The sequence below is a fragment of the Mesocricetus auratus genome, unplaced genomic scaffold (assembly GCF_017639785.1).
Source record: "Mesocricetus auratus isolate SY011 unplaced genomic scaffold, BCM_Maur_2.0 Super-Scaffold_100081, whole genome shotgun sequence".
Classification (NCBI taxonomy): domain Eukaryota; kingdom Metazoa; phylum Chordata; class Mammalia; order Rodentia; family Cricetidae; genus Mesocricetus; species Mesocricetus auratus.
Window position 1 is genome coordinate 118,545 of NW_024429237.1, and position 125,637 is coordinate 244,181.

At 43.3% G+C, this 125,637-nt stretch overlaps 1 protein-coding gene and 2 pseudogenes across 1 annotated transcript; 1 reads left to right on the forward strand and 2 right to left on the reverse strand.

Moving 5' to 3' along the window:
• Positions 1-20,875: 20,875 nt before the first annotated feature.
• Positions 20,876-24,441, forward strand: LOC101829054 (annotated as a pseudogene).
• Positions 24,442-24,488: 47 nt separating this feature from the next.
• LOC121136391 lies at positions 24,489-26,874 on the reverse strand (annotated as a pseudogene).
• A 24,530-nt stretch (positions 26,875-51,404) lies between these two features.
• Positions 51,405-120,914, reverse strand: LOC121136402 (plasma membrane calcium-transporting ATPase 4-like; the record flags this gene model as incomplete). Its single annotated transcript, XM_040736793.1, is given in 24 exon segments — positions 51,405-51,715; positions 51,717-51,823; positions 55,178-55,354; positions 56,560-56,667; positions 57,824-58,035; positions 58,850-59,063; positions 59,577-59,768; positions 66,277-66,383; positions 68,049-68,136; positions 68,801-68,980; positions 69,813-70,044; positions 70,939-71,180; positions 72,282-72,524; positions 72,832-73,046; positions 82,180-82,344; positions 85,402-85,524; positions 85,941-86,066; positions 86,536-86,646; positions 86,649-86,792; positions 87,446-87,643; positions 105,122-105,257; positions 112,345-112,478; positions 113,498-113,605; positions 120,842-120,914. Coding segments are annotated over 21 exon segments (3,342 nt in total). The 3' UTR covers positions 51,405-51,651.
• Between the last annotated feature and the right edge of the window lie 4,723 nt (positions 120,915-125,637).

The following is a 125,637-nucleotide window of genomic DNA, read 5'->3' on the forward strand; positions in this document are numbered from 1 at the left end:
GCTCACACTTTAATAACTGCTGTCATAGAAAAAAAGAAACTTTGAATCTGATATTGAATTTCAGAAACATCCTATTATGAATAATATAGACTGTGACAATCTTTTGTCAGTGGGATTCTGGGATCTCCCTTTTCTTCTGTACTATGCACAACATGTTCTCTAACGGAGTAAATGTCCCTTGCTTGGGCCTTTGTTTTATGATTAAAGTAGTCTGACATTTAACTTATAGATGTACATCTATGAGAGTATTCCCCTCTGAATATTGTCTAGTATAGATATCCCAGAGTTTAGTATTTGCAAACAGAGTCTAGAATCCATGTCATCTATCTTTAAGTCTGTCATCAGAAATTGAGTAAATCTGTGATGGTTGCCTACATGTAATTGCCAACACAAAATAGATGAAGCAATCTTGCCAGTCAGAATCACTCATGCTGTTACAAACAGCATTTGAATGCTAGCTTGTCTTCCCCAGATTAAATACAAAATATGGACATAGTAAAATATGAAGAAATGCTTCAAGAAGTTGCTGATCCATGATGGGATATTCCTCTACTGCTAATCCCTTTTAATACAGAAAGTATGATTCAAAACCCATTTACCAAGGATATTTATTCTGCCATTCACTTTTGTTTCAGAACGTCTCATAGTTTATCCTTCACAGAAGATGTCAGGTACTCCCATTCCTCCACTATTACTCCACAACTTTTCACTGTTAGATAAGATATGAAACCCAGTTCTTAGACAAAAGCCAGCCTTTGATGTTTTCCTTTAGTCCCAAGGATATTGAAACTTTTATTTTGTCTTCCATGGTATTCCTTTTTATCCAACTGTGTATAAATCGTTTTACTACTCAGTAATAGGGACTACTATAAAGGAAGCCATATGCTCATTCATACATAGAAAAAATGTTGCATACTTCCAAACTACACCAGAGATTAGGTAGCTTATAATGTATCTCTTGCAAATCAGTGTGATCCATTATATTATATATTGTCTAAGTTGGTGTGTCATAAATGAATACTCCAAAATATTCTATATGGCCAAGTGAGTAACTCAGTGCTACCCCTCTGATCTTTTTAGCTGATTTTGATGTATATGGTGACTTAATATTGCACATGCATGTCTCCCCAGCTGTGTTAGTGAGCCACTTTAACACCTGTAACACATGGGACAACACTACTTATTTTATACATAGCAGGGAATATGATACAGACATGTATCCATTGCAAAGAACCTAGTAATTGGACTACAGTAGTTGAGCTAACAAAAGTCTTGTGGAAGAACCACTGATCAGAAGACCAAACATCCTTCAGGAAAAATTCTGTATTCTTTTAGATTCTCAAATTTTTGACTCAAGGTATACCTAGAGGCATAATGAGAACCTAATGAGGCAGAGCACAAATATACTCCCCCTAACCAAGGTAATCTAGGATTTTCACCACTGTAAATTGTGAATTGCATCTTTACATACTGAAAAAAATGTGGAGACATCAGCCCTTCCAGGCCCCAAACTCCGGCGATCCCAGCTTCAGGTGAGCATGGGTCTCCGGGGAACACTCCCCATCCCCTGCCCAACACCCATCCCCTTGAGCTTCCAGGGGCCACTCCTAGCATCCAGAAGACCAACCCACACAGGAAAGACATCATCCTTTCCAGGCCCCAACCTCCTGAGACCCCAGCTTCAGCTTAAGCTTCAGTGTCAGCGTCCCCAGCTTCAGCTTTAGGAAGGAAGTAGACCAGTGGAGATGGAAAGACCCCACCAGCCCCCACTGGAAGAAGAGATGGGAAGAAGACAGAATAAGAGCTCACTCAGCAATAGAAAGACCAACATGACTCCACCAGAATCTAGGGAACCAACACCAGCAAGACCTGAACACCACTACATAGATGATGCAGAGGAGACAGACCTTAAAAATTATTTTATGAAGATGATAGAGACCCTCAAAGAAGAAATGAGGAAATCCCTTAAAGAAGAAAAAGCAAACAAAAAATCCATGAAATGGGGGAAATTTTCAAGAAATAAACAAATCTCTCAAAGAATATAAAGATTACCAAGAAAAAACAACCAAACAAATGAAGGAAACAACTCAAACAGTTGAAGGATTGAAAGCTGAAATAAAAACAATAAAGAAAACATAGAACTAGGGGATGCTGGAAATAGAAAAGCTGGGTAAACGATCAGGAACTACAGGTGCAAGTATCACCAATAGAGATAAAAGAGAGAATCTCAGGTCTTGAAGACTCATTAGAGGATATACAGTTGTCAACCAAAGAAAATCTCAAAACCAACAAATCCCTAATACAAAATATCCATGAAATATGGGACACCGTGAAGAAGCCAGACCTGAGAATAATAGGTATAGAAGAAGACGAAGAAATACAGCTCAAAGGTACAGAAAACATATTCAACTAAATCATAGAAGAAAACTTCCCTAACCTAAAGAAGGATATGCCTATGAAAATACAAGAATCTTACAGAACACTAAATAGGCTGGACCAGAAAAAGAAGTCACCCCACCATATCAAAACATCAAACCTACAGAATAAAGAGAAAATATTAAGAGCAGCTAAAGAAAAACGCCAAGTAACATATAAAGGCAGACCTATCCGAATTACACCTGACTTCTCAATGGAAACGATGAAAGCCAGAAGATCCTGGACAGATGTCCTATAAAACAGTAAGACTACTATATCCAGCAAAGCTTTCAATTACCATAGATGGAGAAAACAAAATCTTCCATGACAAAGACAGATTTAAACAATATGTATCCATGAATCCAGCTCTACAGAAAGTGCTAGAAGGAAAACCTAGATCTAAGAAAGATAACTACACTCACAAAGACATGGGCAATATATAATCCCACTTTACAAAACACCAAAAGAAAAAGGGAGAATAAACTACACAAAATAACTTTACTACCAATAAATCAAGCACAAACAAGAATCATCAATCAATGGTCATTAATATCACTCAATGTCAACGGCCTCAACTTGTCTATAAAAAGACACAGACTAGCAGAATGGATACGAAGACAGAACCCATCCTTGTGCTGCATACAAGAAACACATCTCAACATCAAAGACAGATGTTATCTCAGAGTAAAGGGTTGGGAAAAGATTTTCCAATCAAACGGACCCAAGACACAAGAGGGTATAGCAATCCTAATATCTAACAAACTAGACTTCAAATTAAAATCAATCAAAAGAGATGAAGAAAGACATTTCATATTCATCAAAGGAAAAGTCCATCAAGATGAAGTCTCAATTTTAAACATCTACACCCCAAATACAAAGGCAGCTACATTTGTGAAAGAAACATTACTAAAGCTCAAATTGCACATAAAATCTCACACACTAATAGTAGGAGACTTCAACATTCCTCTCTCACCGCTAGACAGGACTCCAGACAGAAACTTAACAAAGAAACAAAAGAACTAATATAAGTTATGACCCAACTGGGTTTAACAGACATCTATAGAACATTCGACCCAAACACAAAAGGATATACCTTCTTCTAAGACCCTTCTCTAAAATTGACCACACAATAGGAAACATAGCAAATCTCTACAGATACAAAAAAAATTTTGAATAACCCCTGGATCTTATCAGACCACCATGCATTAAAATTAGAATTCAACAATAACACAAATCGCAGAAACCCTACAAACTCATGGAAATTGAGAAATGCACAATTGCACCATCCCTGGGTAAAGGAAGAAATACAAAAAGAAATTAAAGACTTCCAAGAATTCAATGAGAATGAAGACACAACATATGCAAACTTATGGGACACTTTGAAAGCAGAGCTGAGAGGAAAGTTCATAGCACTAAGTGCCCACATGAAGAAACGGGAGAACAGTCATACTAGAGAATTAATAGCACAGCTGAATGTTCTAGAACAAAAAGAAGCAAACTCCACCAGGAGGAGCAGACGCCAGGAAATAATCAAATTGAGGGCTGAAATCAGTCAAGTAGAAACCAGTAGAACATTAAGAAGAATCAATGAAACAAAGAGTTGGTTCTTTGAGAAAATCAACAAAATAGATAAACCTCTGTCCAAACTAACCAAAAGACAGAGGGAGAGCATGCTAATTAACAAAATCAGAAATGAAAAAGGGGACATAAAAACGGACTCTGAGGAAATCAAGAGAATCATCAGGGCATACTTTGAAAATCTGTACTCCACAAAATTTGAAAATTTAAAGGAAATGGACAATTTCCTGGATAGATATCACTTGCCAAAACTAAATCTAGAGCAGATAAACTATCTAAACAGACCTATAACCATTAATGAAATAGAAGCAGTCATCAAAAGTCTCCCAAACAAAAAAAGCCCAGGCCCAGATGGCTTCAGTGCAGAATTCTACCAGAAATTCAAAGAAGAGCTAATTCCAATACTCCTCAAAGTATTCCACACAATAGAAGCAGGAGGCTCATTGCCAAACTCTTTTTACGAGGCTACAATTACCTTGATACCCAAGCCATACAAAGACACAACTAAGAAAGAGAACTATAGACCAATTTCCCTCATGAACATCGATGCAAAAATACTAGCAAACCGGATTCAAGAACACATCAGAAAAATCATCCACCATGATCAAGTAGGCTTCATCCCAGGAATGCAGGGATGGTTCAACATTAGAAAATCTATCAATGTAATCCACCATAAAAACAAACTGTGAAAGAAAAACCACATGATCATCTCACTAGATGCTGAAAAAGCCTTTGACAAAATCCAGCACCCCTTCATGATAAAGGTCCTAGAGAGATCAGGGATAACAGGAACATACCTGAATATAAGAAAAGCAATATACAGTAAACCAACAGCTAATATCAAACTAAAAGGAGAGAAACTCAATGCAATTCCTCTAAAATCAGGAACAAGACAAGGCTGTCCATTCTCTCCATATCTCTTCAATATGGTACTTGAAGTCCTAGCTACAGCAATAAGACAACAAAAGGAGATCAAGGGGATACAAATAGGAAAAGAAGAAGTCAAGCTTTCACTATTTGCAGATGATATGATAGTTTATATAAGTGACCCAAAAACTCCGCAAGGGAGTCCCTAGAGCTGATAAACACCTGACCAAAGTGGCAGGATACAAGGTAAACTCAAAAATCAATGGTGCTATTATATACAGACGATGAAGTGACTGAGAAAGAAATCAGAGAAACCACACCCTTTACAATAGCCATAAACAGCATCAAATATCTGGGGATAATGTTAACCAAGGAAGTGAAAGACCTGTATATCAAGAACTTTAAGTCTTTAAAGAAAGAAATCAAAGAGGATACCAGAAAATGGAAAGATCTCCCATGCTCTTGGATTGGTAGGATCAACATAATAAAAATGGCAATCTTGCCAAAAGCAGTCTACAGATTCAATGCACTTCCTATCAAAATTCCGGCACAATTCTTCACAGACCTGGAAAGAACATTAATCAACTTTATATGGAAAAACAAAAGGCCCAGGATAGCCAAAACAACCCTATACAATAAAGGAACTTCAGGAGGCATCACCATACCTGACTTCAAGCTCTATCATAGTGCTATAGTTCTGAAAACAGCTTGGTATTGGCACAAAAATAGGCAGGTAGACCAATGGAACCAAATTGAAAACACTGATTTTAACCCACACACCTATGAACACTTGATTTTTGACAAAGAAGCTAAACTATAAAATGGAAAAAAGAAAGCATCTTCAACAAATGGTGCTGGCATAACTGGGTACTGGTATGCAGAAGACTGCAGATAGATCCATGTTTATCGCCTTGTACAAAACTTAAGTCCAAATGGATCAAAGATCTCAACATAAATCCAACCACACTAAAACTTTTAGGAGAGAAAGTGGGAGATACTCTTCAACGAGTTGGTACAGGAGACCACTTCCTGAACATAACACCAGTGGCACAGACACTGAGATCAACAATTAACAAATGGGACCTCCTGAAACTAAAAAGCTTCTGTAAGGCAAAGGACACAGTCAACAAGACAAAAAGGCAGCCCACAGAATGGAAAAAGATATTTACTAACCCAACATCTGACAGAGGGCTAATCTCCAAAATTTACAAAGAACTCAAGAAACAAGTCTCCAAAACACCAAAGGATCCAATTAAAAGGTGGGCTGCAGAACTAAATAGAGAATTCTCAATAGAGGAGGTTAAAATGGCCAAGAGACACTTAAGAAAGTGCTCAACATCCTTAGCCATCAGGGAAATGCAAATCAAAACAACTTTGAGATACCATCTTACTCCTGTCAGAATGGCTAAAATCAAAAACACCGAAGACAATTTATGCTGGAGAGGATGTGGAGAGGGGGTGCACTCCTCCACTGCTGGTGGGAGTGCCAACTCATACAGCCACTTTGGAAATCAGTATGGAGATTCCTCAGGAAAATGGGAATCAATCTACCACAAGACTCAGCAATTCCACTAGGCCATATATCCAAAAGAGGCAAATTCATACAACAAGGGCATCTGCTCCACTATCTTCATAGCAGCATTATTTGTAATAGCCAGAACCTGGAAGCAACCTAGATGCCTCTCAACTGAAGAGTGGATAGAGAAAATGTGGTACATTTACACAATGGAGTATTACTCAGCAGAAAAAAAACAATGGAATCTTGAAATTCGCAGGTAAATGGATAGCACTGGAAGAAACCATCCTGAGTGAGGTAACCCAGTCGCAAAAAGACTATCATGGTATGTACTCACTCATATATGGATGTTAGACATGGATCAGGATAGTGCCAGTCTGTACTTCCACTGACAGTGAGTTTGGGAAATAGGAAAGAACCTAAAAGATATGCATGGTACCCAAGAGAAGAGGAATGAGGCAAGATCCTCTGAACAGATGGGGAACACGGTGAGGGGTGGGGGGGTGGGAAGAAAAGAGGGGGAGAAGAGGAAGAGAGAGTAGGTCTTGGGGGAACAGGAAGGTTGAGTGGGAGGGTAGAATAGGAGGAAGAGGGAATCATAGGTTAGAAGACAGATCAGGCACCAGTGTGACCTCTAGTGATCTAAACGATGACACCAATTGGCAAGCTAAGAAATAGTGTAGAGACCACCTCGAATGCCCATTCCTGATAATGAACTTGATGTCTATAACCATCCTGGAGCCTTCATCCAGTGACTGATGGAAGCAGAGGCAAACACCCACAGTTAAACACTGAACTGAACCCAAGGAACCCAGTGACAGAGATAGAGGAGCAATGAGCAAATTGGCAAAGAATGGTCTGGCAAAACCAGCAGAGACAGCTGATCTGAACAGGGGAGAGCTCTTGGACCCCAGACCGACAGCTGGGAGGCCAGCATGGGACTGATTCAGAACCCCGAATGTGAGAGTCAGTGAGGAGACCTGGGCAGTGGATCAGTGTTTATCCCTGGAATACAAACAGACATCATGTGTCCATAACACAAAGAGGGATGCTCTCTCAGCCTGGACTCTTAGGGGAGTGCCTGGACCCTACCCTGAGTGAAATGACAGACTCTAGATATCCCCTATGTGGAAGGATATGGCAATAGGGTGGGAGGCTGGGGGGGAAAGGTGGGGGGTGCAGGAGGAGGGGAGGGAGAGGGAACTGGGATTGACATGTAAAACAAGCTATTCAAAATTAAAATAATAAAAAAATCTAAAAAAAATGTGGCTAGGGACTTTCATAAATATTCTGTTAACCAGATTATTCTCATCAGTTTTGCTCTGCCAAAGGAGATGCAGAACACACTTTATAAAAGTATCATCATAAATACCTGTTTGAAATAAGCAATCTGCTGTCTATATGTTAGTCAGAGAGAACCTCGGGCCTTTTCTTCCTTTACATTAGAAACTGACTAAAAATTAAATTGCTATCTTTTTCAAACTGCAAATGGGACGTTTTCTTTATGTCAAAGATGATATTAGACATGTTTCTCTTACTAATATGATTTTGTTTACTTTACCATTGGACATTATATATCCTTTGAATCTCCATGCATAAATTCTAAATATAGAGTCTCAAATCTCCTCTCTGTCTACTAAGGTGTGTTTGAAAAACACAGTTATTAATAACTGAAACTCATTATCAACTTTGTGTGACATCAAAGATCCTGGTATTCATATAGGATCCTTTAAAGTAAATAATCAAAAATAGTGAGAGTCAACACTTTGTTCCAATCCATGTCGCTAAAGTTAAGTTTGAAAAGTCCACAGAGAAAGCAAATTTTTTACCTTCCTCTTAGGTAAAGGTTTAAAAGCATAACAGAGCTACTATGGGATCTGTAAGGACAAGAATATTACTAATTCAAATCAAAATTAGGTAGCACAGAAGAGGAGGTAACGTGGTGAGGCAAATAATCCCCTTTCCTTATCACATTAAAATTTGACTTGGGACACTTTGTAATTCTTAACAATGTCCTAGTAGTTTACTTTTTTTGGTTTTTACGAGACAGGGTTTCTCTGTATTGTTTTGGAGGCTATCAGTCCAGCCCGGCCTTGAACTCACAGAGATCTGCCTGCCTCTGCCTCCCGAGTGCTGGGATTAAAGGTGTGCGCCACTACCGCCCGACTAGTTTACTTTTTTTCTATGCTCCCTGACATATTTCTTTCATGAGGATTTTTTCAAGAGTCTTTCATGTCTGCCATAATGCAGTTTACACCTATCTTCTCAAACCCATTTGGGAATGCTCAATCATTCTTCCTGTGTTTAATGTACATTGTGGTATTCAGTTCTCACCACTGGATTCCACTCTAGTTAGTGTTCACCAACTTCAATCTCAGTGAACATATGGAGGACAGGAGGCTACTGCCAACAATCCAGTCCCAAGAAATACTGCAATTTCCATTCCTACACATATTTGGTTGGTTGAACATAGAACTACGGAGGAAATCTGGTTGTCACAGGAGCACCAGCTTTGAAAACACTAAAATTACTACTTGTTATCTTCAAAATTTCACAAAATTCATGGATATCCAAATCTGTGAAGAACTGCTGTATGAAGAAGCAATTCTGTGACTCTTCTCTAATGAATACTTCACAGGAAGAAATTCAATATTGCCTAAACTGATATGAAATTTTCCTCATAAAATACAATTTTAATAGCTAAATTAAACTTGTACTTGATCATTGCATACCTTTATTAAAATTATTCTCACTGCTGCATTGATGAAGGGAGGAATCAGATCTTGTCCCTTCATCCAGGACATCATTCAGTTCTTCTCCATTTCGTCATCCTAATTGCAAATTGTTATGTTGAATAAGGTGGACCTTATGACTTACTCTTTATTATGAAATGGTCCTGAGAACTTTATCTTCCTACTTTAAGGGAACAGTTGCTTATCTATAAGCACAATATGGGCCTTAAAGCACTTTCTCCACAAAGAGTGTCAGAGAAAATCATGCTCTACAAAGCTGGGGGCTTAAAGTATTTCACATCTTAAGAAGTGACATATCTCCCTTCTATCAAGTTGCCTGACACATATTTTTTGAATAGCTTGTACAGCAAGGTAGATTCATAATTTCTTGCTTTTCATGAGGATGACTCATACCTACTCCCTCTGACCAAGTGGCTCTACCCATTTTCTTCTAACACATAGGAACTGAAAGTTCACTTCAAATGCCAAAATCTTCTTATAAGAATTCTGAGACGGATGTCCTACCTGACATGAATATTATAACCTTTATGTTCCTTTGGAATCTTGTGGAATACCTTGATCTTGCACCACATCATAAGGTACCCTGACACATTTCTTTGAAAATGTATCCAGAACCTCTACTAACATTGCCCAGTTTTCATTCAGTTATTCCTGTCTAAACAATATGAACTTACAAGATTAACTGAAGCCCTAAAGTACTCTGAGATCTTGCAACCACACAGGATATCAAGGATAAGAAATGTTCTCTCACTATAGAGGCTGAAAAATCTACAAATCAGACCATGGAGATGTCACATCATCTCCTTATACATATGGGAATCATGGATATATCTACTTTTCTGAAAGAATTACAAATTCCCTGGGAGACTGTAAAATTTGATGTAGGCTTTCACCACAAGGAATAAAAAAATATGTTCCTTTAACCTTGGTACTTCCAACTATCTCCCCCTAGATTAATTTAACAATGTAGTTTCATACTAAAAACGACTGTAGATATTCTTGTCTTGAAAGAAATTTTGAGTCCTCTCAAAAGCACAATGTAGTCTCATAAATTCTGTGGAAAATAGACTTTATATAATATGGTGTCATTTTAACTCAAGGGCCAGTATTTTGCTGTATTTTATTTTAATACTGAATGAACTTCAGATGAACCTTTTCTAACATAATGCCTTTACTTTTCATCTGATTCAGGGTCATCAGCTTGTCCTCACCTAATTTAGAAATGCCATTCATTCGTTCCACCACAATTGATACTCAGATCATGTATCCTAATGCACCAGGGCCCATGGTTATCAAGGATAGCTCATACCTGACTTTCATTGTCTTATGGTAGAAAAACTGGTGTGGGCCCCATCATTCACGCATATGTTTAAACAGCTGAATATAAATTTTATGAAGTGTTCCATCTGACAATGACATCTGTGAGCTTTTCCTATCTTCTATGTAGACATGAACCATTCCTGAGTTTTCTATGTATTCTGATGATCTTTCCCCCCTGACATCTGGATCCCAAGACCTCCCTCTCTGAGGGTGAGAGGTATTGAACCACTACATATAGGGATTCCAAACTGCCTCCTCCTATCATTGCTGTATCTAACAAACATTTTCAATCTAGTGGGACCCCAAATCACATCCTTTACCCAAGAAACTTCAGACCTTTAACATATAATGGTCTACACGCCAATCTCTATCCAAGTTTACCTTTGTTTTCTTCTCATCAATGATATCTCAGATGTTATCAGGCTGCTGTGACCAAAGGAGAATGAAATATTATATTTCTCATCAACTTAGCATTGTTCTGTTCTAATTTGTGGCAGCAGAAACTAATATGATCACCTAATGACTGGCTCCCAAATCTAAAGCTTTCCATCAAGTTTTCAAATAAGGAACAATCCCATCATTTTGCACTCAGAGTAAAGTATCCAAAAAGAACATTAAAGAGACAGTTATGCTGTGGACACCAACAAGAATGGCATTCACATTGTTGCCTAAACTCCCTAAGATGACATGAAAATATGGACACGATCTTGTTGTTGTTTTTAATACTGTTATATTCTACTAGATTCTGCATTTAAGTTTAGAAAACAATTAGTTGAAAAGTTTTGTTATACATTTCCTGCCATTAAATATAAGCAACCATATTGATAGATTTTAATTTTTTAATTTAAATTAAAAACAATTGTTTTTATATTACAATATCAGTTCACTCCTCCACCCATCTTGACAGTCCCCCCACAATCTCCCCAACCCAACCAATCCACTACTTAGAATGGATGAGACCTCCCATAGGGGATCATCAAGTCTGTCATGTTAATTTGGGCAGAATCCAGAACTTCCCTGCTGTGTCTATGCCAAGAAGGTATCCCTCTATATTGAAAGGGGTCCAAAAACCCACTTCATGCAACAGAAATAAATACTGGTTCCACTTCCAATGGCCCCATTAGCTGCACAAGTCCCCAAACTAACACACATGTTCAGGGATGCTCTTTTGGTGTTGTGCAGATTCCCTAACTGTCAGTCTGTAATCTGTGAGCTCACCCTCACTTAGATCTGCTGCTTCTCTGTGTTTCTTCAACATGGTCTTGACTACTTTGCTCAGCATTCTTGCCTCTGCACAAATGGAAAAATGGAGTTAGGCTCAGTGCTTCCCTGTGACTCTCTGCTTCTCTTTCCATCAGCTACTGGATGAATTCAATGGTGGCCTTTAAGGTAGTCATCAACATTATTATAGGGAAAGTGTATTTTAGGTAACCTCTAAACAATTTGTTAGATTTTAGTTTAAGTCATCCTTGTAAATTCCAGGGAATTTCAATAGTGCGTATTTTCTTTTTAATTCCATAATGGCTTTCTCTATTAAGGTATCACTTTCTTTGTTCTCATTCTGTGTCCTCCCACAACTTGATCTAACTGATCCCTCATGTTCTCTTACCCCTTTCCCTGCTAAGATCCTTTTTCTCCAACCTTCCTCCTCCCTCCTGACCTGCTCCCAATTTACTCAAGAGATCTTCTCCCTACCCTGTTCTCAGGAGAGTCATGTATGTGTCTCCTAGGTTCCTACTTGATTTCTAACTTCACTGAGTTCATAGACTGTAGGATAGTTATCCTTTTTTATGTCTAATACCCGCATATGAGGGAGTACATACCATATTTCTCTTTATGTGTCTGGGATGCCTCACTCAGCATCTGTTCTTCTTGTTTCATCCTTTGCCTGCATATTTCAACTTGTTATTTTTTTACTGCAGAAAAGTCCTCCATTGTTTATATGTACCACATTTTCTTCATTCAATCTTTGACTGAAGGGCATCAGGTTTGCCTCCAGATTCTGGCTATTACAGTGTTGTGCTAATAACAAAGTTGAACACATTTCCTTGTGGTAAAGAGATGAATTGCTGGATTTTGAGGTAGACTTAGTCGCTTTTCTTTTGTGTGAAAATTCCATATTAATGTCCAAGTGACAGTACAAGATTCCATTCCCACCAGCAATGATGGGGTGTTTCACTTTCTCGACATCCTTTCCAGTATAAGCAGTCACTGGTGATTTTTATTTTCCCGTCATGACATGCAAAGATGATAACTCAGAGATATATTGATCTATATTGCCTTAATGCTTAAAGATGTTGAGCAATTTTTAAGTGACTTTCGACCATTTGCCATTTCTCTGTTGACAATTCTCTATTTTGATCTGCACCCCATTTTTAATTGGATTATTTGGTTTTTTGTGACTACCTTCTTGAGTTCTTTGTATAATATTTGAGATCAGGTATCTATGAGAAGTGGGGTTTTGAAGGTCTTTTCCCATTCTGTAAGCTACCTACCCTTTTGTCTCATTGACTATGTTGTTTGCCTTAAAGAAAATTCTCAGTTTCAGGACATCCCATTTATTAATTATCCATCTCAATGTCTGTGCTACTGGCGTTTTGTTCTGCAAGTATTCTCCTGAGCCAATGCATTCAACTATACTTCCAACTTTCTCTTCAAAATGCTTCAATGTCACTGGTTTTTTGTTGAGATCTTGATCCATTTGGACTTATCTTGTGTACATGGTAATGGATATGGATCTATCTGCAGTCTTCCACCTGTCAGTATCTAGCACTGTTTCTTGAAGATGTTTTCTTATTTCAGTGTGTAATTTTTCTTCTTTTTCAAAAATCAGGTTTTCATAGGTGTGTGTATTGATAACAGGGTCTTCAATTAAATTACTTTGGTCTACCTGCCAGTTTTTGTGCCAATGCCAAGCTATTTTCATTAGTGGTGTTCTATAGTAGAGCTTGAAGTCAGGGATGGGAATGCCTATAGAAGTTCCTTTACTGCATAACATTGCTGTTCCTATCTGTGTTCTCCACATATAATTTAGCATTGTTCTTTCAAGTTCTGTGAAGAATAGTGCTATTTTTTGATGGAGATTGCACTGAATCTATTTATTGCTTTTGGGAAGATTGCCATTTTTGTTATGCTGACCCTATCTATCCAAGTGCATGGGACATCTTTTAGTTTTGTTGTATCATCTTTAAACTCCTTTAAAGAATAAAGTTCTTGTCATGCAGGTCTTTCACTTAGGGTTAGGATTAGGGTTAGGGTTAGGGTTATGGTTGTGTGGATACAGGTACCCCAAGATATTTTATATTGCTTGTAGTTATTGGGAAATGAGATTTTTCTCTGATTTATTTCTAAGTCAGTTTATTATTTATATATATTAGAACTACTGATGTTTGAATAAACCTTTTATCCTCCCCATATATAAAAATTATAAGAAGCCTTCAAACTATTAAAATATAAATGATGATTTTTAATTTTTAATATAAATTAGTAACGAGCTTCCTTCACATGTCAACTCCAGATACCTCTCCCTCCCCTCTGCCTCCACCACCTACCAACCCCCCACAAACTCCCACTCAATCCTTGAAAATTAAGTCTGGATGAGTATTTCAAATATTTGAAAATTTGTAAGAGCTACTATTTTAACATTATAAAGTATTTTGAACATATTTCTTCCAATTGAATAGCTTTGATGACTATTTTGATAATATAAAATAGGATCTTGAATTTCAATTGCCAAATAATTTAATTAGCTTTATGTTCAAATAATATTCATTAAGGCCCATTGTCAGTTAAATGTTGGATAAACAAATAAAATACTAATTTATGTATGTGATATTTTCTGTTTCAGTTTTTTTAAGTTTAAATTTAGATTAGAAACAAGGTTGCTTCACAAGTCAGTTCCATGTCCCTCTCCCTTTCCCTCCCTTCCTCCCGTACCCTCCTCCCAACCCCCCCCAATATCCCCTCATTTTCCCAGGAAGGGTGAGGCCCTCCATGGAGGTGTCCATAGTCTGTCATTTCATCCAGGGCAGGGACTAGACCCTCCCCCAAGAGTTCAGGGTGAGAGTGCATCTCACATTGTTGGATGGGAGTCCAAAGTCCTTGTGTATACTCGGGATTAATACTAATCTACTGCCCAAGGCTCAATAGATTACCTAGGCCTCCTAACTGACACCCACATTCAGGGGGTCTTGATCAGCCCCATGCTGGATTCCCAGGCATCAGCCTGGGATTCAAGAGTTAACCCTTGTTAGGTCAGCTGTTTCTGGGGGTTAAACCAGCCCAGGCTTAATCCCTTTGGTCATCAGTCCTCCCTGTCTGTTACTGGCTTTCTTGAGTTCAGCTCAGTGCTTAGGCGTGGGAGTCTGCCTCTGCCTCCATCAGCCACTGAATGAAGTTTCTGTTTCCCAGACTCTCTGGCCATGGGATTGTAGGCTGGCACTCCCCAGATCTATGTCTAAAATCCATATATGAGAGAGTACATGCCATGTTTCTCTTTTTGTGACTGTGTTACCTCACTCGGGATGGTGTCATCCATTTGCCTGCAAATCTCAGGATTCCATTTTTTCTGCTTAATAGTACTCCATTGTGTAAATGTACCACATTTTCTCTATCCACTCTTCAGTTGAGGGACATCTAGGTTGCTTCCAAGTTCTGGCTATTACAAATAATGCTGCTATGAACATAGTGGAACAGACACCCTTGTTGTATGAATGGGCATCTTTTGGATATATGCCTAAGAGTGCAGTTGCTGGGTCTTGTGGTAGGTTTATTCCCATTTTTCTGAGGAATCTCCACACTGATTTCCAAAGTGGCTGAACAAGTTGGCACTCCCACCAGCAATGGAGGAGTGTTCCCCTTTTACCACATCCTCTCCAGCATAAATTGTTGTTGGTGTTTTTTATTTTAGCCATTCTGACAGGAGTGAGATGGTATCTCAGAGTTGTTTTGATTTGCATTTCCCTGATGGCTAAGGATGTTGAGCACTTTCTCAAGTGCTTCTCAGCCATTTTAGACTCCTCTACTGAAAATTCTCTATTTAGTTCTGCAGCCCACTTTTTAATTGGATCCTTTGGTGATTTGGAGACTTGCTTCTTGAGTTCTTTGTAAATTTTGGAGATCAACCCTCTGTCAGATGTGGGATTAGTGAATATTTTTTCCCATTCTGTGGGCTGCCTTTTTGTCTTGCTGACTGTGTCCTTTGCCTTACAGAAGCTTCTCAGTTTCAGAAGGTCCCATTTATTAATTGTTGATCTCACTGTCTGTGCTACTGGTTGTTATGTTCAGGAAGCTGTATCCTGTACCAATTCGTCCAAGGGTACCACCCACTTTCTCTTCTAAGAGGTTCAGTGTGGCTGGACTTATGTTGAGGTCTTTGATCCACATTTTCTGTTTCAGTTTTATGAACTGCATGGAAATAAAATATTTCATAATGTTTTTTAAGTCATGAGAAATTTTACTCATTAAAACAATAACAGATTTTCAATGTTTGTGGTTATGTTGTATATTTTTTTAAATTTCACATCATGTTCAATCTGACATATGTCTGTAATTTGTTAGAGAGACTATTTTCTGTCACTAAACTTTGTGTCGGAAGGAAATATAGATAGTGCTTATAATCCTGCTAATCTCTAACGTTTGCCTTTCTCAAATTTTGTTAGCCAAAGCTAAATTTGCATGTTTATTTGTGTTTTAATATTAGTATCTTTGGGTTTTTGTTGTGTGGATTTTGATCACGTTTGCATTCCAGAATACTCCTTTGTGATATGCTTTCTATTTTCTATTGAATTAAGTGTGTCTTTACCACTTGCTCTCTCTCTCTCTCTCTCTCCATAACTACACATACACACACACAAACACACAGTTTTAAACCAGCAAGTCCTTGCACAAATAAGTGTTCACAAATTCAAGTCAGAAATTTTAAAAATAAAATCTTCCCAGGCATCTCTCCTTCCTTCTTTTGTCCTTTCTTCCTACATACTTTTGTTCTATCCCTTTGCCAACCTACCCATTTATCATCCATTTGCACTCATTATTCTCTAATATTCAATATATTTCTGTCTGTATATGCAGGAAACTAAGTAGCCAGCAACAAGTTACCCTGCATTCTGTTGGTAAAGTGAGGGAATAGGATGTGTTCTAGTTACAGTTCAAAATTTTATACACCAGCAAAATCTCAAGAGAGATTAGGTAGTTATTGTAGGCAAAGTCTTCTAAGTTGCTTGTGGAGTAGCAATCTGTTGAGCAACAAAAAGCATTCCCAGAAATAAAGGGGCAATTTCCCAGTTAACCAGGGATAACTATCTGTCCTGCATACATTTTTCAATGAATTTAAATGAGCACAGTAGATATTTTGTTTTGGTTTCTCCCTCAACATTAATTCTGTTTTCTTTCTTTTGTGTTTTTCAAATGTCCTCGTTATGGAGAGAATACAAGTAGGAATACAAGTATCAACTATAATGAGATAATGATTCTGTGACAAAAAATCTTTTTATGAGCAAGAATTCTTTGGAGAACTTTAGCATTGTATGAAGACTATACATTTGCTTTAGCTAGTGCATTAGTATCAGAAGGATGTGTCTTTCTTTAGGGTAAAATGAGCAGAATCAAAGAGGTGATAATCTTTGTGGCTGGCATGCCTAGTAAACATACATACTGTAAAAACATTTAATTTTTACTCTCCTAAAAATTCACAATACCTTGGTCAATATTTCCAAGAGATTCTCCATTGTCAAGTTTGAGAAACACAACCAGACATCCTTTCCAAGTCAAGGCATCCTGCCTAGAAAATTTACTCCTTGATCACAGGAGTAAGTATTTGTAGCACTCGGTCTTACAGAAAACCATATTACAGACAAAGATTCTGAAATTCCATGAAATGCTTAGTGTCTTCAGTGCCTGGAAGAGAGGAAGTCAAAGAATACAGCATCAGAACACATGCCAAGTGAAATTGGCATGGGAGAGCACATCACAAATTACCCCCTATAATGTTAGATGTAGAAGAAAGAGTGTTTTATGGTACAAGGACTTACAGTGTCTATAGAAAAAATCTTCAACAAAAGACCTGATTGACATAACATATAGTGCAAGGATCACACAGGAGAGGTACCCACTTATTTCATGTTTGATTATCTGTTCTTGTTCATTAGAAGCCATGATCTTTGTCTGGAACATTAGAGACAAAATGTGATCACTCATTTGAATTTCATATCCTGCTTCTGGGGAGAACTCAAAGTAGATTCACATTAGGGAACTCGGGTGTTCTCATCGAAGAGTCACTTTTGATACTAGTTGGTAACAGTGGAGAATAGGACATCTCCAAGCCAGAGAAGGAGTGATCTTTTTCAAAGGGATATCATCAAAGTTCTCAAGAGTAAGGAGGTATCTTCTGAAGCATTAGACAGTTAGAAGGAGGAGAATTCTTTTGGGGTTATTGAAAGAACTTCCAAAGTAAAAAGGGAAATTTCCTCAGAAATCTGAGATAACTATATTTCCTTGTAAATGGTGGCAAGGAATCTTTGGGAGCATTATTGTTGTTAGCATAATTGCTGTTCTAAATTTTGTGTGAATGCGTGTTTGCTTGATGAAAAAGCTACACCTCCACAAACTTCATATGTGACTCCACATACTTCATGAAGGACAACAAGAGGAAGTTATGTTGAGTTCATATGAATAGGAAGGCCTGAAGAAGGCAGAGACATAAGAGTGATGCTTGTATCCAGACTGGAGATATGTTAAATGAAGTATCTGGAATAATTCAAAGGACCCATTAATCTCCATAAGTAACATTTTATTGGCTTCCGTTGAACATTTGCTTTATTGCATCCATACTTGTCTGCAATGTGGGAAGAGAAATAAAAAGAGTAATAATTCACTATTGTGTTTCATTTGGAGAAAATAAATCTATAGAGATGGGTCATGAGTAGGTGGAGTGCATAAAGTATAAAAGTCATATCATATTGGGAGAGACTGTGAGATAATAAATGTTGCCTGAACAATACCATCAATACACTTTAGGAGCCATATCATGAGCTCAATGGATAGGGTTCAACTGAGAATCAGTGTTGGGTTTGCATGTATTACTAAACCAACAAAAGTATTCTTTACGAAATTTTATTTCCAGATATTTTGCTTGTGATGCTCTCAATAAAGTCTTTGAACACGTATTGGAAAGTGGCATTAATCAGAAACTATAACCCTAGACAAGGTACTTGATAGCTCAGTCTAAAACCTTTAGGTGGCTGTTTTCTTCTCCTCTAAGAATTTATTTTCTGGAGTAAGGAACTCATGGCCTACCAGGATGTACCACAGAGTAAGTTTTTTTCTGGTGACCTGCCTTTAGCAACGTTTGAAGCTATTTCTTGAGCTAGGCTGGGATTTAAATGACAGGTGTTTTGCTTTCCTGTGGTAATTGACCATCTTATTCTAATTGATTGTTATTTGAATGATGGAACCACGGTGTCAATATTATCTGATAAGAGTGGTTTTATTATGTTTCACCTTCAAACTTGGTATAACTTGACACCATCAGACTTTGTAACACTGTACAAGTCAAGATGTTGCTCCTACAAACAGAAATCTGTCTCTGTATGTCAATATCAAAGGTTTTCTCTCTGAGGCTCCTGGACTTTTTTCCAGACATGAATGTAATTCCATTCACTTTAATGCATATGGTCTCTCACTAAACAGGTGGTATCATTATCACTAAAGGAAAGGAAGAGGTATTTGTAAACGGATATACTGTAAAAATCCTCACTCACAAGGCCTTTCCATGGATATTAGCTCAAAGGGTTTCTTTGGTCACATTTACAAAAGTTAGTCTGTTATTACCTAGGAATTTTGTAGTAGGCAACTAACTGACATGCAGTGCTCAGCAGACTGTCCTCTGAGTGCACCTAGGATAAAAACAGGTTGGCATTCTTGGTGATTTACAAACTAGAAGCAGGGATTTATTGCTAATGCAGTATTTTATTTCATCCTATGTTTCTTCTCATGAGGAAGTTTTGTTGCTTTAATGAAAATTCACACCTCACACTCTCATAAGATGTAACACTATTAAGGCAGGTGGCATTATTGAATGTGGATGTGTGATATTGGGGGAACCTTGTAAATAGGTGTGAGCTATGAAGTCTCAGATGTTCAAAAAGGTATAATGCAATGCTTGCTAATTCCCTGCCAACATCTGAGATACATAACCAGCACAAAGTCTACCTATGTGATGCTATGCTTCCTGCCATGAAGATAACGGATGAAAGTGCAGAAATATAAGTGCCCTTAATGAAATATTTTCGTTTATAAAATATAGTCACTGTGTCTCATCACATGAATAAAATCATATCCAAGACAGACAAATTTAGCTTTCTCCAGAACAATGCCAAGATTTTTATCTCTTAGTAAGACACAGGTATTTAAGGTATACTGACCCTTTTCAACTTAGCATTCCTCATATAATATTATGGTTCACATAATGGTATAAAGGAACCTCTGTGTCCAAAACTATACATATGGGGCTTGGGCAGGGAGACACCTTGCCTGTTCTGTCTTTCTGTTCTTCTGTCATAAAAGAGAGATCCAAAATTCACAGAGACACATTCCATGTCCCCATTTACATTTTAACCTTTCCGTATCTGCTCATTACACAATTTTTTTTTTTTTTTTGGTTTTACAAGACAAGGTTTCTCGGTATTGTTTTGGAGGCTGTCGGTCCAGCCTGGCCTCGAACTCACAAAGATCCGCCTGCTTCTGCCTCCCGAGGGCTGGGATTAAAGGCTTGCGCCACCACCGCCTGGCTCATTACACAATTTCTAAGGATATAAATGTACTGGTTTTTTTCCCCTTTCCTTAGAGTATAGAAAACAGTGATTCCACTGACTTTCTTTCCTTTATATTTAAAATTATATTATGATTATATATTTACACCTGTTTTTTGCTTCTTCTAAAACATTACTTAATATATTCCTAAAATGACAGTCTGAACATTAGCTGAAAATTGGGAAAATTAGATTTGTTTATGTGGATGGCAGAAACACTGAGAGGTCTCAACAATTCACAACAAACTACAGAAAATCCAAAGAGCTCATAGCGGGAAAAATAGTATTCTGAATGGATGAAGAAAAGTGTTAATTCTACATTATTGTACTTTTATTTTGAAATTATTCAGTAATTTTAATAAACTTGCTACGTTTCAGGCATGAAAGTTCATCTATATAGTTTCTTTGAAAATCGTGGCTATATTCAGGTTACTTGTTATTACATATGCCATTATGCATAGAATCATACATTGCAAACGGAGTAAGTAAAAAAATCTCTCTTGGGAGCGCGCGGCGCTGAGGCAGCGGCAGCGGGAAGGGGCCGGGCGGCGGGGCAGGCGGGAGGCTGGCTCCAGGGGGCGGGGGCCGGGGCCCGGGCCAGCTCGTGCGGGGGTATGATGACCCGGCGGCGGGCCCCGGATCGCGTCTCCTCCGCTGCCTCCTCGCGGTGGCCCCGACTCGCGGCTGAGAACTAACTACACACACTGGCGGTGTGGCATCACAGCTGCAGGTGTTTTCCCCCCCCCCTCAGTGTCTTCTGCAGTGCGAAGAAACTGAAAATAGAGCCCTCTGGCTGGGATGTTTCAGGACAGAGCAGCAACGACAAATATTATACCCACAGCAAAACCCTCCCAGCTACACAAGGGCAAGCCAGCTCCTCTCACCAGGTAGCAAATTTCAATATTCCTGCTTACGACCAGAGCCTCATCCTCCCAGCTCCTGCAGTGGAGCATATTGTGGTAACAGCTGCTGATAGCTCAGGCAGTGCCGCTACCGCAACCTTCCAAAGCAGCCAGACCCTGACTCACAGGAGCAACGTTTCTTTGCTTGAGCCATATCAAAAATGTGGATTGAAAAGAAAAGGTGAGGAAGTGGACAGCAACGGTAGTGTGTAGATCATAGAAGAACATCCCCCTCTCATGCTGCAGAACAGAACTGTTGGTGGGTGCTGCTGCCACAACCACCACTGAGACCACGAAGAGTAGCAGTTCTAGCGGAGAAGGGGATTACCAACTGGTCCAACGTGAGATCCTTTGCTCTGAAGTCTTGGAGTTCCTAGGCCGAGGGACTTTTGGACAGGTGGCAAAGTGCTGGAAGCGGAGCACCAAGGAAATCGTGGCTATCAAGATCTTGAAGAACCACCCCTCTTATGCCAGACAAGGACAGATTGAAGTGAGCAGTGAAAATGCTGACGAGTATAATTTTGTCCGTTCTTACGAGTGTTTTCAGCACAAGAATCATACCTGCCTTGTGTTTGAGATGTTGGAGCAGAACTTGTATGATTTCCTAAAGCAGAACAAGTTCAGCCCACTGCCACTCAAGTACATCAGACCAGTCTTGCAGCAGGTGGCCACAGCAGAGCCCTGATGAAGCTGAAGAGTCTGATTCATGCTGACCTGAAACCTGAAAACATAATGCTGGTTGATCCAGTTCGCCAACCCTACCGAGTGAAAGTCATTGACTTCGGTTCTGCTAGTCACGTTTCCAACGCTGTGTGTTCAACCTACCTGCAGTCACGCTACTACAGAGCCCCTGAAATTATTCTTGGATTACCATTCTGTGACGCTATTGACATGTGGTCACTGGGCTGTGTAATCGCTGAGCTGTTCCTGGGATGGCCTCTTTATCCTGGTGCTTCAGAGTATGATCAGATTCGTTATATTTCACAAATACAAGGCCTGCCAGCTGAGTATCTGCTCAGTGCCGGAACAAAAACAACCAGGTTCTTCAACAGAGATCCTAATCTGGGATACCCACTGTGGAGGCTTAAGACACCCGAAGAACATGAATTGGAGACTGGAATAAAGTCAAAAGAAGCTGGAAGTACATTTTTAACTGTTTAGATGACATGGCTCAGGTAAATATGCCTACAGACTTAGAGGGAACAGACATGTTGGCAGAGAAGGCAGACCCGAGAGAATACATTGATCTCTTAAAGAAAATGCTGACGATTGATGCAGATAAGAGAATCACTCCTCTGAAAACTCTTAACCATCAGTTTGTGACAATGACTCACCTTCTGGATCTTCCACACAGTAACCATGTTGTCTTGTTTCCAGAACATGGAGATCTGCAAGCAGAGGGTTCACATGTATGACACAGCCAGTGTTCTAGCATCCAGTTCTACTACAGCAGCTGCTACTCTTCCTCTGGCTAACTCAGATGTCTCACTGCTAAATTACCAATCGGCTTTGTACCCATCATCTGCTGCACCAGTTCCTGCAGTTGCCAGCAAGGTGTTTCTTTACAGCCTGGCACCACCCAGATCTGTACTCAGTCAGATCTGTTCCAACAAACGTTTATAGTATGCCCACCTGCTTTTCAGACTGTACTACAAGCAACAACAAAACATTCTGGATTCCCTGTGAGGATGGATAATGCTGTGCCAATTGTACCCCAGGCGCCTGCTGCTCAGCCACTACAGATACAGCCAGGAGTACTTACTCAGGGAAGCTGTCACCACTAATGGTAGCAACTCTCCACCCTCAAGTAGCCACCATCACACCGCAGTATGCGGTGCCCTTTACCCTGAGCTGCGCAGCAGGCCGGCCGGCGCTGGTTGAACAGACTGCTGCTGTACTGCAAGCCTGACCTGGAGGAACACAACAAATTCTCCTACCTTCAACTTGGCAGCAGTTGCCTGGGTTAGCTCTGCACAACTCTGTCCAGCCTACTGCAGTGATTTCAGAGGCTACGGGGAGTAGTCAGCAGCTGGCAGACTGGAGGAATGCCCACTCTCATGGCAACCAGTGCAGCACTATCATGTAGCAGCCATCTTTGCTGACTAACCATGTGACATTGGCCACTGCTCAGCCTCTGAGTGTTGGTGTTGCCCATGTTGTCAGACAACAGCAATCTAGTTCCCTCCCTTCAAAGAAGAATAAGCAATCTGCTCCAGTCTCGTCCAAATCCTCTCTGGAAGTTCTGCCTTCCCAAGTTTATTCTCTAGTTGGGAGCAGTCCTCTGCATACCACATCTTCTTCTAATTCCCTAGTCCCTGTCCAAGATCAGCATCAGCCAATCATCATTCCAGATACCCCAGCCCTCCTGTGAGTGTCATCACTATCCGCAGTGACACTGATGAAAAAGAGGAAAACAAATAATAAGCCCAATAGCTCTGGCCTGAAGGTGAGGTCTAATGTCATCAGTTATGTTACTGTCAATGACTCTCCAGATTCTGACTCTTCCCTGAGCAGCCCATATTCCACAGACACTCTGAGTGCTCTCCGGGGCAACAGTGGGTCACTTCTGGAAAGACCTGGCAGAACTGCCACAGATGGTACTGGCACCCGTACCATCATTGTGCCTCCGTTGAAAACGCAGCTTGGCGACTGCACTGTAGCAACCCGGGCCTCAGGTAAGACCAAGCCAGTGGCCTCAGTGAGTGGGCAGTCATCTGGATGCGGTATCACCCCCACAGGGTACCGAGCTCAACGAGGGGGGACCAGCGCGGTGCAGCCACTCAACCTTAGCCAGAACCAGCAGTCATCGTCAGCTCCAACCTCGCAGGAAAGAAGCAGCAGCCCTGCTCCCCGCAGACAGCAGGCATTTGTGGCCCCGCTCTCCCAAGCCCTCTATGCCTTCCAGCATGGCAGCCCACTGCACTCGACAGGGCATCCACACTTGGCCGCAGCCCCTGCTCACCTGCCAAGCCAGTCTCACCTGTATACGTATGCTGCTCCCATTTCTGCTGCTGCACTGGGCTCCACAAGTTCCATTGCTCGTCTCTTCTCCCCCCCCCCAGGGATCCTCAGGGCACACTACAGCTTATACCACCCACCCTAGCACGCTGGTGCACCAGGTTCCTGTCAGTGTTGGGCCTAGCCTCCTCACTTCTGCCAGCGTGGCCCCTGCTCAGTACCAGTTTGCCACTCAGTCCTACATTGGGTCCTCGAGAGGCTCAACAATTTACACTGGATACCCACTGAGTCCTACCAAGATCAGTCAGTATTCTTATTTGTAGTTGAGCACCAGGGAGGCTTCATGCTGCCTGCCACTGGTCCTGAGTCCTTAATGGACTCTGGTGAGCACCTCCATTATCTTCTCTTGAAAGTTCCTAGCCAGCAGCTCATTCTGCAGAGGCCCACTGAAGCAGAGGCTTTTCTCTAGGGAACCATTCTCAGTGTTGACTGCATTGTTGTAGTATCCCAAGTCTGCCCTATTTTTTAATTCTTTATTCTTATGACAGCATTTTTGGACTTTGGAAGAGCTCAGAAGCCCATCTTCAGCAGTTACCAAGGAAGAGCTATCATTCTGAATCTACCCTCTGATGTACATTCTATCTCTTTGACTTGATTTCCAGAGATGCTTTTAAAAACAAGTGGCACCTGTATTTACTTAACTTTGTTTTATTAAGATTGCTGGTCAGAGGAAAAATGCTGATAGAAGGATTTGAAATCTTGTAACAGATGAGAAAAAGTAATTACTTTTTGTTTGTCTAAAAACCAAGACTTCTTGCCTTTTATTTTAAAAGTAGCTTACATAAGGCTGTACTTTTCCTGTCAGGCACTTCTCCTCAAAAGTTGATCTTTGCTAATGGCACATTGAAACTTAAGTGATTTAGTTATTTTTCATGTTATGTTTCCTTATTGGATAGTTATTAGTACTTTTGGCAAAAGTGGCTAAGTACTGAGATGTTTGCAGTTGCTTTTGTGTTCATGACAGAGTGGTGTTAAAAAGGCAGCCCACCACTTGCTGGACCTCAGTGTGAGAGGATCTATGCCCACCAAGGATTCTTTTTAAATAAAGCACCATGAATTCTTTCTTAGATTATTTTTTTAAGTTCTCTTTCTCTCTGTGATTCAACTTAAATTCTCCTACTAGAAAAGGCAGTGTGGTGGATTTTTTGTTGTTTTTTGTTTGTTTTGTATACAATAGATACTGGCACTGGTGAGCTTTGCCTAAGATTTCTATGAATTTTCAATAGTATGCCTCTGTTTTCCTCATCTCCCCCTTCTGTTTCATGTGACTTATTTGAGGGGAAAGCTAAAGAAACTAAAACCAGATAAGTTGTGTATAGCCTTTCTACTTTAAAGTAGCTTCCTTTGTATGCCAACAGCAGGTTAAAAGCTCTCTTATTAAGACTTATATAATAAGTGCGTGTAGGAACTGCAAAAAAATTTTAAAAATTTATTACCGAATTTAAAACTATTTTACAAGTTTTGTAATGGTGGTGTTTTAATATTTTGCATAATTAAATATGTACATATTGATTAGAAAAATATAACAATTTTTCCTCTAACCCAAAACGTTATTTGTAATCAACTGTGTAGTGATTACACTTGAATTGTGTATTTAGTGTGTATCTGATCCTCCAGTGTTACCCCAGAGATGAACTGTGTCTCCATTGTATTTAAGCCAAAATGAACTGATACTTGTTGGAATGTATGTGAACTAATTGCAATTATATTAGAGCATATTACTGTAGTGCTGAGTGAGCAGGGGCATTGCCTGCAAGGAGAGGAGACCCTTGGGATTGTTTTGCACAGGTGTGTCTGGTGAGGAGTTGTTCAGTGTGTGTCCTTTCATTCCCCCTCTCCTCTCTTCCCTTATTGTATGCCTTATATGATAATGTAGTGGTTAATAGAGTTTACAGTGAGCTTGCCTTAGGATGGACCAGCAAGCCCCAGTGAACCCCAAACTGTTCACTGGGATTTAACAGAACAGGTTTAGTAGCTGTGTTGTGTAAATGCATTGTTCTCAGTCTCCCTGCCAACAGCGAAAAATCAAAACAGCAGCTTTCCTTCTTTTTTTCTCACTTAAACTGGAAACACCTTTACTGATAGTTAGGACAGTTACACACACATACAAAGAAATACAAGACAATGACATGTAGAATTGTAGCACATGGACTAATAATATTCTCACCCTCATCATCTCCTTCAGTATTATCTGCCCCAACCCCCTCATATTCCTTCTCTAGGGCAGCCATGTCTTCACGGGGCTCAGAGAACTCCCCCTCCCCTCATGCCCTCACCCACACACTGGTGCACAAAGACACTTGTGATCTAGGTGAGCCCAGGCCCTAGCGATGGCTGTGGTGTTGCTCAGCATGCACACAGCCCTCTGGACCTTGGCCAGATTTCCACCAGGTACCGCAATGGGAGGCTGGTAATTAATGCCAACTAAAGCCAGTGGGGCACCAGTCCAAAAACTGGATAGTATGCTTGGTCTTGATGGTGGCAATAGTATTGACATCTTTGGGAACCACATGACCACGGTACAGCAGGCAGTACGCCATGTATTTACCGTGGCGAGGGTCACATTTCACCATCTGGTTGGCTGGCTGAAAGCAAGCACTGGTGATCTCTGCTACTGTCAGCTGCTCATGGAGCCGCTCTCCTTCTCCACTGCCTCTTCTGTCCGCTCCATTTTGGATCCTTAGCTGAGCTCTCATGGAGGCATTCCCCTATGAGGCTTCTCACTGTGCCTCACTGCCTGGCTCCTGTAAGAGGTCAGGAAGCAGGTGAGAGTAATGAAGCCAGTACCTAATATGCATATTTGAAAGTATGTGCAATCACGTAGGATGGGATTTCTTTTCCTCTTTTCCCCTGTGGTAGTCTTTGCTGCACATAAATAGTAAACTATTTGCTTGTTTTTTTAAAGGCATATAACAGATGTGTTTATACCAAAGAGCCTGTTGTATTGCTTAACATGTCCCCATACTATGAGGAGGGTTTTGCAGAACTGTTGGTGACAAGAAACTCACAGAAAGGCTTCTGAGTCAGTGAGTAATATTAAAAAGAAACCAAAGCCTCTTGAATCACCAAGGTTTTTGAGGTTTCTTTGTAACAGCTTGTATATTCTTGGGGCCCTTCAAGCTGTGAAATTGTCCTAGTATTCAACTCCTCCATGAATTTGGGTCAAGTTGAAGGTACTGAGGATGAGGACATTCCTGCCCATGAAGGATTTGTGGGGAGAAGCTACAGATGTGTTCCACCTGAATTGAAAATTATATTTGAGTGATAATTCTAGGATTGGTTCTGTATAGAGATGGTGTCAGGGAGGTGCAGGATGGAGATGGGAGATTTCAAGGAGCCTGGTCAGCAAGCTCTGAACCAGGTGAAACACTGAGGAGCTGTCGACGAATTTGGAGTTCTTCATCATGGGGAGTAAGGGTTTCCAGGGCGGGGCAGGTAGTCAGTACAACCTGCCAGGAGCGTGATCTATTTTCTCTCTCTTCTTTAATCATTATATTAAGCTGTGCATTCAGCAGTCTGTTGGTTGAGATAACCACGAATTTGTGTAGTTTGTCACTAGTGTTAAACAGTTTAAGTCAGTGTGTTTGTGATCTTTGTCTCCTTTTCCCCAAGCATTCTGGTTTTCTTGTTTAAATATAGTTCTAGTTTCTAGTTGGAACATTTTTGTACCTTATCTTTCCTCTACAAGGGACAAAATTTACTATTTTTGTAGGAATGAGATGCGGAGGGGGGGAACAAACCAACCCTACCCTGCCACCACTTATAATAAGCAGTTTCTGAAGATGGGAGTCTTAAGTCCATGGGAAAAGAGTGTCCAAGCATGTATCATCACCTCTAACATCAGGCTAGTAGTGTGACTTACAGACTTTGAGGTTCAGTCTGCAAACTGACATTTTATACTTCCTAAGATAACTGACCTCTCTGCTGAGTGGTTTTACAGTCATTCTGTCCTGGGGCTTTAACATTGACTGCCCTGCTGACATGGAGTAGCTGACCTGGGTCAGCATTGTCCAACCTTGGATCAGCTTTAAAGCCTCTCTTAGAACTTGCATTTCTGTCTTCTCCCTTTCCAGATGAGAGGAAATGGAAAGGGCTGCATAGAGCCTCGCAGGCACACCAGAACATGTAATCACTTCAGAGTTCCCAGTCATTCCTGGGAGTTGACTAGCATTGTCTTGTTCAGCTGAAATGCCAACCCCAGGGATAAGAATCCCATTTCAAACAATTCTGGCCATTCAGAGCCTGCTTTTGTGGTTGCTCATCCACCATCCTCCACTAGAGGGGCTTAGCTTGACTGCCCTTGGCCAGGCAAGCACAGTAAAATCTGTGTTTTATTCTGCATTCTTATGCAGAGATCTACTAGTTGAGATAGTTTGTTTTAGAGTAGGAAATGACATTGCCTCTCAATGACAGGGATGGCCAAGCCTGCTTTGTATTTTGACTTTTTTTTAACTGATGGATGGTGCAGCATGTCTTCATGTCTCCATGGTTGTTTGTTGCTAAACTTTATACAATGTGTGGTTTCTTTCAACTTGAAAAATAATCTCACTATATGTAGCAGTACATTATGTGTACATTATATGTAATGTTAGTATTTCTGCTTTGAATCCTTGATATTGCAATGGAATTCCTACTTTATTAAATGTATTTGATATGCTTGTTACTGTGTGTGATTTAAACTTTTTTTCTTTCTCCCTTTCCTAGTTGTGTGCTTCTTTTACAGCAAGCTTCTAGAAACAGGTAGTTCTGAGAATTAGTGAGCTATGTTTGTAATGCAGGTGTACTTAGGGAGTATGTAAAATAATCATTTTAACAAAAGAAATAGCTATTTAAATTTAATGCTAACTATGGGAAAGGGTCCATTGTGTAAAACATAGTTTATCTTTGGATTCAATGTTTGTCTTTGGTTTTACAAAGTAGCTTGTGTTCTCAGTGTCTTCTACACAACGTGGTTAAAAAGTAGAGCAATTGCAATGCACCAATAAAATGGGTAAATTTTCAAAAACATCTCTTACCTGCCTTTCAATTCTTCCCTTGTCACTGACTCCTTTCTTTGCTAATTTCTTCCTTCTCTATGTACTTCATTATTCTCCAGTCATTTTCGTATCTGCTTCATATTTGATTCTTTTGGATTTCTCTCTTTTTTATGTTCTAATTAGGAAGAGCTTCTGGTGATATTTACGTACGAACTACCAGACAATGATACGGAAGAGGATCACATCCCAGTTACTACTATAATGTGTTGGGACCACTTTATGATAGTCTGAATACTAGGAATTGATTTACCTAGTGGATGTGCTACATCAAGGATGATAGGGCTGTGTATGTCCTCATAGTGCAATGAGGAGAAACAATAACCTACATGGAGGGAGTGAATGCTTATTTATATGAGTGAAATAGGAAGCATTTAATGTGTTAAGATCTTATTGAGTTTGTGACTTACAAAGCAATCAGGCATCCTGAAATAGCTGATTCATTTTTAATCTGGTGGGACTTCACTGCCAGTTTGTGCACCAGAGAGGATGCTAAACCTACATATTTGCTTAAGACATGGTGTAGAGGAGACAGTTGAAGGTTCTGTACTACTATTGTTCAAGTCAGGATGTTGCTGTTTCATACTGAGGAGACTTGGGTTCTGACTCTGGATTCCATGTCAATAGTTTTGTTTCTTGGGATTATAGACTAATTTCCAGGCAAGAAATAGGGTTTCATTAATTTTTCTCGATGTATGTTCTCAGAAAAATTGTGTGGTGACACTTCCATAAGAGGAAAGACTCAGTTTCTTGAAATGATAATACAAAAAATGTTGAAATCAAACACCACGGCACTGACACAATATGGAAGACACATCCCTTGTCAGAATTGATTAACATTCTTAGATAATACCAAATAATCTTGTGGTACACTGCTAGTTGGTAGATGTTGCTCAGCTGACAATCTATTGACTGAAACTATGTTAAAAGCAACCTGATATTCTATTTGAAATATTATCCAGAAGCAGAATTTTCTTGCTAATGTATATAGTACATTTTGTCTTGTTTTGTTTTTGGGGATTCAGATAATTCTGTTTCCTCCCAAAAGTTATTTCAGACTGTATCAGGTATGTAGTAGGTATATTAAAGCAGATCTACTTATTCTCCATACATATTTAATCTTGGAATAAGAATTGATTTAGGAAGCCTCTTTCAAATACATCCCTCATCAAGAGCAAATGTTGACATTAGTTATAGTGTTTGGATCACAGAGAAGTGCAATATCCTCATTTCAGGGTAGTTGAATATTCTTCTGTTTTAGTGTATAACAGTTTTTTCATAACTAAGTAGACAGCAATTGATCACTCATTTGAATTACATATCGTGTCCACACCCTACATCTAGTAAGAATTTAGACTGAGTTGACATTTAGGGAGCGATTTGCCATCAACAACGGTGTCCCCTTGATTCTGATTGGTATAAATATGCTTCAATGGCAGACTCCTCTTCAGGGTCAGTGCTTCCAGAACATGTGGTTTAATGTTGGTATGTAAAAGCATTTGCCAAATGCACAGAGCAATTTTTCAGCAATCCCGAAATAACTATCTGCACCAGTTATCTGTGAAAGTAAATGTATGTGAGGCTGTGTTTTTGCTTTTTGTGTATTTTATTTCCATATTGAGTGTCAGTTTTGTGTGTGTGTGTGTGTATGTGTGTGTGTGCATGTGTGTGTGTGTGTTCCAGTTCCACAAATGATACAGTACAAAAATAATTAGTTCCATTTGTGTGGGAAGGTGATGAGTATGAAAGAGGCCATAGACTGGTGCAGGCCTATAGTATGCACATATGAGAGTTGGTACATTGAATACCTATGTTCTAATAATCTTCTCAAGTGGCATCATAATGCCTTTTGTTGCAATTGTACAGTACTTTAGATATAAAAACTTTATCTGGCTAACCAAACAAGTGAAAGACCTATATCGCAAGAACTTTGAATCTTTAAAGAAAGAAATTAAAGAAGCCCTCAGAAAATGGAAAGATCTCCCATGCTCTTGGATAGGTAGGATCAATGTAGTAAAAATGGCAATCCTGCCAAAAGCAATCTACAGATTCAATGCAATTCCCATTAAAATCCCAGCACAATTCTTCACAGACCTTGAAAGAACAATAATCAATTTTGTATAGAAAAACAAAAGACCCAGGATAGCCAAAACAACCCTGTTCAACAAGGCAATGTCCGGAGGCATCACCATCCCTGACTTCAATCTCTATTATAGAGCTGTAGTCCTGAAAACAGCTTGGTATTGGCACAAAAATAGACAGGTAGACCAATGGAATCGAATTGAAAACCCTGATATTAACCCACACACGTATGAACATCTGATCTTTGACAAAGAAGCTAAAAATATACAATGGAATAAAAAAAGCATCTTCAACAAATGGTGCTGGCATAACTGGAGGCTGGCATGTAGAAGACTGCGGATTGATCCATGTCTATCGCCATGCACAAAACTTAAGTCCAAATGGATCAAAGACTTCAACATAAATCCAGCCACACTGAACCTCTTAGAAGAGAAAGTGGGTGGTACCCTTGAATGAATTGGTATAGGATATAGCTTCCTGAACATAACACCAGTAGCACAGACAGTGAGATCCACAATTAATAGATGGGACCTCCTGAAACTGAGAAGCTTCTATAAGGCAAAGGACACAGTCAGCAAGACAAAAAGGCAACCCACAGAATGGGAAAAAATATTCACTAACCCCACATCTGACAGAGGGTTGATCTCCAAAATTTAAAAGAACTCAAGAAACAAGTCTCCAAATCACCAACGGACCAATTAAAAAGTGGGCTGCAGAACTAAATAGAGAATTTTCAATAGAGGAGTCTAAAATGGCTGAGAGGCACTTGAGAAAGTGCTCAGCATCCTTAGCCATCCAGGAAATGCAAATCAAAACAACTCTGAGATACCATCTCACTCCTGTCAGAATGGCTAAAATAAAAAACACCAACAACAATTTATGCTGGAGAGGATGTGGTGAAAGGGGAACACTCCTCCATTGCTGGTGGGAGTACCAACTTGTTCAGCCACTTTGGAAATCAGTGTGGAGATTCCTCAGAAAAATGGGAATAAACCTACCACAAGACCCAGCAACTCCACTCTTAGGCATATATCCAAAAGATGCCCATTCAGACAACAAGGATGTCTGTTCCACTATGTTCATAGCAGCATTATTTGTAATAGCCAGAACTTGGAAGCAACCTAGATGCCCCTCAACCGAAGAGTAGATAGAGAAAATGTGGTACAATGGAATCCTGAGATTTGCAGGCAAATGGATGACACTAGAAGAAACCATCCTGAGTGAGGTAACCCATTCACAAAAAGAGAAACTTGGCATGTATTCTCTCATATATGGATTTTAGACATAGATATGGGGAGTGCCAGCCTACAATCCCATGGCCAGAGAGTCTGGGAAACAGAACCTTCATTCAGTGGCTGATGGAAGCAGAGGCAGACTCCCACGCCTAAGCACTGAGCTGAACTCAAGAAAGCCAGTAACAGACAGGGAGGACTGATGACCAAAGGGATTAAGACTGGGCTGGTTTAACCCCCAGAAGCAGCTGACCTGACAAGGGTTAACTCTTGAATCCCAGGCTGATGCCTGGGAATCCAGCATGGGGCTGATCAAGACCCCCTGAGTGGGGGTGTCAGTGAGGGGTCTTTGGTAGTTGACCAGTATTTATTCCTGGCATACAAATGGACATTGGGTGCCCATCCCACAACGAGAGATGCACTCTCACCCTGGACTCTTGGGGGAGGTTCTAGGCCCTGTCCTGGATGAAATGACAGACTATGGACACCCCCATGGAAGAACTCACCCTCCCTGGGGAAAGGAGGGAGTATTAGGTGGATGGTGGGAGGGGTGAGAGGAGGGAAGGGAAAGGGAGAGGGACGTGAGATTGACATGTGAAGAAACCTTGTTTCTAATTTGAATTTAAATTTAAAAATAAAAAAGTTTTAATAAAAAACTTTATCCGTTTTTAGAAGTAAAAATATGTTAACAACTCACAGTCAGGCTTAAGTCATTTGGGGATAGCAAACGTATATATTGTATGATATTTTATTGGAGGTGTAAGTCTTGAGTTTGACATGTAGTAGATTCTTGTTTCTTAGAAAGTAAAATGAGATTGTTTTGGTTCCATATAATTAACCACACATGCATGGAGCATCTAATCTTAGAGATGTTTCTATCTCTAATTAGGACCCTGGTACAAACTATAATTTCAGCATATGTAGGTGGGAGGTGCTCCTAATGAAGCCTTGATAAAGGCTTGAGTGGTGGCCTGCTGCTTACACTAAAAAGCAGAAAAAAGTCTTCTGATGGCACAGATTTCAGTCTTTAGACAAGTAGACCAAAGCGTTTTGTTGGTTAATGTCCTCTTCTGTAAGATGATTCCACTGTGACCCCTGGCATGCAGTTTCTTTCTTATAGTCTCTGAGAGCATTACCAACTGTAAGATTGATTGCATGGTGTGTCACCTTTGAACCTTGGGTCAAGATGACACATGTTCTTTCTGTACCAATGTGTGAGTCATAATATTTCATAGAGAGAGTTCTTGGGTATTGTTAATGGCTTTGTTTCTGAAACTTCTGGACCCTCATCCAGCTAAGATTCAGGTTCTATTTCATTATTAAATTAATGGGTATGGTATCTCTAAGTTGGGACATTGTTACTTCCTCTCGTGAAGTGTCTAAGTGTTTTGGAAATTAATATCCTATACAACAGGAAAAAAACTAATATCAATGCAGTGTTTGAAGCTGGAGAACATATTTTTGGCAAGAATTTCCTAAGATGATATGTGACTACCTGGGGTTATTGTGGTAGGCAACTGCTGGGAGTGCTTTACTCCGCAGAGGGCACACTGAGTAGACCTAGATTAAAAGCAACTTGGCATTCTACTCTAGTTGAAATACTACCCTGAACTGTTCAAGACCCTCCTGAATGTGGATGTCAGTTTAGATGTCTGGTTAATCTATGGGAACTCTGGTAATCAATCAGTATTTATCCCTAGTAGACAAAGGGAATTTGGGAGCTCACTTCACATAAAAGGATATCCCCTCTGCCTAGAAACATGGGGAGGGCCTAGGCCCTGCTCCAAATGATATAACAAACTTTGAAGATTCCCCTATAGAAAGTCTCACCCTCCCTGGGGAGCTGAAAGGGGATCTTATAGGGGATGAGGGACAGGGCAGGAGGGAAGGAAGAGAGAACTGGTATGAACATGCAAAACAAGCTTGTTTCTAATTTAAATTTTAAAAAGGAAAAAAAGAAATACTCTCCTGAAAAAGAATTGTCTTGAGGCTTAATTGGCTTTCTTGTCATGAATTGTAATGAAGGGCATCTGCTTCTTCCAGTACAGAGTTGAGTTCCCACTAATGTTGAAATATGAGTGGATTCATAGTCTAGTATTGACAGTGTGGTCTACTGAAATATGTAGTGCTCTAGAATTATAGACCTAGAAGGGAAGAAAACACACACTCATGTTTCATTTGTGGCAATGTAAAACAGTAGTGGCTCAGCAGTCTACATCAGTCTTGATCAACTCCGAATTTGCTTGAGCTCCATTCCTGTGTTGTTAGCAGAAATCAGAGAACCCAATTGTACAAGTCACATTTATCATTTCTAGCTGATATCTCTGTTCTTTAAAACCACTCATAGCTCATTTCCTGAACATATGAAAATTGCTAGTTTTCTAGTATCTCCTATGTAGTTCACAGCATGCAGTCCTTCTTTACAAAAAGTCTTTTTCTTTTATTAAGCTTGTTTTGTTTTCCCATTTTGCTTATGTCACAACATCCCAAATCACTCTGCTTGTTCTATTCATTCTGTTAAAGTTTTTCCACTGTGATGACCTAAATCTTAAGTGGAGAAAATAATAATAGACATGCAAAATATGAATGGTGAAACCACAGCAGACCTAACCACACACTAAGAGACAAAGGAGATTAAGGAATATTTTGAGTTGGAGAAATGCTCTTCCTCTGGGAAGAAATATTTGGCTTTCCAATATTTTTGCTTTGTTGAGAAAATATCCCTCCTTTTTAACTACAGAACAATTTACTTTCCATTCTTTGCACATTCATGGACTTTATTCGGATATGTACTTAATTATATACAAAAGAACACATATCCATAACTCTACTAATTCCTGTTCATCTGTAACTTTTTCATGCCTTTTTGATTTCCCTTTTCATTATTTTCTCCATGCCTTCCTACCCACTTCCTATCATTTACGTTTTCATTAATCCATTTCTTCTTTCCTACCATTTTTGGCCTTATTGTCATTTTTCTTCCTTTGTGCTTTTTTTCCTTTTTCCATTTTAAATGTTCTTTCTTTCAAATTTGTTTTCCATTTTTCAATTCTGTCATTTATTGGAGCTGCAGATTAAAGTCATGGACCAAAACGAACTCAGATAATATTTGTGTAAAGGTATCAGACATCTATTAATAATGCAAGGTGTTGGGGGGGCACTACATGTTGGTATGCAGTGAGACATATTGTTTATATAGTAGATGAGCAAATGTCCAGGCATAGACTGGATCCTTCTTCAAACCAATGAAATAGGAAAAGCTTATTGTGTCTATGTTCCATTTGTGGCTTACCTAGAAAATACCCATTCACCTATAGCTGACTCACAGTTAAACTCGTGGTACTTTTCTGAGACTTGGTCATTGTCCAGAGGAGAATTGCCAAGATTAACTTTGAAAAAGCCTTATGGACATCCATTTTAAGAAAAGTTGTCTGTCCTTGGTAAAGTGCTCCTTAATCAGTAGTTCAAGAATGGGTAACATATGGCACACTTTTAACCCATGATAGGGGTTTGCATTTAGAGAATCCAAAACATGGTGAGGAGAAATGAAATCTGTATTTCTCCCCTACAAAGTAAGCCAAGCCTCAAAATATTGATAAGACATGGCAGAGTATTGCATGTATGTAGTAGATGTGGCACAGCATAAGTACTAATTGTCCCCACCACGTTTAAACAAGGGTCATATATTCATCGTTGGTGTATGTCCCACACAGATATAGCTACCAACCAGAATACAGTTCACCACAGGATAAAATTCAGGGATCACGGAGGTGATGGTTCTCCTCATAATATAGTGGTCTATAATTTTGACTGACCAGATAAGAATGTCTTCATTCACATTTATACTTTGTGAACCATCAGCATGACTATGGCAATTCTTAAAAAGGAAAACATTTAATTGGTGCTGGCTTACAATTTGGAGTTTTAGACGTGTCATCAACTATGTTCAGTGGCAGGAAGTATGGCATTTAGTCTTCCTTCAGAAGTACGCATATTTTATAATACTGTTAACATTGTCAAACCTCAAACCTCAAAAACCCTTCTCAGACTGACGACAATCCCTTAACTGTAACTGTAAAATCTAAATCAAAAACATAGATTACATTATTCCAACATGAAATGGAACAGAATGTACATTGCAGGTGACAAGGGAGAATAATGAGCCTACTGCACACTGGAACAATGCAAGACTAAGGAGAAGCCAGAGGACCTCCAAATTCTGCCTTATCATACAACATGACAAAGTGCTCACACTGTTCAGTACAGTGTGGTGAGGCACACCTTTATCTAATCACTGGTCAGAAGAAGGTCGAAAATCTCAGAGGGTCTTGTCCTAGGTATCCATTTTTAGGACAGGCAAGCTTATGAAGTGAAGACACGAAGCCAGTGAAGATGTAATTAAGAGAGAGACATCTTCCTACCACATTAAGCAGCAGAATTTATCAGCTTCAGCTATGGGGTTCTGGCTTTTTTGGGGAGACAGTGGTTATAGAATTTGACTCGGTCAAATGATAGCCACTGGGACCAGCCATTTGTCATATGTTTACATGAATGGAAGCCTGGGGAAAGGTCATTGTACGAAAAATATGAAATTGAGACCTTCACTGCTATACTGAACAAAAGATGTTAGAGAAGAAGGAGTCTTGAGTGGCCTGTCAAAGAGAATTGTTAACAGTTAGTGGAACAAGCCCAAGGGGAAAGAATATGGTGCAGTCAACAAATCTGAACATAATTAGACATCTGAAGAGTGTTTTGACATCAGACGTGAAGATGTAGATTTTTTATTTTACCTAGCTCTTTTTAAGCCTTGCTTTGATCCAGTATTACCTCACTAAGCCCTGTTCCCTGTATTCTGAAATGGCACTGTATACTCTATGTCCTTATTTGTTGATAGCATGTGATCTGCTTTTTTAGTTCTTACAGGTGATTACAGAAAAGAGATTGTATGAAACTAAGAAGAGATTTGCATTTTGGATTTTTTAAACATGATTGAGAATGTGACAGAATATGGGACTTTTAAAGTTAGTCTTAGTGTATTGTGAATTATGATATTGGTGAAAGGTTGTTGGGACAGGGTATAGATTGTTGTAGTGTGAATGTTTTTGGTCCCCATAATAGTTTTTGTGAACTGTAATTTTTCCATTTTCTCTATTTTTATTCTATTTTACATTCCAAACTTAGTTCTGCCTCCAGCTCCACCTACCAGCCTTATGACTCTTCTTACCCTCCAACTCTCCCATAGTCAACATGCAGTCCACTACTCCTCACTGTTGAGGGCTCCCATGAGGAGTCAACATAATCAGGCTCATTAGTTTCAGGAAGGGTGTGGTTTCACTCCCATTTGTTAAGAATGATCATGACAAACCACCATAGAAAATGATCTGCAACAAGCTAGGTCTTGTAACAGGGTTATATCTTTCTCCTTATTGCTGCTGAGCATGACATCTCCCACTAAGGACTAGCCTCCAACATGATGGCTAATATGTCATGTTTGTATCATCATCCTGCTGTCAATGGCCGCTCTGATAGTTCAAGTTTCATAATTGTCTCCAACAAATGGAGGGCATTAAAAACATACAGGTGGATCAAGTTCCTTGAATCTATGACCCTGATATCGATTCTCAACACTAGTAACACCAGATTTTGACAAAGAAGCAAAAATGTTACAATAGAGAAAGGAAAACCTCTTTAATTGTGCGGCCATGACTGGAGGTGAACACACAAAACATTGCAAATAAATTCATATCTGTCTCAGCATCCAGTTAATACTATTCTTGGGCATTTACCAAAAGACAGTCAATCATCCCACAAGTACATTTGCTTAAAAGTGTTCATTGTGCCATTATTCATAATAGCCAGTACATGGAATCAACCTGATTCCTCTCAACCAAAGAATGGAAAAGAAAATTGTGGCACTTTCCCTCAGTGGAGTACTCCTCTGAGGGATTCAATCGCTCAGATGCAGGCATCCCCTTCCACCATGGGCAGGAGACGGGTGAGCAGCTAGAATCCTCAAAGGATGAGTAGCACCAACACAGCATTTCTTGATGAATTCAGGTCCTACACTTCCTAATGGGAAAGATGGGGTCTTCTGTTGGCCACTGCCTCTCCTCTAGTCAGGTGCTGGATGTTGGGCTCAGGATAGGAACCTGGTGGTGTTGGAAGCAGGGTTGTTTTGGAGCCTGGCCCTCAGTAACTGGGTGCAGCCTTTTTAAGTACCTCTGAAGGTCTTCTGGATGCCACAGCCCTCTTTAGCTTGAATTTCTGAAAGGAGGCAGGAAAACACCACTCTAGAAAATTGTCCCTGAGCTGGCAACAGCGGGACATAATTTAAATTATGAAGTTAATCGTTAGCATCATATATATATAAATTATATATATATATGCATGGAAGAGATGCATTAGTAACAGAGTGAATAATGGCCAAATTGTGGAAATGATTGAAAAATTAGAGTCAAATTTCAAAATCTTCAGATCCATGGGGAAATGTCTAACAAAGTAGATAACTTGGGACATAAACATAACAACTTACAGACAAAATTGATTCCATGTCCAATGCCCTTATGGCCAAAATAGAATCGAGTTAGGAGGGATTTTTTAGGCTGGCAGTAACAATTCATTCCATGCCCTGGATGAAAGAACAGACTCTGGAGATCCACCATGGAGGGCATCAGCCTCCCTGGTGACTGGAGTGGAGATTTGGTGGGGGGTTGGAGGACAGAGTGGGGAGGGCGGGGGAGGAGAAACAAGCTTGTTACTAACTTAAATAAAAAAAGGAAAAACGATAAGTGTTATACAAATTATTTAGTGACAGACTATGTAGACACTCATTCTCTAAATCAGATCTTGGCCAAAGCCCTGAAATTTGGCCTGAAGCTATCAATATTTTCTGATGCAATAGTACCTAATATCAGAAAATTGAGTCTGTGGAGAAACAGTTCAAAAACTTTTGTGATAACTGTGGATTAAGAAAATTAAAGACTCGGTGATATCAATCAAATGCTGTGAGTCCCATTGGTGCTTACCTTCAGCAAGGTTTTAACCCATTTCTTCACCAGACTGAGGAACCATGGACAGGTGTTTATTTCCAATGAGAGACATGCCCAACTTCTATCTGATGGACTCTAAAAGCCTGGATACACAATGTCAGTATCACCTTGCAAAATTGTACTCATTGTAAGATACTGAACTTATTGTACTGATGACAGCTTGATGTCTAGTACCACTGTCTATGACAGGATGTTGTTCTTACATAGTGAGAAATCTGAGAATCTGACTCTTACCTCAGTTCCAATGATTTTTGTATTTTGCATTTAGATCTTCTGGGTTGGACAAAGGGACACGTTAAATGTGGAAAAATACAGATGCTCAGATCTTAGATAAATAAACTAAGGGTAAAATTGTGGAGCCAAGATGGTCACCAAGGAATTGAAAACAATTAATACTTATTATCAGGGGATCTTTAAGTGATGGAAATGAGACAATCTCGAAACTCCATTGTTTCTCTGGACACTTGCTCTAGCTGGCTGTTCAGACTCTCCGTCTGTTGTTTTACCTCCTGTTGGTTGACAAGGGCTGTGGTTGGTGTTAGCTTTCAAGCAGCCACTGTGGGGTGATGAACAAAAGTAAACTTGCATTGTGACCAACCATAGAGGATATACAGATCAATCTGAGCCCTTAAAGATGTTTCAGAATGCTACTTGCCTGTGATTCAGTAACACTCCAGTGGATTTTATCTGAGGCTTGAGATGCCCCTGCAGGGTATCTCAGCTCTCACATGCCTGAAGGTAGTTGCATGTCTTACCCACCTACTTTCCCCTGTCCCCTCAGCACATACTTCACATAAAGAAAGAAAGTACTTCCTCGGGCTTATTCACATCTGCAGAGTCTCCATTCAAATTAAATGTAGAATTCAGAAGTCTGTGGGTTTAGAAGCTAGGAAGCAATTACCATAGTCCACAGACATGCAGGTCTTTCTTGAGAATCCAAAACATCCTGACATGTCATTCCAAGCACATGCTTATACATGGGAGGAGAAGCCATACAGGTGCCTAACATGTTCACCAGACTCACAAAGTCATGCCACTGACAACTCAGGGCACACAGAGAAGGTGCACAGTACTTAAAGTAATTCTTTTGTGTTGAAGTACAGTGATGACCAGTCTAGAGATGGCACACTCCACTAGTCCCTCCCTCCAGTTGGTCTCATTTTGACGCTGGTCCTCCATTAACCAACACTGTACTGTAAGATTTAAAACCAAGAGCTCCTAGGAGAACAGCTTTGCCTTGTCAGTCCCTGGCTTCTGGGAGAGACAAATTACTAGACTGGGATCCTTAACTTCCAGAAGACCTGTCAGGCAGTAAAGTCCAATTTCATCCCAGAATCCCCAATTACAGAGCTCCATTACCCAAAGTCCAAGCTATACACAACCCTCTCCGGGGAGCTCCCCATCTTCAGTCTAATACTTGCTGTGCTTCCTTTTGTACCTTTTCTCCTTTGACAGTTTAAACTGAGGCTGAAGATCAGCCTTCTCCTGCCTCTCTCTTGTCTATCTCCCCTCCAAATGCAGTTGGTTTTGCTACAACACATGTGACATCACAGGATTCCATGATCACCAGGACACAATGGAATTTCAGGGAATGGCCTGCTAATATCACGTGGAATGAACATGGACTCCCCTGCTAACCAGCTTTCCTCATAACTCATCAGAATTAAGGTTTCTCTAGCCAAGAATCTCTGCTGGGACACAAAGCAAAACCTGCAGTACTTCTTTCTTCCCACTAATGGTTGTAAATCCTTTAGGATCTACCAAATGAAGGGTTAGCTACACAGATTAAAGGTCCTCTGAAGTGTGTTTTTGCTTCCTGTGAAAAACATTTTTCTGGGTACAAGAGGAATTAGCTGTTGAGGAGTTGACACAGGCAGGTTTTTGTCCTGTAGGAATAATAAGAGCCCCAAATGCAGTGTTGGGTAGGCTCCTCTAGTGACTCTAATTTCAGTTTGCCAGGTTGCTCACATCCACCTGTTATCTAATCCATGCCATGCCATGCATATCTGATCTAAGATCAAGCCTTGCTACACTGTTACTTTTTATCCATATTAATATATACAGACAATTGGAGAAATCTTGCCATCACAGTGTACTTCTCAGTTCAACACCTAGAGGATTTTTAAAGATAAGGAAAAACAAGCCAGTCCCATGGGGATTTCAGGGAATGATCTCAGGTGGTTAGGAATGTTTCTTAAAGATCCAGCTAAGCAGTTTTGGGAGGAGGCTTTAGACTATTGTACTGTATAAAAATCTTTTCTTATGATAAGTAATTCAAAGGAAAGCCGGCAAAGTGATATGGTATGTGGATGGAGTTTCTTTCCCACATGGTCCCACTGTCCTACAGCACAAAATAAACACACAGAGGATTATATTGACTAGAAACAGTTGGTCCCTGTCCACAAGTCACCATGCCATTCATTTAAAGAAATATCACTCAATACATCCTAATCCATGATTAAATTAGCCATCCCTAGGGTTTCTTCCCTGTTCCACAGAATGGTGATTCTGTGCATTGGTTATATACCACCAAATTGTTTGACACATTGTAACATTTACTTTTTCTTTTTAGAACAAGACAATGTTTCACTATAGTACAGTTGGGCCTGAACATATAATTTTCATATCCTGCTAACTACATACCTCAATATAAGGATCACACCATAAATGTATATATTAGAAATCTATGCTCTCTTTATTTGTTTGTTTGATTGCTTGTTTTGTGACATTTGTTTTGGAGAGTGGTTGTAGGCATTGATCCTGTTACTGTTTTTGTCCTATTTTTTCCATATTCAAGGATTCACTGAATAGCTCTGATATGAATATTGGAATCTCCCATCTCTCTCAATCTCCCTGCATTGTCTAAATGCACTGCCATCATAAAAGAGAAAAATATATTTACATTTCTTTGAAAACTTTAAATTTGTCAAAATTCATTTATTCTCATAAACCCTGAGTCTATGCATAGTTTACATGTTAGATAGCAGGAGAATTAAATAAAATACACAGGGATAACCAAAAAGTATCTCAAAAGAATTTCATCGCTGACTATTGGAACACTATTTTGAGGCACAAATTAAATTTCAGAAAATTAGAAAATATATGCAAGAGAGAGTAAGTGTTAAAGAATGCATATGAGAATTAAAAAGAAAGCTAAAGAGCTCCACCCACAGAAACCACTGTTTTTCACATTCCAAGACAAATTACTATAATTAAAACTCACAAAGAGCTTGAATTTTAGGAGAAAATAAGTGATGTCCTAATGTGAGCCCATGAGTGGGTTGGGGTTCTTTAAGTATGTGGGAGATGTATGAGCATGGGACAGAATGTGAGATCATAACTGTTGCTTGGTAACCATGGTGGATTTCTATATTCCAATATCAAGGGCCCAAAAGTCATAGAGAAGCTAAAATGCAGTGTTGTCATTTGATATTTTACCCTCCCAAGATAAGTGTCCTATACATTCTTTAATTACAGCATATGTTTGTAGAGAAAAGCCTTTTCCTCTACCAGCCGCTTTGGTTTTTCCCCTGCCAGCCGCTTGGGCTCTGCCACAGTTGCAGTCCCCAAATAACAAACAGGAGGCTATATTAATTATGAAGCTGTTGGCCTTGCTTGTTTCTTACTGGCTAGCTCTGACTTAAGTATTTACTCCATAATTGTTAATCTAAGTGTTTCTCTTACCGGAGAAAAGGGTCCAGACTTCTTACCCCTATGGCAGCTACATGATGACTCCCTGTGTTTTTCCTTCCCAGAGTCCTGCTCGATTCCTAGTCCCACCTATCTTACTTCCATATTGGCCAACAGTGCTTTATTCAACAACCAATAAGTGACAGATTCACAGAATGGCATCTCCCATCATATGTTGACACTGATTCTCTTAACCAGGCCATGCCCAAAGCCATAGGGTTGTCCTGCAGTTATCAATATTTTCCAAGTCAAGTGTACCTAGTATCAGAAAAAATATATTCTTTAGAACAACAGTGCAAAGTCCTAAGAAGTAAAACTGTGGATTAAGAAAATTAAAGGACTCACAGATATCGATCAAATGGTGAGTTTCCCATCGTTGCCTACCTTCAGCTCTTAGACAAGAATGTGGAAAAATGGACAGGTGTTTATCTCTAATGACACAGATGCCCATCTTCTTCTATCTAATGGCATCTAAAAGCCTGACTACACAATATCAGGTTGTATTTATTGTAGGACACCACAGTCCAAATGACAGTGCAATGTCCAGTACCACTGTCCATGTCAAGCATACTCTAAAATCTGTGAATCAGACTCTTTGACCAGTGTCAGTGATTTTAGTTCTGAGACATCTAGACTCTGCTGTCTAAGAATGGGTTTGCCATAAGCTTTCTGTATGTATGGTCTCTGAGGATTCAGGTGATGCCATTTGCACGGATTGAGTGTCCCAGTTTATGTAAAAGAGAATCATGTAAAAACTACAATGCCTGGGGAAATGAGGGGATAACGGGGGGGGGGTTGGGGGGAGGACACGGGAGGAGGGGAAGGAATGGGAGAGGGACCTGGAACTGACTTGTGAAGCAACCTCGTTTCTTATCTAAATTTAAACTGGAAAATAAAATTTAAAAAAAAGAAAAAGAAAATAGGGGCTTTGCTTCTGCTCTGCACTAAAGAATGCAGCTGATTACCTACAGAGAAAAAAAAACTACAATGCCAATGTCATTCTACAGAATCAACCTGGGGGTACAATCTCTGGCAATCATTGTCTAAGCTAGTGGGTGGCAACCTTGGAGACATGTATTAGGTGTGTAATCTGGGAGACTTATTGTAGGAAGGTGAATGGGAAATTTGAAGAACAAAAGTCCCTGTAATAAACCTACTGTAAAAACTGTCTTTCTAGTTGAAATACTGTCTTTAAACAGTTTTGTCTTATTGATTCACCCAATACTTTTCTTTGCTTTTCTGGGCAGGACATGAAGTCAGGAACACCTCACTTCACCAGGGAGGGTTAGATTTCAAACTCTCTTGAAATGTTAAAGATAGGTCCATATCCATCACCATGCAGAAAATGTAAGTCCAAATGGATCAAAGACCTCAACATAAATAAAACCTCATTGACCCTCTTAGAAGAGAAAGTGGGAGGTACCCTTGAACTAATTGGTTGGGTAGAATACCTCCTGAACTATTAGCACAGACACTGAAATTGACAATTAATAAATGGGACCTCCTGAAACAGAGAAGCTTCTGTAAAGCAAAGGACACAGTCAACAAGACAAACAGCAGCCCACAGAATGAGAAAATTTATTCACCATCCCCACATCTGACAGACGGCTGATTTCCAAAATATACAAAGAACTCAAGAAACTTGTCAAAAAAAAAACCAAATGACTGAATTAATTCTCTTTTTTAGTTATGTCTTTGTGTGGTTTGTTACCAAGTTGATTGTATCCATGTAAAAAGATTTTGGCACTGCACCTTCACTTTATATCTCATAGAACAATTTGAGGATTATTATCTTCTTTGAATTTCTGATAGAATTCTTCACTAATTCTAGCTGGTCCTGGGCTCTTTTTTGCATTGTAGAATTTTGATGATTGCTTCTATTTCATTATGGATTGTAAGTATATGTAAATTGTTTATCTGTTCTTGATTTAGTCTTGGTATGTGATAACTATCCAGAAAATTGTTCATTTCCTTTAAGTTTTCCAATTTTGTGGAGCACAGGTTTTCAAAGTATGACCTGACTATTCACTAGATTTCCTCAGTGTGCATTGTCATCTTCCCCCTTTGATTTCTGATTTTGTTAATTTGTGTAATCTCTCTCTACCTTTTGGATTGAAATGATAAAGATTGTCTATCCTGTTAATTTTCAAGAACCCACTCTATATTTCATTGATTATGAGTATTTTTTATTTTTTCAATTTTAATGTTTTCAACATCCTATTTGATTATTTTGTCACCTAATGCTCCTGGTTGATTTTCCTTTTATCCTAGAGATTTCAGGTATGCTGCTATGTCACTGTTGTGGGAGTTCTCTGTGTTTATACAGGCACTTAGTGCTATGTGCTTTCTTCTTAGCACTGTTTTCAAAGAACACAATTAGTTTGGGTATGTTGTACATTCACTTTCAATGAATTATAGGAACTCTCAATTTATTTATTTCTTCCTTGATGCAACTGAGAATTGTTCAACTTCCATCAGTTTGATGACTTTCTGTAAATTATGTTGCTAACTCTAAACCATCATGGTCTGATAACATATAGGGGTTATTCCAATTTCTTTGTATGTGATAAAGTTTCATTGGCAAGTATGTGGTTAAAGACAAGGATCCATTTGGTGCTTCTCTGTTTTGATGGAATGTTCTAAAGATATTGCATATATACAATTGAGGCATAACTTCTCATAGCTCATTCATTTCACTGCTGAGTTTCTGTCTGGTAGTCCTGTCCAGTGGTGAGAATGAATTGTGGAAGTTTTCCATTATATTAGTGTGTGGTGTTTTGGGTGTGAATTAAATTTTAATAACATTTCTTTTATAAATGCTAGTGCCTTTGTGATGGAGTATAAGTGTTCAGTAGTCAGAACATCTTCATGGTATTTTCTTCTGATGCATATGAAATAATGTTCATCTATTTTGATTATTTTGACATCTAAATTTCATTGATACTATGATATCCACACCAATTTATTTCTTATAAATATATGACTGGAAATATTTCCCAAACTTTTACTCTGCGATAATGACTGTCTTTGAAGTTGAAGCATGTCTCTTGTATTCAGCAGAAGACTGGATTCTTCTTCATGTCATTCTGTTAGTCTGTGGTTTTCTCTAGGTGCATGTCTGATAATAGATGTGCCAAGAGGAATGAGGCAAGATCTCCTAAACAGATTGGGAACACAGAAGGGGGTAGTGGGAGCTGGCAAGTTGAGATTTTAAAGAACTTTGTTTTTAATTTGTAATAAAAGTTTACAACTTGATATTTTCAAAAAAAGTCAACAAACTGTAAGCACCTGTTAATAAAGGTCTTAAATAATAAACAAACAAACAAAAGAAATAGGGAAAGCAGGGACAGGAATAGGAGAACAGAAGTTCAAACTGATGTCTCCAGGCTTTGCAGAGGGCTGTTGGAATGGGAGGCAACGATTTGCACTTGGTTGCAATCCATAGCACTGTTGTTTCTGTTGTCATATGGAGTGGCCTCACTATATAACAGGAGCAACCTAGTCCCCTGCCTTAGGAGCGGATTCAGGATCTCCCTCTTGATCATCCTGGAATGACTGTGGAAACTCATTATCTGCGTTGTATCCAGGCTGGGTCATGAAGTGGTGAATGGAGACTTGGTTCCTGGGTTTATGAGTGACTTCACGGAAATTATGGAGCACTCTGACCACTCTAATCTATACCAGGGGAACAAGAAAGAGGATGAGAAGACAGGGAAGTGAGAATTAGCAAGCAGAACAAGAAAAATGAGTGGTTTAAGGAAAGTAACAAAACCCCAACTATGAAACACAATGGCTCAACAACCCAAACCACCACACGCCTCAAATCTCAAGCACAAGGTGTGAGTGAGTGAGGCAGACAGTAGGGCATTTCAAAGGGTGCATTCAAAAAAGTAGCACAAAGCAAACAGCATTCCCAAACAATCCACTCTGAAAATGAAATCAAACCAAGAGACTCATTAGATCTTTTGATAGAGGCCAGCGTGTTGGAACTAGGTTACATTAACAGACAATCCACACAGGTGGGTTTCTGTGTTGAAGCCAAACCTTTTGTGAGTGTGGGATGGGAGAATTGCACACTGCAGCTTTGTTATCTGTTAAACCCCATCAAAGAGCCGACATTCACCAATCTGCACACAATAAACACTGGATGACAAGTGACCGTGAGTACTGCACAGCCAGGCACACAAATCAATCTTCATTCCGCAGTATGCAGGAAATTAAGTCCCTAACTGTTCAGTCAGAAGACATGCATATATTTGTACCCCCACGCAGATAAAACACAGGGTGTCAAAAGAAGCCTTGCCCTGCCTACGGAAGAAGGTTCAGGGTCCACCATTCAACTGTACATCCATGTCTGATCCACAGCCATGTTGCCCAAACCCAACATGTAAATTCATGCTGTTGCCCAGCCATGTGCATATTAGGCAGAGAATATGACCTTGTGTGAAGAAGCGGATGACCAAGAGAGAAATTTGATCCAGGAAGCCGGTTACCAATGACTGACTTCTCTGACAGGACAGTTGAAAAGAATGAAGAAAAGAGACACTTTGCAGTGTCCCTGGGTAGATGAGCAAACACACTGCCCTGTCAGTCTTCATTTTACCACATAGAAGAACGGACTCAAGCTGTCAGGAGCCCAGAGAAGACCAATTGCAATAAATCCCTGGAGAAGCTTTTGCTTAATCAAAGCATCAACTTGTTTGGTGTTTTTGCTGTTGTTTTGCTTTGTTAATTTTACATTTCTGAACTTTGTCACTCAAGTGTGGATTAGAATCTGGGCTGGTAGTTTGAGGTTGAGTGTGTAGGGGGAGTTGGATGCCAGAGGGAACAGAGAAGGAAGGCCAGGAAAGTCAGATGGTAATAGGATTTTTGTTGTTGTTGGGGGAAGTGGTCAGTCCTACTCTGGTTCAGATACAGTCTCCCTCATAAAAGAAACGAGAGGGATGCAGAAATTGTTAAGGTTGGGAGAAGGTTAAGTAGTAATGGGTGGTGGTTTAAGAATCTCATTTAGTCTTCTGCTGTTTAAATAAAAAATATATATCCCTGGAGAAGAAGCAAGAGTGTGGAGCACACACAGTTAGCCAAATAAACCAGCTGGGTTTTCTGTCCCAGGACTTCTCACCATTTTAAGATCCTGCAAAGACGTTGCCTATGGCAGCCTCACCATCAGAACTGTGGCTCTCTCTCCTCTATAGCCTACAGAGTCACCCATGACTGGAGTGTTCAGAGCTTAGAAGGCAAGGGACTCTGCCACTCTACAGTCAGTTCAACACAGCAGCATACAGAAGTGTAAAGGCGTCAGGGACCTGGTGGAGCGACAGTGAGGGCCACTTTCTATCCGCTGGCTAATTTCACCAGGCTGGTTGCCCTGCTCAGATCTGTGCGAGATGGGGCAGAATGGAGCCTACCTCTAACTTCTGTGTGGTCCTAAGTTTTCTGTAATCTATACTTGAAATATTTGAGCAAGACAAGTTAGGTTAAGCGAGCTTTAACTCAACACCCTCTCCCTTAGCCCTGGTATAAATAGTCTGACCAAGGGATAGGTCGAAAACCACCTCTCTTTGGTAGGTATTGTAGCAGTATTTTTATCTTCTATTGTCATCTTTACAGAGTCATATAGGAGGGCAGGGACCTTTATGCCTCTAGTTTATTATCCAGTGATTTTTAAATTTGTTGCTTCTAGGGTTTTTTCCTTTCATTTTTAAGCAACTGGACACTTCATTGCAATAATTTTATGTGAAGTCCATTATAAAAGGAGTTGATTTGTGAAAGTTAGGGTCAGAGGGTCTGAGCCTGTTTTATGACTTTTCCTTTCCCCTGTGGGGGCAATTAACAACACTCTTAAGGGTAAACAAATGAAGGAGATACAAGTGAAGAGGGATGAACAGCTGGGAAAAAAGGAAACCTTTGGGGGAAGCAAAGAACAATCATTCAGTTAGAGTTCAGGACTTCTGGAGACCAGGGGAACCAGCTACCTGTAAGGGAGCTCAAGCTTGGAGTCAGGGCCCCGGGCCCAGGGGGTGAGGGAAAGGGTGAGCGATAGAGGCATGGGGCTATGCGGGAATGCTCGACTCCAACACTGACTCAGAGAACATGTGCTGACGGACAGCCACACGGTGTGTCACCACCTGATGCAGGGCTGGCATCTTCTGTGCCACAGGGTCTGAGGTGGGAACAAGGGAGGGCTATCGGAGCTTCACACATCCCTCACTTATGCACCCGAAGCTTTCCTCTTCACACGTCATTTTTCAAAACCGCGGGGAAATGCTTCCTGAGGGGCTGACTGAGGGGTAATTCCTTCGTGAGGCAGAAGCCCAAAGTAGGCTGAAACACAGGTGAATGTGGAGCATACTTTGGAGCTCAGAGCACAATTTCTCCATGGGAATACTGTACTCTTCTACTCCCTATTCATAGGCTAGGGGTAGAGAAGTCTAGGTCATCCTTCTGGGGCCTTAGGGAGATCCGATGCACAGCTGAAGTCATTTTAAGTTCTCTGGAATGGACAAGCTAGAGAAAGCAGGTGTGGTCTGTCTCCTTTGGTCTGAACTTTTGGGGGCTCATGGCATGGGGGTCTACCAGCTCCTCTGGACCCCCTGGTCTCTGTCTTCCGCCATCAAGTCTCTGGGACAGCCAGCACTGGCCCTTTCTACCAGAGAAGTGAATGACTAAGCAGGAATGAATGTAGAGAGAAAAGAGATTAAGTGAGGAATGCGGAAGGACTAGAGGGAGAGGTTTCTTTGCACTTTGCCTGCCTTTGGGCCTTGAAGAAACAGCAGATATCACTGGCACCTACACCCTTATTTCCAACTCAGGCCTGGTCTTCTATGGGGAGCTAAAAGGCAAAAGGAAGCTCAAGCTTGGAAAACCTGCTTCACAGCCATGTGAACCACAGGCAATGCAACCTAGGGCTGGCTGTGGGGAGGGATGGACTTGGCACTCGAGTATCTAAAGTCCATAGGATGTGACAGTGGAGGACCTTCGCTCACCGTAGTGACTGCCTCCCTCTGCTCCCAATTCAGGGAAGGTACAGGACCAGAAAGAGGAAGGCATTAGCAAGCGGTCAACAATCTGGGGTGCTGGGGTGACACACACCACCACATGGGTCAGAGAAGTTACATTTCTCCTACATTGTGAATGAATTGGTTCTTGAACTACATACAGTTCTATTAGGTGAGACAATACAGGTTGAACTAACTTCTGCTCTCCAGTCTTGCTGCCAGCTAACAGTGCAGTGGTAGCCAAAAGGACTGCAATGATTGAACAAGTTCAGTATCATTTCCATCAGGACAGGTCCTGGTTAACCTGTGGGCAGCGGCTGGTTAACCTCGCCCCTGGTAAAGAGACTTCCTAAGTCTTCAGGGGACTGACCTTTATCTAAAGAGGCTACTTTAGACTCAGGAGAGTTGGAGAGGCAAGACACAGCAAAGCAAAACAACTCAAGAAAAGAAGCAGCAAGCAATGGAGAGGGACAGTCAGAAAACAGGGCTTTAAAAGTTATTTTAAAATTGTCTTTAAAATAGTTATTAAGGTTAATTGTGGGGACACCAGACCTTGAACAGAGACCCACTTCCCCTTCGGCCTGGGAGCAGGCAGCTGTGAGATAATGTTTACTGAAAACAATTCAGTGCTAAAGCTCTTGATAGGGCTCAGATAAGGGCTCGCTCACTGAAAAACCATGACTTTGACACCCCCTACGGCTAGATGTCTCTTCCTGTTTCCCTGCTGTGTCTCCCCGATTCTGGGGCCAGAGATTAAACCACCAGCCAGGAGGGTGAGAAGTCTGGAAAGAATTGTATGTAGATGGATGACAGAAGTCCTTAAAAAGGGAAGCTCTTTTTTCTTGGAGAGACTTCTCCTGAGAGCTCTCCTAAGCGGACTGGGGTCTCCTCCTAAGCTGACTTGGGAAGCATAAAGTTTTCTTAAAGCAACCGACCGGTCTCTGTGTCATCTATCCCGACCACCTCGCTACATTCTCGATGCAGGCTGCACAGCAGGTGCGACAGTTAATAACTTTCCAACATTAAAAAAAAATCAAATGAGCCCGGCGTTGGTGGCACATGCCTTTAATCCCAGCACTCGGGAGGCAGAGGCAGGCAGATCTCTGTGAGTTTGAGACTAGCCTGGTCCACAGATCGAGTTCCAAGACAGCCTCCAAAGCTACACAGAGAAACCCTGTCTTGAAAAACACAACAAAACAAAACAAAAATTCAAATGAAATACAGCCTGGTTTTAACCAGGGTTGGGGGAAACTTTTTTGTCTTTTCTTCCTTTAAGTCAAAAGCTCAAAGGGGAAAACAAATGTAAAGGATAAGTAACCACGGCTGGTTAAGGTAGATGCCACGTGCTCTCTTGTGGTCCCCTTAGCAAATCATGCATTGAACAGACTCTCACTCACTGCCCATAGGAGGAGCTGTAACGTAGGAAGGGGGAGATTTGACTGGTGCAACTGCAGTTATAGGAGCTAGGAACCAGGTTTACATCAAGGTGCTGGCTCATGTTCTGTAGCTTTAGGACTCCCTTAAAAGAGGATCCCGTCTGGAATGTGTTAGTTACTTCAATCTGCAAAGAATCAGAGCGTCTGGAATGTGTTAGTTACTTCAATCTGCAAAGAATCAGAGCGTGTGTTAGTTACTTCAATCTGCAAAGAATCAGAGCGTCTGGAATGTGTTAGTTACTTCAATCTGCAAAGAATCAGAGCGTCTGGAATGTGTTACTTCAAACTGCAAAGAATCAGAGCGTGAGACAGCTTTGCTCCACAGCTAGAGAGGAGGGAGGAAGAGGAAGGCAGGATCAGGAGGGCAGGAGGAGGGGATGGAAAGCAAGAGAGATTCCCTCAAACCCAGAGCAGCCAGTGAGGATGGGGTTGTGGAGGGCCTTAATTGCACATCAGACTTCATTTAAGGAACAATTTGCTATGGATTTTCAAACATCCAGCTACGATTCACTTTTGTTTCCTCTGTAGCCTACGATGGACATGTGTCGAAAGGCTTTTAAAATGTAAAGGAATGTCTCCCCACCACTAACAGCTAGGCAGTAAGTAGCTCATTCACCATTTGACCTGTACTCTTGAAGATGAGGCAGACAAACTGGCATACTGGAAGAAAAGTCTATATTAGTGAAATTTAAGGCTCAGGAGCCTCAAAACCAACTAAGTCAACCAGTTATTTTTACACAATTTCCAGGAAAACAACACCCGGGCGGCCATGGTGGAAGACTGCTAGACTGAGCTGCTTAGTTTGGATGAGGTGTTTGTCAGGAGTGGAGTTCAGGTGGCCTATTAGAATTCTACTCATTGCATTACGTAAGAACTGGAGACCTTCCCTGGCAGACCTGCTGACAAGAGGTCACCAGTTTCCTGAGAAATGGCACCCCAGTGGCTGGTGGCGCCCGGAAGCTACAACTCTCAAAGTCTTCCTGCCAACCAGAGCAGGTCTCTGGCTTTCAGCTTGCTCAACCTCAAGGACAGAGGCAATTAATAGCATCAATTTCCCACTGTGACTGTGATCTGGGGTCTTAATCAATCTATTACCCTTTTCTTTGACCCCCTAAGTCATAAGGAACAAATAGAAAGGGGATTGTTTATCCTTCTGAGATCCTTTGCGATTCCCCCTTAGCAACGGCCCAGAAGGACAGGAAAGGCACTGTTTTTTTCCTGCCACTGACTCCCAGAAGATGAGGCTTAGGCCTCTTTTGTGTAGCAAGCCTCCAGGTAGGCCATACAACGCTTGGGGGAACCTCCAGGTGGAGACCAAGGTTAAAACACCACCCTTCTCTCATTTATGCGCTCTTCTGTTTCAGTGGACTGAGGGCTAAGGCTGTAGGTGAGGGCTGCCCTTGGGAAGGTTGCAGCCCATGAAGACAGTAGAAGCTGTTACAAGGTCCAACTTCCACAATGACATTGCACTCCACATTACTGTTCTAAGAGTGCAGCCCTTTAATTCTTCAAATACTTGCTTTCTACTGCTTTTACCTCCCCTAAACTAAAGGGGGGAAGGGAAAGGGAAGAACCGCCTAGAACCAGGAAAAGGGGAAATTACAGCCACGACAATAAGGGTTTTGCTAGGACCCTGAGGCTGAGCAGTTGATGGGGTGGGAGGACTCAGACATGGAAGGTGCACTCAACACCGCCTTGGCACCACCAGTCAGGTGCCAATTACAATGGTACGGATGGATCTTGCCAATGGTGCTTTTTTGTTGTTGTTTGTTTTTTGTTTTTTGAGACAGGATTTCTCTGTAGCTTTGAAGCCCATCCTGGGACTCTACAGACCAGGCTGACCTCGACTCGTCAATGGCGTCTTTAATAGGCTGCCTTTGGAGCCCAAGTTTAGGCTTTTGCTTCTCTGTCTTGGAGGTAGGATCTAGCTATATGGCCCAGGCTAGCCTGGAACTAGGAACCCTCATCTTCCTGAGTGCTGAGAATATAGACATGTACCACCAAGCTTGATCTCCAGTTGAGGTTTTAAGGTCATTCTGACCCAGCTACCTTATGTTCTAGCAGGGAAAGAAGGATGTCTAAAGCTACATGTGCAGCGAGGTCAAACAGAGGAGTGTGGGAATGGACACTGGCAGTGTGGGGGGGAAGGTCCATGAATCTCAGCTCCCCAGAGGAAGACTGACGAGGAGCTAGGAGGCTCTGGAAGGAGGGATCCTGGCTAGGGAAAAAATAAAACAATCACACAGTAGAAGAGGAGGTGGGTGATCCTAAAGGGAAGAAAAGCAAAGAGGTTGTTTGGAAAGAGCAGACCCAAAGGACAGCAGCGGGGGTTCTGGGGGAGGAGTCAAGGCGCTAAGATCTACAGTCACCCAAGGGGCTCAGTGGAAGGGGCATGAGGCTGTCTGCAGGTCACAGGTTGATTCCCTTCCTGGCAGAGAGAGGAAAGGAGCCAGAGTTCCCTACCTGTGTCTTGCCCCCTTTTCTACCTGGCATGTTGCTCAGGGAAGGACAGGGTACACAGTTTTGAGTGTGCATTCATTTATCTTCCCTGCGCACCAAAACAGGGAGAGCGCTGGTCAGACAATTTTCTAAATCAGTCAAAGGACAGTTTTTTGAAAATGAAATATGTTGGGGATCTCTAAGCCAAGGAGGAGGAGGAAACAGGCCTTGCTCTGGAGAGTCCCCTTGAGATCTTGGAACTGATGGTTTGTTCAGGAATCTTGGGACTTAAACAGGAAAGGGTTGAGGGGTGGAGCAGAGGAAAAGCACTGTCAATGCTAAGGCTAGCCCACTCACCCAGAGGTAGTCATGCAAGGAAAGTGGAGAAAAAAAGAGTTACTGTCAGGGCTACAAGCAGGGACTCACTGGTACTCCATGTCAGAAATCACAAGAAGGGAAAGGAGAAAGGACAGTCTCTTCCTCTTTAGGAAGCAAGTCTGAGCCTTTCCAAAGATAACAACTTAATCACCAGGTTTCCCAGAGAGGCCTTACATCAAACTAGGAAAATGTAGGCTGGTGAGTCTTTAACAAAGACCTCCCCAGATAACAGCTTTTATCACAACAGCTACAAGAAGGTCATACCAAGTGACTCAGGGAAGCCCACTATCATTCAATTTTATAAAAATAGGGTCTCTTTTCCTTCTTTGGGGCCAGGGAAGGACTACACAGTCCCTCTCGTGGGGTCAAGACTGGTGTTGGAACAGACCTCATGTGGGAAGACAGCTCCACTGACAGACTTGATGGGTGGGCTGTAGGGCCAACCACAGCTATGAATGAATAGTGACCCACGGTCCAGTCTGTTACCTCCCAGAGCAGTTCCACAGAGACCTCTGGCCTTGCTGACCTTGAAGCTAAGGAGCAGTGAGCCTTAGGATGGGGGTAAGGGTGCTTGCTGGCTGCTGGGAATCGCCCCTTTCCTACCCCTTCCCAGGATGGGGAGATCTCTTCTCCCAGGGTAAGGACAAGTCACTACAGAGTACCTGAGTCTGAATCCGGTGCAGGCCACGGAACCAGAGGATCTGGCCTCTGCGCAGCTCCATCTCAGCAAGATCAATCTCTTCCATTCCCTCAGCATCCTTGGTGATCTCCTCCTCATCAGCGCCATGTCCAACCTCCTTCAGGAACTTCAGAGACTCGGTAGGAATGGCAGAGATCACCTGAGAGCAGTCGCAGCAAAGAGGGTGACAGCCAAATTGGAGAAGAAGAGATGTTAGCTGGCCTGGTCCAGGCCCTTTGCGGGCTCCTCTGCCTACGCCTTTCCCACCAGGACAGCACCAACAAGCACCAAACTGCCCAGAAGATTAACCAGTTGTTCTAACTGCCAGCTCTTAGGAAGGTGCTGGTGTTCACCGACACACAGAAGGGAACTCAATTCCCATCATCTCTCAGCATGAGCCTTCCTACACTCACTCTGTCTCGGTTTGGTTCTTCCTTCCCAGTGGGATCCTTGTCTTTTGAGACAACACAAACCACCGAGCTGGCACAGAGGGAGGACGTAGGGCTGGGGCAAACCACGCTGGGAGAAGGAGAAGGGCACTTGTACTTAGGGAGTTGAGGGCTGGGAAAGGAATAGGAAGACAATTAGCTAAGAGTTTCTTCTTCCTTAATCCCATCTTTAGCTTGTGAAGGGGCACTAAAGCGTTCTCAGCTGAGACTTGAGAGCTGCAAAGAATGGCCCAGGCCAGAATGGCATTAAGGGAAGGATGAGACTCTTAGCTAAGCTGGCATTCTTGTAATCAATACTGACACCCACTAAGTACTTATAATAGGTACTGTCGTATTTTTTGTTTAGTGACAATTAGTGATGACTCTATTATCCTATGTTGAGGCCCCTGATAAATGGAGTGGTTAGGTAACTTGCCCATGGCTACTCAGCTTGTGAAAAGGAGAAGCGTGGTTCAGGCCCTTCCAGTAAATTCCAGAGGCTGTGCTGATCTACGTGTCACTCCCCCTCTGTTGCGCATGTGCAGTACTGATTTATCTTAGGTAGGAGTTGGGCATTCAACCAGAGAAAGCCATGGTGACACACCACACTGAAGAGGCAGGGAACCCTGAACTGCAGCATCGCAATAGCCCTGGTTAGACCGCTGCTACAGCAGAGTGACATCGACTCTGAACTCTTCAACCACTAATGCAAAATTTCTATTTCTGTTTCAAAAAAAAGCTAAGTTGAACATAACCCCCTGAAGTGAAGGCAGTGCCCCCCGCACCCCAAGACGGAAGGAGCCTGAAGCCCTGATGGAGGGAAGGGGACGGGAGGTAAGACGGAACGAGACACTGGTATCTGTAGCCACTTGTCCCTGTCATTGTGAGAGGAACGGTCTACAGCCTTGAGGATCTGCAGAGGGCACCCCACGCTCACCTGGCCCCACAAAAGCTCTCCAATGCCTATGAAGAGACACCACAACCACTGCTCCAGGGTGAGGCTTGTACAGCTGAAGGGCTTACCCCCGAACTCCACGATGACAATCTGAAACAGAGCAAAGGGCAGCCCGCCATGATGGAAGCATCTCGAGAGTCGGCCTTCCACCCACCAGGACTGACAGGGTGGTCAATGCCACAGCGCCCCCTGCAGGGCCAGAGTGGGGCAAGTACTGATTCTCTTGTGGAACAGAAAAGAAAGACTCTAGAAGTGAAGAAAGGTGACAGACACAATCTTTATAGAGCACTTCAATGGGAATCATGCAGTCACTGTGACTATTGGGACTGTATTAATATGCAGCAGAGGAAGTTGGAGGCTTCCTGTGACTGAGGCCAAAAGGTGCCAGAGGGAAGGGACAGCAGAAGAGGAACAGAGCTAGGAATGGGGGTGGCGGATGGGGCTGGAGGGAGGGGCTCTGCTGAGAGGAAGCCAGCTTGTTTCTCAGATTTATTTTTAAAATCGTGTGTGCATGTGTGTGTCTGTGTGTATATCTGCACACGTGTCTGTATGGGGGTCTCTACTCTCAGCCATGAGCCACAGAAGCCAGAAGAGCTGAGTTATGGGTGATGATGAGTCACATGATGTGGAGCTGGAATTCAAACATTGGTCTCTCTTACTGCTGAGCCACGTCTCCAGCTCCAGAAGATGGTCTTTTGTGCTGTGGCCTGCTTATAATCCTTTGTAGTCACATGCCTTGGTGACCCTCTGACTACAGCCAGGAGGGAGGAAGTCATCTTTCCACTCCCAGGCAACCGTGCTCTTGGCCCTAGCTCCTAGCAACAGGAGCTCAGCGCGTGCACCAATCCATCACTCTTCTCTGTGAGCTGTGCAACAGTCTCAAGCATAAGCCCCTTCAGAACTGAAGGGCAGGGATGGGGAAGGGCTTGGGGGTGAGGAGCCTGCACTACCCGTACACACACATTCCATGTGTGCTGGCATGGGAAGGAGACAGAAACGAGTGGCCCTTTTCTTAGTCACTGTGTGAAAGTAGTCTACAAGCGAAATTTGCAGGTAACATGCTACCTTGCCCTGGAGCACCTGACTGAGCCAGTTCTAGAACAAGGTGCACATGGAAGCAAACCAGGAAACCCAAAGTGTTTACTCACAGCCTTGGTCCCCAGAACTCCCTCTCTCCTCATCCTGGCTCCCAGCTTCTGCCCTCCATCCCCCAGCCCTCCGATCCCAACTCCAGATAGAATCTCACCTGGCAGAAGAACGTGCCTAAAACCACAGAGCAGAAAATGGCGTTGCGGTAGATGCCTGCAAAGACGTTCTTCTCGCCATGGATCTTCCGGCAGTTGATTTCGTTGAAGAGCTGCATCAGCACGAAGGTGTTGAAAACAATGGTATAGTGCTGGCTGGGCGGTGCATGGAGAGGCGCCTTCCTTCCGCTATCAATGTCAAACAGCTGCTCACCTGGTGGGGGCGGGGCCAGGATTAGAGGATGCCTGTGGCCTCAGTGAGGGTTCAGGCTGAGAGGAAACAGTTTGGGACAGCTATGCTGGTGGCTTGTGAACATTACAAAGTTCATTCTAATTGGTCAGCTTCTGAGTTACACTAGCTATTGATCATTTTAATTTAATTTTGGTTTTTTGAGACAGGGTTTCTCTGCGTAGCTTCAGAACCTGTCCTGGAACTCACTCTGTAAACCAGGCTGACCTCGAACTCACAGAGATCCGCCTGCCAGGATTAAAGGCATGTGCCACCACCAGCCAAACATTTTATTTTTAAAAATAAAACATTCAAAAATTACTTCAGGCGTATGTATTTTACTTTATGTGTATGAGTGTTTTGTCTGTCTGTATGTCTGTATGCCATGTGTGTCTGGTGTTGCTGAGGGTCAGAAGTTGGCATCAGATCCCTTGGAACTGAATTTACAGACAGTTGTAAACCACCAACTCAGGCCGGTCCCGAGTCCTCTGCAAAAGCAACAACTGCTTTTAATTGCAGAACTCTTTCTCCAGGCCCCATTAATGAAATATCTTAAATGTTGCTTCTGGTCTCAACATATCTGGTCTTGTCTGTCAGTTGGCCCCACTGGTATTTAAATCCCTGTGGCTGCGCACTGTGGCCGTGTGCTGGGAATACACAGGCAGCACGTGTGGGGGAAGCTGCTATTACGTCAGTCGGTCCTTCACCGTCTCCCATACTGCATTCTTCTCTCAGCCATCCTCTGTCCCTAACAGATCTGGCACCCAACAGCCGCCCCTCTCCCCAAATTGTGGCTCACCAGCAAAGACAAGGACAAAGACGACTGTGAGCTGATACACCGCATGGCCCAAGATGTTCTTCATCATGGTATGTGAGATCAGGGGCTTGTTTCGCCCGTAGGGGTGACGCCTCAGCAGAGAATCGGTAGGGGGCTCTGTAGCCAGGGCCAGGGAAGCAAAAGTGTCCATGATCAGGTTAACCCCCAACATCTGCACTGCTTTCAATGGAGAATCCTGTAGAAAAAGAACCAGGCCTTACAAGTTGCTCCAGAAAGCAAGCCTGCCTTACTCTCCAGTGCCACCACTCCCTTGAGGTGGCTCAGCTCCTGCTACCCACCAGACCTTGAATTTGGTTACCTAGGTACACAGGGACTTTGACATATTTATATAACTCCAGGCTCATCTCTATAAGGAGAAAGTAACCTCTGCCTAGCAAGCTTGCTTCATAAAGACAAAGATAACCCACGTAAGTACACTTCACTTCCTCAAGGCCCCTATGGTTAGCTAGTGGCAAGCTCCATTCTCTGACCTTCAGACAGGCTTTACTTGTACACGCAAGACATCACCACATAAAAATGTTAAATTAATAAACCACTACAGTGGAGTCTGTAAACCTGGTATAGCTAACTGTCCAAGTAGGGTTGGGAATGGGATACACCTGTCCTTAACTCCTGAGGAGGTATACTATACCCCCTGCTCCCACTCCTCAGTCCTTAAGTCATCCTGGCCATGCAAGCTCGGCCCAACCTGAGTGATGCAGGCTCCAGTGAAAGCCACTATGACAGCTACCACATTGACGGTGAGCTGGAACTGCAGGAACTTGGAAATGCTGTCGTACACGTTCCGTCCCCACATCACTGCCTTCACAATGCTGGTGAAGTTGTCATCGGTCAGGATGATGTCTGATGCCTCCTTTGCCACGTCTGTGCCTGCAATACCCTGAGGAGGGAGAGGAAGGCAGACAGTGAGCCGCTAATAGAGTCTAATAACTCTGACCTCCAAGAAGCCGCAGAACCAGGCATAGGCACTATAGAGGGCACTATAGCCACAGCAGAAAACAAAGGGGCTCCACTGCCCTGCTGCTCTAAGGAAAGAGAATCCCTCAAGCGATCAAGAGAAGGACTGCCATCTCCTAGTCCTTCTCAGAGCCTCTCGCCAGCACCCATGAGAGGTGTGTGCACACGGAGCTGAGCATGCTTCACCACCTGTGCTCTTTGTTCTGAGGAGACCCTGGTTTGAAAAGGCCACACAATTCACAGAGAAGTGATGGGTTGATGCCTGCGTGTTGGAAGTGGTAAGCCTGGCTGGGCTCCCACTGTGGCCACTGGGTCCATGGCTGCTTGGTGGAGAAGAGAGACTATTACACACCTGGAGTCTGACGTAATTGAGTGACTGCTGCCCCAGATGAGGAATTAGGCATCTTTTAACAGTCCTCTCTCTCATCCTACTACTCCCTCAGTCTTAGCATTGAAAGTGAAGGGGCAAGTACTATGTGTCCTATCTCCAAATTCCTACATTTCTTTCAACACAAGCAGGACTGAAGTCCATGTCTCCCCCAGCACCTAGTTGAAACTGTGCAGTTTGTTCTAGGAAAAGCGGTCTCATAGCATACAATGTTCTGTCCTTGTTCAAAACCTTGTCTCTAAGGACCTATGAAGGGCTTCTGAATAGATATGTCAATGGCTGGAAACTTTCTAGGCGGACAGTCCATGTCTTCACAGTGACCCTGGATTCACATTCCAACTTGCTCTTGGGCAAGCTTTCAGATCAAGCCTTACTGGCTTATGAAAAGTCCCCTGAATCACTCATTCCCTTTTAGAGTCTGGGCTTTTATTTCCATCGTTTCTCTAAGCCTGAAACATCCTCCTTCACTGTACATTTGAATCCTATTGATCTTTATTATCCAATTCAGTTAAATCCTAACATCCCAGCATATACATTACTGCTGTGCCTAGTTTTCCTCCTCATCCTCCTCTTCTTTGAGACAGGGTCTCATGCAACCCAGGCCAGTCCTCACCGCTGGTTGAAAACATAAGACGGTGTATGAGTAACCTGAGGTGCATCCAGTATGGATTGAATCTGCCCTCCTGACCACTGTCCTGTGTCTCTGACTCTTAACTCTCTTAGCTAGCCTCTCTCACCCACTCCCCCATTCAGGAACGGACCAGGGCTGCTCGGCTGGTTCCGACCGCAGCCCCAAAAAACACAGCTCACGACAGTTTTTCTATCAAAAAGTTCTACAGTGCAGGGCATGGTAGTATGCTTATAATCCTAAAGCAGGAAGATGCACAGTTTGAGATTAGCTAGGCGATCCTGCCCCTTTCCGTCAATCCTCAACACAGCTACATGCTACCATCTGGTGCACTGTGTAAAGAAACAAGGAGAGTAGTACGTTTGCATCCACTCACTACTGTGAAATAATCTTCAGGCTTCGCTGCTAACTGAGGAGAAGAAAGGTGGGAAAGAACATACGGATGCTACCACTTATCTAGGGGGATGGAAACCAGAAGAGGGCACCAAATCCCCTGGAACTGGAGTTACAGATGGCTGTGAGCTGTCATGTAGATGCTGGAGCCCAAATCAGGTTCCAGACAGGCAGCCAGTGCTCTTAACTGCTAAGCCGTCTCTCTAGCACCTATTCAATTTTCGTTGTTGTTGCTGTTGTTTGTTTTGGTTGTTTGGTTTTCCAAGACAGCATTTCACTATGTAGCCCTGGCTGTTCTAGAACTCACTATGTAGACCAGGCTGGCCTTGAACTTGCAGAGCTCTGTCTGCCCCTGCTTCCCAAGTGCTGGGATTAAAGGTGTGTGCCATCACTGCCTGGCTTATTTGATTGTATTTAAAAGAAGCAAAAGAAAATCAATACAAAACTTAAGAACAAATGTTTTCTGAGGACGAACACACAGGGCCATGAGCCCAGTGTCTAGGCTGAACCTAGTTTTGTGTACTTCTTTTACAACAAACTATTATGTGCAATTAGAAGGCAGAATTCAATCAGAAGTCATTCTCTAAAGTGGACAGCACTTGACATAATGAAGTGCTGCAGCCAGCCATTTGCATAGCTCCAGAAACAAAAGTGGCTCCAATGAGTTTCCAGTAACTTGCTTTACGTTTTTAGGATTCACTTATTTGTGTATTTATGTATATGAGTGCTGTCTTCATGCATGCCAAAGAGGGAATCAAATCCCCTTACTGATGGTTGTGAGTTGTCATGTGATTGTTGGGAACTGAACTCAAGGATGTCTGGAAGAGCAGCCAGTGCGCTTAACCACTGAGTCAACACTCCACCCCTTTTGGAGTGATTTTTGAGACAGGGTTTCTCTGTGTAGCCCTGGATGTCCTGGAACTTACTCTGTAGCTCGGGCTGGCCTTGAACTCACAGATTGTATATGTATATGTATATGTATATGTATATGTATAAATATATGTATATGTATAGAGGCTGGAAAGATTGGTCAGAGATTAATAACACAGGCTGCTCTTCCAAAGGACCAAAGTTCTATTCCCAGCACCCACACAGTGACTCACAACTGTCTGTCACTCTACTTCCAGGGGATCTGATGCTCTCTCCAGTCTGTAGAGGCACCACACATATGCTCAGTGCACAGACATACATGCAGGTGAGACACTCATGCATATAAAATGAAATCATTTAATTTTTAACTAAAATATAGGGGCCAAAGCAGGCAATGGCAGGGCACACCTTTAATCCCAGCATTCGGGAGGCAGAGGCAGGTAAATCTCTGTGAGTTCAAGGCCAGCCTGGTCTACAGAGTGAGTTCCAGGACAGCCAGGGCTACAAGAGAAACCCTGTCCCCAAAAACAAAACAAAAAATAATGAAAGAATATTTTAGGGGCTGGAGAGATAGCTCAGCCATTAAAGGCTAGGCTCACAACCAAAAATATAAGAATATTTTAGTAATTATTTTTATTGTTATTTTATAACCAGCACATATGCTTTTAGGGAAAGTCAATAATTATGTCAATAGCATTAAAAAGTTTTTATCTTAAGAGCTACAAATATAAAATTAGGGAAGCTAGGAACAAATAGAGAATAAGAAATAAACAGGAGGTTAGCACTTTAAATTTGAGTGAGCAACATGAACACCAACTTAGGAAGTATTTAATCTTAGAAGCAGGTATAGAAACAAATCTAGGCTGTGAAGGCTCACATGTTAGCTTGGCTACAGAAACAGTGTGTGCTCAGAGGGAAGATGCACCTGAAGAACCACTTGTGCTCCCTAATATGGCCTGTCAATAAAATGCAGCAGAGCACACTGAAGGCATGCAGGATGCCAGAGCCGAGATAAGAATAGGTTCAGAAGGCCAGAGGTGGCGCACGCCTGTAATGCCAGTGCTCGGGAGGCAGAGGCAGGTGGATCTCTGTGAGTGAGACCAGCCTGGTCTATGGAGTGAGTTCCAGACAGGCTCCAAAGCTACAGAGAAACCCTGTCTTGAAAAACAAAATGTAACACACACACACACACACACACACACACACACACACACACACACACACACAAAGAAACAAAACTAATAAATGAGAACTCCCAATCCCTCTGCAGTGTCTTATTGGGCAAGAAACCAAGAAAGCAATACAAGGCACCTGGGGTTGGCTACATTGAAAGGACCCAGAGACACTGAAGAGACTTCTCCAGGCTAATGATGAATCCATCTGAGCTTCAAGACAAAAGCAAGAGCAATGCATGGAAACACATCGTTCATTCGTATGTATGTATGTATGTATGTATTTATGCATGTATGTATGCATGCATGCATGCATGTGTATCAAATTCCCTTGTTTGGGCTGAGGTGTACCTCAGTGGTAGAGCATTTGTCTGATATGCTTGAGGCCATAGGTTTAATCCAAGGATGGGGGAGGGAGGAAAATCATGTGTTTGTAACACTACTTAAAAAAATAAAACAAGTCACTGGGCAGGAAAGAAAAACACTCAAGCATTTAATCTGCTTTTCATGTGGGGACTGCGTCACTGAGTATAAACAGAGGTGAGGGGAATCTCAGTTTGTGTAACAATCCAAGTTAGTAATAAAAAATCAGCATACTGTCATTTCACAATCCCCAAGGAGACATAGGATCTGGTTGCTTCTGGAACTAATGTACAGAAAATACAAGGGACAAAGCAGGCATAGTGGTATATACTTGTGACTCCAACCCTCAGGAGGCTGAGGCAGGAGGACTGCTTTAAACATGAGGATAGCCTGGGCTACAGACTGAGGGGAAGGCCAGGGCATATCTCAAAACCCAAATGAGGCAGAAAAACAAACAGAAAGCCAAACACTAAACCAGATGTGGTGGGGCAGGACACCTTACCCCAGAACTGAGACAGAGGCAGTTCTATGTAGCCAGTCCCAGGTCAATCAGGGTACATAGTAGGACCCCATGTCACAAGAAGCACTTGTCATGCATGCAGATCTGATGACTTGAGTTTGATCCTAAGATCCCTAGGATCCCATAGTGGAAAAAAAACACTTTCAAAAATTGTTCTCTGACCTCCACCACACTCATACGTTAGTGGGTTCACAGACACAGACACAGCACACACACACACACACACACACACACACACACTAAAACCACAAAACCCACTCAAGTCAGAAGCAAGGGAGCAAACACTATCACTGCTGCAGGAAACTACAGAAATACAGTGAGCACATTCGCTACTGGAACCGCCTGTGCAGACAATAAACCACATTCCTTCAACATAAAACAGCTAGAGCAAAGGTCGGAAAGGATGGGCAGAGCCTCAGCACGGGGGCTGGCTCCTGGGAACTTGACTCTCAGAACTCTCTGGTCAGCACTTAACTGAGACAAGGCAGCTCACTCACACACAGTGGGTGTGTCCAACCTTTTGACATGTGACAACACTGTCATCTATGAAGTTCACATGTAAAAAGGGTGCGATGGAGTTACAACAACAAACGACGACCATCACCGCCCCCACCCAGCGCCCCAAACATGGATGTGGGCATGTTTTACAGTTTTCTGCTGGGCCTCATTCATTGCTATCCTTGGCTGCATGTAGCCACTGACTGCAGGTTGGACATACCTGGCAGACAGCTGAAATAATCTGGCTTCCACTTCCCTTTAGGAGTCTGGGATTTTGATATGTGTTAGGAATGAAAGCTGTGGGAGCTGAGTGTGATGGGTTTCCCTGTCGGAGGCATCATACACGCTGCCGAAGTGTTGCAAAAATGGAAGAAAGGACTCCCCTTTTGGCAGGGAGGGCACGAGAAGGCTGCATGTGGATTCCTCTGCATTCTGCCAGCATCTTTCTCTTGTGATCTAACTGTATCCTCAGCATCCGTCTGTAGCAAATACTAGCCATGTGCACACAGAGTACATGGGTCAGGTTCCATAAGTCCTAATAAATTTGCGAGTGCAAGGGCAGTCATTGGGACACAGGCTATAAAATTAGTGGTTCTCAAACATTAGGGCATATTAGAAGACCTGACTCCAGACCGTGTGGTTCAGTAGACTCCAGTGGTTTCTGAGAGTTTGCATTTCCATAGGTTTCCAGGTAACTGCTGGTGCATTGGAAATGGATACATTTTTTTGTTTTAATTCATTTTATGTGTTTGGGTGTTTTGCCTGCCAGAGAGGGAGTCAGATCCCCTGGGACTGGAGTTACAGATGTTGTGAACTGCTTTGTGCGTACTGGGAATTGAACCTTCATCCTGTTAGAGCAGACAGTGCTCTTGGCCACTGAACTGTCTCTCTGGGCCCACATAGGACCCACTTTAAGAGCCACTGCTGTGGATTCAGAGCATCCATGGAAGCTCAACCCCCCTAAATGTTGAGATTGTAGAGATGCATCTCCAAACCTGGCTAATACGACACTGGCGCGTGTGCATGCGCTCACGTACATGTACACACACACACACACACACACACACACACACACACGTGCATCTTCCTGTTTGGATGGGGGTCTGAGAGCAATAAACTCCCTTGATGTGAGGATACACTTGGTACTCTGGGGACTTCCAAGCCTCCCTGCACATCTCAATTAACAGCTGTGCTTGCAGCGACCATCAAAACTCCATCACCACCACCAAAACCTCTAACCAAACCCAACCCCCACACACCTGAGCACCCACCCAACCTTACTGAAGCAAGATGCCCCTCTGGGATGTGTGACTTGTCAAGGAACTTGCCACAGGTTCTGATACTCATGGCCTCACATGTAAGAGCATGGTAACGGCCACGCCCTATGTGGAAGCCGAGTTTCCTGTGATTCACACAGGCAAACAGCATGACCACAGCTCTTGTTTTCCTGGACGAGGTGCTTTGTGATTTCCCCGACAGACACCACTGTTTTCACACACAGTAATGACCAGGCCGGTGGGATGAGAAGGCACAGGGACAGAAGCCTGTGCTGGCCCCTGACAGACAAGGTGACCCACGGGGAGACCCTGGGGAGCTTACCATGGCAAAACCAACATCTGCTTTCTTTAGAGCAGGTCCATCATTTGTCCCATCGCCGGTGACAGCCACCACCTGCCACTGTTCGCCAACAGTGCTGTCAATGATACCTGGGGAAAAGACACACAACAGTGAACTCACAGGCACCATCTGAGGATGTGGTGGTTTAAAGAAAATGGCCCCAAAAGTAGAGGCACCATGAGGAGGTGTGGCCTTGTTGGAGGAAGTGTGTCATTGTGGGGGAGGGCTTTGAGGTCTCCTGTGCTCAAGCTGCCCCCAGCATCAGAGACCACTTCCAGTTCCCTGCAAGATGTAGGACTCTCAGCTGCCTCTCCAGCACCACTCTGCCTGCCTGCCACCATGTCCCACTATAGAGATAATGGACTGAACCTCTGAACTGTAAGCCACCATAATTAAATGTTTTCCTTTGTAAGAGTTGACGTGGTCACGGTGTCTCTTCACAGCACTAAAAACCCTAAGACAGAGATCATGTGGCAAGTACCGTTTCCTATGAAAGGGACACTTTAGTCTCCCCCATCTCCTCCATTCTGTCTCTGTTCGTTCTCCTTCCTTTGTCCTCTCTACTGTGGGATCTACAGCAACCACCCAAGGGCAATGATTCACCAAGGTCACTCTGGCCTTACACAGCCGCTAGGTAGCTGGGAAAGCATGCAGTGGCTTTGAAGGCAGACATCTGGGTTCAAGTGTACCACTGCAGCCTAGCTAGGGACTAACACCCCCACCCCAGCTCTAGACAGCTGTGATAGCCTACCCCTTAACCCCGGTACTTGGGAAGCAAAGGCAGAAGGATTAGGAGTTCAGGGTCATCTTCAGCTATAGAGGGAATTTGAGGCCAATCTGGGTTACATGAAAACCTGTCTCAACAACTACCCCCACCCCTCCCCAAATGGTGGCTGTTGGGGAAATCACAAAGTACCTCACCCAGAGAAGAAAAGAGCTCTGTGGTCATGTTGTTTGCCTGTGTGAATCACAGGAAACAGAGTGTGCTCAGTGCTCTGCTCTTCATATGTGAGGCCATGAGTATCAGAACCTCTTGGCAAGTTCCTTTAAAAGTCACATATTCAAAAAAAAAGTCAACTATTCTAAAACCAGTCATGGTGACACATGCCTTTAGTCCCAGCACTTGGGACTGAATTCAAGGCCAGCCTGGTCTACGAAGTGAGTTCCAGTGGCTACACAGAGAAACTCTCTAAAAAAAAACAAACAAAATAATAAATAAATGAGGCATTTTGGTTCAGACAACAACAAAGAATCCCCCCAAACTCCACTAAAACCCCAAAACAAAAATCTCAACTCTATTATATCACACACTTGCCAGGGGTCAGATGTTTGCTAAATTCAGTGTCTTCCCCATTAGCCTAGGACCTCTCCGAGGACTTCCTTGCTGGGGACAGGAGAGTAGTTTGGCTAATGTCTTTTTGTTTGAGACAAGGTCCTACACAGTTCAGGCTGACTTCAAACTCACTATGCAGCCAAAAATGACCTTGAACTTTGGATCCTCCTGTCTTTACCTCCTAAATTCTAGGATTACAAGTGTATATCTCCAGGCCTAACTTTGCAATGGGTATGCCTTTTCTGTTCTTTTGTTAGGGGGATAGGAGCAGTGTTGGGAATTGAACTCAGGGCCTTGTGCACACTAAGCAAGCTTTCTGCTATTGGCCATATACTCAGCGTGGCCAAGGATGCCTCCTTATCTGTCTTTACCCTAGCCTGCCCTCAACCATGGCAGGTGCATACTCACAGGCTGGCCTCACCTTTCACCAGTGTGTGCTTGTCCGTGGGAGAAGATCGTGCCAGCACCCGAAGCTTGGGCCAGACCTTGTCCAGCTTTTCTTGTTCAACCTGCCAATACCAGAGGCACCCAAATCAGTCAAACTCAGGGCCACTGTTTGGTGAAATCTTACTCGTTTCCAAGAGTGCTAGAACTTCACAGCCCCAGAGGAACCCTTAGTCCCTGGCCTCTGGGGAGATGGAATAGACAATATGGCTTCACTGATGGTGACCATGCAGACCCTTTTTTCTTTTCCATCACAACTTTCTATCTGGGAGCCAGTCCTTATTTCTTAACCCAAAATAGGAGGAGGTCAGGGTTAACAGCTGGCTCAGGGGCTTCCAAGGAGCTTCTGGGGTCTTAGGTCTGATTTCCACGTAGACTTGGAAGCTTTAGTCCATCCCATATCATACTGCGACCAGCCTGTGACACCCACAGCCACAGGGCAGTGATTGTGGAAGGGTGGGATGGGGGAGGGGAGCAGCACAAAAACCATTGCATGCGTTTAAAAGCACAAGGACAGTGAAGTTAGTGACTCTGAACCCACAGGCAGCTGAATGAAGATGAGACAGGTCCTCATTCACCACGAGAGCAGCTGTGGTGGGAAGCGCTGTCTCACCGCGAACAGACTCCAGTTTAGAAGCCCCCACTCGCTCCCACGAGCCCTACTACTGCACACGAGAACCAGCCATTCCCTGGTAAGTGGTCCCCTGGCTGCTTCCTCTGTGGACATACCGCGCCCTTCTCGTTGCGGATAAGCCTGTTGAATTCTTTTCCTTCTAAGCACAATAAATTATCTCCAGGGGTCAGAATGCCACATTTGGTGGCAATGGCCCGTGCTGTGTTGACATTATCACCTGTCACCATTCTGACAGTAATGCCAGCCCGTTTGCATTTCCTAATTGCATCGGGTACCTGAGTAGAGTGAAGGAAGAAGACAAGTAGTCATGAGATTGATGATACACAGCAGACTGCCCTGCTGCAGCTCCCTCACTTAAAAATAGGACTGACGCGATGTCTGGTCATGTTTATACAGCACCCAGTGCCCTCTTGCTTCTGTCTAACCCACGATGGGGATGAATCTTCACTCATGATCTCACAGGCTGAAGGGGAATTTGCTTGGGGAGCCAGATGTGAATGCTTGTGTCTCCCTTTCCTTCAGGTTCCCTGCGGAAGCTGAGGCTGCATCCGGTGATGTGGCCACCCGGTCCAGGGTCCAACCCACGAGCTCGCTTGTGGCGGGATACTCTCCCCATCTTGGCCTTGACAAGCACTGGTCTGTGTATCTGAGTCTTTCCGTTTTTTGAATCTCCTCGTGCCTCGAACAGCGTTTGGCACACTGAGATTGCTGAAGAGTACGTCATTGAAAGAAGGTGGCTAAAGAGTTAAGTTGCCTTCTGGTTAATTCTGCTCCTGACCATTCCCAAGCACCAAGTAACAAATCCATGAAATCATCACTGCCTGTCCCTCATATAGCATGAACCCTAGGGATGCTGCCTTCTCCCTACCTAGCTCTCCACAGCTGAGGTGGGAAGCAGGTTTTGGAGACTCGTTTGTCTTTGTAAGTGACACACAGTTAGGCAACATGTTAGGGTCACAGCCAGGCCAGAAACTTGCACTGGCTCTCTGTGACTCCCAGGTGGCTCCGTAGGTTACACTGGATATGTACCCTACCCAGTGGCCAATGGGAGACCAGTGCCCTGCGTCCTTGCCCCTTCTCTTCAGTTTCGAAGCTGACAAGCCTCACCTCTGGGCGCACAGGGTCCTCAATGCCCACCACCATAATGCAGGTCAGCTCAGTGAGGATTTCATTCTCATTGTCCCACATGGGCTCTGTGTCATCAAAATCCCGGTAAGCTATGCAGATAGTCCGGAGTCCTTCACTGGCCATGGGCTCAATGACGTTACGCACCATGTCATCTCGGTCCTCACTTTTGAATGGTATGGTTTCTCCTTCCTTGTCCAGGATTCGATTACACCTGGTAAGATGCATAGTCAGAAATCACTGTGCCATCCCACATGACACGTTCCAATAATCACAGGCATTATGGAGATCCTGTATTATTACTACAGACACTAGTCCATGCTTAATACGTCTTTTATGTGTCGCCTAGCTGAGTCTCTCTTTCCCTCTCCCCCACCTTCTACCTCCTACACGAGTAAGAGTCTCATGTAGCTCAGGCTATATGTAGCCTCAAACTTGCTTTATAGGTTGACCTTGAACTTCTGGACAAATCTCTCATCCTGGTTTTACTGGAACTTGCTATGCAGAACAGGCTGGCCTCAAACTCCTGTCTCTGCCTCCTGAGTGTTGGGATTAAAGGAAGGTAAAACTATGCCCAGCTTCTTTTGGTTGCTGTTATTGTTTTGTTTTTTTGAGACAAAGTACACCAGAATGATCCTGAACTTATAACCCTCCTGTCTTAGCCTCCCAAGTGCCCTGCTGGCAATGTACTTGTTGGGTTGACTGTAACAACCTGTAGGTAGCTTAGCTACTTTTGAAGGTATTGAGAATGAGGAAGAGAGGGATCAGAGGAGCAGCATGGTTAGCTCTTGGTATGTGCAAGGCATCTTATGCTCACCGACTCCCTCTAGCACAGTCAGATGGGGAGCTTTCTGGGAAGTCTGGGCTGCTCCAGACTGAATCCTGGCTCTGGCAGTTAGTTACTCTCTCTATAAGCAAATTACACAAATTCACTGCGCAGATTTTCTCATCTGCAAAATGGGTCAAAAGAGTACCTACCTTGCTGAGTTTCAAGAATTAAATAAAAGGAACCAGCAAGGTTCTTAAAAGCAATGCCTGTCCTCGGCATGGGCCCTCAGACTTTCCTGAGGGGGACCTCAAAGGGGGAAATGGGAGGAAGGGAGCTCACTTGCGCAGCATTATCTCAGAGGCGCCTTTGCTGAACATGCGGAAGCCCCCTTCCGGCTTCCTGATGACGGTGCTCATGGACTTGCGCACTGAGTTGAAGGTGTACACTTTGAAGAGTGTCTCCTCGGGTATTTCGTTGCGAACTGCTTGGTAATCCTGCTTCAGATCTGTGACAAAGCCCAGCAGGGCACACTCTGTCTTGTTGCCTACCTGCCGGGGTAGGCCTCCCTCTTTTTCTGGAGGCTGAGAGAGAAAAGGAAAACAGAAACAAAAGCAGACATGGAACTAATGAGTGAGATATCTGAACTAGAGAGAGGAGTTGGGCAGGCAAATCTGGAGGCATCTCAATGCCCACGGGGCCACAGCAATGCTTTTGTGACCTTGACTGATGGCCTTATGGGCCTCGGGATCTTACATTACATTTATGGTAATGAGTTGTCTCATCCTCTGTGAGTTTTTCTTTTAAAGATTTATTTGTTTGTTTGTTTGTTTATTATGAATACCGTGTTCTGCCTGCAGGCCAGAAGGTGCCAGATCTCATTAGGGATAGTTGTGAGCCACCATGTGGTTGCTGGGAACCAAACTCAGGATTTCTGGGAGAGCAGCCAGTGCTCTTAACCACTGAGCCATCTCTCCAGCCCTCCTTCCCCTTTTTGTGCAACAGTTCTGACTGTCCTGGAAGTCACTTTGTAGACCAGGCTGGCCTCAAACTCAGAGATCTGCCTGCCTCTGCCTCCTGAGTGCTAGGATTAAAGATGTGTGCCATCACCACCCAGCCCTCTGGAAGTCTTAATCAAATGCTCTCTGTTTCTGGAAAGTGAGTAATAAATTCTGGATATGTGTAAGTCTGCTGTAGGCATGAGGTTTCTTCTCAGAGTCACCCTGAGCACAGAATGTGGAATGGCAATTTAGATGGGGTGATAATGGAGGATGTGGTGGTTTGAGTGAAATTGGCCCCCAGAAGCTCATAGATTTGGATATTGGGTCCCAGTTGGCAGAACTACTTGGGAAGGATTACGAGGAGGCGGTGTGTCATTAGGGGGTTTCAAAACCTGATGTCATCCCCAGTGTGCTCCCTGCCTCCTGCTTGTGGACGGAGATGTGGGCTCTCAGCTACTGTTCCCACACTATGCCTGCCTGCCTGCCCCCATGTTTCCTGCCATGACAGTCATGGGCTCTAACCCTTTGAAACTATAAGCTCCTAATAAATTCTTCTATAAGTCGCCTTGGTCATGGAGTCTAGCACAGACATAGAAAAGTAACCAGGACAGAGAGTTCTCTCTGGCAAAATGAATATTTCTCCCAGTCACCTATTCCAGGTCCCCAGGCAATGGGAAAGCTTACCAGAATCTTAGAAGTATAAGCACTGTTAATAGAAATGCCATTGACTATGAGGTCCAGAACCTTGGGCGGGAAGACATCAGGGCTTGGGATCTGGCGGTAATGAGTGTTCCCAACATAAGCTTGTACCACTGTCATGCGGTTCATAGTCAGTGTTCCTGTCTTATCAGAGCAAATGGCTGTGGCGTTGCCCATTGTCTCACAAGCATCCAAGTGCCGTACCAAGTTGTTGTCCTTCATCATTTTCTACAAAAAGAAAGGAAAGGAGTTGAAAGAGAACCAACAGAACTTCCCAAAACATAGACCAGAGGCTAAGTCCTAGCCAACATTTCTCACTTTGTTTTCTAGTCTGCACAAAAATACAGGGTACTGTTTTTGTGGGCTTTAAGATTCTACTGATCTGTTTAAACAACTAACTGAGTGGTCATTTCCTAGAGCCAGGCACCAGTGCTCTTGGGGGACCACCCTAGGGGTATAAAGGACAGAAGAGCTTGTGGAACCCTCCCTTTGCATCTCTGTCCTTAAGTAACACACAGTATTTTTCCTATCTTACCTTCACAGAGTAGGCCAGTGAGATGGTGACAGCCAGTGGCAGCCCCTCTGGCACAGCCACTACCAATACAGTGACGCCGATGATGAAGAACTTGACAAAATACTGGATGTAGACGGGAGTGCACTCAGGTAGCCATGCTCTGCGCTGTACCACGAAATTGTCAACCACAAAGTAGAGAATCAAGATGACCACTGTGAGGGCAGACATGATCAGACCTGTCCAGGGCAGCAAGGCACACGCACAGGGGTTAGCTTGCTATACCCTTTCTGTAGTTTTTTTAATTTTCTTTTTATTTCTGTTTTTATGCCTTTCACATCATGCCTCCTGATCCCACCCATCCCCTACCCCTTCTCCAAATAAAATTTAAGAAAAAAAAGGGAGAAAGGGAAAAAATCTCATCATGGAAGTTGCAGTGCGACATAGCGAGTCACACTGTAAACCCCTTTATCCATATATTTTTATATGTAGGAATTTATTGAAAAGAATCATTGGTCTGATTTGAGGTCCCTGCTACACCATCCACACTGGGCCCTCACTGAGATTCTTCCTGGATGTACTGTTGCTGGCTTGTGTCGTGGAGATCCTGCAGCCCTGGGTCCACAGGACCAACCCCCTCCCTCACCTGTGCTCCGGTAGATCACAGAAGGGATGGATGCTGGGGTGGCCAACACATAAGCCCGGCTCTGGGCCTGGGTAGTTGCAGGGTTGGTCAGCTGCCAGCTCTCCCTTGTCCTCACCATCAGGGTGAGCCCTCCTGCATTGCTCTGGCTACTTCACCCCTTACAGCATGAGCAAGGGGCGGGGCCAGTTCTCCCTCTCACACCCTGAGGGTCAGCTCTCCCACACCTACACCTTCGGGCCAGCTGTGCTGTGTTGTCTAGGCAGGGTGTAGGGCCACTCTGAGTGCTGCAGCTGGTGCTTTCCATAGTTTTTAAAACGATAAGCTTTAGAAAGTTATATTAAAACCTTTCCCCCATTCTCTGTTGCTTGTACACACGACAGAGGTTGTAGTTTTTGTAGTTGTGATGGTGTGTGCGTCTATGTGCGTGTTTTAACAAAACAAAGGCTCTAAAAACAGTGGTTCCAAGGCTATAGATGTTGTTCTCAGCATGCTGCCAACCCTCAAACCCTTGGATTAGTTGTTAAGTCTCTATGAGTTGAGTTCCTACTTTAAATACTTCATTCACAAATACGAGGGTTGCTGGGTATGGTGGCGCACGCCTTACTTTTAGCACTTGAGAGGTCGGGGTAGGAAGATCATGAGGTCAGGCCAATCTGATCTACAAAAACCAAACCAAACCATAAAGGGAAGTATTTTAGAATACGGGCTTCCTTGAGGCCCTTTCTCCTAATAAACTGCAACTTCTAAGGAGGGTGGGGGTCAGCTCCATGTGTGGACTGCTGCCGCTGTTTTATTAGAACTTCTGTTGTATTAACGAGGCAGTCGTGACTGCATGTCATAGCTTACCTAGTAGCAAGGGCATCTGTCCACTTAGGAGTTTACCAACTTTGACGTTCCCTCCACTGCTCTGTGAATGCCCCACACCCTGGTTACAGGATGTCCCCAAAGTGCTGGCATGATTTCTCCTATCCTAGCACATCATGAAGATGACAAGGACAGCAACAACTTACACAGTGCCTGCTATAGGCCAGCCAGGCCTTCATAACCACTTTACAACAGCCCTAGGACACCGATTACTATTATTACTCCTGTTCCAAAGAAGGGAAAGCCAGGGGTCAGCAAACCTTCTGGTACAGGTAATGTGGCCAGTCTGACTTGCCTGAGATTCAACAATTTCTGGGACTTTCAGAGAGAAAACTGGGAAAGTTTCAACCAATTGGGATAGCTGTTTACTTTACATATGGGGATCATGGCTATCCTGAGGGTTAAGGATCAATATGTGCTCATTGGGAAACACTCTTGCTGAAATTACAGTCTGGCCATGATGCTTCAGGGGCCTCGTAGCAAGGCCATGGGGGATGACATCAGTGAAAGCAGATTAGTTTTAGTTTGACTTTGGTTTGATCAAGGCAAGGACCAGAATAAAGAAGCAAGGTACAAAATTTAAGGATGCTCCCTCCCTCCTTCCCTCTCTCTCTCTCTCTCTCTCTCTCTCTCTCTCTCTCTCTGTCTCTCTCTCTGTCTGTCTCTCTCTCTTGTTTGGAAGGGATTTTGCTCATTTCACCCAAGTCCTGACCTAGCTTGACATGTGAAACAGAGGAGAGGAGACCAATCTCTAGGTAGTTCTTACCCCCCTGCCCCCAAGGAAGAATGAGGCAGGGATGAGGAAAACACTTGGGTTACAGAATCTAGTTAATGTGTCTGACCTTGGTACAGGGCTCAACAACTGGTTTTTGCACCCACAGCTCAGAAGATTTCAAGGTAGCCAGAATGAGCTAAGCACTGGACTGAAAGGAACTGGCTAGGTTAGGACACTCCCACCAGAACTTTTTGAAGTGCTCTCACTTGGCAATGTTCAGTAAGACAGCTACTGGACACATGTGGCTAGTGAATATTTAAGATGCAGCTTCCCGGGTGATCCCAGCTAGGTGAGTTTGGGTCTCTGGGGGAACACTCCCCATCTTCCGCCCAACCCTCATCCCCTCAATCTTCCCGGGCTGCTCCTGGCATCCAGAAGACCCACCCACACAGGAAAGACATCAGCCCTTCCATGCCCCAAACTCCGGCGATCCTAGTCAGCTTCAGGAAGGAAGGAGACCAGTGGAGAAGGAAAGACCCCACCAGCACCCACTGGAAGAAGAAATGGGAAAAAGACAGAATAAGCTCACTCAGCAGTCAAAAGACCAGCATGACTCCACGAGAATCTAGGGAACCAATGCCAGCAAGACCTGAAAAGCACTACATAGATGAAACAGAGGAGACAGACCTTAAAAATCATTTTATGAAGATGATAGAGACTCTTAAAGAAATAGAGGAAAAAACAAACAAAAAAATCCATGAAATGGGGGAAAATTGAAGAAATAAACAAATCTCTCAAAGAATATAAAGAGTACCACGAAGAAAACAACCAAAAAAATTAAGGAACAACTCAAACAGTTGAAGGATTGAAAGCTGAAATAGAAACGATAAAGAAAACACAGAACGAGGGGATGCTGGAAATAGAAAAGCTGGGTAAATGATCAGGAACTACAGATGCAAGTATCACCAATAGAATACAAGAGATAGAAGAGAGAATCTCAGGTGTTGAAGACTCATTAGAGGATATAAAGTCGTCAACCAAAGAAAATCTCAAGACCAACAAATCCTTAACACAAAATATCCAGGAAATATGGGACACCGTGAAGAAGCCAAACCTGAGAATAATAGGTATAGAAGAAGGCGAAGAAATACAGCTCAAAGGTACAGAAAAAATATTCAACAAAATCATAGAAGAAAACTTCCCTAACCTAAAGAAGGATATGCCTATGAAAATACAAGAATCTTACAGAACACCAAATAGGCTGGTCCAGAAAAAGAAGTCACCTCGCCATATAATAATCAAAACATCAAACCTACAGAATAAAGAGAAAATATTAAGAGCAGCTAAAGAAAAAGGCCAAGTAACATATAAAGGCAGACCTATCCGAATTACACCTGACTTCTCAATGGAAACGATGAAAGCCAGAAGATCCTGGACAGATGTCCTACAAACGCTAAGGGAACAAGAATGCCAGCCCAGACTACAATATCCACCAAAGCTTTCAATTACCATAGATGGAGAAAAAACAAAATATTCCATGCCAATGCCAGATTTAAACAATATGTGTCCATGAATCCAGCTCTACAGAAAGTGCTAGAAGGAAAACTTAGATCCAAGGAGGATAACTACACTCACAAAGACACAGGCTATAATATATAATCCCACTTTACATAACACCAAAAGAAAAAGGGAGGAGAAACTACACAAAATAACTTCACTACCAATAAATCAAGCACAAACAAGAATCATCAATCAATGGTCATTAATATCCCTCAACGTCAACGGCCTCAACTTGCCTATAAAAAGACACAGACTAGCAGAATTGATACGAAGACAGAACCCATCCTTCTGCTGCATGCAAGAAACACATCTCAACATCAAAGACAAACGGTATCTCAGGGTAAAGGGTTGGGAAAAGAATTTCCAATCAAACGGACCCAAGAAACAAGCGGGTATAGCAATCCTAATATCTAACAAATTAAAATCAATCAAAAGAGATGAAGAAGGACATTTCATAGTCATCAAAGGAAAAGTACATCAAGATGAAGTCTCAATTTTAAACATCTACGCCCCAAATACAAAGGCACCTACATTTGTGAAAGAAACATTACTAAAGCTCAAATTGCACATAAAATCGCACACACTAATAGTAGGAGACTTCAACATTCCTCTCTCACCACTAGACAGGCCCTCCGGACAGAAACTTAACAAAGAAACAAAAGAACTAATAGAAGTTATGACACAACTGGGTTTAACAGACATCTATAGAACATTCCACCCAAACACAAAGGAATATACCTTCTTCTCGGCGCCACATGGAACCTTCTCTAAAATTGACCACATAATAGGAAACATAGCAAATCTCCACAGATACAAAAAAATTGGAATAACCCCCTGTATCTTCTCAGACCACCATGCATTAAAATTAGAATTCAACAATAACACAATTCGCAGAAACCCTAAAAACTCATGGAGATTGAACAATGCACAATTGCACCATCCCCGGGTAAAGGAAGAAATAAAAAAAGAAATTAAAGACTTCCTGGAATTCAATGAGGATGAAGACACAACATACGCAAACCTATGGGGCACTTTGAAAGCAGTGCTGAGAGGAAAGTTCATAGCACTAAGTGCCCACATGAAGAAACGGGAGAACAGTCATACTAGAGAATTAATAGCACAGCTGAATGTTCTAGAACAAAAAGAAGCAAACTCACCCAAGAGGAGCAGACGCCAGGAAATAATCAAATTGAGGGCTGAAATCAATCCAGTAGAAACCAGGAGAACATTGAGAAGAATCAATGAAACAAAGAGTTGGTTCTTTGAGAAAATCAACAAAATAGAAAAACCTCTGTCCAAACTAACCAAAAGACAGAGAGAGAGCATGCTAATTAACAAAATCAGAAATGAAAAAGGGGACATAACAACGGACTCTGAGGAAATCAAGAGAATCATCAGGGCATACTTTGAAAATCTGTACTCCACAAAATTTGAAAATTTAAAGGAAATGGACAATTTCCTGGATAGATATCACTTGCCAAAACTAAATCAAGAGCAGATAAACAATCTAAACAGACCTATAACCCTTAATGAAATACAAGCAGTCATCAAAAGTCTCCCAAACAAAAAAAGCCCAGGCCCAGATGGCTTCAGTGCAGAATTCTACCAGAAATTCAAAGAAGAGTTAACTCCAGTACTCATTAAAGTATTCCACACAATGGAAGCAGGAGACTCACCGCCAAATTCTTTTTACGAGGCTACAATTACCTTGATACCCAAGCCACACAAAGACACAACTAAGAAATAAAACCAATTTCCCTCATGAACATCGATGCAAAATTACTAGCAAACCGGATTCAAGAACACATCAGAAAAATCATCCACCATGATCAAGTAGGCTTCATCCCAGGAATGCAGGGATGGTTCAACATTAGAAAATCTATCAATGTAATCCACCATATAAACAAACTGCAAAAGAAAAACCACATGATCATCTCACTAAATGCTGAAAAAGCCTTTGACAAAATCCAGCACCCTTCATGATAAAGGTCCTAGAGAGATCAGGGATAACAGGAACATACCTGAATATAATAAAGGCAATATACAGTAAACCAACAGCTAACATCAAAATAAATGGAGAAAAACTCAAAATCAGGAACAAGACAAGGCTGTCCACTCTCTCCATATCTCTTCAATATTGTACTTGAAGTCCTAGCTACAGCAATAAGACAACAAAAGGAGATCAAGGGGATACAAATAGGAAAAGAAGAAGTCAAACTTTCACTATTTGCAGATGATATGATAGTTTACATAAGTGACCTGAAAAACTCCGCAAGGGAACTCTTAGAGCTGATAAACACCTTCAGCAAAGTGGCAGGATACAAGGTAAACGCAAAAAAAATCAGTGGCCCTATTATATACAGACGAAGTGATTGAGAAAGAAATCAGAGAAACCTCACCCTTTACAATAGCCATAAACAGCATCAAATATCTGGGGATAATGTTAACCAAGGAAGTTAAAGGCCTGTATATCAAGAACTTTGAGTCTTTAAAGAAAGAAATCAAAGAGGATACCAGAAAATGGAAAGATCTCCCATGCTCTTGGATTGGTAGGATCAACATAATAAAAATGTCAATCTTGCCAAAAGCAGTCTACAGATTCAATGCAATCCCTATCAAAATTCCGGCACAATTCTTCACAGACCTGGAAAGAACATTAATCAACTTTATATGGAAAAACAAAAGGCCCAGGATAGCCAAAACAACCCTATACAATAAAGAAACTTCAGGAGGCATCACCATACCTGACTTCAAGCTCTATTATAGAGCTACAGTTCTGAAAACAGCTTGGTATTGGCACAAAAAAAGGCAGGTAGACCAATGGAACCAAATTGAAAACACTGATTTTAACCCACACACCTATGAACACTTGATTTTTGACAAAGCATCTTCAACAAATGGTGCTGGCATAACTGGGCACTGGTATGCAGAAGACTGCAGATAGATCCATGTTTATCGCCTTGTACAAAACTTAAGTTCAAATGGATCAAAGATCTCATAGTTCCAGCCACACTGAAACTTTCAGAGGAGACAGTGAGAGATACTCTTCAACGAGTTGGTACAGGAGACCACTTCCTGAACATAACACCAGAGGCACAGACACTGAGGTCGATAATTAACAAATGGGACCTCATGAAACTAAAAAGCTTCTGCAAGGCAAAGGACACAGTCAACAAGACAGAAAGGCAGTCCACAAAATGGGAAAAGATATTCACTGACCCCACATCTGACAGAGGGCTAATCTCCAAAATTTACAAAGAACTCAAGAAGTAAGTCTCCAAAACACCAAAGGATCCAATTAAAAGGTGGGGTACAGAACTAAACAGAGAATTCTCAATAGAGGAGGTTAAAATGGCCAAGAGACACTTAAGAAAGTGCTCAACATCCTTAGCCATCAGGGAAATGCAAATCAAAACAACTTTGAGATACCATCTTACTCCTGTCAGAATGGCTAAAATCAAAAACCCCGAAGACAATTTATGCTGGAGAGGATGTGGAGAGAGGGGAACACTCCTCCACTGCTGGTGGGAGTGCCAACTTGTACAGCCACTTTGGAAAGCAGTATGGAGATTCCTCAGGAAAATGGGAATCAATCTACCACAAGACTCAGCAATTCCACTCTTAGGCATATATCCAAAGGAGGCAAATTCATACAACAAGGGCATCTGCTCCACTATCTTCATAGCAGCATTATTTGTAATAGATAGATCCTGGAAGCAACCTAGATGCCCCTCAACTGAACAGTGGATAGAGAAAATGTGGTACATTTACACAATGGAGTATTACTTAGCAGAAAAAAACAATGGAATCTTGAAATTCGCAGGTAAATGGATAGCACTGGAAGAAACCATCCTGAGTGAGGTAACCCAGTCACAAAAAGACAAACATGGTATGTACTCACTCATATATGGATCAGGAGAGTGCCAGTCTGTACTTCCACTGACAGAGAGTCTGGGAAACAGGAAACAGGAAAGAACCTAAAAGATATGCATGGTACCCAAGAGAAGAGAAATGAGGCAAGATCCTCTGAACAGATGGGGAACACGGCGAGCGGTGGGTGGGAGGGGGACCTGGGAAATAGAAAGGGAGAGAAGTGGAAGAGAGAGTAGGTCGTGGAGGAACAGGAAGGTTGACAGGGGGGGATAGGATAGGGGGAAGAGGGAATCATAGGTTAAAAGACAGATCAGGCACCATTGTGACCTCTAGTGATCTAAACGGATGACACCAATTGGCAAGCTAAGCAATAGAGACCACTTCAAATGCCCATTCCTGATAGTGAACTTGATGTCTATAACCATCCTGGAGCCTTCATCCAGTGACTGATGGAAGCAGAGGCAAACACCCACAGTTAAATACTGAACAGAACCCAAGGAACCCAGCGACAGAGAAAGAGGAGCGAACAGCAAATTGGCAAAGAATGGGCTGGCAAAACCAGCAGAGACAGCTGATCTGAACAGGGGAGAGCTCTTGGACCCCAGACTGACAGCTGAGAGGCCAGCATGGGACCGATCCAGACCCCCTGAATGTGAGAGTCAATGAGGAGACCTGGGCTACCTATGGGGTCCTGAGCAGTGGATCAGTGTTTATCCCTCGAATACTAACAGACATCGTGTGTCCATAACACAAAGAGGGTTGCTCTCTCTGCCTGGACTCTTAGGGAAGTGCCTGGACCCTACCCTGAGTGAAATGATAAACTCTAGATATGCGGAAGGAATTGGCAATAGGGTGGGAGGATGGGGGGAATGGGGGTGCGGGAGGAGGGGAGGGAGAGGGAACTGGGATTGACATGTAAAACAAGCTGTTTAAAATTAAAATTAAAATAAATTAATTAATTAAAAAAAAGATGCAGCTTCCCAGCAGCAGACCGTGGACATGGCTGCTGTGGTGTTTTGCACAGATCCTTGCAGACTCTCAGGTCCTGTCATAGACTTCCTGAAGGTAGTCTGCACTTTAGCAAGGATACCTGGAGAACTGTGCCCAGAGAAGCATGCTGAGTCTGACAGAGGTAAGAGGAAGCCTGAGGTCCCTGAATGCTCGTGGAGGATCACACTTGAGGGACACTGCACAAAGGAGTTACCCTTTTGTCCCCCTTCCTGCTGCTTCCCACAGCCAGTAGAAGATGACAGGAAAGTGTAGGGAGAAACCACTTGTCACCCTAGCTCCCTTCTGAACAGAGTAGAGTCTCTCTAACCGGGTCTTCCTTGCCCTCTTCACAGTGGATTTATTGCTCCATGCTGGGGCACAGGAGTCTACCACCATGGAGGGAACTCCCTCCAGCAAGCTGCAGCCTCCAATGCCTTTGAGGGATTATAGGGCAGGTGAGAGTTCTTAATTTCCTTCTTGCTAGCAAGACCCTCCCCTGATGTCTGGATGAAAGAGACCTTGGGGCTTTATATACAGGAAGAAGTATTTCTCTTCCAAAGCCCAAGGAGTGGCCAAAGAAACAGCTATCTAGACCCCAGGAGCCAGTCTGAAGTTCCAGCTTCTTTCTGTCAGTCCTGCTTGGTGTGGCAGGAAGGGGACTGTAGTAGCCGGCACACAGGGCAGCACTTTGAATCTGAAATAGGAGGCAGGCTTAGCTACTCACCCGCCTTCCCGATCTGCACAGCCAGCCGTGTGAGCTTGCCCTGCAGCACTGACTTCTCCTTCTTGGGCATCTTGTTTACTTTCTTCTTCTCCCTTTCCTCAATGTCGATGTCCTCCTGGCTGTCGAGTGGCTGGATTGCCAAGGCCGCTCCATCTTGGGTCTTTGCTAGGGTAGACACACAAAGGGGACAGGTGAGCAGGCAAGGATGTAGCAGCGAATGGCAGGCAGGCAGAAGGCGAGATGCCCTCTGTCTTCTTCCTGGAATGTTGCTTAGGCCCCACCTCAGTTCTGACCGTCTCTCACTCGTGCCAGACGCAGGACTCCACGAGAGTCTTTGGGACAAATCTAACAACTGGAGATGAAGTGGAGGACGCCTTTTCAGCCTGTATTTCCTCTTCATGACAACTTCCTGGCATCCCCCAGAGTCACATGCCAGGTTAACAGAAACAAGGGGATTAATCACACCACTAAGGCCATCACCACAAGCATCCATCTGGAATCCAGAGTTTAAAACAGTGAATGTTTACTGTAGAAAGGGGCCAAAAGGGGGGGATCTAGCAGATGTTTCTAGAACATAAGGGTCCTAGCCTATTCTGTTAAAGCCCTCTTTCCCCCGATCAGGGAAGAAACACAGACCCTCTCCCCAAGACCAAAGTTATTCTGCAACTACTTATTATAAGGTCGAAGGACAAGGGAAGCAAGTAGGAACACAGCAGGACCTGAGTTGAATATTCTAGCGGAGAGAAAAGCTACCATAAAGGGAGTAAAGGGAAAGCAGAGCCGTACAGACACAGTAAACCATTTATTTCCCCCTTAGAAGAAGAACAGAGACCTGAAATCCCAGCTCTTTCTGCTTAAGCCCTGGTGCTCTGATACAGTGATTTTACTTCTAAAGAGTACTATGATGTGTGTAACAAGGAAAAAACAATCTTAGGAACTGTCTCAGGACTACTTCTTGTTGGTCCTCAACATCCCTCCAACGTCACTGTTTGCTTAGGAAGTCTCTCGAGATAAGTCTCTCCTGTCTGATGCACAAACAAGACAGAGATGGGATGTAGACACAGCCACCAAGAGAAACACAAACCATATCAGGAGGAACAGAACAACTGTGGCGAGAACAAAGAAAGAAGTGGGCAGACAGGCAGAGAGAAAAGTCTCTCTCCAAGGCCTCTGAGCAGATGAGCAGAGAATAAAGGACCAGAAGACACCGAGGAGGCAGCTAGCAGAGGAGGGTGCAGGGACGGCCCAGCCAATGTCCTCCACCATGACTTCCAACCCAGAAACTGCCTCCCAGTATGGACAGCGAAACAGAGCTCAGTGCTCTGGGAAGAGCAGATCCAAGTCCCACACCCGAAGAATTCTGGACATGTGCTTCCTCAAGTCAACAGCAGAGGGTGCTGCTGTTTGCCTTGAGCCCGCCCCGGGATCTGCACTGTCCTCAGGATGAGGCACTGGGCCACAGCAGCAGGTAACCTCATGGAGAGGGCAGGGGCAGATGGCCTGGAAAGGTCTGATCTGAGCGTGGGCAGGTAGAGATGGCACATGAGTGGGTGGAAAGGTTACCTTTGTTGCGATTTTCAGAGACTCCTTGTTTTTTCCTGTCTGAACAAGAAAGAGAGAAGTGGGGTGGAGACCCAAAGTGACTAGTAAGAGATGACCAGATAGCATCTTGTTGGTCCTCTCCCAGCACAGGAGGGCTGCAGCGAAGGAGGTGGGCTGTAGGGCAGGGAGATACATGTAACGGAAGCTCATGTCTCTGTTCATCCGTCCTTCCTCAGGATCGCAGCTGAGTGCTCAGACATTTGCACACATGGCCACGCCTGAGCTGCTCTTGCTGCTAGGAGGGAGGCTGCTCTGGGCTTGAGGCGAATCTCTCAGAGAAAATGGGGGTGGGAGTTAGGGAGAGAGAGGCAGGAAATGTTTCTGCCTGTGGACAGGCCCTAAAAGGCATCTCAGGGTCAACTCAACAGCACCAGGCAAGCTTCCTAAGTGTTCATCAGAGGGCAGCTATGGAAATGGATAATTGTGTTTCTTATTCATACACTGCTCTCTGCTAAGAACCTGAGATGATCCTTGGCCAAGTGGTAAAAACTGTTCTCTCCCCACAGGAAGAAGGAATGCTCAGAAAAGGGTGTGAGCTTGGCTCTGACATCTGGGTCTCTTTCTCCTACGATTCCTGCTCCAGGAACAAGAGTGACCAAGACTAGTCTAACTGCCTCTCTGGTCCCACTCTCCCAGCTGTGCTTCTCGTCCACAGACGGCCTGCAGTTTCAGGGAAACCCACGTTTTCTCCAAGTCACCTCCCTCTTAGCTGCGATGGTTCATTTACTCCTTAATCCATGAGGAAGACAGGAAGGGGAGAGGAGGAGGTTGCGGGGCCCTTCCAGCTCATCCAGAGTAGGGCTAACTCAGCCTGTCATAATCCACTAAAGATACAGGAATTAAGGTTCAAACGCAATCTGACATGAAGGCTTTGAGTTAGGATTCTGTGGTTTTCATCAGTGCTCCTCAGAGACAAGGTTGATACGTGTGTGTGTGTGTGTGTGTGTGTGTGTGTCTGTCATGTCTGTGTGTCGTGTCTGTCTGTCTGTCTGTCTATATACATGTCTATATACCGTGTGTATGCTGTCTGGTTGTATATAGGTCTATATACCCTGTGTGTCTGTCTGTCTATCTGTATACATGTCTATAAACCATGTGTGTGCTGTCTGGTTGTATATAGGTCTATATACCCTGTGTGTGCCTGGTGTCCACATAGGCCAGAAGAGGGCATAGGATCCCCTGGAAATGGAGTTATACATGGTTATTAGCAGCCACATGGGCACTGAAAATCAAACCCAGGTCCTTTGCAAAAATAGCAAGTGCAGCTGGGCAGTGGCCCATGCCTTTAATCCCAGCACTTGGGAGGCAGAGGCAGGTGGATCTCTGTGAGTTTGAGGCCAGCCTGGTCTACAAAGTCAAGTTCCAGAACAGCCAGAGCTGTTACACAGAGAAACCTGTCTCAAAATAAGCAAACAAACAAAAGAACAGCCAGTGCTCTTAAACCACTGAGCCATCTCCCCAGCCCCACAAGTGGCACCTCATCTTGGCAAAGAGCTTGGGTATCTGTCACTTCGTCCCAGCAGACTTTTCTAATAGGTTCCCGTCTGGGTCTGCTCTCTGACATCTAGTTCACTCCCAGAGATGAACGAGAATTTCACTCTCATTTGGCATGCCCCTTACCTCTCTTATTTTCCTCCTCATCTTCCTCACTAGCCCCTAAGAGGGTGAAGATGATTCCAGTCTGGGAGTTGATTCCCACAGCAGTCACTACCATCCGGCCAGAACCTTCCATCACGTGAGTTCCTTCAAAAGGGAAGTGAGAAGATGGAGTTGAGTGCTGTTTGATATTCTCAGGTGTGATTTGGTGTGAAATACAAACTTAAAAGCACAGTGCTCCCTTATCTTTATGGACAGTAATTTAGTCAGAAGGCAGTGAGAGAAAGCCAAGAGATGAGCCCATCTAAAATGGACCAAGCAAACAGAGGTTAAGGTTCATGTATTAACTTTACTCCATCTTCCAAACAGCAGCGCTCCTATAACACTGTAGGAAACACTTCTGTCAGACTACTGACATCCCTGCATCAGGACCACCCACATGTTTCTACTCCATCTGAATCCAAGAGAAGAAAGGATGGAGCCCATAGAGGGAATAGGGCCAGAACCCATGGCCTGCCTACCGGAGGCCATGGGATGATAACCTGGGCAACCAGAGGCTGTACCTGAGAGCAACATGGGATCTTTCTCCAGAGACTTCTTGACATGATCTGATTCTCCTGTCAGAGAGCTCTCATCAATCTTCAGGTCATTTCCCTGGATTAGGATTCCATCTGCAGGCAGCATGTCACCTGGTGCATAAGGGTGACAGTAAGACCAAGCAGGTAAGAGACAACTCCTCCATCCCACCTCAGGGCTGCTCTCCTGGCAAAACCTATAGGTCCCATGAGAAGCTGAAGAGCCTCTATGGTAACTCTAGAGCTGGGGTGGGGCTCAGTTAAAGGGCCTACCTACCCTACAAAGGGCCCTGGGCTTGATCCCTAGGGTCACACATATCTCAAACTGACACCTTCCTGTGGCCCAAATATTATGTACTGCTAAGCCACACTGCACACAAGTATGACGGTCTCTTGGAAGAGTTTTGGCTATGGCTTTCTCCAGAATTCCTTCCCACAATCTCCTTAAATTCTACCTGATAACTCAACACAAGCTGGGGATTACTGGGCAGAGTGTTTCAGAAACTCCTAGCGCCTCGTGTCAATGGACCCACTCCTCAAATGTGTGTTGGGAGTACAGGCCAGAGAAACATGGTGCTCTCACCGTATTTGACCTGGGCAATATCTCCCACCACAATCTCAGCCACTGGCAGTTGGATGAGCTGCCCGTTCCGGATGATGCAGAATTTTTGCTCAAGCTCAATGCGACTCTGCAGCCCCGGAACTGCTTCTCTTTGCTCCAGTCATTGAAGGCCGTCACTAACACCACAATGATCACCGAGGTAAGGATGGCTGCCCCCTCAATCCAGCCCGTTTCTGCTTCCGCCTCTTCCTCTGGGCCACTTGAAGCTTGACCACACACTATCCAGGGAGGGGAGAAAGAGCAATTGAGATGAGGGTGGAGCCTCCTCAACCTCCACAAGACGACGGAAAGTCATGGAGAGAGAGCAACAGAAAATGCAGCTGAGAAGTGAAATCAGAGGATAGCAGGATGGACTGTCCTCTCGTCATCCGCAGGTCTATTTGCGTTAATTACCAAATGGCACAAAATACGCCCATGCAAATCACACAGAGCGCAGTCAGCGCTCACTGCTACTTCCCGTAATGCCAAGCACTATGGTTAGGACACTCTGAGATGCAGATGTAAGGACACGGGACGGGTGGTGTTCTGAGTGAGGGTGTGGTAGGGAAGGGGAACGGTTAGGAGAATGGTGGCTGCTCTCCTTTGCAGAGCCTGCTGGGCAACAGGAACATTGTATACTGCCACCTGTCAGCCCCCGTACTAAGTATGGCTGCTGTGTAACAGAAGCATGTGTACTACAACCTGTCAACCTCCAGTTCTAAGTAGGGTTGCCGGGAAATAGGAACATTGTGTACTATAACCTGTCAGCCACCAGTACTAAGTAGGGTTGCTGGGTAACAGAAACATCGTGTACTACAACCTGTCAGCACCTAGTACTAGGTATGGAAAGGACCCAGGTCTGCCGCGTGGAGCAGTTCAGTCAGACATTCACTTTCGTTATCTCCGCCAGGGGGTCAATAGAAGGACAGGACCAGGGAGATGATGGCTGCAATCTCCAGGATGATGAGAGTGGCATCCTGCAGAGCTTCCCATACTAATTCTAAGAAAGTCTTGGGCTTTTTTGGAGGTATCACGTTCTGTCCAAAAACAAGTCTACGTTTCTCCAGATCTATAGGGTTCCCAGATAGACCTGAGAAGGAAAACAGAGAGAGAGTAAAGGGGGTGGTGGGTGATATCAGAGTCAAGTTAAAGGTCCTGTCTGTCTGTCTGTCTATCTATCTATCTATGTGTATATGTGTCTCTCTGTGAAAGTATATGCCATGCATGTGTGTGTGCCTGTAGAAGCCAGAAGGAGACATCAGATCTCCTGGAGCTGGAGCTACAGGTGCTTGTGAGCAACCTCATGTGGGTGCTGCCACCACAACATAGGTTTTTCTAGCAACTGACCAGCAAGTCTATCATGGTTGAACCCTTGGATACCACAGAAAATACAAAAGCCAGAATCTAGCACAAGGAAGGAAGTCCTGACCAGCAAGGGTGGATCTTTGCTGAAACAAACCAGAAGATGTTTACACTTTGAGCACAACATTCCAAAGGAGTGACACTTGATCTTGTGCTGAGACCTCTCAATGCTAAGGAGTGGTGAAGGGTCTAAAACCACTCTCAAGAAGCAGATGAGAAAAAAGGTTAAACGGACTGACTTGAAATACTATGAAGCAGATGAAAACGGCAAAATGAATCACCTTGATCAAGAGGGCCCTTCAGAGGGGTATTGTATGCCAGCCACTTTGACAGACGTCTATGTGCCAGGGATTGTCTGACTTTCAAATCAGAAGACCGTACATGGGTTAATAAAAGACATGGACTAAAAAGACAAATAAAAATAAAAAGATCTCTTGTCCAGCTATGAGACCCAGAATGGGGGTGCAATGAGAATGTGGCCGACCACCCTAGTTTGCTCAGGAATCTGGGACTACAGAACCTGTGAAAGTTTAAAAATGAGCAAAGGGTGACAAGCTTCAGGATGGGGCCTTCTGTTTCTGGAGACCAGGCTAAGTATAGTCCTCTTCCTCAGGGGCTGTGCCCCAGGCTCTAGCTCTAAGAACAGAAGCACTGGAATGTTCTCAGGATGCACAGAACTCTTCTCACGAAGGAGCATGCAAATTCTGGCCATGACCTGAACACGCTGACTCACTCGTGAGGGCCAGAAAGAACCAGTCACCCTTTGCAGGTCATGCAAGGCGGAGGCAGGGGGGCTACCCATGGTCTTCATTCCAAGTTGTAGGAGCTGTAGATCACTAAAGTAGAACCCTCGAGGCAGAGTAGCCTTCGGTGCATCACGCCTGCTTTTCTGACTATCAGAACCTCCAACAAAAGTCTGGCTGTTTCACTTACTGCTGAGTATTTGGTATGAACGAGATAAAGTATTACAGCTCAGGCTGAGTAAGAACCAAGCAAGACCATGAAGTTTCCAGATACTACACAGTTCTTGACAACCAGCATTTCCCCCACTAAAACAGAACATGTAACACCTGCCCCACTTTCAGGGTGGGGGTGGGGAGACAGAATTATACACAGTAAGTTCCCAAGAATTTTGGTCCCTCTTCTGGACCCTAGAGGGGTCACAGGTAGAGGGAAACCTTACACAACATTAAACACCAGTTGGAAATTATTAAATTGTTTACATATTGCAGCAAATTACTTTTTTTTGCCTTTGGGTTTGGCACTGGATGCTGTTGCTACCTCTTTGGTGGGTTCCCCCACAGGTAGGGTGGGACAATCTTTGTCTTGAAAACAGGCAAGCTGAGGAAACTCAGTATCGGGGCAGAGGATACTCCACTGAGCTTCACACAAAGCAAGGAAATGTGTGTGCCTGGAAGAAGCAAGGACACCATAGAGTCTAGGATGCCAGGGACCCCACACTCGGTCATCACAGAGGCCTTCCAACGTCGAGGAAAGGGATAGGCCCTGTGAGAGGCCAAATATCCTTCTCTCCCACTCAACAGCACAGAGCAGTGTGACAGGAGGAGGGAAGGGGGCTATGCCTTAGGAAGACCTCAAGACAGAGAAAGAGCTTGAAAATGGGAAAATAAGCACACAGGGAATGCTGCCTGCAGGGTGAGAGGTGGCTACCATGTCCCAGGCTCACAAACTCCGCAACAGCTGGAGTGGAGAGCCCTCGGGTTCTGAGAGGGAGGACTCGGAAACAGGCTGGAGGTAAAGTTGGGCAGGATGGCATGGTTTCCTGTCATTCTGTGAAGAGACTGGAGGGCATGGAGGCAAGCCCTTTTCATTTGATCCAAAGCAAGGGGCAGGGAACTGTTGGGGGTCATGGTGCCTGAGACTATAATTCAGGGCCCCAACATCCAGCATTAAGTCCCTCACTGCAGCTGAGCAGCCAGTGGGCCTCCACAGGGAAGCAAGGTTGGGTTCAAAGCACTGGAAGCCAAGCTGAGCTTCTTCTCAGATATCCCAGCCTCCTCAGCCTGCCCTGCCCTGGAATGTTGGGCCCAACCCCATGGGATCTCTGTGAGTTGCTGGTCAGCCTAGAAGTGCAACTTGTTTTCCAGTCGAAGTGCTTCCTGTTTTCTAGTCCTGGCTTACTGCCCCGGCCTTGACCCTCTGACATCAACATCCAGCAGGAGGAAAACAACATCTCTTCTACCTGGGGTTTTTTCCACTGTGCTGTAAACTTGTATAAAAAGCTCCTCCCTCCTACAAGGGAGAGACCTCTTAGCACTTGCAATGAAGACACACACACACACATTCTCCTGGCAATAAAGGCAGCACATGCATTCTCTTAGTACAAACAAATGGACGTCTGGTCTTTCTTTCCCTGATACCTTGGAGTTGCTTGTGGTGCTGGCACCACAATTGGAGGTCCCACCGAGATCGTGAAAGCGAGGTAAGTGGACAGGGTTAAGAAACTATGGGGAATAGTTCCGGGAAGCTAGAATCATTGCAGTATCAACTAAAAAAGTTACTTAAAGAACATGGGACTGCAGTCAAGTCTAAAACCCTAGAAGGCTTTCTAAAATCCATCGAACGAGCCAGTCCATGGTTCATTACTGGGGGAAGCTTAAATATTCCAGATTGGGAGGAGGTTCGCTGTGATCTTCATAGACTTTTACGAAAAGAGGGATCTGAGTCCTTGCCCCCTACAACATTCTCTTTATGGAGATTAGTGAGGGGAGCACTTTTGACAGATAAGGTTTGTCACCACCAGGTAGTTCAGGACACAAAAGAGGCTTTTTTAGAGTTACAAGAGACTGAGACTCAAGCCTCCTTGAGTTCAGGGGAAGAGAGTGAGGAAGAGACCGTGACTGAAACTAGAGGCTCCATTGTTAGTGAGGATGAGGGGGAGTCTCTTAGTAACAACAAAAAAATGGGTAGAGATCTCCGGGCACGACCCAAAAAGAAGGACTCCGGTCAGAATCGGTTATATCCTTCTCTATCAGACCTAGAAAATGGAAGTAGCTCAGACTCAGACTCGTCACAGTCTGAAAAGGAATGGTTACTTGCTGAGATCTCGGCCCTTAAAAAGAACTAAAAAAGATTCGAATTAAGGAAAGACAGGACAGGGAGAGAAACCCTTCCCCATACTCTGAAAAAAGGGACTCCTCCTATGAGATAACCCAGTCCTCCTCGGACCTGGAGGGAAGACCCAGAGGAGGGGTCCAATGCTGCCCGGTGGTGGCCCCAGTAATGGAAGTTCCGGATCCGAACAATTCTGGACAGGTCATTAGGTGTCATAACCCTTTAAAATTTAAGGATATAAAACAACTTAAAGAGGCAACTTCAAATTATGGAGCACAGGCTCCCTTTACACTTTCCTTAATGGAATCTTTTGCGACTCTTAATTTGACACCTGGCGATTGGCAGCAGCTTTGCAGAGCAGCTCTGTCGGGGGGAGATTATTTGATTTGGAGAGGTGAGTTTCAGGAAAGATGCAGCCAGACAGCCCAAAGAAATGCACAGGCCGGACAGCCCCAGAGAAATGTGGAGATGCTTACCGGAAGTGGTCAATATGCCACCATTCAGCAACAAATGCAATATGACATCGCAGTCTATGCCCAAGTGGCAGCAGCGGCCCAAGGGGCTTGGAAAGCATTGCCTTCCAAGGAAGGAGGGGATCATCTGTCCAAAGTCCTTCAAGGACCTTCCGAACCTTTTCAAGACTTCGTAGACCATCTCAGTCAGGTAGCAGAAAGAATATTTGGGGGCATTGGGCCTGCGATGCCAGTCATCAAGCAGATGGCATTTGAAAATACAAATAAATATTGTAAGGAAGCCCTTCACCCCTATCGCAATAAAAGTCTAAATGACTATATCCGGATCTGTAGGGACATTGATGGGAACTTCATCCAGGGCCAAGTGTTAGCTGCTGCTATTCGGCCACAAGTGGGGAAAGAAAGACCTACTCTGGGAGGGAGAAAAACATGTTTCAGCTGCGGTAGGGAGGGACACTTCCGTAGAGAGTGCCCTCAAAATAGTACTACCGGTCTCAAGAGACCTGGTTTATGCTCCCGTTGTCGAAGGGGATATCATTGGGCCAATGACTACTATTCTAAAACTGACCGGGAGGGAAATTTCCTTCCTGCTAATAATAATCAGGGAAACCCAAAACCAACTTGTATATGACCCCTGCATCTGGCAGTGGCAGTGACCATGTCTCCAAGCCAGCAGCTTTTGCTGGATGTCAACATAGACTGAGGAGATAGTCTGGAGCCATGCTTATGCCCGCCATCTTAGAAAAACTACAGTATAAACAGCCACGGTTTTAACAGATAAGACACATGGTCAGAAAAACATAAAGATTTACAGTAAAGTCAGACTCGGATGAAGAAAAACCTCTAAAGGTTTACAGTGTGTTTAAAAATATAAGTAGGATTGAGAGAAAAAATAAATAAAAAAATAACAACATAGTGTTAAATAGAGAGACCGGGCGTTGGTGACACACGCCTTTAATCCCAGCACTTGGGAGGCAGAGGCAGGCGGATCTCTGTGAATTCGAGGCCAGGCTGGACTGACAGCCTCAAACAATACAAAGAAACCCTGACTCAAAAAATTGGTAACAGTAAAGAGGTACTGGTATTAAGTAAAAGAAAAAAAAAGACAAAGGTATATGGAATGGAAATTCTTGTTTACATTTAAGTTCTATTTTGTGAGTCATCTCTAAAAACTTTTGGCCAAAAGCCTGGCCTCTCCATCTTGCATCTACAGAGTTACAAGGAGTAGGTACGGCTGTACCCCATGACTGTAGCTCAAATGGAGGAATGATAAGGAACATACAGGACTTTTTAACCCTTTTAGTTCAAGGATTGGCTGGAGTTGTTCTTTTACATAGATTTCAATTAAGGAAGCTTCATTGCAACAGACTAATCATGACCTAGGGAAAAAGGATGACTAAAAGATGCATGTATGTTCTGAATGTATGGTGTGGCCACACCGATATGTATGAAATGTGATTGTAAATGCGTGAGTGTGAACTGCTTATATGATTAAAAGGATACTTAAATCCCTTCAAAAATAGTTAGGAAGCTACCTAGATTGCTTTATATATAGCCAAAAGGAACATCCAGCCAGTCTGTTAATGTTTTAACAGAAAAATTTAAGATGCAAATGAGGCCTTGTCAGCTAGTGAGAGCTCTACAGGTTAGATTGGGAAAGACTGCTCACAGACTTCAAAAGTTATTTGGACACAGTATAGTTTACAATCTTTGAGTGATTTTCAGAAGTTTTTGGGAAATATTTAATGGATATGTCCTTTTTAATGGGCATCTACAAATAATCTAAGTAGTAATCCCAATTTACCTAGATAGTCAACCAAGGAGGATAGACAAATCCTTCTACTGTTATGGTCCAGCTTCAACAGTTCAAAAAAATTTTTTTAGAAAATAAAAAAGGGGGAATAATGTCCCCAGTCCCCACATGACTCATCAAATAATACACTCCTCATTTAAAAATTTTATAATGTGAATGCCAGTGAGCTTCAGACAGATTCTGGCATGATGGAACTTGAGCAACCATTGCTCAGGTCAAATGGAGACATCCATGCACTAGACAGTGGAGAAGACCCTAATTTGGGGTCGAGGGCATGTTTGTGTTTTCTTGCAGGAAAAGAATAAAGCTTCGGCAGCTGTCAGACCATTTAGTGAGATGCATGGAGCAGAGAAAAACTGGACCTGAGACCATGGGAGCCTACCTAAGCCAGTTTGAGTGAGAACTCCTAAATCAGTGTTCCTGACCCTTTATGTCATCGAATCTAGAGCCCAAGAAAGAAAGAAAACAGTGGGTTCGAGATTTCCAGTTTCTCAACAGACCTGCAGCATCAACCTTCCGGACCTGTGAGTTTCCATCCCGAAGCCAACAGAGAACTGGAAAGACTAACTGTCTGCCCTTGACACACCTTGAAATGACAGAATTCATTTTGCCAGTTTTTCCCTTTAGGGGAAAAAAGGACCCATTTAAAATATTTGGCCATTGGTATGGACTATGATGAGTGGCAAAAGCCTCTTTTCAGTATTTGAACAGGACATGCTCACTTGAAATATCAGACTTGGAGGTTCCTGTTTCTGGAATCGCACCTAGGCCAGTGTATTTTTCTGGAGAAATGAAACTTGTCTTAATGCGACAAAAAGGAGACTTTGACTCAAGTCGCATAATCAGCTGACGTTAAATCAACAAACCGCATCACCACAGGAACAAATTGGTGCTCTTTGGATAGTGCAACAAAACTATTGTTCATATTTTTCATAATGCTACATGTATAACATCAATGATTGTACCGAATGTATCTGTGCAAGTGCACTTTCTAAATGCTTTCCTGAGCAGATCTTGGAACGATTGTAAACTTTATCAAATTGTAAATGTAAATCACATGCAGGTTACCCTTGTAACAGACGAAGGCTGGTAGAATGTTATGGCCCAGATCTGGTGATGGGTACGGTGATGGAGAGGCGCTATGTCGATGGGGGTCCTGGAAATGGTGGCAGTGGCAGTAGGCATTCTGGCTTTATGCCGAGCTCAAACGTGCCTTGTTCCAGAGGCAAGAGATCCGTAACCAAGTATTGCTTAGCTTAGCCCATGGCAATCCCAATAGCCATGAAGGTTGGTTACAGATGATTTAAGGTTGGGGTATCTCCGATGACGGGCAACCTGTGGGGAAGACCCCTCCCACCTAAAACAGGGGTTCAAGGTCCCTCGAAGACGGGAAAGGGAGGGTGACCCTACTTGACCTAAGCCAGGAGTGCCTCATTTGAAAATAAAAAGGGGTGAATTGTGGGAACACCAGACCTTGAGCAGAGACCCACTTCCCCTTCTGCCTGGGAGTAGGCAGCAGTAAGACAATGTTTACTAAAAACATGTTTACGAAAAAGGATACAATGCCCAGGGCAATAAGTTCCTGGAAAAGGCCTTCCCACGGAAACCGCCCTGACCTCGACCTTGTCCAAAGACTAACAGCACCTTCAAAACCCACACACATCCACCTCTGGGGTCAGAGCAGAACCAGCCAGGAGAGAGGAGAGAGCAGAAGCTTCTCGGGTGGGAGCCTTTCTTAGGAAGTTTTCTTGAACCTTTTTGGAGCCTGTTTAAAGTTTTCTTTATATTGTTGAACGAGTCTCTGTGTTGTCAATCCCCGACACCCTCCGCACGTTCTCGGACACAGGCCGAGAGGCAGACGCGACACTGGAAAGTGAGGTTCCCAGTCAGAAAGGCAGGGGAGGGCCTGGGAAAAGTGTGTTCTTGGTAGGGCATCTGGATCCCAGGCAAGCAGGGGCAGGGTGGCCAGGAGGTAAGACTTGCTGTCCTTTGCCCTAGGGGACCAGAAAGGGCAGGGCTGTGCCAGCTGAGGACTACTGCTCTGGATGGACAGAGTGGCTTGAGGGAGACAGGAGTTCAGATGTTTTGTCAATCAACTTGGAGTGTTTTGCAAAGATATGGGATTCACAACTCACTGGGAGAAAGTGCCCTCCCTTCCTTCCTTTGGTAAGGGTCACTAGGGAGTTGTGAGGGTGACCAAGGTGTTAAACATCAGAGTTGGTGTGGTGACTCAGACCTGTATTCCTAGCACTCAAGGGGTTAAAGCAGGGGGATGATGACAAATTCAAGGTCAACCTGGATCACATAGTGAGTTTCAGGTCAGCCTGTGCTACAGAACCCTGTCTTTATAAAACCTAAAGAGTTACTGAAGATCATTTTAAGGGACACCCCAAAAAAATCCTACTAACACTTTTTCCAAAGTGAGTCTACCTGAACAACCTTTCTCAGTGTGCAGGGCAAGGTGACCACTTACCCTATCAGCCTGTCATAACTCTGTGAGTTCGAGGCCAGCCTGGGCTACAGAGCCAGTTCCAGGACAGCCTCCAAAACAATACAGAGAAACCGTCTCAAAAAACAAAAACAAAAACAAACCAAAAAACTGTGGGTTCAATCCCCAGCACCATATAAAACAAAGACAAGGCAGTACAATCTTATAACCCGAGCATTTAGGAAGTGTAGCAGGGAGGATCAGGAGTTCAAAATCATCCAAAGCTACATAGCAAGTCTGAGGCCAGCCCAGCCTACATGAGACCCTGTCTCATGTAGCAGAAGCTTCTCGGGTGGGAGCCTTTCTTAGGAAGTTTTCTTGAACCTTTTTGGAGCCTGTTTAAAGTTTTCTTTATATCGTTGAACGAGTCTCTGTGTTGTCAATCCCCGACACCCTCCGCACGCTCTCGGACACAGGCCGCGAAGCAGATGTGACAATGGTAAGCAAGCAGGGACTCCTGGGAAACGTGGTCTGAAAAGGGCCGGAGGCAGTGGATCTAACTCCCTCTCTCAGACTGATGTAGGAGCAGGGCCAACACTAGTAGTCCCTTCCTATTCAAATCCTGTGGAAAGGAGAATTGAGGATGGTACAAGAAAGGGAGCATGCATTCACATAACTGTGCTGCCATAATTGCCTAATTTTGTTATTAATTATTTCTGTTAATTTCTTACTGCATCTATCGTGTGTGTGTGTGTGTGTGTGTGTGTGTGTGTACGTGCGAACACCTGCACTTGTGTGCACACACAGGTATATGCATATGTTTGCATGTATACATGTTGCTTAGAGGACAGAGGTAACTTTGTGCCAGGGTCTCTCATTGATCTACAACTCACCAGTTAGACTAGGCTGGCCAACCAGCGACCTCCAGAGATCCTCTTGTCTTTGCCTACCCAGAACTGGGATTACAAGCACATGCCACCACCCTGGATTTTTATGTGGGTCATAGGGATTGAACTCAGGTCTCCATGTTTGCATGGTAAGCATTTTACCGATTGGGCTATCTCCCCATTTTCTGTGCCTAATCTCTAAATTAAACATCACCAGGTACAGTGGTCCATGCCTATAATGCCATCACTCAAGAGGCTGAGGTAGGGGTGTTACAAGTCTGAGGCCTAGTCTGAGCTATAAAGCAAGGTCCTGCCTCTAAAATTAAATGTTACAAAGAGTATTTTTTAGGGAAAAATCTTGTATGTCTGAGTGTGCATAAGGTTCTGTCCTACCCAGGGCTGCAGTGGGTATCTTGGAATGCGTCTTTCCCCACCAACTGTCACAGGACTTTCTCCCAGTTTAGTTCTCCAAGTCTGCAAGGAGTGAGGGGACTATAGCAGCAAGAGACCCATCTCGACCTTAGGTAAAGACCCTTAATCTTGCAGAGGATGTCCAAGACAACGCTGATGGAGCTGGGAGTCAGATTTTATTCTTCTCTCTCCCCATCCCATCTCTTATTTGAGACAGGGTTTCTCTGTGTGGCCCTGATTGTTCTGGCATTCGCTCTGTAGACCAGGCTGGCCTCAAACTCAGAGATCTGCCTGCCTCTGCTTCCAATGTGCTGGGATTAAAGGTGTGCACCACCATGACCCAGCTGATTTTACATTTTTTAACTTACAATTTTTATTTTATTATTTTATGTATATAGATATTTCGCCTGCCTGCGTGTCTGTGAACCACTTGCATCTTAGAAGTTACCCAAGGAGACTAGGTGAGAGTGTCAGATGCCCTGGAACTTAAGTTGTGTATGGTTTTGAGCTGACGTGTGTGCTGGGAACAGAACCTGAGTTCTCTAGAAAAGCAGCCAGTGCTCTTAGCTGCTGAGCCAACTCCCTAGCATCTATTTTTTTAAAGACTGTCTTACAACGGAGCCCAGGCTGACCTGAGACTCACTATCCAGTCCAGTCCGGCTGTAAACTCATGATCCTTCACCTGTTGCCTCTCAAGGGCTGGGATTACAGGTGTGAGCCACTACTCTTGACAGAAGGTTTTTATTTTTCCGTCCCTGCCCATACAGTGGTTCTCTGGGAAGCCAGGGATTCTTCCCATTTTACTCACTGCTTGCTCCCCATTGCCTAGGAGAGAACTTGTATATAGTGACACTCAGCTGATATTTTATTACTAATGCACCGGTAGCACATTCAGAAACATACCTGCTTCTTTCCAAGTCATCTTTGGTGAGTCACTTAGCCAGCTTAGGACCTTGCACTGGGAGGAGAACCAGTCCCACATAACATATCGTGCTAGGGAAGCAATAAAGGAATGGGACTCTTGAGTTAATAAATGAGCATTCAACATGCTGGATGCTCAGTGTTCAGCACCAGGTATTCATGTGATGGGAGAAAACCTCACTTGATCTCAGCGAACTTTTGTTTCCTTGACTTTTAAGCAGAAGGACAATTGCTCCATGAACCCCCCCCCATCTTCCTCTCCAGAAAAAGAAAATTCTGGGGCAGCTTTCTTGGTTTTTTGTTTTGGTTTGTTTTTTGGTTTTTCGAGACAGGGTTTCTCTGTGGCTTTGGAGGCTGTTCTGGTACTAGCTCTTGTAGATCAGGCTGGTGTCAAACTCACAGAGATCCACCTACCTCTGCCTCCCGAGTGCTGGGATTAAAGGTGTGTGCCACCAACGCCCAGCTAGGGCAGCTTCCTTAACAACACCATGAGCTGGGTTGCAGCCACCAGTAATAGTTATCAGCATCTATGGTCCTGGGTCTCAAGAGAATAAGAAAGGACCGTCTAAGACTAGACTCCTTACTTTGAACCTCTCCTCGGGTGTAAGAGGGAGAACGTCTTCCTGTCACAGAGACAACCCACAGAGGAGGGTACAGATGATGAGAAAGCAGAATGCTACCCAACTGCTCCAGGAGAGGCAGAGACGTTTACACAGCAGGCCAGCTATCCAGCCATGGGTACAGAGTCCAAGGAGCAGTGTGTAAAATAGAGACCTCAAGTTTCAGTGGTTCTTTCTACTCAAGCCCTGCTGCACTGAGGGACATGTAAGGTCTATAGAATGTGAGCTCTTGGTAACTGCTGAGCTTGCCGGAGAAGACTCTGAGCCTTGGTTTTCCAGTCAGGAAGGTGCTACCTCTGTCAGGTCAGGACAGTCAGTCACTTGGAGCATTCTGGGCTAGGCATGTTCTCCATCCTAGGGGATGATAGGCTAGAAGACTGAAGTACCATCCTTTCTTCCTGGGGGCAGAAATCACATTACTTCATGTGATCACTCAGCCTTGCTTCCGGATGTACCTGAAAAGCATGCCACCCCACACTTCCCGATAAGCTGAGTGTCGTAAGGCTCATCAGTGAGTACCCCAAATAAAGAGAAAACCTATGACCCAAGTGACAACAGCCTGACCATCTGTCCTTCAGTTCTGTCCCCAGAACCCTTTACTCCCCGAGGCTCTCCTGGGGTACTGAAGAAGGCATCCGTCCCTAGACCATCAGGGAAAGGGGCAACTGCCTGTGCAGGTGAGAGAGGAGGTCACCTCTGATGGAAGGAACCCGTCCCCTGGTCCTCCTATGGCTCTGAAACTGGATGGGGCACAGGCAACAAGCTTGCTTAGACACAAAGAAAAGGGCTTTAGGATGGTGCAGCACTGCAGACAGGGTTGTCTAGGATGAACGATGACATGGGTCATTCTACTGGGGCTGCTCAGGACAGCGGACTTTCATGTCCTACCCTGCTCTGTCCTTTTATCTGGGCCAGGAGCTTTTGCATTAGGGCAAGTGGATAGCACTTGGGGACACTCCTAGAGTGTGGATATTCATGCCTCCACACCTCCTGCCTCCACATCTCTTGGCCACTAAACCCCCTAGTGACCTGCACTGAGAGGTCCTGCTTAGGTCTGCTCCTCTCTGACATTCCAACACTTTCCAAAGAACCATTCCCTGTCAAGAAAGCTATCAAAAAGGCTGCGTATGCAGCTCAGCTGGTAGCATGCTTGCCTACGAGGCCCTGAGTTCCACCCACAGCACCACATTGTAAGCCAGAGCCAGAGTGGCTGCAAACACCTGCAATACTCAGTAGAGGCAGGAGATCAGGAGTTCAAGTCCAGCTTATATATTCAGTCTGAAGTCAGTCTGGTCTGTCTGAGACCCTGTCTAAACAAGAACAAAAGAGGGCCAATGAGATACCTCAGCCGATACAGACACTTGCTGCCAAGGCTGATGACCCAAGTTTGATCTCTGGGGACACGGTGGAAAGAGAGAATGGACCCGTACAAGTCGTCCTCTGACATCCACACGCCGGCCTCGGCACATATGCCTCCATACACACAATCCCCGATACAGATAAGTAAATGTAATTTTAAAAGCTTTTTTTGTTGTTTTGGTTTTGGTTTTTGTTTTTTTAGGAAAAAGGAGAAAGGGGACAAGAGACTGGTCACACAGTTCCTTCTAGTTCTTGGGGCCTGAGGCAGGAGGAGGATGGAGAGTTCAAGGCTAGCTGGGGCTACACAGACAGTCTCGGCCATCCAAAGCTACACATTGAGACTCTCAAAAACAAAACAGGAACCTGCCACAGCAGGCTGCTGTGTCTGAGTTATCCTGAGCTGGCCCTTCATACAGTTCTCAGGCAGGCTGATCAGAACACACTCCCTCTTTTAGATACACATGGGAAGGAGGTCAGAGGCAGAATGCAGGACTTTGCCAGCGTGATGGTAACATTTAGATGGCAGTGGTACAGATTCTCATCATTTCCCAATAGCTACACTCAAGAGAGGGCAGGGGCACTGGTCACAGGCTAGCCCTCCATGGCCAGATCCAGGAGTCTGATGCTGTGCTCAGTTAGTTCTAGACCTGGGGTGTAGTAGGCCAGTCCTCCCTGAAGGAGAATGCTGCTTTCTGGTTAGGTGTGGTAGTGCATGCCTCTAATCCCACCCCAGCACTCAGCAAGGGGGGGGAGGGGAGGAGTCTAAGGTCACCTGAGAGTCAGCATGAGGACAGTCACCTGGAGAAAGTGTGACCTCAGAGATCCAGACTCCATCCTCCTCCCCAAAGCCGGCAGGTATTTCCAAGTTACAGTAAGCATAAAGTACATCCTGGACACAGCAAACTAAGCCTGGGCGCACCACATAAGGAAGTTCTCAAACAGGGCCTGAAAGAGGGCAAGCACCATGACTTCCCTGGCATGCCATCTGTTGTGACAGGGAGTGGGAAGTCACCAGGGAAGCACTTGGTAATGGATAGCTAAATGACACCCACTAGGTGACTCAGAATGTGACCTTCCATCAGAAACACATTAGACACACACACAACTATACTGGCAACACTGGGGGTACAAAATCATTATGATTGGTGGAAGAGGCTAATAGTTACATAGCTTTTTACAAGAGTTAAAAGACATGTGCCCCAAAACAACTCTATACATTTTAAGGGACATACGTGTACAAAAAGATATCTTAGACCATTAGAATGCTGCCCACAGGCAGAGAAGAGAACAGGAACTGGGGAGAGATTGAGCAGAAAGGGGCCTCAGATGGACTGATGCTAGCAGTGGGCCAGGAATCCACAGGTTAAATAGTCCACCCCAATTCACCTCCAAGGGCCAAAACTACAAACCACACTGTTAAGCATGGTGGATTCCATCTGTAATTCCTAGCACTTGAGAAGCTGAGGCAGGAGGATCACTGTGAGTTTGAGGCCAGGATGGGCTGCAGAATGAGACTATGTCTCGAAAACAGTACCTAGCCAAAAGAAAAAAAAACAACATAATGCCAAAGACATTTCAATTGTGGAATGGCTGTGTTGTCTGTCGATGACGTAACAGAGACAGCAAACCTCATCAGGTCTGTGGGAGGCAGGAAAGAGGTAGGCTGAGCGATACCATGAGTTGATCCATGACTGATGGCCTGCTCCTCAGATCCAGCCTGTGTCAGAGACGTCAGGACACATTAGATGACAACGGGAGCTGTGTGGCATGGGCAGGGAACAGCATGTGGGAAAGGAATGTGTCTTCCTTGCAGCTCTACCTCCACTCCCAGCTCCGCCCTATAATAGCACTAATATTAGCAGGACATGAACAGGCAATTCCCTGGGACCCAGCGCTATGGGAAGGTACTCTCTTCCAAATCATTCGGGATACACTGGCTCCGGTCATCTTCATCCTCTTGTAACTAGATAACTCACTCTCTCTCTCTCTCTCTCTCTCTCTCTCTCTCTCTCTCTCTCTCTCCTCTCTCTCTCTCTCCTGTCTCTCTCTCTCTATCCCTATCTCTCCCTCTCTCTCTCTTTCTCTCTCTCTCTCTTTCTCCTCTCTCTCTCTCTCTCTCTCTCTCTCCTGTCTCTCTCTCTCTCTGTGTGTGTGTGTGTGTGTGTGTGTGTGTGTGTGTGTGTGTGTGTATGAAGAGGAAAAAGCATAATGCTCTGTTGGTTAAGGAGGTTGAGAGTGGATTTTGGGCGGTAGAGACAGTGGTTCTCAAGCTTCCTAATGCTGCAATTCTTTAATACAGTTCCTCATGTTATGGCGACCCCTAACAATAAAATTATTTCTTTATTACTTCATAACTGTGATTTTCCTATCGTGATGAATCGTGGTGTAAGAATCTGATAAGCAGGATATCTGGTATTTGACCCCCAGGTTGAGAACTGCTGATCTAGAAGGTCTGGCATCTGGGAAACGGGCAGCCTGGCTGCCCCTGCCCCCGGTCATGAGAGATGCCTGGGAAAACAGTCAGCTGGAGTGCTTGCTTCCCATGCCCCAGAACTGAGGCAGGAAGCTGCTGGGCCACACTCAGCGCTCAAGGGCAATGGCATTCAAGCATTCAGTATATACACGTTCTCGGATGACATACATTGCCTTTCCTGGGGCCGCTGTGGTTTTTCCACACATTGGTTCCAAGGGAAGAAAGGAGCTCTTTAACAGCTGGATTGCCTCTGGGGCTATTTTTAGAAACAAATTTTAGAATGTGTTCTAGGAGAGAAGTAGAGGGTCAGTCTCTCTTGGCTGTGGGAGTATGGGCTTGCATGCTGCCTTATCTACCACAGAGGAGTACCACGGCAGCTGCTGTGTGCCTAGGAAAGACAACAGAGTGACATTGCTGCGTCATGTAGACACTCACTAGAGGATCACACGGTGGTCATCCATTTAGCCCCTTCAGTCCCATGAGTCCCACCTACACATAGACCAAGATATCTCACCACCCTGGCCTTCCTGGATTTCTCAGCCCAACTAGTACCTGGAAGACACTGGCAAAGGAGTGAGGTCAGCTTGCTAAAAAGATGTTATTAAGAAAACAAACAACAACAACAAAACCCCAAGACAAAACTGGGTGTGGTGGCATAGACATACATTCTGTCAAAGAATATGGATCCATGCCATGAAATAGTCATTGATGTGGGATTAAAAATAGAGGGTTAGTTTATTTAGTGGTGGAAATATTCTAGGCATAATTACTCTTAAGGCTATAACATTGATACTGTCCATGATTTTAGCAGAGTTTACAGTGATATTCAAGCACCAAAAAAAAGTGAGGCAGAAGAGAGAACTCACCCCTCCCCCACCCATCAAGGGCATAAGGACAGGAGAGGAGCAGTCCCTGTCTCCCACCAGCTGCAATACTCAGGACCCAAGACTGTGCCCCTCTCCTGGTCAGCACAATAGAGCTGATCCTGTTGGCAGAGGTGTGGGTGAGAACTGCCCCCTTTTCTTATCTGACAGCAAGGGTAGCTGGCCCTGAAGTCATAAGGGTGGGAGAGCAGCGACTGCCCCCACCAGCTGAAACACTCTAGAGGGCAGGTCCTGTACCTCACCTGGGCAGCACTGAAGCCAATTCTGTTGGCAACTCAGTCCTGTAACTGTGAGCATGGGAGAGCTGTCCCCATTACTCATCTGCAATATGGCGGCATGGGCAAAGGATTACCTTCAATGCATGTTGTCAGCTTTGGTGGGGTGACATCATTTTCTGAGGTGTGCACAGTAGACCTACAGGGTTTTGCTGGATTCACTTGCTGGGGAAGGGCCATCTCTAGAAGGATCCTCAGCTATTTTTATGGCTTCTTCCATGGCTTCAAGGAGACCATTGCCATCTTCCCCTCTCAAGGCAGGACCAAAGCACTCGGGCCTCCGGATGAGCAACCTCACCACAATATTGCATTCTTTTCTACACTCTCTCCTGCAGTCAAAAGAGTAACATAAACAAAATACAAGACTTTCAGGGACCATATATCATAAGCATTTCTCATTTAAAGAAACATGTATACCTTAGAAGTAAACTATAATAGTAAATTCGGCTTTTAAATTGTATGTATTTATGGGGGTGGGGGAGGGGGGTCAGCTCACACACCACATGGAAGTCAGAGATCAGCCTGCAGAAACTATTTTTTCCTTCTACCCTGTGGGTTCCAGGGATAGAAGTCAAGGGGTCAGCCTTGGCAGCAAGTACCTTTATCCACTGAGTCATCTCACTGGCCCATAAATTCAACACTCAACACACATCACAACTTTTATGTATACTGTTGTGGTCTGCATGTTGAATGAGCCTCAGAGACTTCTGTGTCTGGATACTTGTCCCCAACAGACACTTCTGTCTTGGGAGTCTGTGGAGGATGACTGGGACCTGGGACCTAACTAGCTATCATAGGCTGTCAGAGAGGGCCTTGAAGGAAATTCTGCGTTCAGATACCTGCATTCGGCTACCTCCTAGCTCTCACTATTTATTTCCTGGTTGGTGCCATATATGAAGTTGCAATGCTAGCTCCTGTCAACCACAGACGAGGCCGTGCAGTCATCTTTCCTGCAGGGATGGACTGAGTACGCTTCTCCCTCAAGGTGCCTCTACCTACTATTCTGTCATATCAGCGAAAAAGGGATATATATATATATATATATATATATTACTTTCTTTGATAATAGTTTCCAAGTAAAGCCAAATATTACAAACTATTTGTTATGGAAGAAGAAATTGCAATCTCAACCCTTAAGAGACAATTGCAAAAAATCTAGAAGGTACATACAGATTTCAAGTTAATCCATGTAAAAATGTAGTATGAGTTATTGCTGTGGAAAGAAAACTATTAAATAAAATATACAATTTCTTATATTCACTTCCTTTATGAAAAAGCTATAATGTACCCTTATTTTTCATTTTGAAAAATATTAATTTTATTTTCAATTATGCACACACACACACACACACACACACACACACACACACACACTGTATGCATGAGAGAACAGATGTCCCACAAGGTGATGTCAGTTCTCTTGGAGCTGGAGTTTCAGGCAGTTGTGAGCTGTTCTAAATGGGTGATGGAAACTAAAATTGGGTCCTTTACAGGGTCAGATAAGTGATATAAATCACTGAGTCATCTCTCCAGCCCCAGAACCCTTATTTTCACAGTTTTTCCAGTCTTTGAGTACTCATGTCCTACCTTTACAGAAGACAGCAAATCTGAGAAAGTCGAGGTATCTCTCTCCTTCAACTGGATTCCACCCAATGTCTGGGTAACCCTTAGACACCAGCATCTGACAGCTCTGCAGCACACAGCCAGCCAGATATCAAACTACCTGCAAATAAATGATAAGCAAGGGGTTATCTCTCACTTGGAAGTAACCTGAGCCTATATTAAGTCTGGTGAGTGAGATTATCCAGAAGTGGTTTAAAAGACACGAATTTCATTTATTTGCGTGTATGCATGTGTATGTGTGAGTGCAGATACTCAGGGATGCCAGAAGAGACCATTGGGTTTCCTAGAGTTGGAGTTATAGGCAGCTGTCATCTACTTGATGTGGGTGCTGGGAACAGAATTTGAATCCTCTGAAAGAGAAGCAATCACTTTTTTAAATTAATGTTTTATTTATTTTACATATGGACCACAGTTTCCCCCTCCCTCTTCTCTTCTGTTTCCTCCACCTCCCATTTACCCCCCACACTGGGCCATTTCTCTAGCCCTAACAAATGTATCCTTTTTGCAATTCTTTTTAACATCATGATAACTGACACAAATTCTCTCTAGTTAAACTTTAATAATAAGACACACTAAAATATAACAAAGAATAGCCATTATGAATCAATTCTATAAGAAAGTAATGTCCTTGAATTCCATATCACATAACCCAAGAACTTTGCATACAAAAGCCATAATATCTGACACATCTCTGAACGTCTAATATCCTCTGACCCAATTAAAAACCGCCTGAGTGGATCCCCCATAACTCAGCTGGTAGAGAGGGAGACTGAAACCATCTGAATGCAGGAACTCCTGTCTGAGATGCAAAGGTATCTTGGAGAGAACTGAGTCATTCATCCATTCAGTGATGGAGTAGGCATGAAGAGGTGCTTAAGTGAGGGAACACTAACACAGAGGCAGATCTCAGCTCTGATTAGACATGTCTTACTCACTGAATGCATCATTTTAGAGCACGTTATTTATACTCCTTGAGTCAGTGCCAGAGTCTGTAAAAACTTGATATATATACTGACTATCTGCAAACCAAAAATCTAAAATCCCCAAAGCTGTGACATCTAAAACATTTTTTAGTGCTGACATGGAATCACAAACAAAAATGTCGACATATGACTTCAGATGACAGGTCACATTCAAAAGGCAGGTGCACTCGAAACAATCAAATACTTCATTATGTGTTCGCACTAATTTTTTGTAATCCAGAAAATGCTAACACCTGAGTCACAATGGATTTCAAGCATCATGGACAAGAGATACTCAGTCTGCCAATCAGCAGTACTTTTCAGTGCTGCTGAAATTAGCACATGAAAAATGCCTGCCTGGTTTATCTTTAAGATATTTCATTTCATAGGCATACTAACAGTGCTTAACATTTCATGAGGGATTGGGGCATAAAGCCATAGCCAATTGTGACAAAGCTTTGCAAGAATAATTTGACAAACAGAGTTTTATCCAGCATAGAAACAAATGGTATAGCTAAAACTATTATGTTTGTAGCATTGAGGCAAACAATGATCAAGAGGATGATCAACTTATAGTACAAATACAATGTGGTTTGAAAGGAGAACAATTCTGAAAAACCCCTACAACGTCCCATCTTCCTTCCAGGATACCCTTGCAGCCCCTCCCTCCCTACACATCTAGCCCCCAATGAACTACTTTCTTTTAGTACAAATAAGCTTGTTTTCAATAATATTCACACATGGAATTATGTGCCATGTACTCTACATGAGTGCATAGTCCATACCTTCACTTACCAATCTGTACAGTGATAGGTGTTTTAGCTGTGGACTGTGATGGATTCCTTTCTATTGAACAAATCTCTAAAGATGTGAAGGCTATGTGTACAGTTCATTGTAAAGAGTGAATGGTTAGACTGATAGGATTTTCAGACTGTGGAACATTCATTCAACATCTCCTTAGTGGGGGTATCCAGTTGCTCCACATTCTTCTTCTACATTTGGTATTATCAATGGTTAAATAAAAAAAAGATTTTAAGTGATACATAGGAGCAAAGTCTCCTCTGTGAATCAGAGATATGAAGCTTCATGGTGCTGATCTGGAATGTCAGGGGACTGGAGAAGAGCTCACTACCTTACATCTGTAACAGGGACATGCAGGTAACCCTCAGAGCCAACACCTTCTCTGAAGCTGGGAAAGCATTTGCAAAACTGCTGATGTCACCAGTAGCAGTATCAGTAGGAAGTGGGTTTTTAGAAACACATATAAAAATAGCAATGTTTAACCTGCATGTGAGCTACCTAACAGTGTCAACTAGTGATGGAGCTCCTATACGATCACAGTTCTCAAAGAGCACAGCCTCTAGAGAGGCCACAGATGTCTTGTTTTGGGGAGGTACATTTTATGATGCTTGTATCACAAAGATGCTATGGAACTGCATTTCTCAGAAAGTTTTCCTGCTAAATGTTATATGAATATATACGTGATATATATATGCATGTATACATATATACAACACAAGTGATCATATGAATGAAAACCAATTGGTTGGCTCTGTAAAATGCTGATCCATCAGTACATCCATTACATTACATACTGTGAGAAATTAGCATGATGGAAGGCAAAGACAGGTTTTGGACAAACATCTCTCACTGCAATCTCTTTCTATCGCTGCAGCTCATCAACCTCATACGGAGCCAATCTTGCTACTTCTGGATGTTCCACATAAAAACTCTTCTCAAACTTGGGGAGTTCACTCAAATCCCACTTCTTTTTTAGTAACCGCTCCCCGGGATCACCAAACGTTTTGGGGGGAAGGCCACTACCACCTCTTGCTCCAAACCGTCCACAGTCTCCGTCCCGAGTCCCGATCCTGGTCCCCAAAGCCGCCTCAGCGCATGGTCCCAAACGGGTAGAGATCTGGGAGCGGGGCCCGGATGGCCGAGCCGAGCTTATGGCACATTCATGAGGACAAAGGTTCAGACCCCAGAACCCATATAAAAGACAAACAGTAGCAGGCATGTCTGTCATTCCACTGCGGTAATGAAATCTTGTCTTAAATTGGGTAGAAGGCACATACTGATACCAGAGGCGGTCCTCTGACTTCTCCCCCCACCTCTATCACACACACACACACACACACACACACACACACACACACACACACACGCACACGCACACGCACACGCACACGCACACACCTACCTGACACTAAGAAAAATACTTTAAAGTTGAAAAGTAAGTTCTCTTGACAACAGTTTCAGAATACTTTTCTCCAGGAATTCTGTGACCTGCCATCTTTCCTATAGCACATCCATACACACTTATATCTGCCCTTACTTTTCTCTTTAGCACTTTCTCATAAAGGCACAAAGCATAGGTTTTAGTTGTAGCAGCATTAACTCTTCTAATGTGTCAAAAGGAAAAGTTGCAAGGTAACGTAAGATCAAGTGAAGTGCCCAATAAAACAACTCTAGGCTTTGTTATCTGAGGAAAACTTTCCCCCAACCAGTGCCTACAAGGGAAACACTCTAACATGGCTCGTTCATCCAATGGAGGACCCATTTCCCATGAATCAACTCTCAGAAGTGAGGGTAATGGAATTCAGGGCATTATAGATCAAATATGCCATAAGACAGAACTTAGTCCAACATTTGGCTAAGCGTACTTTTCCTGTCCTTGGGACCACAGAAAATTAACATGGGAACAAGAAAGGCATTATGGCTCTGATCTGACTTGCTCATGCACTTGGAGGGAGGCAATATACGCTATTTTGAAGCCTCTGGCCACAAACTTCAAGAGCTAGATGAGCTATCTAAAACTTAGCTCCCTCATGACATGTGAACTACTGGTACTGGATGAAAGAGGTCTAATAAATATTATTGTGTAGATGTAACTCTGCAGGTGTTTTGAGTTCATTAATCTCATTACCATCAACTCTTGGACTTAATTCACTTCAATTTTTAAGCCTTTTTCCCCAGAATTAAGCCTCTAAACTAATAAATGAACATCACTCACAACCAAGGAACAAAATCCAGCTTTTATGACTTAAGATAACTTTCTGTGTCTTCCACACACTAAGTGTAAGACATGCCATGGTCACCCAAGAACTGTCATATAAATGCAGCTTCATGAACTACACATGCCTGCAACATCCAAGTGATTATCAGCACCTGAAAACTATAATATTATACAAAATAACACTATTATTATAGGAGAACTGAACTCTGAAGTAAACCACAGAATACTTACTTGTGATCTGGAGAAAGAAATACAATTTTTAAGAATTCAGCATTTGTAATAAGTATTCAGATCAGTACTGAGAATTAGCAGCTGGTATCTTGAGCGTATATATGTGCAATATTAATTTTCCACACCTGTCAAGCCATGACATGATTGGACTAGTCCCGTGGAACTTCTGTTTGACTGGTTTTTACACTATCTCACCAGGATCTAAACTAGTCATTGGATTGTATGGTTTTTATGAGGAACATTATATCTTTTCACAAACCAATTAAAGAGATTCAAAAACACCTGAGATTCTTGCAGTCTGTTCATGCATTAGAATGTTATTTTAATTACAAACTTAATGTTTGTAAGTTTCACAGCCCTTTGGAAATGTACTCAATTGTTTTCTTTTTCTGTCATGAAAAATATGCTTTTTGTTAAACTTTTGTAGTCACTGTCTGAGTGGTGACGGTCTGAACAACAGATGTTCTCAGATTGCAGAAAAGAAAGACAGGGCACAAGATTTCCACGTGGAAATTGTTTAAGGAAAAGGGACAGTGCCTACCTGACCAGAGGAGAAGGCCATCAAACCCACAGGAGAAGAGGTCATCACCAACGCCATTGCCACCCCACTCTTCCCCATACCCAGGCAGGGGTGAATGTCCTTCGGTGGAAGCCCAGCCCACTCTAAGTGAGTAGCTTCTGCTGTCACAAAAGGTTCAGTATGGTCCACCATGAGTTCGTAGTACCACTTCTTATACTACGCAGACCCTTCACTGACACCCAGGAAAATATTAGGCTTCATGCTTTTAGACAGAAAAAGACAGAGAAAACTTCCAATGGCTTCTTTAATCATTATTCTAAATACTGTTCCTGATTATTCTCTACAATGTACACGGCATTAATTTGACAGGCTCTAGAATCATTTAGGAGACCAACATCTGGGCACATCTGTGACCATGTTTCTAGGTTGAGCTCACTGCGGTGGGCATTAACATTCCAATGCGCTAGGGTTCTGGACTAAATAGAGATGAGAAAAAGCAAGCTAAGCAACAACATCCATCTCTCTGTTCCTGGCTGCCCATGCAAAGTGCCCCTCCATTTCTGTGCCTGTTGCCATGCCTTGTCCCTCCTGTGCCCACAAACTACAAGCCAGAGTAAATGCTTCCTTCCCACATAGCCTTTGCCAGCTACTTTGTCATGACAACAAGGAAAGTAGCTGATTCAGCAGCCAAGCCTACATTTTAACAATATCACAGAATTATAAAACCCATCAGAGAGGTGCTACCCAGGCCGACAGCACCCCCAGTTCACTGAGGTGATAACCCAGGCAGACAGCACCCCAGTTCACTGAGGTGATAACCCAGGCAGACAGCACCCCCAGTTCACTGAGGTGATAACCCAGGAAGACAGCATCCTCAACTCACCTTGACTGTGCAGCACCTGATGTTGGGTTTACTCGACCAAGCCAATCCAGAGTCTAATAGGACTTTTTTTTTAACTGATCTTTTGAAATTTTCATATCATTAATCAAATGTAGTTTATAAAATGAGATACTTGATACAACAGGATCACATAATAAATGGAGCTGTTATTAAGCCAGGATATGTGAATCTTCCTCATGTAAGTGCCATGTCACATGGACTATTATATGAACAACAGTAGCACATGACTAATGAGGATTGTTGCTGTCTGTTGACTCCTTACTTTCTTTGAAAAGAAAACCCTTTGGCAAGTTTCATTTAAGTCCATTTTAAGAGTGGGCTTACATGCTGGGCAGTGATGGCGCACACCTTTAATCCCAGCACTCGGGAGGCAGAGGCAGGCAGATCTCTGTGAATTCAAGGCCAGGCTGGACCGACAGCCTCCAAAAACAATACAGAGAAACCCTGTCTCGAAAAACCAAAAAAAAAAAAGAGTGGGCTTACATATCTGGTGATCCCTGGAGAAGTGGAGATAGCAGAAGTACCACTCATTAACATCAGCCTTATCTCCTGTTTAAACAACACAACTCAGGGAGCCTGGAGAGGTGGTTTAGAGATTAAGAGCACTGGTTGCTCTTGCAGAGGACCCTGGTTTAATTCCTAGAACCCATAAGGTGGCTCACAACTGCCTATAACTCCAACTCCAGAGGATCTGATGTCCTCCTCTATCCTCCAGGCATGTATGTAGTATATACCATGCACTCAAACTCAAATTGAAAATAAACAAATCTTTTAAAAGCTGCAGATCTCACACCACTTCTGTCTATAGAAGAATACAGTGACAGAAGCTTATGTAAGCCCATTTACTCTACCACACAGAGCATTGTGTTGACATGCTTTTCTGGTACTGATTTCTTTTTAATCTAGAGGGATTTTTTTAAAAAGACAACATGGTATAGTATTCACTAGCTCAGCTTCTGCAGACAGACCCAAGCATCACCCCAGTCCCACCCTCATCATCTACAAAAGTAAGAGAAAAGCAGTACCAAAAGAAACCTCACAAAATACAAACAGCACAGGCCATAGACAAATCATAGCACTAGGTAGCTTGTAGGTGACACTCATCACTGTCAGATTCCCTAAAAGGCTGATCCAATAGAAAATGTCATTTCATTAGCTATTTAGTTTGAAATGTGTTAGGCTTGGAGCACCCTATGATTTTTGTCACCAGTAGTGGGCACATAAGAACAGTGTGACTTCTTACAAACTACCTACAGCTTAATCTGTATATTAATTAATGCAGCTACAGCCTGCTTCTGAAGATGCCAGTGACAACTTCTCTACACATGAAAAGTGAACAGAAACTCTTACAAATATGTTTGCAGTAAGTTCTTACTTTGCTCAGTTCATCTATTGTTATTTTACTAACCTTTCTACTTGGTAGACAACAGTAAGTGTTCAGTGGGGGGAAGGACATACACAAACCCTTAGTAAAACAAACAGACCTCCTTCTGGCTTCCCTAGAGAGACAACTTGCTGTGGTGTCAAGAGACAACAATGTCTGTGGGAAATTACCTGCTGACATGATTCACAAGACGGGTCTGCAGTAAGAGATCTCGTCCTGGCACGAGATTGTCACAGATGAGATGCTGGTTAGAACGGAGAGCAACCCCATGGCAAGCACAGAGAGAACACAACACATCCAGGACCTGGGGAGAGTCAGACTTTAACAGACTCTGAATTCATCAACAGCACTTTCCACAAGGCAAACACAACCCCAGCTGTGATTGATCCCATCATTTCTCCTCTTTCTCCCTTTCTCTCCCTCTGTCTCCCTCCCCCATGATGTACATGTGTATGTGTGGTGTGCATGCATGTTCAAATATGTGTGGACATGCATGTGTGTATGTGCATGTGAAAGACAGGCTGATGTTGGGCATCTTCCTGAATCATTCTCCCCACACATACTGAGGCAGGGACTCTCACTTGAACCCAGAGCTTACCAATTTGACTACTCTAGAACCAGCTTGCCTAAGGGGGGGTCTCCTATTTCTGCCTCTCAAGCACTGGGATTACAGGAAGTGTCTCAATTTCCCAGCATGCATGCGGATGAGGGGGATCTGAACTCTGGGTCTCATGCTCTCACGAGCCCTTAACCATGCCTCACCCACAGCCTCAGCTTGGTCATTTTAACATGACAGTGTGTGTCCCAGTGGCTCTACACCTTTCTTTCACATACAGAGCAAGAACTGTTTGTACTCTCTCAGTTACGATGACTATATAAGAAACAATCTTACTCCATGGTAACTAAGGATGAAAACAGTCACGAAAACTTCAACATCTTGAAATTATCTTATGTTGGCATATATCTCAATTTATTAGTTTATTTTTGACTGATACATGAAGACGAAACCATACTGATATCTAGGCTTTCAGGTATGCTTCGATGCATGCACATGTTGTCTGTTTTAAATCATTTTATAACATGTTAGATATTTTGATCTCTCAGTGTTTTACTCCTTTTTAGCTTGTTGGACATTTATTCCATTTTTCTCACAGGTGTATATTTTCAGTAGGCAATCACATGCCCATGGCTCAAATTTCCTATCATTTCATTATGGAAAAAAGCATTTAAAATCCTTTCTTCTAGCCTTTTGCAATATATAGCCCACTCTTCACTATGTAATGGTTTTAGAATTCACCTATGGAAATCAAACAGCTCACTTACCTTGTGATTTCTTCCATGCTTGTCTAAAAGTGAGATGATGGATTTGATATGCCCTTCCTTGATGATATTCAGAGCTTCTGGGATTTCCACTAACATGCAGTGAAGGACCTCCAGACAAGGAAAAGGGAAAAGGAGGCTTTGGGAACTAGTTCCTTTTTTGTTTTAGTTCATTCAACTTCACTTGCTCTATTTCACATGTAATTACTTTGTGCTCAATGTGTTTGGCACTGTGCGAGGCAACAGGTGGCATTTGTCAGAACAGACAGACATCCAAAGGCAACAGATCTCAGTGGAGAGAGGTGTGGAGCTTAGCTGAGGAAGGTGACTGTACCTCGGGAGTACAATAGAGCAGTGTGGCAGGCTTGGGGGACTCAGCAAATGTATCCCCCAGATATTCAGAGAGGAGGGGGCAGAACATCAGTCAGGCTTGAGCAGCAGGCACACCAGGGTGCAGTATGTGAAACAAGCATGGACGGAAAGTAGCTTGGGGCAGATTCTGAAGCTTTCTGGCATCAGAAACATAACCCTAGTCAGCAAGAGAGACAGGTGGGTAAAGGCACTTGCAGCCAAGCCTGACAACCTGAATTGGATCCCCAGAAAAAAAATATTTCATTTAAAAATTAAAAGAAATAAACAGAACAGTACAGAAATGAAAAATATAAATTATAACCACCACAAAAGTACATGCCTTTTCTTCTTAAGGCTTATAAAAGAACAAAGACAAAATGGGTTTCATTATCAGAATGATTAGTGTATACTTGAAAAGCTAACTGTAAACCATGTTCCTTTTTTTCTATTGACCCATCATTGGGCCAGCAAAATGGCTCAGGTTGATAAAGGTTCTTGCTGCCAAGCTATTTGGCCTGATTATGATCCCCAGGCTACACATGGCAGAAGAAGTCTCAAGTTGTCCTCTGCCCTCCACAAGTACACGGTGACATGTTTGACCACACATACCCATGTGCACACATACAAACACAAACACATGCAATTTCAACAATTATTAATAAAGAAATAAACTATATACCCAATATTGCTCATCAGGAGACACAACCTGCAGAGCACTGGCTCGCTCTCAGAGTCTCTAAGAACTGCACAGAATTGGTAAGAAGCTTCTAAAACTCTGTAGTGAAGTCCTTATGTGTCAAGTGGAGTTCACTTTCTTAGAAAAGAGGCTTGTTAGGCTCACAAAAGAGGATGCAGGCATCATTCTCTCAAGTTCTCAGGACCTACGCCTGACCCAGATCCTTGTCCTCTACAGACAAGGGCAATGGATGCCACATCTATTTCATTTCTATAGGACCTCAAAATCTGGGGCTAATTTAGCTGTTGTCCAATAGCCTGACAATAATGGGAGGAAAAGTCAAAGAAAACAGAAATTCAAGAAGTCAAGAGTCAAGGTAGAAATGCTGACATCAGGGTACCAAATCTGTCCTCTGCTGTCACCATCATCTAAAATGCAGCAATAAAATATGATGCCAGTGATGGGAAAGTACTTCTAGTAGGTTTCCTATGCTATCCTGACTTTTTTCTCTCCATTATTTATTGCTACAGACGCATAGATGCCTCGATTTATTAATGTAGTTTATTGTGTTGTCCTAATGCATACATTTACTGACAGTGGTTACTTCCCACTACAAATCTGAACTGAGGGACTGTACAAGAGATCTTCAGGCACTCAGGCTCTAGACTATTATCTGGATGCTATAACATGAGGTCATGAGGGCTGATTCTTTATGCCTTTACAGAGGAGGAAGGCGACAGGAACATGCTTGTCCCTGACACCCAGGAGAGGATAAACTGTCAATGTGAGAGGAGACCCACACACCAAACCCAAAAGGCCTTGTCCAGACGCCACTAGGTTTAAGAACAGCAACACATTTCTGGGACTCGTGGCATTTTGTGTCACTCACCCATATTGAGGCATTACCCTTCTACAGAAAGTTAGCCAGCCTCTGCTGTATGCAGAAAAAGAAAAACCACCAAGCAATAGAATACTGAGAACAGGTCCTCTTAGCAGATAATCACTCACAAAGCTCACAGCATGCTCAAAACTGAATGCATCAGAAAAGGAATATGGCTAGATCTGGATGTGAACAGAGTATACTGCAACACCGAAGAATGATAATGTGAGAATAAACCACTGGCAGCAAGATGGAGGCAACAACAGGAGAAGCATTAGAAGCTCATGGGTCAGCTATACTGTGTACACAGTGGTGAACAATAGGAAGACTATCTCAAAAACGGTAGGGAGCAAGGACCAATATGAGATTGTCCTGTGATGTCCACATACATGTATACATTTGCGGTCTCTCTTTCTCTCTCTCTCTCTCTCTCTCTCTCTCTCTCTCTCTCTCTCTCTCTCTCTCTCTCTCTCTCTCTCTCTCCTCTCTCTCTGTCTCTCTCTGTCTCTCTCTGTCTCTCTCTCACACACACACATATATACACACATGAACATACCATATATACACAAATATTAAAATAAATGATTGTAGTTTCAGTATAAGATAAATTAAACAGCATGGAATATTCTTTCTTTTTGTTAACAAGGGATAAGTCATAAAAGCAAATGGAAGTTATCCTAAATAGTGTTTCTATACCTTACCCAACTGGAGAAAGAAAAAATGTATGTCACATTAGTATTCGAATGCATAAAGTTTAAAAATCATGACTGCAAGAGCTGTGGCTTCAAGCCTAACTGAGAAAACATACATAATTACATATACTTTGAATTTTTCAGTATGTTTTTTAGGCTAAAGAGGAAAATAAGCTCATTATTTCTCAAGCTCACATGATATTGAGAAGGGGGAAAAGTTGACAAAGGTTAAATTTGAAAATAGGACACAAATTGGCAAAATCAGGACAGAGATGCAAACTGGAGCCAATGCATAATTTTCTTTTGCGTACATTGTCCCGCGCCACAGTCTCGCCAGCAAGAATGACACAGGACACTCGGATCCTTCTGCAGTAAAGCTTTAATGCATCTTGAGAGACAGATGATCAGCTTCTGAGGGGGAGACCCCAAGCTAAGAAACCCAGCCCCTTATATAAGCCTAGGAGCTCCGAGTGAGACGTGTAGAGCCGGGATTGGTGGTTTGCTCATCACCCCAGATGACGCCACGGGAGAGGCAGAGCTTAAGCAGTGGTTACTCCAACCAACAACGGATGCCGGCGCCATCTTGTAATGGCGATAGCGAGGGCGGCTCCTCACAGTACATAAAATAACAAAACACACACTGGGAGAAACATCGGCAAAATAGATAAGCCAAAAAGAGACTGAGGTTCGGGGTTGGAAGGTGGGTGTGAGTCTGAAGATTCCCAGGGTAAACTGAGAGAAACTGCAAACATGGGGCAATGTAACTATAAAGGACAGTTCAGCCTAATTAGGATTCTGATGGCTGCTCCCTTCAGTCTGAGGAGCCACTATTTATGAAGGACAGAGAAACTACAGTTGCCAAAGGACAATCAGGAAAAAGTAATGCCAGTTTCAAAACAGTACATGATTTTAAGACCACATGATCATATCAGAAAGTTGATACTATTCAAATTTTTATTAGGATACATTGTCTCAAAGAGATTATAGAGGCTGGAGACGAGGCTCAGTTAGTTGGTAGGGTGCTTGCTAAGCAGGCATGAAGCCCTGGAGGTCTGATCCCCAGCACTACTTAAAACCTGGTGTGGTGGCACATGCATGTAATCCAGCACTAGGGAATTGGAGACTGTAGGATCAGAAGTTCAAGGTCATCCTACACTACACAGTGAGTTAAAGGCTTGCTCAGTTTACATGAGATTGTCTCAAAGAACAGTGTCAACTTGAAACATAAAAACACTAGATGTCCCATGCCACTTTTGGTACTATGGTTGTTGGTTTGTTTTTTATTTTGTTTTACATTCATCAGTTTATTACTGAGTCCATTCAGTGGGCTAGTCTCTGTAAACTCTTTGGTCTTAGCAAAATGATGAACAAAATGACATTACTCCACAGCTCAGTGGGTTGACACAGATTCAATCCTTCTCTGCTTTTCCTTGACCTCAAGCAAGTGACCTGTAAGGGCTTTGTCCTTCTCCATCTTTGAATCGAAATCTGATGCTAGGATGGCAGAAACTCAGTAAAACAGATGAGCTTCCTTTGCCTGGAACATCAGGCAAGATGTTGGGAGATTTCTTCACTGTTGCTTTTAGATTGGCATATGCATAAAGAGATATTTTAGGGACAGAGTTCAAGGCTGTACACAGAATTCCTTTATGCTTCATATATATACATACCTTACATACATATTCCAAAAGTAATTTGACTTATTTTAATACCTACTATACTTATTTATTTACTCATTTATGTATTTATTTACTGTGTATATGAGTGGGCATGTGCATCACAGCATCACAGTGTTGTAAAAGTCAGAGGAAAACTTTGGGAGTTGGTTCTCTCATCCCAGGGGTGTAACTCGGGTCATCAGGCTTAGTGTTAAGTACTTCTACCTGCCTAGCCATGTTGCCAACCTATAGGCTATTTTATTCAATGTTCTAAATGACTTTTCACATGAAATACTGACAGAATGTCACAGATGAAAAGGTACAATGCCTTCTAGTAGACATTGAGTAAAGTATGTAAAACACTGCATTCTGGCTGTGACCCAGAATGAAGCCATCTAACTTTCCACTTGTAGTGTCTTATTGGTGACAAAAATAGGACCCAGGGGACTACCTGCATTGTGATATTCATTGCTTCTCACTGTTCTCTGAATCTTGAGATGTATGTAAAATATAGTCCCACAATTGCCTATGATAGATCAAGTTCTTGGTCTTGACAATTTCATATGTTATCATATCCATCCCCATTTCCTCTCTAGTTCACCACAATCATTCCATCCCCGTCCCCTCCCAACTTCACGTCTACCCATTTGTGTACAGATACGGGTGGCAGTAGGTGTGGGGCCATCTGTAGGAACGCAGGGAGTCCACCAGTGGCCACACGTAATGTAAGGTTGGAAGGAAGGAGTTGCTGGGGGAGGGACAATCATTTCTGTCAACTGTCAATAACTCCTTTGATAAGCAATGGGGCCCAGATAGCACCTTCCTCTTCTGTGCCAGAATTTTGACTGCATTAATCTTGTACAGGTCTTGTGCAGAAAACACAGCTACTGTGAGTATAAAGACCTGCTGATGTCAGTGGCTGTCAACAAAGATTTAAATCAAAAGTTAAAATGGGGCTCCACAGAAAAACCATTTTCTGTGTAAGCACGAGGACAGAAATTTGGACCCCAGAATCCATGTGAAAGCCAGAGGCAGTAATATGAATCTGTAATCCCAGGGCTCCTATTGTGGGAATGGAAGCAGAAACAAGAGATCCCTGGAATTTCTTGGGCCAGGAAGCCTTCCAATAAAGAAATAAGGTGAAGACTAATGCCCAAAGCCATCCACTGACCTTCACGTGCACACTCTTATGTGTCTGTGCATGTGTACACACACATGCATTCGCACACACACACACCATGCATACACATGCACCCACCACCAGATGTTTTTAAAGCTAGAACCACTGTCTCCAATGAAATAGCCTCTTTCTCTGTGTCATATAAGCTATCTGAGTTGGTGTCACTCAAGAAACTGTGATTTCTCCACCAGCAATAGTAGATCTTAAAAATCAACCCTAGAAGCTAGTCTCTTTTAAACTCAACACATTACATTTAACTGTACATCAAGGAGGAAGGCTTCATAGGACACCAGAGGCTTAGACACTCTTGCCCAAGTAGTGGAAGTAATGTCTTTAGAATACAAAGAACTTCAAAATTCCAAGAAATCAACAACTATGGTTTAAACCACCCTGTATCCAGAACACTGTGATTCAAAGCTCTGGCATCTGAAGCCCCCTAAGTATCCCTGCACTGATTCTGCACTGAGGGGAGTTGCCAGGCTTCCCATAAGAACATGCTCAACACTGTAAAACTGTGGGGTGCAGAGCACACAAAGGATGATACCCAACAGAAGCCCACCAAGCCCCTGGCTAATGAATGGGCTGCCTTTCTCTGGATGACTCGTCCCCACAAATACCACAAGAGCCAAGATCACCTAGAGAAAAGCCCAGGCATGGGAAACACTTCACCTTGACCCCTTGTACTTGCTCATGCCAACCTGCCATCTTTTCAATGAACTCTGGCCTAGTAGGCACAGATGTACATTGTCATGGTTAAAATTTGCACTGCCCCCACAGACAGTGGGATTTAAACTCTTACATCCCAGATGATTCCCCATATAATGGAAACTAAAACAACTGAACAAAGAAGACAGCAGTTGTCAGAGTCTGGGGGCAGGGAGGACGGACGGGGAGATACTGGTCAAAGGCAAGAGAGGTTCAGAGTTCCTGCCTGGAACGATTATCCTGTTTTGTGGACAGTCTTCAAGGATTTATGAAACCTCTTCAAATTCACTATGGTGTTATATTAGGGAACCTGACTTCCCAATTTCACCCAAATATTCTTGTGTCTTTAAATTATTTTGATAACAAAGGGAAAAGTAAGAAATCTAACATCTAAAAATTTTGTGTGTTTGAGTATATCAGGATTGATCAGTTTGAAGAGGAAGAAGAATCCTAGTTCTTTAGTGGATTTCAGGACTGTATCATTAGACATTTTATTAATGTAAATGACAAGGTTTTGCTAGATCTCTACTGCGAACCCATATTCCCTGGAAAAAACTACACCTCCCATTGACCCTTCTGCAAGGCTGAGTAATTGATGGGGACATCAGTGATTGTGGTGGAATGGAATGGTACAGGCCTGGAGCTTAATTATGATTTACCTTGTGCTATCTTCAGCATCCTTAACAGCCATTCTCACCTACCTCTGAGTCTCACTTAACAGCCTTGTAACTAACAGATAAAACCTCTCATAATGTATTATCCTAACAAATCCACTGCTTCCACCAAACAAAAGATTGAGCACCATCAGATAGCTCCTAGCCTACAGCCGAGCTTTCCTGCTCTGTTGTTAATTGTTCTACTCAGTGTTTCTACTGAAGCATTCGGAAAGTGCTCTGATTCATGACTTGTTTATTCTGTTACTATACAAACTTTGTGAAACTGCTGCTACATTGGGACATGGAGTTTAGGGTGGCCTAAGTCTATGTCCCCAGGCTTTTGAGTGGACTCTTCTCCCCTTTCAGGAGCTCTGTTGTGGCATCAACACTATTCAGGAATGGCAATGACTTGATGAACAAAAATATTCAAACAATTAAAAAGAAAACCCATGATGCTGAACGTGGAAACTTGCTATGTCTAAAAGAACAAGAAATGGAAGTAAACAGGAAGAAATATCATCTACATCAAGGAGAAAACTAGGAACATACCAGAGGATGCTTCCACAGTCTTTCCAGTCTGCTGATCAGCCAGTCTAGGGAGCCAGAAAATCGCACAGTTTTTACAATTTCCACTAATTTGATCCGCTGCAAAAGAAGAACTCACATTAATGTCATTTTCAAGTTCAAGGACCAAGGTAAGGTTTCAGGAGGCACAAAATATGGGATGGAGGGAACAAAGCATCTTCCAGTTTCATCTAAACCATATGCAAATGCAACTACATACATATTCACACACACATACAAAAACTGGGTATTTTTGAAAATGTCTTAGCATCTCTGGGAGGGGACTGAAAACTCCTCTTCTCATTAGAAGGCAAATAATTCCTAACATGCATTTCTTTTAATTAGCCACCAGACTGAACTATTTGATCTCCCCAGAACCCAATTTTCACACCTATACTCCAAAGAAGTTAAGAACATACCAGATTGCCTGAGACAAAATAAAAGGGCATACAGCTAGCAGCTATGATTCTAACAGGTATGCTGGGAGATGTAACTAAATGAAGCAAGGAGAAAGGATGGCAGGCCGACAATTAATAACGTTGTAAGCCACTCATGTGTGTGCACCTCTCTTCATTTAGAAGTCCACAGCCATGTAAAAGACTGGAACAGCTTAGAGAAACCTATTTTAACTTTTCCTAGTCTTGTGATTCTTAGTTTCTTTACTAAAGACTCTTTCTCACATGAAATTCTGAAGTGACAATTATTTCCATGAGGTTATATACTCAAATAAAAAAAATTCAGTTTTCCATTTAAAAACTCAGCAGATTCAGTTCTGTGACAGCAAGTCTAGTAATCTTCTTTAACAAAAGTGCTATGCTTAGACCTGTAGACTGTTCAGAAACAGTGTAAGTGCTCAAAGGTCTTTTTATAGCAGCATGACACTTGAAGGCAGAAAGCTATCCCCAGAGGGACAGTCATTGCCCACAGTCTTGCCACACTAGGAAGCAGATTGAAGGCCTGGAGTCTGAGGAAGAACAGGAGGGTGAAAAGCCTACGGTTAGACTGTGCAAGTCACACTTAAAGATGCCCTTCACATCTCCTTCCCAAGCAAAACAACAAATAAAGCTGATTCGTGTTCTGACAGTAAAATAAAAGAAACACAAAGGATGGGAAGTTTCCTCTCCCTCTGCCTGAAGGGAGACTTGGGAGCCTCAGAATAGGATAAAGGGGGTACATGCAATGTCTAGGTCTGGGGACAGGTGCTTGCTCCCAAGCTTGCCAACCCAAATATGGTGGAAGGAATGAACCGAGTCCTGCAAGTTGTACCCTGACCTCCATATGACCTCCATATTGGCATGACTCTGCCTCCCCCTCCTCTAACAACATATAAGGCACACAAATTTTTTAAATCAATTAATAAAGATAAAGTTTCCTTTCTAAAAGAAAATAATGGCAGCCATATTCGACATACCAGTCTTCATCTGATGACCATTCTCACCTCCAAAGTGCAATGTAAGTATAAGACACAAGACAGAATTCTTCCCTAATGCTAGAAAGACACAATTCCTACAACGTTCTTTAACTGCTGCCTTACTGGCCTTAATCTCTAAGGCTTTGAATCTTCCATACATCCTGTTTCCCCTCAGTTCGTCAAGAATTGTTGACATCAGAGTACTGGGCCCTGTGTGTGGCCCTGTGAATGCAAGGAAGTGTAAAATGTGAACAGAATACAGGGGCTTGTCAGTCTTCCTGGGCTGGATCTTAAGTTCTTTTAAATCTAACATCTGCCTTATTAAACCTCTTCACAGTGCAGAAAGTACAAGAGAAGCTATTTCTCAGCTCTACAAAAAGAATAACTGGCTGCTAGTATACTCAATAAAAATATCCAGTGTTTAAATAACTATAATTCATCTTATCTACAATAAAAACATTCTAACTAAGCTCTTAAGAAGCAAATGCAAGTTCACAGAACTAATTTTTATCAATGCTGAATAATTAAAATCTTCAAACTTTTATCTAGTTAGAATATAAAAGTTAGCATTCTTAGTTTTCTCTGTGGGTGTGTTGTCCATTTCTTGTGTCTCCTGTCCCCTCATTTCAGGCTTCTCTGGGCTCAACCTTCATCGTGCCCTGCTGGCCAGGGCAAATTAACACCCAACGTTCTGGCTCCAAGACTGTGTGTCTATATCTATGGGAAGTTCAGGGCACTGTCACCCATGCAGGTATGGTACTTGCTGTGTAGCCTAGGCAACTTCTAACTCACCATAATTCTCCCTCCTCGGGCTCCTGAGTGCTGGGGTTATAAGCATATATTACCACACTTGGCCTTATTATTGGAAACTAGTCTTTAAAAATCATTATTATGTGCAGGTGAGATGGCTCAGTGAATAAAGATACTTCTTGTTAAATCTGATGGCCTGAGTCAATCCTAGGGGCTCACAGAATAGGAGAGGTCAGAGTTGTCCTCTGACCTCCACACGTGCTCTGTGGTACAAGTCCACATAGATACACACCACAATAAACACATATAGTAACAAAATCCTTATTGTATTATACAATCTGGTGGCTTGAACAAAATCACCCCTATAGTATCATGCATTTGAACACTCAGTCCCCAGCTGGTGGTGTAACCAGAGGAGGTTTAGGAGTGGTGGCCTCGTTGGCGGAATTATGTCACTGGAGGTGGATGTGGGCATTGAGAGTTTAAAGATTCATCTCAGCATCATGTTTACAGTTCAAGATTGGGGTTCTTACACCCCGCTCCAGCAGCCATGCCTGCCACTTGCTGCCACACCTCCCTGCTGTGATGAACTCTTATTAGCCCTCTGGGACTGTAAGCCCCAATAAACTCTTTCTTCTGTAAGTTGTCCTGGTCATGGCGTTTTATTATGGCAACAGAGAAGTAACTAACATACAAGTACTCAGTTATTCATGTCTTATTTCATGTGAGCCTAATTTAAAATAGTGTGACTGAAATATTTTTGACTTAAAGAAGAAAATGTAACATGGATTTCATAGAAGCAGTGCTTTGGATTTTGAATTCTGTTTCTGAGTTATGGGTTTGTCATTCATGGGTGTCTTGTGGTGCTGGGTAATTAATTCCAGACCGCATGCCATCATGAGAGTCAGTGGCTGATGCCCAACAATATATTATATTAACAGCATTTGGGGAACACAAGTGTTTAATAAATTGCATGAGGTATTCTTCTTTTAAAATAGGCTTCATACTAGATGATTGTTTCCATTTGTGAGGCTATATCAGTGCTCTGGGCACTTTAAGGCAGGCTATGCTAAACAATAATGTCTGAAAGATTAAATGCATCAGACACATTTTCAATTTACTGTATTTTCAAGTTATAAAGTGTGTATGAAGATGTGACTATTCATCTCCCGAAAAGCACCTGCAGTATTGTGATATCCTGATTCAAACTTTCCCCAAGGAATGACAGCCAGAGAATTACCAATAGATTGAAACTCCAATGTCAGGCCAGGGATCACTCACTCATCAGCTCTATTCAGCCAGCACTGGGGACACGGTGCATCCCATATACTGCAGCAGGTAGGTGCTGGGAAGGGGTCCCAAGTCAGAAGCCATCTCACTAGCCTCTCACACTGCAAACGCTCAGCCCACAGGCTCTCACAGCCCACACAGCAGGGGCTGAGGGAAGGAGAATCCGAGGGTTTAAGAACACGTAGATTACTAAGAAGACACTTAGAATCTATTAAACACTGGAGGTGAAGAATTTAAGAGAGTCTTAGAGAAATCAGGACATTGTCCCTGAGAATTAGAGACCTTGGCAACTACAGTTTGGTGATTCCTGCCCAAAGATGCCGGAGTAAAAGAAGCACCTATGGAATCAGGTGTTCTCTATTGCTCACGGGAAGGAAGTGCCACAGTGAGGCTGCTCTGTGTCTACTCAGTGGGGACACTGACGCAGCAGGGTGGCTTTAGGGTGGGCTTGTGTCACTAGGGGCACAGAGTCAAGGAAGGGTTAACCATGAGTCACCCAGAAGAGGGTAGTTACTGTCTCACCACAGGAATTGTGAGACAGACGGGCTCTTCTATGACATTCCACTATGCCTGCAAGAGAAAGTGGTTCTTAGCTCCTGCCGGGCCTCCCAAGGATATCAGCCTTAATATTCTGTACTGAGTGTACAGCCATATAACCAAGTACTAATAGTGCAGTCTCCCTCTCCTCTCCAGCCTTAACAGATCAGGAGCAGCTGCCTAGAGAAAAAACTGTATCTGTGACTGCCATTGCTATTTCATGGAGATGAGACTATGACAAAATAGTAAACAGGGAAAGCAGTATGCCTTGATTTAAAATGCAAGGCCTATCCAGGACCATGGGGAACAAGACAGGAAGTATCTCTGTCAAAGGAGGGACTAAGAATAAGGTATGCTGGCCCAGGACAAATCCTTACTGACCTGTTTTCTCCAAAGGCCTCACTTCTTAGCTTCTATTGCCTTAAATGATGCCCTTGTGGTGTTAATCTTGCCAGCTTAGCTGGATCTGGAATTAACTACAAAGCAAGCTTCTGGGGATACCTGTGAGGAACTCTCTTGATAAAGTTACCTGAAGTAAGAATAGACCCTGCCAATAGATGTTGGCAGCACTTTCCAGTGGCAGTCTAGATAAATAGGAATTTCTACTGCTGCTGGATCTCTTCCCTGTGATCAGAAGCAAGAATTTTCTGGTGTGCAACACATGTTGAAGGCCAGAAGCTCTCTACGGATCCTTCAGACTCTCAAGGGTGAGGCAGCCATGGTTGGACTACCCATCCTGTATTGTGTAAGCCAAGCTAAAAATCTCCTTTTAAGATACACTCATTCTACTGGG